The sequence below is a fragment of the Lygodium microphyllum genome, chromosome 6, assembly GCF_053477565.2.
Source record: "Lygodium microphyllum isolate KBCC chromosome 6, Lygodium_microphyllum_v1.1.10, whole genome shotgun sequence".
NCBI classification, from domain to species: Eukaryota; Viridiplantae; Streptophyta; class Polypodiopsida; order Schizaeales; family Lygodiaceae; genus Lygodium; species Lygodium microphyllum.
In genome coordinates this window covers 19778314-19922492 of record NC_141140.1, presented here as the reverse complement: position 1 = coordinate 19922492, position 144179 = coordinate 19778314, and the positions used below count along the sequence as shown (strand labels likewise).

Below are 144179 nucleotides of genomic sequence, written 5' to 3'. Positions count from 1 at the left end.
GGACATCATTGATATAGTTGAAAAAAAGCTAGAGTTATTCATTGCCATTATTGAGGAAGTGTGGTTCTTAGCTAAAGAAGCATCAACCACTAGCTCATAAGTGTTAGATAGTGATGCCTCCCACTAACAAGAAAGGTCTACATGGTTCTATTTAGTTCATACAAGGATCCATTTGTATGATGGTTTGCAACAATGTAAAGTGCCTACTAAGGAAATAGGTACTATTTTCTTTCCTATTGCAAATGATAAAGTCCAATAACTTTCAAATATTTTACAAGTGGTAAAGTAGATAATCTTTCAAATGTGTTGAATGCTCTAAAGATTAAGAGAATTTTATTATCAATTACTTTTGTAATTGATCTTAGCCATGGAGTGAGATTTAGCAAGACAAGCATAAATTCTCAATAGTTTTGGAAAGATTATTGACAAGGAGAAAGAAGAAATGACTTGTATGACCTAAGTGCTCTTATGACCATGAGAAAACTTTGGCATGAAAGAGTTGGTCACATTGGATTTCCAATATCGAGGGAGATACGTGAGCAAGGTATGGTTGCTCAAGGAATCACGTGAAGCTTGCAGGATAGGCAAGCAACAAAGAAAGGGGCTTCTCTAGAGTTAGCACACATTGACTTATGCAGTAAGATGCCTCTCAAGCCTTGGAGGATCTCCTTATTTCATGTTGATTATAAATGACTACAATAGTAAGATGAGGATGTACTTTCTTCATAATAAGGCTCAAGATTTTGGTCAGTTTAAAGAATGGCAACAACTTGTGCAAAATGAAATATGAAATGGTTTGAAGCAATTCAGAATAGATGGTGGTGGTGAGTTCAACTCAAAAGGAATTTCAAGTCTTTTTCAAGAGCAAAGAAATCAAGCATCAACCAATGATCCCTCATACACCTCAATAGAATGTTGTAATATTGGAATCGAAGCACTATGAAAATGGCAAGATACATTCTTATGGTTGATGGACTCCCTTATCAATTTTGAGCCAAGGTTGTTAGCATTGTATTTTACAATCTAAATTGAAGCTACCCAAAGGTTCTCAAGGAAAAAACACCACATGTGGCATTTACTTGTAAGAAACCATATGTTTTCCTTTTTAGAACCTCAAGACATGAATGTTATGCACATGTTTCAAACAAGAAGGTATAACAAGTTACAACAAAAAAACACATATGTATCTTGTTGGGTTGCAACAACTATGAGAAAAAGACTTATAAATTCTCTGACCAAGAGACAAAGAAGATTATAGCAAGTTGTGATGTGGTGTTGAGGGAGCAACCACATGTACTGAAGACAAAGAAATTTCATCCAATTTATCATCAACCAAAGAAGTTTTCAACTATGAACCCATCTTAAGAGCTATTCCTACATTAAAGGAGGAGGAAGCATCATGTTTATATGATGAAGAGAAAGTTCACCAACTTGACATCACACCATCAAAAAAGCCATTATTGTGATGAAGGAAGGAGCTTAATGATTATAATAATCCTAGGTCCTCATTTCTTGTGAAAAAGAAAGATAAACTAAGGTGGTCTAAGACAATAGAGGAGCAAAGGAAGGCTTTTACTTACATAGTCAGCATGGCCTTGATGGCTAGGATCATGTGAGAAGTAAAGGAGCTACTTAGAAGAAACATTTGTAGATTCAACATGAAGATGAACTATAAGTTGAGTTTGAAGTAACAAACTTAGGCTTAGATACACCATGTTTTTGGGATTTAAGTTTGGTAAGATCCATGAAATATCTTTACCTCATAATACACCATGTTTTTGGGATTTAAGTTTGGTAAGATCCATGAAATATTTTTATCTCATAAAAGAAACCTTTACAAAGATCTTGAAAGCATTTGACATATTCAATTATAAGGAGATAGCTACACCTATGGAGGTGAATATGAAGTTATCCTTGGAGGAAAGCTCACCACTAGAAGAAAACATTGAGAGGCACATGAAGTTGGTCATTAGTCTCATCTATTTGTTCCATGCTACGCTAGATATCAAATCTATTATTAGCATTGTGAATATGTTCTTAAATAGGGCTCACGAGAATTGTTGGAAAGTTAGGATGCATGTGCTTATGTAGTTTAAGGGAACTCTTGACTATATAGTTCCAAAAGTTCTTTAGTTGTGAACTACAACCTAAAGTTCAAACTAATTGTTGTAGATCCAAGAGCTGTAGATCTCTTATTTTATTAAGAGCTTGAAGAGCAAGATTAGTGGTCCTATAGCAAATGTGGAACTAGCACCCAATGATAGGTACATTGGATACCTTGGTGAGAGTAGTTATGAGAGTGGAAAGAAGGCTTAGTACTAGCAGGTCAAATAACTATAGAGATGAGGATTCTTCAAACTCAAAGAAAGAGTCAAATTCGGATAGTGATAGTGATGAATATGATAGGTATTTAGGATCTGATTCACAAGATAAGTGAATTGACTTATATTTGGACGAAACTAGTAAGAAAATACATAAGAAGAGGGAAAAAAAATCAAGTAAAAGCAAGAAAAAGAAAGGGAAGGTTAAGGGTAAGAAGTTGTTTGAGGATAGCAACCTTGAGAAGAAAATCAAGTAGAAGCTAAAGGAATTAGGTTTGTTCGAAACACAAAGGAAGGGAAAGTATTGTGAAATATGTCAAAGAAATAGGCATGAAACAAGAGGTTACCAATACAACCCTAATGTTTGAATGGGAAAGCAAGTACCAATGATGAAGTCTAGAGTGAGGATAGCATGGCTAGCTGTAGTACATGAGGCTATTCCTAACACAATACCTCAAAGACCCTTCAGGGGACAAAGACAACTTCTAGGTTGCATAATGAAGAGCCCACCAAGCTCCAAATCTTGGCTCATGGGCTGATCATTAGGAATTATATAACTCATAATCATGTTCTAAAGCCTCGTGCTGATGATTTCGCTAGCTTGCAAAAAGAAGTCATAAATTTATGTTTAAGGTAGTTGCAATTAAGACTTCCCAAGTCTCTTTAGTCCTTTTCTTAGCAAAGTAGTTTTGCCTTTTTCAAGTCAATTTCTCTTACATATGAATATTCTGTTGTTTACTACACATATGCATTATTGAAAACTTAAAAACTCTTAATCATTACATGGGGAAAATTTTCCAAATTCTTTTAGAAAATGGATGAGAATATGCAAAATATCACTCATTGAATAAACAATACAATTACAAAATACCTTAATGAATCAAGTAAACAATATCAATTATGCTCTGTTGGGGATAAAGGCACCTCCGCCTAGCCACCCGTGTATTACTACACTGATAGTATCCGGTACTGCACACTGCAGGTGGCAAGCACCCATCACAGTTACTTATTCTTTACTCTTTTAGTGACAATTTGAATAAAGGAAGGCCCGTCCACACATTGTGGTTGTTGGAGTTCCCACTTTTGAGTCTCTCTCTCTCTCTTGGCTCTTGCTCTCCATCCGACATAGCTCTCACCACCAAGCTTCTTCCTCCTGGGTTCTACTTCCCTTTCAACTGGTATCAAAGCAAAGGCATTGAAGCTTGCCCAGCATTCTCTTCAGCCTGGATTTGAAGAGCTTCAACCCGAGCTTCAAAGGCAACCATGGCACCTTCATTTGTAGGTATGCTTTGATCTCCTATCTTCTCCCCAAGCTTTTGGACCTTCATCGGCTTTTTCCTGGGCTGCATTAGAGTCCCATTGACCTTGCCAAGTGCCCCCGAGGGCTGTTGTAGATCCCCCAGTCCCTAGGAACAACGATCACAATTATCGACGCATTTTTAAGGGGCTGGGCTGATCTGCTCCCTGGCATTTCCCTGCTCCTCCTTGACTTCTCGACACTCTTGGAAACCTTCCCGAGCATTGCTTGACTCCCCGGCATTGGTGCTTCACTCCCGATGATCAATTCTAGTGCTTCCCCCTTCAGCCCTTTGCTGCATACATAGTCCCAGGACTGTCAAAATAGGGCAGCACTTGACATTTACTATTTCATGCTTCTTGGCATTGCCCATTTGATGCCTATTGATGCTTGGTGATGCTCGGATGTTATGGGATGCTATGTCTATGCTTTGAGACTGATTTGGAGAAGATTTGAGCACCATTTGAGCTTCATATAATAGTAAATTACTTGCTGTAATACAGTTGGTTGAAGCTCATTTACTTGGTGTATACATTGGTTCATGGATATGGGGTGCTTCTTGGAAATTTGAATGATCATACCGATGTATCTGGAGGTTGTCAAATGCTTCTTCTTAGTTCCGGAATACTTTTAAGCTTGTATTGAGCTTCAACTTGGTTGTTCTTCACTGGCATTTGGCTTCAGTTGGCATGCTTTGGACCAGTCTATGCCTATTGTCACTGCTTGACATTTAGGCTTCTTGCATTTATGCCTTGGTCAAATATGGATGCCACTTGGTTTGCCCATGCTTGACAATTACTTGGAGCTTTATCTTCAGATGTATTTGAGCATTTTCAATCTACTGGTGGGCATTACATTTGGTTGTCAGTTACATGCTCTTTGAATGCTTTCAGACTTATGCTTTACGGGTCTGAGATAGCTTGGGATTTATGCTCCGGATGTACCCTACTGGGATTTGGCATGTCTGATGCTATGTATTTGATGTATTAGAGTGTTGCTTGCTCTCTTTGCATCTGACTTCACTTCTAGTGGGAGCCTCTTGGTATATTCGGATGTACACGGAATCTTATTTACAGATGAGCTTGAGCTTGTGGGACAGCTACATGCATTTGCTCTCTTGAGAGCTTTATGTATACAGTTTGTCTATAATGGAATGATTTGATACGCCTATTAGGGCAGGCACCTATCTCTGTCACAGGTTTATCAGTTTTGTATGCATCCTGGATGGTTATGTATTGAGCTTCTTGCTCTATTAGTTATGCTTGTGCTTGGTCTCTTCTCTTACCCCGAGACCCATTACATGCATGACTTGGCCTTGGTTGCAGAGCTTGATCTGGACTTATACTAGATGGATGTCAAGACGACTTTTTTACATGGGGACTTGCATTATGAGATTTAGATGGAGCAGCCGAAGGGCTTTGTAGACCCAGGCAGGGAACACCTAGTGTGCAAGCTAAAGAAGAGTCTATGTGGCTTGAAGCAGGCACCTAGGGAATGGTAACATAAGTTTGATGCATTCATGCAATCACAGGGCTACAGCCACAGTGCTATGGATTCGTCCTTGTACACGAAGAAAGCCCATGACGGTTCTTTACCGATTTTGGTACTCTATGTGGATGACATGCTTTTAGCAGGGACAACTCATGAGGAGCTAGATGCTCTTAAGGCTCAATTCAAGAAGAGCTTTGAGATGAAAAATCTGGGACATGCCTCTCATATACTTGGTATGTGCATTACGCGTGATCGATCTCAATGACTACTCTATCTATCACAGAGTGAGTACATTCATAAAGTCCTTGAGCGCTTCCGCATGCAGGATGTTAAGCCTATTGGATGTCCATTACCTTCTCATGTGAAGGTCTCATAGGCCGATTGTCTGCAGACAGATGAGCAGAGGGCCGAGATGGCCAAGATTCCCTATGCATCAGTCGTGGGCAATCTTATGTATGCCATGATAGCCACCCATCCAGATATAGCTTTTGCAGTTGGGGTTGTGGCACGTTATATGGCTACACTTGGAAATAAACATTGGGATGCCATAAAGGGTATCATGAGGTACTTGAAAGGCACATCAGATATCTGCTTTTGTTATGGTAGCCAGGATACAGGAGTCATTGGGTACACTGACTCTGATTATGCAGGACATGCAGATAGTAGGAAGTCCACTTCTGGCTATGTGTTCACTTATGTTGGAGGGGCTATCTTTTGGATGTCCAGGGCGCAAAAGTGTACGTCCCTTTCTACTACAGAGGCCGAGTATATTGCAGCCACATAGGCTTGCAAGGAGGCTATTTGGTTAGGCCATTTAATTACAAACCTTCATATGACAGATATTATGCCTACACTGCACTCAAATTCTATGAGTGCCATTGATTTGGCCAAGAATTCGGTCTTCCATGCGAAGAGAAACATATTGAGGTGAGGTATCACTTCATTCGCGAGGTCGTTGAGGACAAGTCTATTGGCCTTGTCAAGATTCCGACTGAGCAGAATCCTGCAGTCTTGCTCACGAAAAGCCTCTCTATTGAGCGCTTTGCCTTCCTCAGGAGATTGATGGGCATTGGATGAGATGACGTCTTTTTCCTCATCCTATTGTACATGTGTACATGTTGTTCTATCTTTTCTTTTATTCTCTCTCTCGCTAGGACAGATTCGCCTTTAAGTGGAAGGTTGTTGGTGTAAAGGTGCCTCCGCCTAGCCGCCTGTGTATTACTACAGTGACAGTACCCGCCATTGCACACTGCAGGTGGTGAGCGCCCGTCACAGTCACTTATTCTTTATTCTTTTAGTGACAGTTTGAATAAAGGAATGCCCGACCACACATTGTGGTTGTTGGAGTTCCCACTTTTGAGTCTCTCTCTCTCTTGGCTCTTGCTCTCCATCCACCATAGCTCTCACCGCCAAGCTTCTTCCTCCTGGGGTTCTACTTCCCTTTCATTCTCTATTGTCTCTGCTATAAAATCAACAAATTCAAGCTTCAATAAAAGCAAATCCATCCTTGGACCGCCACATATGCTCAAAAGCTTTTGTAGGTATACCAATAGAGGAAATGCTCACTTGAATAAATCATTTCATAAAAATATAGATGCCTACCATGGCTACAAATAATCGAAAGTCTCATGATATGTGTTTATGATATGTGTTTTAGAAGACACATGGTTCATGCAACAATATGAAATGATTCAATTAAATTTGGTTAAACATTAAAAACTAATATTTTTTAAATTATGCAAAAATTCTAACTAAAATATAATTATGATTATTAAATAATTGTAGAAACCAGAAGATGGACCCTAATATAATTTGGAACAATTAAATATACTCAATCATTGCTTAGAATTTACCACACAATGTTTGAAGCTATGAAGTTACATTTTCTTTGGTCATGCTTATGACATGATATTCCATGTTATTTACAAGACCAAGGTCCTAAAATATTGCAAGAAACAATTCAAATTGCATATTGCACAGTAATATCTTAATTGAATATGTAGACTTCAATCCTCCATATAAAAACAACAAGAAATGTCAACACCTATGGACATAGACATTGACAATGCTCAATATTAAAGAGAAAGTCAAGTATGTCCACTATGCTTTGATTGCAATATGTAGGACCTATAGCAAAATATTGCAAAATAAACAAAGAGAATAAGAACAGTGGGTTTTGAAAGTACATAACTTGGACAAAATATATGCAATTCTAGGAGTGATGTCAAGAAATGAATGAGTGAGTGGTTAGAAGAGGTAAATTACCTACATATTCAAACCTCCTCCATCACAAAAAACTAGCTCATATGTCCATAAGCCTTGAGATTAGAGGACATACATTAACCATGTTCATCAATACAATGAGAATTTTCTCTTCTATCAACAAAGGAATGACTCAAAAATTAAACTTAGAAGTTAAAGAACACCACAAATTTTAGCACTATTTGGAGATATTATCCATTTATATAGTAGAGCTTGTCCCCAAAGTGATGGCCTAGTGGTAAAGCTTGTGCTTCACAACCTATAGGTTGTGTGTTCAAGCCCCACAAGGTGCATCATGGGTAGAGATACCTATGTTTACAAGGTGTATTCATGTGGTTGGGACCCTTGTCCCTTAAAACACTTGGGTGAACCCTCCTTGGTAGGTGGCTAGAGGAGGAGGATTGTTGTCTCATGACAAATATTTGGAGGGGAGGCAACTCCCCTTGTGAGTTTTTTTATGTGTGAGTCTAACTAGGGGGGAAAAAAGGTGTACAAGCATTAATTTCATGAATGTTGCATGTTTCCTTACCAAATCTCTCTCTTGACTTTAGGTTGTGATTTGCTAGATAAAGTCAAAAGAAGGATTGATTTCAAAGGCAAAAACCTTCCACTTCTAGGAGGGAACCATATAGATTTTGCCTTGCCAAATCACTCTCTTGACTTTGCGTTGTGATTTGTTGGATAAAGTCAAAAGAAGGATTGATTTCAAAGACAAAAACCTTCCACTTCTAGGAGGGAACCTATTAGAAATCCACAGAATCTTAATTGCTCTTAACTCATACAAGCCCTCCTTGCTAAACTGAGTAAAAGATATCATTGCTTTAATTAAGAAACACAATAAAGTAACTCTCTCTGCCTCTCCTTCCAAAACCTTTATCCCACTTAAAGATCACAAATATACATGAAAACATGCATAAATTAAGATGGAACAACAAAGATGTTCTCCAAAAGAAAATGAAATAATAGATCAATGAATTTATCCCACTTAAAGATCACAAATATACATTAAAACATGCATAAAGTAAGATGCCACAACAAAGATGTTCCCCAAAAGAAAATGAAATAATAGAACAAGGAATTTAAGTTATTCTCAACAAAGGGTAATACAATTTCCTATAGGATCATGGGCTATCAAGCTAAAAAAGAGTTAGGAGAATATTATGTATGGGAAGCTCCCCATGCTTAGAGTCGAGATGGGCAAACCATTGGACTTGACACTCATGTCTACAAACACAATATTTAGATAGAGCAATTGATATTCTCTAGATGCTCTTGGCAATGAGGCCATGTGGGTTGTTTGATGTGTGTGGGAGCCCCCAGCTTAGAGCCCTGGAGCCATTGTCGGGCCCATTTTTGGTCCCAACAAATTGTAGCTTGGTATGAATCAAATTGATTGAAAAATAGACTAAAATTTGTATTTTTTTCCTCTAATTAATGAATATTAATAAATTTGAGTAAAATAGATTAAAATTTTTATTGTTTATAATTAATGAATATTAAGAAATTTGAGTATCATTAATAAAATGTAAGCTAAAAATGGAGTTGAAATACATTTTAAAAATCTAGGAATGAAAACTTACACTTAAATGATGCATATATTGAAAGATATGATTATTTTAGTGTCTAAAATGGTAAATTTTTGCTATAATTAAGGATAATTAAGAAGATTAAGGAGGGATTAAAGGTAATGTGTTAAAATAGAGTTAAAATATGGTAATGAGGGCTTGGGAATTGAATGTGAAAGGGGCCACTTCTGGGTCTTGACGGCACTCCAGAGTGATCGTTGACAAAAGGCGCACCAATTCATCCACAGAGTAGTGCTGCAATAGGAATCCATTGACCAAAATGTGGAAGAAGATTTTCCTAAAAATTAGTAAGTTAAAAAGAATTCAATAAAGTCACGTGAAAAATCCAAAAAGGGTCTCTCCATCACATCGTTAGTTTGCTAGGAAGCTTGCCATCCGAGTTCTGAAGACTAGTACTACTTGTCCTCACTCAAAGAGCCACTTTTAACAATAAGTAGAAAGTATGAATCTTTTCTTCATTAGTTTTGGTGTTTCTACCAAAACTAGACTTCTAACAATAGATAGAAAGTATGAATCTCTTCTTCATTAGTTTTGCTAGTCTCTCGATTTGGAGTGGGAGGGACTCCTATGGAAGAAGATGATCTTTCATAGCAATTCCAAGACTAGGAACAATAAACTCTAGAGGCTTAATTGCATCGATGGCAAAAGCAAGCTTGTAAGGGGTAAGGCATGTTACCACCTTGAAGGATGTGCGATAAGCTCATAATGATGTTGGGAGCTTTATATCCCAACAATCTTTTCTCTATCACTCCATCACCTTTGTAAGGATTTTGCATAGGGTGTTGTTGGTCAATTCGGCTAAGCCATTGGCTTGTGGGTAGTATGGAGAGGATTTCTTATGAATGACCATGAAAAATATAGTCATATGCTTGATGACTTTATTGATAAGGTGACTACTATGATCACTTACCAATTCCATCGGGCAACCATAGTAGGTGAAAATATCCTTGAATAAGCACTTAGCCATTGTCTAGGCTGAATTATTAGGGAGTTCCCAAGCTTCTACCCACTTAGTGTAGTAATCCATTCTAGTGATGATGATATATCTATTCCTGGTGTAAGATGATGTTAGTTGGATGGGACCTACAAAATCCAATCCCCATTTTAAAAAAAGTTCCAACATCAAGATCAGATGAAGTGGTAACAACCGATCCCAAGGAAGGGGTTGATCGAGCCACTGGTAAGAGTCACTGTTGGAAAAACTTGCAACATTACCATGCATGGTAGGCCACCATAATCTTGCTTATTGGGTTTTCATGATAGTGACATCAATTGCAAAGTGACCTCCTGCAATTCCTTAATAAGCTTCTTACAATGCAACACCTTTCTCCATGGGGAGAACCACATCCTATAGTACTTTGGATAGGGCCCAATGGTAAAGTTGGCCCAGGAGGACAGATGCAAAAGGCCAGCTCAAAGAGCAATCATTTTTTGTGCTAGTCCATCGCAACATGGTTCGTGACTTGTTCTAAGTCTAGGAAGACTAGCATTTCCATGTATCAAGTCTAGGAAGGGTTAGATGGATCAATTGCTACGGAAAAGAGTTGAGTGTCTAAAAAATCATCATCGACTCCTGAAGAGCTTCTCTATAATCTAGTAAGGAGAGGAAATTTGCAATGGCATGTTGGGGTCCCGGTCTATGCACGACTTTAAAGTCAAACTCTTGGAGCAATAATATCCATCTAGCCAAGCATCCTATGACATTTTGTTGCTTTACCAAGTAAACTAGGATAGAATGATCCACATGAAAAACAAATGAATGACCAAGAAAATAATGCCAAAAATTATTAACTGAATATATCATTCGAAGGCATTCTCATTCAGTTTTTCTTAGAAAAGGACAGTCATCTACTAGCATAAAAGATGGGTTGGAACAATCCATTTTAATCCTACTACATGATCACACTACCAATTGCAATATATCTAACACACCCACAAATACATGGAATGGTTTGGTCCAATCTGTGGGGACTTGAATTGGGGCCTTTGAAAGTAATAGCTAGAGACATCAAAATGCTAGATTCGCCACCTCATTCCATGTGAAGATGGATTTAGAAATGTGGGTCAACTAATGGCCACATGTACTTGGATCCGCAATCCCCACTTGACCCTACCCAAGAGCCAGTACCAACATAGAATTAGATATCCAAGGGTATGAGAATCTTGATTCTAGACTTCGAAGCAAAAACGACACATGTTGACTATCTTAGCTACCACCACTCTACAAGCTGTTGATGGAGATGGCATTCTCTTCAAAAAGATCCAGATTTTATAGTGACCTCGACAAATTATTGGCCAATCACAATTTCAGTTATGATTGATTTAGCCTTGCCTCAACACAAGGCATCCGAGCAAGACCTAGTAATCCTCACTTGTATACTCCATGTTTAGCACCACCAAAGAAATAAAAAATGGGACACTTGCTACTTCCATCAAGACTAAATGGATAATTCCCAAGCCACACTCTTTGTTGATTTGCCATGCTGATAAAAAAGAGGGTTGGTTCCCAATTCATTAGCCTAAAATCCTAACAAGTTCCCACTGTGATAATGTTGACTCATGAGTCACTATCGAGCAAAACATTGTTAATTACTTGACCTTTAAACCAAAGAGAAATCACCAAAATAGTGGGGCTGACGATGGTCCTCATGGAACAAGCTCCTACTACACCTTTCAGACTTCCTTCTCCAATGTAATTGTAGTGAGGGGGCTGCCACTTCTATTTCCAATAGTACATGCCAATCCAGTTGAGCCATTTTTTGCAAAGTCCTTGAATGTTGGGATCAAATTTAACAAATCCCCCAAAGAAGGAATAGTGATAGAGACTAGTCTCCATGTGGTTTGTGTTTCAAAATTAGTTGGAACAACCTGTGAAGAAGACTAGGCCTCAGCTTTTGGTACTAGTAGGTTCCCTTCCGCCCTCATGGGTATTGACTCCTCTCAACCAAGAGCTATAGCTGATTTTAAATCAACATTGATGCTCATGTTGTCCCTTTCGCTCTCATGAGTATTGACTTCAAACAAAGAGTTAGATGTGGATTTTGCATCACCATCGATACTCTTGCTATTCCTTCCATTCTCACGGGTATTGAATCTGGGGCATGAATCAATTGTGGATCCCTCTTCATTGCTAATTCCTTTCCACATAGCCACTTGGTTTGGGCAGACTTTCTTCTATTTTGCCCATAGAATTCATGAAGGCTTCCTACCATTGCTTCGAGCTTTTTGTTCAAGCGGATAACAATATTTACTTCTGCCTCATGTAGCTCTTTGATTTTCACCATATTAACTAAAGGCAAGGGATTCTAGTCCTGACTTTGCCTTTTTTGAGCATTGTATGCTTGGACTTCCAAACACTCTGATCACTAGTGTCCTTCTTACATGCAAGAGAAACATTATTTGTATGAGGGGTGGTGATTTCCTCCTCTACCTCCTCTATTCCTTCCTCATTCCCTTCGTGACCCATGTCGGTGGGCAATAGATCGTCCTGTTAGGTGTAAGCAACTACCAATGCCGTTGCTATAGATGGTTTGGGAGTATTCTAGTTGGCAAGTTGCACTCCTCATGTGCCTTGCCACTTTGTAGACTGTGCTCCTCCCACACCTTGCCATACCCCAATGTGACCCACTTGACTCCTAGCATTGTATCAGCAAAAATTTGTATTGTGAGTGGCCATATGGAAAATACCACACCATCGCTGATTGAGATTGCAATGAGTCGATCACTAGATGGCCTAGATTGTTACACTTGGTACACTAGAGGGTTTTGATTGCAAATTTACCAACACCCTCCGAGGTTTTGCAACCCTAGTTCTTCCTCTTGGACTTTGTGGGCTTCCACCATACCTTGTCCTTAGAGTCCTCTTCCTCAATGCTACTCTCTTCCTCTAAGTATGAATCTGAATTTGAGTCACTGGATTCCTAATGCTAGCTTTTATTAGTAGATTTAGCCGATTTATTCACTTTTTTTAATTTCTCCTTAGCTAGAACATTTCAACATAGTGCATTGAGAAAAATAATCCAAATTATAACTTGATAGATCTTCCGAAGCCAAAGCTTTGTGACATCCCAATTAAGACCTTGCACATATAATGAGTACAACATGTTACCAATAGGTTGTGTCTTTGGATACATTCTTTCTTTTAAGATATTAAATTGAGCTATATAGCTCTAAATTGTAGCATCTCCTTGCTTGATATTATGAAGCCTCTCCAACTTATGGGCATCAATTTGGTCTAGTTGAAACCACAAGCATAGTGTTGTCTCAGCATCTTCAAAAGTTGCCAAACTATTTTCTACTATGAGCCAAGCTGTCTCCTTCTTTTGCATAATGACTCGAATATGGCCATCTTATGAGCAGGATTTGCCTAGGTGGGAAAATTAACAATATATGCCACCTCAAACTATTGAAGAAAAGTATACAGATCCTCAACTAATGAACCAAAAAATTTAGGAAGTGGAACCCACGCTTGGGTAGCCATCTAGGTATGCATTGGGATACCACAAGGTGGAATGGGTAAAACCACAACTAATTTTGTTGATGCAAACATTTGTCTTTCTAGCTTCAGAGATATCAAAGGAGCGATTAGCAAAGTTGCAAGCACATCTCGATATCGGGGAATAGAGCATGAGCGATATTTGTGGGGTTGTAGAGTACACTTCTCTATTGGGAGTTTTTAATCATTGAGGAATGAAGTACCCTCAAGAGATAGTACTCAACACTGTTGCTCATGCTTGGACCTGAAAGGGAAGTGGAACCCATGAGGAAGAAGCTTGGCGGTGAGAGTTATGGTGGATGGAGAGCAAGAGCAAGAGAGAGAGTGAAACTCAAAGTGGAAACTCTAACAACCACAATGTGTGGTCGGGCCTTCCTTTATTCAAATTGTCACTAAAAGAATAAAGAATAAGTGACTGTGACGGGCACTCGCCACCTGCAGTGTGCAGTGGTGGGTACTGTCAGTGTAGTAATACATGGGTGGCTAGGCGGAGGCGCCTTTACCCCCAACAACCTCCCACTTAAAGGCGAATCTGCCCTAGTGAGAGAGAAAAAAGAAAAGACAGTACAACATGTATACATGTACAACAGGATGAGGAAAAAAACATCATCTCATCCAATGCCCATCAATCTTCTAAGGAAGGCAAAGCGCTCGGTAGTGAGGCTCTTCGTGAGCAAGTCTGCGGGATTTTGCTTAGTCAGAATCTTGACAAGGTCAACAAACCTGTCCTCAACGACCTCGCAAATGAAGTGATACCTCACCTCAATATGTTTCATCTTCGCATGGAAGACCGGATTCTTGGTCAACTGGCACTCATAGAATCCGAATGCAGTGTAGGCATAGCATCTATCATACCAAGGTTTGCAATCAAACGGCCTAACCAGATAGCCTCCTTGCAAACCTCTGTGGCTGCAATATACTCAGCCTTTGTTAGTAGAAAGAGCTATACACTTCTGCGCCCTGGACATCAAAGAGATATCCCCTCCAGCATAAGTGAACACAGCCAAAAGTGGACTTCCTACTATCTACATGTCTTGCATAATCAGAGTCAGTGTACCCCACAACTCCTGTCATACCAAGGTTTGGAATCAAACGGCCTAACCAGATAGCCTCCTTGCAAACCTCTATGGCTGCAATATACTCGGCCTCTATAGTAGAAAGAGACGTACACTTCTGTGCCCTGTACATCCAAGAGATAGCCCCTCCAACATAAGTGAACACATAGCCAAAAGTGGACTTCCTACTATCTACATGTCCTGCATAATCAGAGTCAGTGTACCCCACGACTCCTATATCTTGGCTGCCATAGCAAAGGCACATATCTGAGGTACCTCATGATATCCTTCACGAAATCCTAATGTTTCTTGCCAGGTGTAGCCATATAAAGTGCCACAACCCCAACTGCAAAAGCTATATCTGGATGGGTGGCTATCATGGCATACATAAGATTGCCCACAACTGATGCATAGGGAATCTTGGCCATCTCGGCCCTCTGCTCATCTGTCTGCAGACAATCGGCGTGTGAAACCTTCACATGAGAAGGTAATGGACATCCAATAGGCTTAACATCCTGCATGCGGAAGCGCTCAAGGACTTTATGAATGTACTCACTCTGTGTCAGATAGAGTAGTCCCTAAGATCTATCATGCGTAATGCGCATATAGTATATGAGAGGCCTGTCCCAGATCTTTCATCTCAAAGCTTTTCTTAAGTTGAGCCTTAAGAGCATCTAGCTCCTCATGAGTTGTCCCTGCTAAAAGTATGTCATCGACATAGAGTACCAAAATCAATAACGAACCGTCACGGGCTTTCTTCGTGTACATGCACAGATCCATAGCACTGCAGCTATAGCCCTGTGACTGCATGACTGCATCAAACTTATGGTACCATTCCCTAGGTATCTACTTCAAGCCATATAAACTCTTCTTTAGCTTGCATAATAGATGTTCCTTGCCAGGGTCTACAAAGCCCTTAGGCTGCTCCATGTAAATCTCATAATGCAAGTCTCAATGTAAAAAGGCCGTCTTGACATCCATCTGGTACAAGTCCAGGTCAAACTGTGCAACCAAGGCCAAGACTAAGCATAGAGTGGTCATCTTGACCATAGGAGAAAATAATTTATCAAGCCAACACCATGCTCTTGTTTAAAACCCTTAGCAACCAATCGAGCCTTGTATGCCTGCTTGGGGTGTCCAGGGGTACTTTTCAGCTTGTACACCCACTTGCATGGCAAAGCCTTCTTACCCTAAGGCAAGGAAACCAAATCCCAATTTTGATTCTTATGCAATGAGTCAAGCTCAGACTGCATAGCCCTCTCCCAAGAGTGACAATCACCATTGTGCATAGCCTCATCATAAGTGAGAGGCTCTCATGTATCTGTAACTAGTACATAATCCATAGAGGGTGCAAAACGGTCAGGAGGTCATCTGTCTCTAGTAGAATGCCTCAACCCAGGCTCTGCTGCCTGACCGACATTGTGTCTAACATCAACATGTCTAACATCTGGGCCATGAGCATCAGGTGATGCTGCTCACTGTCTAGCTAGCCGTGGAGCGGGCTAAACAAGAGCAGGTGTCTCCTCCTGAAAGATAACTCTGTGTACCTCAACCACTTTCTCAAGCTGCATATGCATTTTTTTCTCATGAAAGATGACATCATTGGCTGCACATTACTTTTCGCACTTGCGGATCCCATAGATGGTAATCTATCTCTCATGCATTTCCATAGCCAATGAAAATGTGTTTGACACTTTTAGGATCCAGCTTATTGCGTTTTTCCTTGGGCACATGGCAAAATGCTTCACATCCAAAGACACACAAATGATCATAAGAGGGGGGACTTGCTTGCCCATACCTCCTCTGTAACCTGAAAGTCAATGCCACTGTTAGGCGACCTGTTAATGAGATGCACTGTAGTAGTAACTGCCTCAGCCCAAAAGTGCTGTGGTAAGCTAGCATGGCTAAGCATACTACGGACCCTTTCCTGAATGGTCCTATTCATGCGTTCAGCCATACCATTATGGGGAGAGGTGTATCAAAAGCACGTGATAGATACTCACCCCTATTATCTGACCTTAGGCATTTGAGTCTTTTCCTAGACTAGTTCTCTGCCAATGCAAGCCAATGCTGAAACGTGTCTAAGACATCAGATTTTCTCTTTATGGGATAAGCCCAAACCTTACGTGAGTAATCATCTATGAAAGTAACAAAATACTTTGCCCCACTGAGTGACTGACAGGGCATGGGCCCACATACATCTTAGTGCACAAGAGCCAAGGGCTCGCCCATGCGTTTCTTACCAGACTTTTTATGTGTATTTCTAGTGTGCCTGCCATACAAACAATGATCAAAAGAATCAAAATGCGAAGAGTCAAAAGACAGAAGATACTGTAAAGCACGTAGCATTTTCATTTCTTTAAGGGACATATGCCCCAAACGGGCATGCTAGAGGGATACATGAGGGATAGAACCCACATACAAAACATGATCCAATGTAGCTCCAGATACAAGTAAGGGATAGAGGCTACCAGACTTGGCACCTCTTGCAAGCACAAGCTTGCCACGAGTAATCTTCCATGCAGAGTCTCCAAAAGACACAAAATACCCTGCATCATCAAGCTGTCCAGTTGCTGACATAAGACTGTGAGTCAACACAGGTACATGGTGTACATCATGCAAAACAAAAGAACTATCAGAAGGAAATTGCAACCTAACATCTCCAATGTCCACAATGTCAAGAGACCTGCCATCACCAAGATGCACAGAACCAGAGATGGTACGATAGGTATGAAACCAATCTCTACAGAGTGTCACATGAAATTACGCACCTGAATTCAAAAGCCAGTAGTGTGCATACATAGAATGTATCTCAGAAGCCTGTAAGGCATTGCATGAAGAAGCTATAAGTATGTAATCCTCATCTGAATCAGTGGCTTGCATGACATTAACCTCTTCTATCTTCACACTATACTTTGCAAGTACAATTGCATGTACAATACTGCACTCAGAAGACTTTTCCTACACTTTTTCTTTTCCCTTTTCTTTGTGCTTATCATCGCGTATCTTATGGCATTGTGGCCTAATATGTCCAGCTTTCCCACAATAATGACAGGTAAGATCAGACTTCCATCCACGGGACTTACTGCAACCACGTGACTTGGACCTGGACGTCTGAGAGTCCCTGCCCTTATGATCATTATCATGCATGCCATGTCTACCACCTCTAACGGTCAATGGATGTGAAGAGCGGGAAGCATCATTGTTTCTCCTGTTGATTTCCTCAATCAATAAAGCACTCTCAACATCTTTGATTTTTAGCCCATCAAGCTTGTTCGTGCATATGGAAATACATAAGACATCCCGTGATTTAGATAAGGTGCCAAGCAAAAACAATGGGTGCAAGTTGTCTTTGAACTCAATACTGTGTGACAACAGACTCTTCATGATAGCATGAAACTGACTGAAATGAGATGATAGGGATGTCCCCTCCTTCATGCAAAGGTCCATTAACTGCTTTAGCCAATACATCTGTGACGCAGGACTCTGTTGCACGTAAGGCTCATGAATCTTCTCCCATAAATCCCATGCACTCTGATTCTCATCTTCAACAACATTATGATGGACCTCTTCTGAGAGTGACAAGATAATGGTAGACTTGCATAGCTCATCAAATTCCATCCATATCCTCAGGTCACCCTTGAAACACAAGGGTTTAATCTACAACTTCTACACCAAAATTTGCCATATATGGGACTTCCAATACCCATAGTTGGTACTCTCTAACTTGGCAATGTTAAAGAGAGCTCTATCTTTCAGATGACCAGCCATACTGTCCCAAATCAAAGCAAAAAAATAAAATTGCAGGTTGCTGTAATTAGCAGAAAATGTACTAAAACCATTGCAAAAACTGGCTGAAAGAGTGGATATTACTAAGAGAACCATCTGTCTACCAAATATGACCAAGATAACATCAAACAATAAGCATTACCCTCATAGAAATACTCGAAATCTGCAGATTTCAGCTTGCTGTAATAAATGATAGCAGTATTTAAAACTGTCCCAAAATGAAGCAATCACTGATACATATGTCACTGCAACTGCCAGGTAGCAAGATACATCCAACAGTGAGTGTCAAGGGGCAAGGAGGTACCAAGAACTGTCAAACCAATAATCTGTCAAGCAAGAGACATCTCATAGGCCTAGAAGTCATGCATGTAATGGATCTCGGGATAAGAGAAGAGACCAAGCACAAGCGCAACTGATAGAGCAAAAAGCTCAATGCATAACCATCCAAGATGCATCCAAAACTAACAAACTGTGAGAGAGATAGGTGCCTACCCCAATAGGCGTATCAAATCAGGCCACTACAAACTAACTTTAGACATAAAGCTCTCAAGAGAGAAAATGTATGTAACTGTCCCACAACTGGAAGTAAAGTCAGATGCAAAGAGAGCAAACAACGCTCTAATACATTGAATACATAGCGTCAGACATGCCAAATCCCAATAGGGTACATCCGGAGCATAAATCCCAATCTATCTCAGACCCCTAAAGCATAAGCCTGAAAGCATTCAAAGAGCATGTAACTGACAACCAAATGTAATGCACAGTAGGTTCAAAATGCTCAAATACATCTGAAGATGATGCTACAAGTAACTGTCAAGCATGGGCAAACCAAGTGGCATCCATATCTGACCAAAGCATACATGCAAGAAGCCTAAATATCAAGTAGTGACAATAGGCATAAACCGGTCCAAAGCATGCCAACTGAAGCCAAATGCCAGTGAAGGATGACCAAGTCGGAGCCTAATCCAAGCTCAAAATCATTTCAGAACCAAAAGGAAGCATTTGACAATCTCCAAATACATCGGTATGATCATTCAAGCCTCCAGGCACCCCATATCCAAGAACCAATGCATACACTAAGTAAATGACTTTCAGCCCATTGTATTACAAAGCGCATTTACTATTAAATGAAGCTCAAATGTTGCCCAAATCTGCTCCAAATCAGTCCCAAAGCATAGACATAGTATCCCATAACATCCGGGCATCATCAGGCATCAATAGGCATCAAGCGTAGCATCAAACAATAAATATCAAGTGCTGCCATGTTTTGATAGTCCTGGGACTATGTATACAGCAAGGGCTAAAGGGGGAAGCACTTGAATCGATCACCAGGAGCCAAGCACTAATGTCGGGGAGTCCAACAATGATCAGGCAGGTTGCCAAGAGTGCCGGGAAGCCTGGGAAGAGACGAGAAATGCGCCACATTTTGCATTGGCTATTCCTGCGGGCTAGGGGGTCTTCAACAGTGCTCGAGGAGCACTTGGCAATGTCAAGGGGGCTCCGATGCAGCCCTGGAAGATGCCAATGAAGGTCCGAAAGCTCAAGGAGGAGGCGAGAGATCAAAACATACCTGCAAATGAAGGTGCCACGGCTGCCATTCAAGCTCGGGTTGAAGCTCTTCAAATCCAGGCTGAAGAGAATCCTGGGCAAGCTCCAATGCCTTTGCTTTGATACCAGTTGAAAGGGAAGTGGAACCCAGGAGGAAAAAGCTTGGCGGTGAGAGCTATGGCGAATGGAGAGCAAGAGCAAGAGAGAGAGTAAAACTCAAAGTGGGAACTCCAACAACCACAATGTGTGGCGGGGCCTTCCTTTATTCAAACTGTCACTAAAAGAATAAAGAATAAGTTATTGTGACAGGCGCCCACCACCTACAGTGTGCAGTGGTGGGTATTGTCAGTGTAGTAATACACGAACGGCTAGGCAAAAGCGCCTTTACCCCCAATAGGACCACCATTTAAGCACACGCTAGATGTCCTTTGGCAGACCCTAAGAGTGCATACACATGAAAACCTATGCACATGAGAAATATCAGTGTGATCACCATGTGCAATTGAGTCCAAGTTCGAGTTGTGCTCACTAAGTGCAATTAGGCTACACCCTCTCTCCAAGACTATAGAGTAATGTACTCATCCTTGACATAGAGAAATGCTACCATTGCAAACATGTCACTCACAGCATGTCAAATAGAACATATCTAAGTGGGCAACGTAGATAGAATGAATAATAAGCAGAATGCCTATATGTTTGGTAAGTTTAGTTTACAAGTTTCATACAATGAGCCATAGTCTCTCTAGGAGAAAATAAGAGAAATGGTTAGGACTCATACTAGTGAATGCATACAAGGATTGACCTGTAAGGACCTTATAGGCTACTACTCAAAAAAACAAGGCTTAAGCTAGATAACCATGGCTACAATAATAGGACAATAATGTAACTATCTGAGTCTGTGTAGGTATGTAACTTGGTAGCCCTCATCTTTTCCTCTCTGCTCCGTATATAGCCTTTTGCCCATGGTGCCTTAAAGTCATTCCATTGCTATCCTTGGATACATTGTTGTCTTCATTATTGAACCAATATTGTCATCTTTAATTGACAATTAGCCGCCACCAATCTGCATCGCCCTATGCCTACCACCCTATGCCTAATACACACAAGTGAATTCAATGTATAGAGGTCCTCTACAATAAAGGGATGCAATCCTATCTTATGAGGTTAATACATATAGATGATCAGTTCAAGCATCGACCAAGTTAATCCATTTAGGTATCTTTATGGACAAGACCCAAATTTTCAACTCAAGATGTCACTATTAAAAATACCAACTAAATACAAGGATAGTGTTGATGCAGTACTTGAAATTCGAATTAAATCAACCATTAATGAGAACAACAATTCATAATAATGTATCAATAATACAAGCAAGAAGAAAAATAATTTATGATGAGAACATTGTAAAAAAGAATATTGGAGACAAAATACTAACTTATTATTCTAATTAAACACACAATTGTAAAAAAGAATATTGGAGACGAAATACTAACTTATTATTCTAATTAAACACACAATTTAATGAAGTAGTTCAGCATAAATGGATTGGTCCTTACACTATTACAAGGAAAAAGGATGAATGCTTATGCAACAAAATGAATAGGAAAACACAACATCAACACATGCAACTAGAATAAAAGTTTTATTGAAAATGATTTGAATGCTGATATCATGACACATGATGGATGCTAAGCCTCAAGCGAAAAGGAACCACGATATTTTGGAAAAAGAGTAAAGAGATCCAAACAATAAAGAACCCAATGACAACAAAGGTAAATCTGGATGACAAAATACTTTGTAACAAAATTCCAACAGCTTTTTATACATGTGGGCTACAAGGGAGGCATGATGACTGACTCCCAAAGCCTAGTCATCTACTTGATTGTTGACAAAGTTTGCCCTTCTGCCTAATGTCCACTATAACCAAATTGGATGCCCACTGTAACCAAATTAAATTGTTGTTGAGCTCATCCCAAGAAAGTGTGAGGAGGGAGTCATTAACTCTCTATCTTCATGTACTTGAAAATAGTGATTTAAGGAATGGGTAGTTCACACAAACACACACACACACATGTACATGGGTGTGTGTGATGCATGTGTATATATCATATGGCCTTTTGAGCACTAAACACCTTTTGCAAACTCCATGCTAATAGGTGGCTTTGATAACATGCAGTTGAAGTTAGAAATTTTATTCACAAGTTTGATGTATCACTACCATTTGATGTAAATAGTTATGCACATCCATAGTTTAGATTTGCTTTTGAGACTCAAAACCCCATGACTTATCACATATAAAAGCAAATATGCTCTTACATTAAACCACATGGACCTCAACCACATTGTAATGAACATAGTTATTCTCAATGTGTTGGCCCTTCTTTATCCCAAGCCCAAAGATGTTGACCATTCACCTTAAATAAAAACATGTGGAATTTCTTTGGAGAACCATCATGAGATACCAAGGAGTCTACCAACAAAAGCAAAAAGAAGAAGGCAAGTGATGTAGGGTTAATGATCCATCTCCATTAAAGCATTCTCATGTGCATTCATATGCGTGTACTCATGCATGTGCACACACACACACACACACACACACATCCATCAATAAAAAGAATATCAATACACACATATAGACACACACATATACCTCTCACAAATATGAATAGAAGGCTAACCTAACCTAACAATCATGGGTAAAACTATTTGATTAATTTCCAACATGATATCCATACTTGTTAGATATGCTCAATGCCCCACCCTCGTAAGATGTCACCAATGATCCATGGTGCTCTAAGTTGTAAGGCCCCTATTATGAGGAGAATCCATAACTACCTTCTCAGGCTATAAAAGGAAGACCCCTCTAAAGCCATCGTTAATCTATCCTTCACCCAGTTAGAGTTCTTCCAACTACCCGTAAGCTCTTCACGCCTATCATCTATGTGGATCGCCATCTAAGCTTCAGAGTGGAAGCACATGAGTGGACAGAGCCATCTTTGTATCAGTTCGCTTGAAATTAAAGCAGTCTCAATTCTTCTCGTATTTGCTGTGTGTTCTCTACTCCTTGCTCTGATTCTATTCGTTGTGCCATGTAATTTCTACTTGGTATCAAAGCTTGGGTGGCACTATGAACTCAACCACGATGTGTCTTGAGGGGGGTGTTGGCAATGTAATCCACACTTGCTAGATAAAACTAGCTCACTATCAGTGTAGTGGCGACAAGTTGAGACTAGGTTTGAATCCTAGGGCGACAAGATTTCCATAATTGGATAGATCAGACATCATCCATCACCTTAAAGCTTTGGGGGCTAGATGGCTAGCCCAATTATGGAAAATTTTTGATTAAGCATGTAATGGCATGAACAATACTAGGATGTGTGATCTCCTGGGGGAAGGGGAGGCACAAGGGTCCCCACCCAATTTCTAACTATACTTGCCCTTCTTGTCTCAACATTATAGCAAAGATATGTGTCCTAACAAAACACAAAATTTTGTCATATAGGAAATAATGTTGATCTTCTAATGTATAAACCACACTTTAAGGTTGAAGCTATCATAAGCCAAAGCTACTTCAATTATGTTGGACATGGCACATCCCTTCCAAGGTATTTTTCATAGGGTTAGTTAGATGCCCATACAATAACGATCTAGGGTTTTTACCCTAGGGAAAATTGGCCTAATACTAGACTTTCAATTGAGTTTAGAAACCCTAGGGCCAAACGTTGTCGGCCTAGTAAGGTTAGGGTTGGGTTGGGTCAAGAGGACTTCCAAGCCCTACACCTTGACCAAAGGAATTCTCAGCTAACGAGTACCGTTTGGTGGGAGAACTAATCCCGTAAGTCAAATGCGACCCCTATGCAACAAGTTGCAACGTTGCATGGTTTTGTGTTAAATCACAAAATAGAGTTGCCACTCCTTAGAACGAGGTTGGCAAGTCCTAAGTTCAAGTCAAACTATCTTGAGGATGAGTAGTCATCCTACTACATCACCCTTCTGTGAGACTAAGTTGCCAAGATAGGGTAACTATGAATTGCCTAGCAAGCAATTGACAAATCAAGTTAGGGCGACAAGGTTGCCCGGGATTTACTGTCTTAGTTTAAGGAACCTAAGGTGTTGGTTAATTTGGGTTAATAGGGTATAAACCATAATCCAAGGATAAAAGGGTAAACAAGCAACGAAACCCTTGGGGATCTTGCCAAGTCGCAAATTGATCCCGGATCGAATACTGGATGCATTTGGAGAAGAGGATTCACACCTTAGTAGTTGGCCAAACAAACGACCACTAGATTGATTGTGTTTGTATTGTTAGGAGCACTGTTTGTATTGCTTTGCTCAAAGAACTAAAGATGGAAAAATAATTAATGCTTCAGGTTGAAGGCCTAGAGGGAGAGGGAGCATCGGTTACCCTCGATTGTCTGCCTGACCCTAACCAAGGGGGTTGTTAGCCGCGTCGGGTACGTGGACCGAACCTGCCGCGAGAGATCTCTCCATGGGTGCTACTTGGAGCAGGAGGACGCTTGGGTGCCAAGGGGCTCTGGCCGTAAATCCTGCCCCCGAGTCCTACACAAGAGGCCGACGTGACTCGAGATTGGATCTCAAGGCCCGCATACTAGTCTACGGGCGGAAAGTTGGATTAGTAATCCCTAAGGATTGCTGGGGGCGGATTATGGATTAGCCTACGAGCTAGATTATATGATGTATTCCAAAGACTGATAAATAAGATCAATTGTTGAAAAGGAACTTGTTTGGCATTGTTTATCTATGTCAGTGCTAAATTACGTGAAGGAACCGGTGAATAATTGGCTAATTAAGGAAGTTGTTTTTTACTTGTCAAACTAAATGTGGTAGATAATTAGACAACTAAAGCAACCCCGAGGAAAGTGTGGTGGATGTGGCATGGGTTTGTCCTACGGATGGGTGGTCCCGGTTGGCCGGGAACTTTTCTCAAAGGAAATTGACAGCAAGGAACGATGACCTAGAATCTAGAGTACTAAAATCCTGGTTTATGTTGTTTTAGGGGAACGGAATGGGACTATGCCTTATAGGCAAAGAGGTCGAGCCTTGCATCCCTCTCGTTTTCCATTCTCCTTGAACCAAGTGTAGCATGAATCTGCTTCGACCCTGACATTTCTACGTGAAGGAGTTACGCTAGCTACCGCTCTAGGATTTTGACCACTAGGGAAACCCTGATTCAGGTCGGTCCTAAGTGGGAACGGCTGGAATGCTTTTGCTTCATGGCATACTCGGGAGGACCTAGATCGCAAGCCCCGTGACATTTCGTGGGAGTGCCAGGTGGCGCTTTCTAGACTCTCTTCCTGATGGGCTGCTAGGACGTGTCCTGCAAGTGAACAGGTGGACACGTTATAGTTGGTATCAGAGCCGACCAACGAGGAACTAATATTTACAAGGAAACTTAATGAAGAGAAGTAAAGCAAGTGTTGCTGTTAAGAACATTTCCTTACTTACTTATCGATGCTGACTTGCAGAGTCGCGAAGCATGGAACAAATTCTTAGTGTTCCAGGTTATGTTTATGACGGCGATGCGTGCTTCGGATTATCGACGGATGATCGATATGATGAATATCCTAGACCGCATCTACAATCCTTCACCCCTGTACATGGAATGGAGATGGACAGGTGATTCAGGAATCTATTACATAGATGCCCACCGATATGCGTACCTTCGAACCAACTTAAAGAGAATCAAGTGGTTGGAGGACTTAAAGATCGTGAAGCTGTTCATCTTTGTTGAGGCTCACGCAAACGCAACCCTACATGTTGGGGTCGAAAGGTTAAGCAGAACAAGTATGTGTACAAGGAAGTGACTCGAGTAATCCCTGCCGACAAAATCAAGGTGTTGGGACGTTATGAGAAGAACGGGTATCAAAGGAAAGGATAGCCTAATCTTCTAATGACCTATCGATTCCTGAAAATCCATGACCCCAATCCATACTATTACTCAATTCCCGTAGGTCAATGTAACACAATCTTATTCTCCCCGAATTGATGTATCAGCTTGTTCCATCTTCCCAAAATAGTTGTACTCGGAAGGGCTATGCCATATGAATGAAATAGACTTTTTATCAATAATTGTCTTGATTGCGAGTATTGATAAAGAAGTTAAGTGATTAAGTCACTTGGCTAAAAGCTGAATTGGACATGTAATGTAATGAGAGTAATGTTAGCAAATTTTTGACGTAAAGAATTTTAATGCCCAGGCACAACCTCAAGTGCAGATTCCTAGTCCAAACCCTACACCAAGTACAGCCGTGATTCATGAGAAGAAGTTTCTTCTCAAGCAAATCAAGCCACCAGAATTTGATGGCAACGTCCAAACTGATGCCGAGATCTGGATCGAATCCATGGAGGATTATTTCAAAGCAGCCGGTACTGCACCTGCTAACCAAGCAATGCTCGCCAAGCTGAAGCTTACCGGCGAAGCAAGGCTTTGGTGAAAGCAATGGTGCAGAGACCAAGGGATCTCGGAAGGGTCAGTTACTTGGGAGAAGCTAAAAAGGGCTGTGCGAGAAAGATATCTACCACCTGCCTACCGCACACAGAAGATGAACGAGTTCTATGAGCTGAAACAACTTGGTCTATCTCTTGATGCATACTATTTAAAGTTCGTCTCTCTTTTGAAGTATGCGCCACAAATGGATATGACACAACAGGTGTCAAAGTTTTGTGCTGGATTAAACCCACCCATAAACACCCGCCTCGAACCAATGCGCCCAACAACAGACCTTCAGGATGCACTCATTCGAGCTGCACCCATAATACAGGAGGTGCAGACCAAGCCACGAAATAATAAGACTTGGTCTTACAAGAATCAGAACAAGGGAGTGTATAGGTCCAAGGCCAAGAGAACGCAGGGACAAAGGAAGAAAGCTAGGACCAACAATGTCAATAATTTCGTCCCTACCCAAGGTAATGGCCGCAATCTCCGTTGCTTCCATTGCAACGAGCCTGATCATTTCAAAAGGCAGTGTCCTAAGCTTAACGGAGGACAACGTCAAGGTCCATCCCAAGGAACCGTTTGTGGCCAAGGAGCCGCCGTCAGGACCAGAGGAAGAACTGCCAATGTTTCCAACAAGAAAATGTGTGATGAAGAAGACCCGACCATGGAAGCTGACTTTGAGAGGGCAACGGTTCATGCCGCCCTTCACAAGAAAGGCCTGAATCGCTAATTCTTGATGATTCAGACCCCATCGGATTACCAAGGTAAAAGCTTTAAAACCTTGATTGATTGTGGCAGTACACATTCCTTTATCTCACCATTCTGTGCAAGAAGATTAGGAATAGCCGCAAAAGATGCATCTACTTTGCTTGTGGAATTAGCAAATGGTCGTGAGGTCACTTGTACCAGGCAAACTGCTAAGGTGGAATTCCTTCTAGGAGGAAAGTCGACTTCGGTCATATTCAGGGTTATGAACCTAGGTATCCATGAGTATTTGCTCGGAATGGATTGGCTTAAACCTAATGATGCCCACATTCACTATGGAAAGGGCCAATTTTCCTTTTGAAACTCTGAAGGGGAACTAGTCACAACTCAAGGAGAGGCTGGGAAACCAAAAATCTAACTAGCCAAAGCATCTCGGATAATAAAAGGAGTTAGAAAGGGGCTACATGTCTATTTGATTAAGCTTAATAAGCTAGATCAGAATCAGGAGTCTAGTGAAGAACCTTCATGGCTAAAGGAGTACGCAGACATATTTCTTGAAGAGCTGACAGAACTTCCACCTCAACAGGAAGTTGATCATGAAATCAAGCTAGTGCCAGGAGCTGCACCAATTGCAAAGAGACCATATGGAATGTCCATCCCAGAAGTGATTGAGCTAAAGAAGCAACTCAAGCAACTGTTAGAACAAGGTTACATTCGTCCTAGCAGTTCACCATGGGGAGCTCCAGTGTTGTTCCAGAAGAAGAAGGATGGAACGCTTCGGTTATGTATTGACTACAGAGGGTTGAATCAATCAACCATTAAGAAAAAATATCCCATTCCAAGAATAGATGAACTTCTTGATCGTCTTTAAGGTGCAAGGATCTTCTCCAAGATTGATCTCAGGTCTGGATATTATCAGATAAGAATCAAGGAAGAGGATATCCCAAAGACGGCATTCAGCACGAGATATGGACACTTTGAGTTCCTAGTCATGTCATTCGGGCTGACAAATGCACCTGCTACCTTCAACAGGCTAATGCAGGATATCTTTAGGCCATATCTTAATGACTTCGTACTCGTCTTCTTTGACGATACCTTAGTCTACTCCAAGCAGGAAGAAGATCATGAACCCCAGCTTCGCATTGTTCTTGAAACAATGAGGGCACACAAGCTTTATGTCAAAAAGAAGAAGTGTGCATTTTTCAAGCGACAGATTGAATATCTGGGATTCATTGTATCAGCGGAAGAAATTTCAGTGGATCCGGCCAAGGTCAGAGACGTTTTGGAGTTGCCAACACCAACAACTATCAAAGAAATACGTGGTTTTCTTGGATTGACAGGATGGTACAGGGTCTTTATCAAAAACTATGCTTTGATTGCAGTACCGCTGACCGATCTACTGAAGAAGCAAACATCAATTGTATGGTCAACTGCTAAACAATCTAGCTTTGATCAACTAAAGCAAAGCTTGGTATCAGCCCCTATCCTAAAACTTCCGGACCTTGGTAAGGAGTTTGAAGTGATAAGTGATGCTAGCACACTTGCCTTAGGATGTGTGCTTATGCAAGAAGGTCATCCTGTAGCATACTCTTCAAGGAAACTGAAGAGCCATGAGAGGAATTATGCTACCCACGATCTAAAGCTGTTAGCTGTCATCCATGCTCTCAAGCTTTGGAGACACTACTTTCAAGGTAACAAGTTCACCTTAGTGACGGACCATAAGAGTCTCAAATGGATCTTTACCCAAAATGAGCTCAATATGAGGCAACGTCGATGGATTGAAGTGCTAGAGGAATATGATTTCGAAATCAAATACCAGCCTGGAAAGGAGAATGTAGTTGCCGATGCACTCAGTCACAAGGCATTTTTGAATTCTCTGATTTTACAAGATCCATCAACAGCCAGATCCCTAGCCACAAAGGTATCCATGCCAAACAACCCAATACTTGAGTTAGCTAAAGAAGAGGCATGCCATGATCCAACCTATCAGAAATTGCTAAGGAAGATCCCTATCAAGGATCAAGACCTGAAGCTACATGCAAAGTATTTAAAATTCTCTATCAATAATGGACTGGTCTACTATAGAACGAGATTATGTATACTGGCAAGCCAGTCACTCAAGCAGAAAATACTTTGGGAAGCTCATGACTCCCCTTTTTCACAACATCCTGGCTATGGCAAGACCCTCAATGCATCAGAAAGAGCTATTATTGGGAGAGGCTTAAAGGTGACATTCTCAAATATGTCACGGAATGTTTGTCTTGTCAACGTATTAAGGCCGAACATGTCAAAATGTCAGGGAAGTTGCAACCACTTGACATTCCCCAAATGAAATGGGAATTCATCAGTATGGATTTTGTTGTTGGCCTACCCCAAGTTCAGGGAGGATACAACTCCATTATGGTTGCGGTGGATATGCTCACCAAGGTTGCACATCTTATTCCTGTCAAGACAAACTATAAAGCCTCAGACATTGCAAGGATATTTATCAAGGAGATATTCAAACTGCATGGGTTACCCAGAAGAATCATTAGTGACCGTGACTCTCTCTTCATATCACGTTTCTGGAGGGCTATCTTCGAAGCCATTGGGACTCAACTCTATTTCAGTATAGCTTACCATCCCCAAACCGATGGTCAAACGAAGCGAGTCAACCAGATCATTGAGGATATGCTAAGGGCACACTGTTGCCGTGAACCCAAAAAGTGGATTCAATATTTGCCAATGGTTGAGTTTGCCTACAATGCTTCTTACCAACAAAGCATTCAGATGACCCCTTTTCAAGCATTGTATGGGCACGATTGTCATAGTCCTTTAAACTTTTCAGATCCAACCCTAAGGGTTGAAGCTTCAAGACAAATGCTGGAAGATATGGATGACCAAATCAAGTCAATAAGACAGGATATCCAAGCCGCCAAGAATAGACAAACGGCTTACGCGGACTTGAAATGTCAAGACAGATCCTTCATTGAAGGTGACATGGTCTTCATTTGTATACGTCCAAAGAAGAGTTCCCTATCCTTGGGTGAATGCAAAAAGCTAAGTCCAAGGTATTGTGGACCCTACAAGATCCTCAAGTACCTAGGACCAAATTCTTACAGACTTCAACTCCCTGAGAACCTAAAAGTTCATAATGTATTCCATATCAGTCTACTGAAGAAGTATGTACCTAACCCTAGTCATGTGCTCGATGATCAACAAGTTGTAATGCCTAGCCAAGGAGTCCTTGAGCTACAGCCTGACAGGATCTTAGATGTTAGGGAGAGACAATTGAGATCCAAAACCTTGAGAGAATACATCGTCTAGTGGAAAGATTATCCCGAAGAGGATGCCACTTGGATGGATGAAAGTACTCTCAAACCAACAATACCCCCAGCTCTTCTCGAGATGAGGACATCTCGCTTTCTCTAAGGGGGAGAGAATGCAATATTTCCACATGAAATATTAATGAATTTTGACCACTACATGCCCCGCGCAAGAGCAGCTTAAAATAATCTCCCCGCGACTAGAAGAACCATGGGCTAAATGCTCCATCCTCACGCGTTAACTCCATTCGCATGGTGCATAAGAGCCCTCGGCTTGAAAACCACAAGCTCGCATGAGAACACCTCTTCTAGAGGGAAAAAGGGATAATGGTTAGAATTTTGGCAAATTTTTTATTAATTACCCCCTCCCCTCAGCCGATGCATGGCAGGGGGAGAGGGAGTGTGAGAGGAATGGCGTAGTGGTGGAGTGCATGGCGGAAGGGAGGAGGTATGCAAGCCATCCATGTGGTGGTTATCTCTCCCCCCCCCACCCTATATAAACTCCCCCTTGGAGCTGGGGAGAAGGGAGGGAGTATCGTGATAACATAGGAGAGAAGAGGAGGCAGTCATGCTGCCCGCTATCCGCCATCGCCGCCGTGAAGTCCGCTTGTTGCCACCTGCTACAGCGCTGCTGCCGCCTACCCCACCCCCATCTCCATCATCACTACCGTCATCCTCACCTCAATCGTCTCCTTCATCCCTCCTCCCCAATCATTTCCACCCCATTCCACGTCACGTTTCTGAGATAGAAATATAGAAGCTTCTTTAGAAGCTTCTAAAGTTAGACTTCCATAGGCCTTGTGCACACGGCCTTCCCCGGATTTTCATAACCACACCTTGTAAGGATAATTTCTGCGCAAGGGAGGAAGTAGGTGGGTTTTGAGACTGATTTGCCAAAGGTTGGAGGAAGTTCATAGATCGGATAAAGGCAAGGACGAGTTGCGGAGTCAAGAGTCTACGTCATCGATGGCTCCCAAACAAAAGACACAAGGTGCTCACGCGGGAGCCTCCAACCCAAGTTTACACGTGGATATCGCTGCGAGTTCTCATGCCCAGGTTCTTAAAAGATTAATTTCGCATAAATGGAATACATTAGGCACGTTTAAATTTCATGGGAAGAATGCATTTATACATGTCTCTAATTCATGTAGTCAAATTAAAATACATTTGGGGAATTTATCTCCTTGGACGATTTACAAGAGTTAGTGAATGTCATGCATTTGGGTTTGCTTGCATTTCCAAGTTGCAAATCCTAAGTGCATATTGCGTCAGTTAAAAAAAGATGGAATTGTTTAAATGCATCCTTGATTGGCTGCGAAAAAGAAAAGCGCATAAGGCATTTAGGTAATAAATTTCTACTTGTGGATTCGTATGAGATAATCGTTGTCGTCCATTGGATGTTGGCCAAGTAGTTGCATTGCATGGAAATGAAACCATGAACTTGCCTATTGCATGCAAAGATGCTTGCATTTTTAAGTCGGGTTAAGTGCCACTGAATGGATTAAGTCAACAATAGTCTTATGACATTCGTCATACATGAACTTCTTTATCGAAGTTGTTTTAGGAAAATATGCATTTCATATTAAATCATGAATTCAATGCATTCGACAAAAGGTTTATAGGTATAGTTCTTGTTGAAACTCATCGTAGGTTTCTATACGAGTTAAGTCCTAAACTTTTCAATCATTATGATTTAGGCAAGGAAAGGAAATGGTCATTGCAAACCTTATAGTTGCATAAAAGTAAAAGTTTATGAATGGCATGCTTGCATGGAATGTTATATCTTGAATTGGTTTATGTACATCTCTTAGGAAAAGTATTTACATCTCTTCTAAGGAAAGATCACCTCTAGCCGCAAGACCATTAGATCAATTAGGTAATTCGCTTGCAGTGGTGTAACTCAAATGATGGTTACCTCAATGCGCTAGGTAGAGATTAGTACGCTAAAAATTCTGCCTAGTATCGCACTTGGGACGCCAAGTCAAGACTTTCGAACCCAAAGGTCCTACCCACATTCACGGAATGTTAGGGTTAGTTAGACGCCCATACAATAACGATCTAGGGTTTTTACCCTAGGGAAAATTGGCCTAATACTAGACTTCCGATTGAGTTTAGAAACCCTAGGGCCAAACGTTGTCGGCCTAGTAAGGTTATGGTTGGGTTGGGTCAAGAGGACTCCCAAGCCCTACACCTTGACCAAAGGAATTCTCAGCTGATGAGTACCATTTGATGGGAGAACTAATCCGGTAAGTCAAATGCAACCCCTATGCAACAAGTTTCAACGTCACATGGTTTTGTGTTAAATCACAAATAGAGTTGCCACTCCTTAGAACGAGGTTGGCAAGTCCTAAGTTCAAGTCAAACTATCTTGAGGATGAGTAGTCATCCTACTACATCACCCTTCTGTGAGATCGAGTTGCCAAGATAGGGTAACTATGAATTGCCTAGCAAGCAATTGACAAATCAAGTTAGGGTGACAAGGTTGCCCGGGATTTATTGTCTTAGTTTAAGGAACCTAAGGTGTTGGTTAATTTGTGTTAATAGGGTATAAACCCTAACCCAAGGATAAAAGGGTAAACAAGCAAGAAACCCTTGGGGATCTTGCCAAGTCGCAAATTGATCCTGGATTGAATACTGGATGCATTTGGAGAAGAGGATTCACACCTTAGCAGTTGGCCAAACAAACGACCACTGGATTGATTGTGTTTGTATAGTTAGGAGCACTGTTTGTATTGCTTTGCTCAAAGAATTAAAGATGGAAAAATAATTAATGCTTCAGGTTGAAGGCCTGGAGGGAGAGGCAGCATCAGTTATCCCTGACTATCTGCCTGACCCTAACCAAGGGGGTTGTTAGCCGTGTCGGGTACGTGGACCGAACTTGCTGGAGAGGTCTCTCCGTGGATGCTACTTGGAGTAGGAGGATGCTTGGGTGCCAGGGGGGATTTTGGCCGTAAATCCCTTGCGTTCGGGTCCTGCACAAGAGGCTGACATGACTCGAGATTAGATCTTGAGGCCCGCATACTAGTCTACGGGCGGAAACTTGGATTAGTAATCCCTAAGGATTGCTGGATTACCCTTCGGGCGGATTATGGATTAGCCTTCGGGCGGATTATGGATTGCCTTCAGCGGATTATGGATTAGCCTACGGGCTGGATTATATGATATATTCCAAAGACTGATAAATAAGATCAATTGTTGAAAAGGAACTTGTTTGACATTGTTTTTCTATGTCAGTGCTAAATTACGTGAAGGAACAAGTGAATAATTGGCTAATTAAGGAAGCTATTTTTTGGATGTCAAACTAAATGTGGTAGGTAATTAGACAACTAAAGCAACCCCGACGAAAGTGCGGTGGATGTGGCCATGGGTCCATCCTACGAATGGGTGGTCTCGGTTGGCCGGGAACTTTGCTCGAAGGAAATTGACAGCAAGGAATGATGACCTAGAATCTAGAGTATTAGAGTCCCGATTTATGCTGTTTTAGGGGAACAGAATGGGACTATGCCTTACGGGCAGAGAGGTCGAGCCTTGCATCCCTCTCATTTCCCATTCTCCTTGAACCAAGTGCAGCATGAATCCGCTTCGACCCTGACGTTTCTGCGTAAAGTAGTTCGCCTGGGGTTGGACGCTAGCTACCATTCTAGGATTTTGACCACTACGGAAACCCTGATTCAAGTCGGTCCTAAGTGGGAACGGCCGGAATGCTTCCGCTTCGTGGCAGACTCAAGAGGACCTAGATCGCAAACCCCGTGACATTCCACAGGAGTGCCGGGCAGTGCTTTCTAGACTCTCTTCCCGAAGGGCTGCTAAGATGTGTCCTACAAGTGAACAGGTGGACACGTTACACATAGACACCTCTGACTTATAATGATGTGTTTGTGGTTACTAACCTATTGTTATGATTGGATCATAGGTACTAGGTTCAACCCTTCATAAAAATGGTTCTCTTGTCTTGTGTAGAATTTGTAAGAAGGCTTCGATGTTGTGTAAAAACCAACCCTTTCCATTGAACAATTATTGTAACTTACCACATGTGTGTATTGTTGGTGATGTGAAATAATTACTTTATCTAGCATTTATCAATTTTTGAGTGCCTATTATGTCAGCACTATGATATGCTTTTTCAATATTTGTGGAATCACAGTTATGTCCATTATTATGATGTGTGAAAGTTGAAATAGGGATTATAATTTATTTTTTGATGTTTGATAACAACACACACATACACACATATGCACGTGCACACATGCACGTGTGCATAAAACACATGTACATGCACATCCCCTAAACACACACACGTACACAGATGCACACACGCCTACACCCATAACCACACCGACACATAGATGTGCACCCATATGCACATGCATGCATGGGTAGTACGTGCGTGCATGCACACACACGCGCTCACGCACGTGCACGCATGCGCGCGCGCACACGCACGCACGCACGCACGCGCGCGCGCGCACACACACACACACACACACACAAGCTTATTATATCATAAATTGGTCCCATATTATATTCAAAAAACTTAGCTACATGGGCACTCTACCACGATGGGTCCTTGTGCAAAGATTCACCCGAAACGGTTTTGAAAAAGCTCGACTGTGGCACTTGATTTCCATGTATATGAATACATCCATGCCATTACTTAAGATAGATATTATCCAACTGAAGGTGTTGCTATAATACTTGGGTTTGTGGGCCCCTTGGGACCTCCCTAGAAGTAGAGGGTGGTCCCTTGGTGTACCACCCCCTGCTTAGTGACCCATAACCTTAGTGAGACTAGCAAGTAAGTTGTTATTATCAACATTAGATGATGTACTACACTTTTTGATGTATATCTAAATTATATGGCATTAGCATTTAGCTCCATTTTCGAACATAATCTCCTTGCCCCTTACTCAATGTTAAGTATGGTTTACAACACTAGGCGTATATGCTTATGTTACATAATAATGCCCACATGCTTAAATAGTCTACCTAGTGGCCTAAACTTGCCTAAAGACTTACCTTAGTATAAGAATTATTATATTGTCATGGTAATTAGCAACTTCTCTTTAGTTATAAACTCACTACTTATAATTAGCCGAACATAGCATTGAAAATTAATTGATGAACAATGTTTTCAGCCAAATACTAACCTTTGTCAAGCAATATTTGACCTAACCCTAACTTATTCCTATTAAACCTTACGTTGTAGAAATCTGATGGGCTTTTTCCCCGTTTCGCGATCGACGTTACATATTTGCAATCCACCCAATCCATTAATCGCTGATTTGGTGATCTTCCACATCATTTTGGTATTTATTACTTCTTTGTGTTTTTCCTTCGTATGCGAAATATTTGGATATATTTCATCTGATGCTTGCTATCATCACCTGGCATATCTTTGGCATCGTGAAAAAGCATTTCTTGATGCTTATCGTTGCATTATGGCCTCCCTAAACATTACAATTACATCTAGATTTCAGGGATGAGCCCTTTAAACACTTGCCATGGCAGTAAATGCCTTTTTCTAGCTGTTGTTCAACGAGTATTTACAAAGGCACATATTAGTGAATAAAAAATATTTTCCCCCCATATGGATGTGGCCATACATCAGTTTATGATTCATGTAGCACAGTAATCTATATTATATGCTTTTTTAATTGCTAACTTTGTTGAACATTAGTCTAATTCGTGTTTAACAGTTTGATAATTTGGGATGCATGAATTTAAACTGTGGAAATATAGTATCTGTAATACTGCTATTTAGTAAATGCGCAAGTTTTTTTAATTAATATGCTTTCCATTCTGGTTGATTAATTAGTTATTCAGCAACATGTGTTGACTGGGAAGTGGGGAGTCATTTGCTGAAATTTGCCTTTGGCAAGATCTGCATGTACTCTTATCCCTCTCTATTTTGAGACTAAGTAAATGTAAGATTTATGCATATAATTATTTTTGCTATTATAGTTAAGTATTTCTAACCCTCACTGTGGTACTTATATCTATATGTTGCCTTAATGGTACTACCAAATTGGGTTTATCCACACCATCTTGCTATACTCCACTTAATTGTTTTTGGAAAAGTCTATGTTGACTCATAATGTACAAAGGTTAGATGTTAACTGGGTTAAATCTTTGATAGTCAAAACCCACTCTATCCTTTTAAATATGCATCTATCTTAGGATTTGCCTTATTTGCATCATGCCTTTGCTCCATCCCCTATGGGCATTTGAACTTTCTTTTTAATCTAATGTTGATCATATTACCCACTTACTCGGGTCAAATTGCTTTACTCTAAGATGGGATACTTCCCATACTTCTTTCAATTGAAAATCTATGGGCTTTTTCTCTTCCCATGCTAGGCGTAAGAGCACCATGCCCATGCCTATGCCCCAATCCTTGATAACATAACATACTAGCACACTACCTATGTGTATCACCAAAGTAGCTTATTATCCTCAACCTACAAATTGCTTTGACTACTTCTACCTTTCTCAAAGGGACTTTTTCCTCAAGATAGATTCATATCTACATCTAAGGTTAGCTAAATGATTGTGGGCGATAAGGGTAGCATCAGGATGTTGCCATTGATGCCTGCAACATCAACACGTTCATCCAATGCTTACTGATGACTTGCTTACTCAACTTGCAAGTAACAAGTTGCATCCCTCCCTCTCAACTTTGGTTTCTCATTTTTTTTGGTAATCTGACTATCTTATTATTCGCATTGAATCAATGCATGATTCAATGCATATATGGCATGACGGGAAGACTATGGTACATTGTTTTCACTTGGTACTTGTTGTAAATTTTCTTTTTATTCTTTGGCAAATCATATCCTTATAAGCTTTGCTTTAACACACACACACACACACACACACTCTCTCTCTCTCTCTCTCTCTCTCTCTCTCTCTCTCTCTCTCTCTCTCTCTCTCTCTCTCTCTCTCTCTCTCTCTCTCTCTCTCTCTCTCTCTCTCTCTCTCTCTCTCTCTCTCTCTCTCTCTCTCTCTCTCTCTCTCTCTCTCTCTCTCTCACACACACACACACACAGAGAGAAAGAATAATAATAGGATTCCCTTTTTTTCAATTGAAAAAATAAAATAGTTACTAGAAAATGATTTTAGTTTTGAAAAGTGATACCATATCCTTCCTATCCTCTAGCTATGTACCTCTTTCTTATATCACTCCTCAAACTCAATAGCTCCTTTCTCTAATATTTTCCAAGGTTCTAAGCTTTAAAAGCACCTCTATCCTATGGAGGGTTTGCTCACACCCTACATGGGTAATCTACTTTGGATATACCAATATAGAAATTCCCCTTTACATTTCTATACATAAGGAATCTTCACCTAAGCAAGCTAAGTATTATGGTTTTACATTTCAACTTTTCAAGTCTAACACCTACAAATGGAATCAAGCAAGTAATTGCATGTTAGTAGCAACATGGATAGCAATTGGAGCAATCCCTTGACACTTGCAATGCAAGAATACCATTTTGGTTTTCTCTATATAGTTTCTTCTAAGGTTTTTAAAGAGACAATGTGCACATGTACAATTCCAAGAACCATGCATCAAACAATGGCTTTTTGATACATTGATCATGACAACTCTTATCTATGGAGTAGAGATCTAAGGGCCTAGCCTCCACCACATGAGGGGAGGCCCACTTGTAGGATAAGGACCAAAGAAAGCCTTCTACCATAAATGGCAATCCATGGATGGGAAGGCTAGAGAAAGACTTCTATGATGGATGGCAATCCATGGAGATACCAATTTTGATTATGATAGCATGTATGATTAAGAGTAAGATGTTAGTATCCCATGAGATCATTAGATTAGAGTTAGATATTGCACCTATAATTATAGAGGCTTTTTTGACAATGATGCTCCTTCAAAGGCTATTGAATGTCCCACAAATAAGACACCCTCATCTAGAACTCATGTCCTCCAAGTCATAATAGTAGAGGGAGATACACTATGATATGCTCAAATGTGCACTTGGCTAAGCCTACTTGGGACGAGGATAGATGTGCTCCCACCTTTTGACTATACATCCTTGACTATCCTACACTTGGACTCAATCACCTAGAAGTAAACCAAGTGATTAGGATGGGCATTATAATATTAGATAATGAGAGGACTTGGGTGAACATGGATTGTAATATTAGATAATGAAATGACTCTACAAGCTACACTTCTTACACCTCTCCCAATATGGATTCATTACACATTCATCATACATGGCCACACCTCTCACATAGCCTTCGATGCATGATCAATTAGATCTAATTTCATCACATTAGTTAGGAGATATGAGGATGTCATGCTAGTTGATTGGATCTACTAATTATATGGGATTGAGTAGAGTCAAAATGGCATAGTGGATGTTGTTGCTCAAAATACAATGAGATCAAAGGCAAAAACCATTGCCTGTTTTTAGAGGGTTTTAGGCCATTACATAAAATTATGGAGTGGGACCAAAGGTGTCTAGGATTAGTCTTGAGTTGTGATGCCATAGAGTGACCCTTTTGAGGAATACGAGGTTAGTACACCTAAGTCCACCTAGATAGAAAGTGCTCAAAAAGTTTCACATCAGTAGACCACCAAGGCTTCTTCTTCACTAGCATCCATTGTCTCAGTCACAAGGAGTTCATCCTCATGTGGAGTCACCTTGGAGCATGTTGTATCCTTATGTCGAGTAGGAAACCCTCGATCTCTCAAGGGCAATGATCTAGTCATCCTCATTATCTACCATATGATTTGATTCACGTGCTTTGATATATTGTGATTATACTCTTGGATGAGACATCACTATACATTTACTATATATCCTCAAGTCTCATAGACCACCTTGGCCTTTTGTAGATGTTAATATGCCTTTCTTTCCTCTCTCTCTCTCTCTCTCTCTCTCTCTCTCTCTCTCTCTCTCTCTCTCTCTCTCTCTCTCTCTCTCTCTCTCTCTCTCTCTCTCTCTCTCTCTCATGTTCCTGTTTCAACAACAAAGCAAGCAATTATGCAAGAAGTATGAGCAAGAGAATACTTGAAGCAATTTGGCACACATTAGAATGAGTGTGTATTCAAACTTTGTAGCTTTTGTACATAGCATTCTTTTTAGGGTTTTCTTTTTTTTTTTTGGCTGTCCATTTGGCACACACAAGAATGAGCTTCTATTCAAATTTTGTAGCTTTATACATGTCATCTTTTCTAGAGTTGCCCCTTTTAGGTGTGCGTCCACTCTCTACTTAAGCCTTTGAAATGGTAATTTTTCTTTAAGCACTTGGTGATCAACATGTGTCTTAATGGATCATCAATTAAATTTTTCAAGTGTTCCACTACGATTTTTAAAAATTCACATAAGAGTGAGTTAGGATCTCACCAAATAACTTATATTGAGGTGTTAATTATAGTGTGGCCTAAATAGTCAATAATGTCGGAACAAAGTGGTATCTCGAAAAATATTTGAATTTTGGGGTGTTCAAGGGCTTGTTGCCAAGGGCTAATATGAGCCCCCTCCAAACAAGTGCTAGTCTCCTTGGCACTCACTTTAAAGATTATTTTGGTGGCAAGCAAATGGCCACATGTCTTGATACTGGCAAGAGGGGTGATAGTTGTTGCAGTTCAATTGGGAGTGGAGGGCTTCCTTATGAGCTTGAGTGTTGAATTTGTGTTGACTTTGGTAGAGGGAAAGAGAGTAACCACCATTGTCAAAGGATGGAGCTTTGGGTACCTACAACTTTTAGTGCACTTCTTAGGGGTGTGGCTACCTTTTCAAGCAATGTTCATGATAGTGTAATTGAGAGTTGGATCAAAATCTAGGCTAAAGTTGAGGACTCAATTTGTGCATTATTGAGTGTGCAATATAGTGTCTAGGGTGACAAGTTGTTTGGCATGGCCAAAGGGTCTTGCCCCTAAATGTAGCTTTCCAAAACTCCCCCTAGGTATAGTGTATGTGGTTGAGATGTGCTTGCTATACTCTCTCTCTCTCTCTCTCTCTCTCTCTCTCTCTCTCTCTCTCTCTCTCTCTCTCTCTCTCTCTCTCTCTCTCTCTCTCTCTCTCTCTCTCCTTTATTTTGAGTTGCTACTTGGGGAGATGGTGTAACATGCTTTGGAGATATCCTCTACTTAGCAGATACTCCTTGGAAACTTCAAGCAGGCTAAAGGAGGATTTTGCAAAAAAAAAAGTGATGGGTGCACATGGCAAACTTGCTATCTACAATGTCTTTAATTACGACAATGTAGTATGAAGGTAGCAATGGTGCCTAGAGATGCAAATGTACCATTACCACTCAATCAATTCCTGCAATCACATTAAAAAATAGGGACCATAGATGTAAATGTAAATCACCACTCAATCAATCCCTACGTTCACATTAAAAATAGGAGCCATAGCCCATCCTCATAGGGTGTGATTGGCACTATGAGGAGCTTCATTAGTAGACCTAGATCATTACAAGTGGTAATTAACAAGGGTTTGTGCTAGTTTGCTAAATCTTCATGCAAAATTTTTGAATGGGGGGACAAGGTTCTTGGATAAGAATAGATATATTTCATGAGCTTCAAGAGCTTGAGCTTCTAGAATCTTTGAGAAATTATATCTTCAATGCTCTCTTTCCTTGGATAAGAATAGATATATCTCATGAGCTTCAAGGGCTTAAGCTTCTAGAATCTTTGGGAAATTATATCTTCCTTGCTCTCTTTCATTATAGTTGTGCTTTCAAGGATAAGGAAAATATAAAAAATCAGCTTGTTCATTAAGATGTGAGAAGCAGTAAGTAAAGCCAACTCAGTAGGCCAATAGTGTTGCCATATTCTTATTATCCCAATAGGTTCATGACTTAGAAAATGTATTTATTCATCCACTCTCCTTGACCATTAATGGGCTTCTATGTAATAGGAAGATGACTTTTGATGGATGATTAGAGATGTGGAGAATAGGTGTTGCACCACTTCATTAACAAAGTGGGTCTGTGATGGTCCAACCCTCAGAGACCCGCTCGGGACCCCCTAGGGACCCCGTCTAGGCCCCGAGGCAGCACTAGACCCTTCCCATAAGTTTGCCATCTTGACCCCTCAACACGTCACGGGGAACCCCAACACGTCACGGAACGCGACACGAAACATAACATGGCATGAGATTTACCCAAGGGCCCATCTTAAGGGCATCACGTCATATTCATAGATAGAAAGCATTTACAAGCTTGTCGGGGCTCAATAAGGGACCATGTCACGATGGGTGGGTGGAGCTATCAGCACGCTGCGACACGACGCCAACACCATGGGTGAGGGAGCTAGAGAGGTACTCCCTCATACACACCTCCCCTTGACCACATCGAGTGAGGTAAGCACAACTTACTAGCCATTTGAAAATGGCAATTTGACTCAGACTCATATTTATCGTCGGGGGTCTTAACATGCCTCACTATCAAGGCGGCCAGTGTCTACCCACTAGGTGCCATGCTCACTGACTCTATTTACAACTGTGAAACATGGACTTTTTATACTTCTTGCATTCCACCCACACTGAATCTATTTACAACTGTGGAGTAGAATGGGACTTGGGCAGAATTGTGAAAGAGACTTTATTGGGCACATCAACCCATCCACCTGCTAACCAAATTTACAAGCACAGAATGGAGGGTAACCTAGTCGAAGACACGTTGTGCACCCATGCTCCAACTTGGGCCAAGCAGCTTGAGTGCGCAGAACTGCGTGTGGACTAAGGGCTCAACAAGCAGCTTTCACTCTGAATGCCAAGCCCAGAATGCAAGGGTCTAGGCAATGACACCTTGCAGAAGAAGGCCCTCTTTGGCCACATCTTGCAATCTGCTATCGATGACGAGAGAGTAAGAGATGCGTTTTGCCTTGAACGCACCTCCCCTTGAAAAGAGCTGGACCTTGGTCGTCCAAATCTTCGATGACGCGCGCCCTTGAATCTTCTTGCCCTTCTTGGCTCGAACCTTCTTTGATGCGCCGTTCTTTGAAGCTTTTCTCGTAGTGCCCTTGGAGGCATGGATCTTTCTTGAAGCTCATTTTGAAGAAAACCACCCGACCTACTGGGATGCAACATGCCGTTTGGCCCTTCGCACGAGGTCCATTTCACTCACATCTGGAATCCTTCCCTACATTGCGGCACACACCTTGGAATAGGCTTGAGAGAGCTTGAAACAGATTTAGGGAAGTCTTCTATTGGACTGAACTGCGATGGGAGCATACTGATTGTTTGGAATCCTTCCCCACGTTGTAGCACACTCCTTGAAACTGATTCGCACAAGCTTGAAGTAGATTTGGGGAAGTCTTCTGTTGGACTGAGTTGCACGAGGAGCACCTGTGACAGGAGCGAGCCGCATGACACGCCCAGAAGGTGCATGCCGCTTAGCCCTGTCAAGATTGTGGGAGAGAAGGAAGGAGTCTCACTTGTAGCTTTCTTGCTTGCACAATGGGGGGGATACACACAAGGGTGGAGGCTGAAAACAGTTTTCCTCTTCTTAGTTGTATAAGCCAAAAAGAACTCTAGTACATAGAAATAGAAGAACCCTATATATGGGTCTCAAACCAAACTCAACTAACTAAGGTGGCATACTTAACTGAGCCAGGAAATAGAGTAGATAAGGATAGCTGTCATCTAGCTATTATTCATGGGCAGTGTATCAACCGCATCTGCAACAACTCACAAGTCGGTGACATAACCTCCGTTCGATTGCCTAGGAAGATGTAACCATTGCCTTAGTCTTCTATGACTCTCGCATTGTGCATCCAGGGTCGGCCTAGCAAAGATGTCGTAGTCCACTCCCTTCATGACTATAAAGTCAGCAAAGAATTGGACTCTTACAATCTTCCTGGTCGATTTTTTAACACATTGAATGGTTTCACCTTCATTTTGTTGGCCAACATGACGTTGAACCTAGCAGTCTCGACCAGCGAGTTACCCTAAAATTTGGAGTATTGCATGGCTTAGTACACTAACTCCTGCTCTCATGTCTACGATTTCCTTTCTTGTGACATCTCCAAGAGCTAAGACTGGCAGGACTGCATGCATCTCTGTGCCCTCCCAAAAGGCATTCGCATGCAAAGACTTAAGCACAGAGTACAGCATCAGGCTAGGTATTTGGGTTTTCGCATTGTGCTCATACAAGTCTACGACAGCTTGCTCATTTGATTCTTCGATCCACTGTTTCAAATCTTGCCATAGCATTGGATGTTGCCTAAGCAGGTCTCCTAAGCTTAGAGTCATAGGGGTGGTCACCAATGCATTAAGAAGGTTGCTAATTGCTTGCCTCTCTCCTAACCCCACAATTCCTGGCCAATGGCATTGACTAATTCACTGGCTCGTAGCATTTAAACTTTGTCTAAGCGGCACTATGTATAGTGCAGTCACATCCCTCGATGTTAGTCATGGGGTTGGGACTAGCATGCTTATGCTTGAGAGATCATTGATCTCGTCTTCTAGTATGGGCGCAATGTCTTTGAGGTGCTCTTGGGATTCTTTCACCCACTCCTTCACCTTCTCGATGGCTTTGAGATGGCACTTCAGGTTGGGATACTCCCTAACCCTAGTACTTACCATCGCAATCCTCTTCAGAGCTGATATTTCTACCTCTATGTCAATGACCTTCTATCCAACAGGCAGTGTCGCAACACTTTCATTTTTGAGTGTGACCTTAGAGTTTGGTCTCTTCTTCCTCCGGGTCCGCAACTCTTGTTTCTGATTGAGGTTGCATCAAGGTTGCTAGGCCATGGCAATGATATCCCGGCCTGCGCGAAGGTCATGACATGCAATGGGATAGGCATGGCCTCCCCATCGAGCATCTCAACACTGAACAACCTCAATGGAATCGATGGCTCGTTTGTCGAACTAGAGGATGACTTCTGTCTAGGGAAATCAACAAAGAGATGAGTGATTCCACACTCAACGTATCTTAGTCAGCCTTATCTCTATTTGCTTGCTCCCTCTTAGGGCAATGCGAAGAAACGTATTCTGAGTGACCGCAAGTCCAACACACGATTGGCTCTTGTGTCTGCCCTCCTAGGCTTTTGCCTCTCCCTCTACCTAACACCATCATCAGTATTAGTCGATAGTCCATAAGAACTGTATCGCCTTCTTCATCGTACGATACATAAGGGTTTACATAAGGCTCATCACCGTTCGGCTCCTCCACGAAGTGGATTGGAGTATCACTCAGTGGATGGGTTACATAGGGTCTATGTAGTCTAGGGATACCCATAAGGTTTATCTCCATCCTAAGGATGGTCAACTTAGCATCATTAGATGCTGGGAGGCCCAATGGGGCTCCTCTTCTAAAAAAGTTCGGTGGCCTATTTGCAAGGTAGGGTTGACCATAAGGCTATGAGTCTCCAGGGGGTAGTTGACAATGCATGGTATTATGACCGAACCTACCGCAATTAGTGCAAGGTCATGACCTAGGGTCCTAACACTCAGTTGGCATGTGGTTTCTACTACAATGTATGTATTGGATGCGTGGGCGCGCTCGTCGTCTCATCATCTCTTGCAGTTTGGCTATTTCCATCTTTATCTCTGCTAGCTCTTGTCCTGAATCAGTGCCCTTCCCTTTATCCTAAGCACTTGGGCCAAATCTCTCACTCGGTGTTGAAGTCCCCTTGGAATTCTTGGTGCTGGACTCTTCTCGATTCTAGCTCCTGGAGCTTCTCTCCTTGAGCTGGTCGTCCACTCTCATAGCTTCTTTAAAGACCCTTACCAATGCGTCTCGTTGCAAGCTCGAGTTGTCGACTAAGGCTTTGTAGAGATCCTCACCTCACATTTCGTTAATGAATATCGTGGACACCACATTTTTTGTTGGTCTCTTGCCCATAGGGATCCTCTTGAAGAGGCTCCTCACATGGGTCATATAATCTCAGATGTCCTATTTCTCTCTCTACTTGATGTTCATAAGTTGCACTAACAGGTTATCGGAGTATCTAGGTTTGGAAAATCTCTTAATGAATAGATTTTTCAGGCCATTGAAATTGGCTGTCTTTGCAGCATCTAGTCTTGTGTACTAGATCCGACCCTTGTCACCTAAGCATAAACCAAAAGCTTGTGAGTGTTGAGTGGAATCAGTGAGGCCGTTGGCCTTGCAAACCCACTCGAACTGCTCCAAAAAGCTGTATGGGTCATCGTTTGCTTGGTATTTCTCCAGTTGCTTTGCTTTCACATGAATTTTTTATTGGGTCTTAGAGTCTTGGTTGACTCCTAACCCTGCCAGTAGTAGCAATGTTACTAACATTGCAGCGCTCTGCTCCCCTTCTATGTTATCTAGCAGCAGTCGCTTCATCAGAAGCTCGCTTAGCATAAGGTCTCCTTATAGCACTCTCTCGCTCTCTGTCTGATTTCTGCTTGCTAGGGCTAGCACTCTCTCGATCTCTCGCATTTCCATGCTTTGGCGTAAGCTCCTAATTTGCTGATATTGGTTATACATGACTATGCTTTGCAGAGCCTTGCATGCTAGCTTTCTCTCCTCCTCAAGATCCAGTATGATGTCCTTCGCAGGTCTGCCATGGTCTTCCAACTGGGTTTCAGTGTCATATTTGCTCACTATCTATCGAATCACCTCAAGAAAGCCTCCTAGGTCAAGTTCTTCGTTGCTTCTACGGCCTGAGCTACCCTCTTCTATGTCTAAGAGTTCTTGTTCTGCCAAGTTGATGCCAGGAGGCATATTCCACGGTGGATTCCGTGAGGTTTTACGGTGGATTCCGTAAACTTTGATGACCGGGGCTCATACACAAAGTGGATTCTTTGTGCGAGAAGTTGATGGGGATGCCTGTCCTTTTCGGGCGTTTCATTAATTTAGTGTGTACATGGGTGATTCCATAGCGGGTGATTCCGTAAAATGCATATTAAATTAATAAACGTTTATGAGTTTAGAGTGCACACTCGTAATAAATTAAGGTTAGGATTTATTTCTAACCAGTTGATTTATTTATGTAGCTGAAGACTGCTAGGTATTCACTTTTGTTGGTTTAATTGTATTATTTTACTAACGATTGTGAATGCTTCAGTTGATGTGTAGAGATAGCAGCAGTGGCAGAGGAAAGCATTGGAGGATAGCGAGTATTCGAGTTATGGATTATATTTTGATAGGTGCCACGCCTATATTTTGTCACGCCTATTTATTAAGGCATCGGATATTTATTATTATTTTGTATGCGCATGGGTGCACGATTATGTTATTTCAATTTGGACATTGTATTGGGCGTGCCAGACTCTTTGGGCACCGTCCATTAGCTTTATTCCTATTTTGTGTTAAAGCAAACTCAAAAGCTAAAAGCTTGCTATTTTGTAATTTGGGCTATTATTTGAGCTTGAAGATGAATAATACATAAAATACATGCTTTGTGGAGCGTTCACACAAGGCATAGGGGGAGATTGCACCCAATTGGTCTCTTGCTCTTATCGTTCATGTTTTTTACCTTGTAATTTGTGCAAAAAAGTAAAGTTATATTGTTCTTGGGGATCTTCCGACATTCACTACGCGAGTGTACAACATCCGATCTGCGCACCAGTGGTATCAGAGCGAAGCTGAGATGAAGAGCTTCCAATCGTTACCCATCTCGTGCGAAGGCGGAGCTCCTGGAACGATCGGGCTCTACAGTCAATCTCGTCGCGAACCGTTGATACAGACAGATTTCTGGCGATCAAGAAACCCTGTTTCCATCATCGGATCGTGAAGGACCGGTCTGCAGAGGCGGAGGACCACTCCTACATCTCCCTCTCCAAGACGTTTTTTTTCACAGACAACAGTAAGCTCCATATCTTCAACAAGTTCAAAAGCTTAACTCTAAAGTTTACTAAGCTCAAGTAAAAGCTTAATAAGAAGCTTTAAAAAGCTTCATCATCAAAATTTGTCACGTCTGGGACAAGAGGAGACCTCCGATTTTTGCGCCGCTGACAAAAAACGCCCCCCCCCCACGAATTTCGTCGTTTACTTCCCATTAAGCTCCAAGCTTGATCATTTAAGCAATAGTCACACAAGCTCTTCAATCTTACAAGTCATAACCAACTTCAGGTCACACCCAACCAGTCAAGTTCTGCAAGTCCGACAGAGCAAGCAAGTACTGCAAGTCAACAAACTCTGCAAGTCACATTAGTCTGGTATTCTGCAAGTCAGACAAGTCAACTGGAGTCAAAACTGACTTCTGTCTAAAACTCATAGAAGAGCTGTTCTTGCGTAGAAACTCCGAACTGCAAAGTTGTTCATTTGAAGGTACTTTACTCATACGCAGGTTTGCTGAAGCATTTTCAGCATACGAAGAAGGATAAAACGCAGATTATTTGAAGATTGTGAAAGCTACACCCAAAAACACATAAGCCTTGTATTCCCGAACTTGAGCTACGCTCATCCCGCTAACTTAATTTTGAGTGAGAAAGGTCTTTTGAGTTTTGTAGGATGACGGAACCATATATGGATGATCTTATGGCTGAAGGCGACCTACCTGAACCTACGATGAAGCAAAAGCTGGATTTAATTATGATGCAATTGAATGAAGAACGAAGGGTTAGGCAAGCATTGCAAGTTCAATTGGCAAATTTACAAAGATCGTCTATCGACAAAGAAGAACTTCAATCCGAAGATCTTATCCGACGTACCATCTGTCAAGATTGTGGGAGAGAAGGAAGGAGTCTCGCTTGAAGCTTTCTTGCTTGCACAATGGGGGAAGACACACAAGGGTGGAGGCTGAAAACAGTTTTCCTCTTCTTAGTTGTGTAAGCCAAAAGAACTCAAGTACAAAGAAATAGAAGAACCCTATATATGGGTCTCAAACCAAACTCAACTAACTAAGGTGGCATACTAACTGAGCCACGAACTAGAGTAGATAAGGATAGCTATCATGTAGCTATTATTCATGGGCGGTGTACCAACCGCGTCTGCAACTGACAAGTCGGTGACATAAATATACAACGGTCACCCTGGCGTATCACGAGTGGAGCTCGATATCTCAACACTCCCCCTCGAGCTCAATCCCAATTCCTGCACACCAAGCAGGTCTCTAAACTTGCGCAGCTTCTCTGCGCCCAATGCCTTCGTGAATATGTCAGCTACCTGATCCTCTGTGCTGACATAAACTAGATCAATAAGACCTAGTAAAACCCTCTCTCGCACATAGTGATAATGCACCTCAATGTGCTTTGTTCTAGCATGATAGACTGGGTTATTTGCCAAGTGTATACTACTCATGTTGTCACAATAAATGACAACTGGCCCATCTGTAGACTGATGCATATCATAAAGTAGCTTATGCAACCAAGCTACCTCACATGCAGCCATTGCTGCACCCCTGTACTCAGCCTCTGTGCTCGACAAGGCAACTGTAGGCTGTTTCTTGCTGCTCCAAGTGACTGCAGCACTCCCAAAAGAGAATACATATCCACTGGTAGATCGTCTATCAGAAATACTACCAGCCCAATCAGCATCAGTGTATCCATGCAACTGTATCTGAACCCCAGTCTCATAAAATAGTCCATACTGCAATGTGGACTTCACATACCTAAGTATGCGTCTAGCCGCATCCAAATGTGGTTTCCTTGGAGCCTGCATAAACTGACTTACCAATCCAACAGCATAGCTCAAATCTGGCCTGGTAATAGTCATATAAATCAAACTTCCTACTATGCGTCTGTACATAGTAGGGTCTTCTAGAAGCTCACCTGCATCTGTGCTCAGCTTCACATTTTGCTCCAAAGGAACTGAAATAGGCTTACAGCCTGTCATCCCATATTTGGACAGCATGTCCAATCCATACTGCCTCTGCAAGAGCTGTATCCCACTTGGTGATCTAATCACCTCAATGCCCAAGAAATAACGCAGCTCTCCCAAATCCTTCATCTCAAACTTCTGCTTCAATAGCATTTTCACATGAAGGATATCTTCATCACTGTCACCTGTCATAATCAAATCATCAACATAAATGACAAGCAGCATAATACCTTTCTCTGTTTTTCTCACATAAAGTGAGAAATCTGCCTTGGAAATCTGAAAGCCAATAGTGACAAGATACTGTCCTATCTTGTCAGACCATGCTCTAGGTGCTTGCTTCAAGCCATACAAGGCTTTCTTCAACCTGCAAACAAACTCAGGATGAAAAGCATGCACATAACCTGGTGGCTGCTCCATATAGACCTCTTCTTGCAAATCACCATGCAAGAAGGCATTCTTTACATCCATCTAATGTAAAGACCATCCCTTTGATGCAGCCATAGCAATGACTGCTCTTACGGTTGCCATCCTTGCAACCGGACTAAATGTTTCTTCATAGTCAATGCCATATGTTTGTGCATACCCCTTGACTACTAATCTTGCCTTGTATCTGTTCACAGAACCATCAGCATTGTGCTTCACCTTATAAACCCACTTACAGCCAATTGCATTCTTACCTTTAGGCAAAGGTACTAACTCCCATGTAGCATTTGCTTCCAAGGCATCCATTTCTTCATCCATGGCTTTCTCCCATTTTTCTTTTCCCATGGCTTGCTCAAAAGATGTGGGTTCTGGTTCCTGTATCACTTTGACCATATATGCATAGTGAATGGCTGTAAATCCATCATATTTCAGCCTATCCACAGGATACCTAGCTCTCGTAGACCTACGCAAAGTAGGTTCACTCCCAGGTGCTCTCAAAACATCCCTGGTCTTCCTTACTCCAGGTGTAACAATAGAAGGAATACCCAACTCATCATCAATGCTCTGTTCTGAGCCACTGGATTCACCATCCACATAAGAGTGACCTGCATTCACATCAAACATGGGCTGATCAACCTTCTCTTTTCCTTTTCGTGATACCTGCATACCACTATCTGCATTGCTTTGAGAAGATTCTCCTGATCTCAATCTGCCTGTCCATGGCGAAGAATGTGAACCACTGCTAGAGGACGCTCCAGGTCCACTAATATTTTGTGACTGCTGCTGTGAATTCTGTGTAGCATTACCATTTTGTGCATCTTCATCATCAATCACATTTACTGGTTTATACCAGCTACTCATCTCATCAAAAACAACATCTCTGCTCACTGTAAACTTACGAGTAGAAGGGTTATAGCATCTATACCCTTTTTACTGCAGAGAGTAACCAATAAAGATGCACTTCTCAGCTTTTGGATCCAACTTGGATCTCAGCTCATCTGGCACATGTACATAGGCAATGCAACCAAAAATTTTCAAATGAGAAATATCTGGTTTCCTACCAGTATACCTCTCCTCTGGAGTCATTCCATGTATTGCTGCAATGGGAGTCCTGTTCATTATGTAGACTGCTGTAGCAACTGCTTCAGCCCAATAAAAATCTGGCAAGTCTTTTTCATTGAGCATGGCACGAGATACCTCTCCAATATGCCTGTTTTTCCTTTCTGCAATTCCATTTTGTTGTGGGGTATAACTGCATGAATATTGCTGCTTTATGCCATGCTCCTGCAAGAACTTTGCAAACTCATTTGAGAGGTACTCTCCCCCTCCATCTGACCTTAGGCATTTTATCTGCAAGCCTGTTTCTTTTTCAACCATAGCTTTAAGAGTTTCGAAATGCCCAAAAACTTCACTTTTCTTTTTCATAAAATACACCCAAATTTTTCTGCTATAGTCATCAATAAAACTGACAAAATAATGACAGCCTCCAAGAGATGCAGCTTTAGTTGTCCACACATCAGAGTGAATCAATTCCAATGGCTTCTCACTCTCTTGAACATGTCTAGGAAATGGTTTCCTTGCCTGTTTTCCAAACTGACAGGCTTCACATACCTTATGCATTTCTACAACCTTGAATTTTGGCAATCCTGCAACAATATTTTGGGCCTGCATTGATTTAAGTCGCTGTACATTAACATGACCAATGCGTTTATGCCAGATATCAATATCTGCAACTACACCGGTCCCATGTGCAAACATTGCTGCACTCAATTCAGACATGTCTGCATCCAATGTAAACATTCTGCCCTTCTTCTTTCCTTTTGCTATCAAGCGACCTTTATTTTTCATATCCTCAACAAAGCATCCATGAGGATTAAATCTGACCTGCAAGCCCTGCTCAACCATTTGACCAACAGAAACCAGATTCTTGGTGATATTCGGAACATGAAATACATCGGAGAGGTATTTCTTTTTCCCATCCTGCATAGACAAAGGTATTTTTCCAATCTGCACAATAGGATGTGCAGTATCATCACCAGTCTCCACAAATCCTGGTTTTTCCATTTTCCTTGCATCCTCCATCCATTCTGCATGACCTGTCATGTGGTTTGACGCACCTGAGTCAACATACCATACATCGTTGCTTTCTTCTGCACTTGTCACAGAATTGTTCATGTGCTGCACCATAAACAGATGCTCATTTCTGTCATCACCCTGTCTACTAGAAGATGCATAATTTCCTTGTTGCAGTTTTCCATTCATGATGTCATTCTGCTTTTTGTAGCAGTCTTTAGCCATATGACCCATTTTACCACAATAGTAGCATTCAACATTACTGTTTGCATTTTGGCCTCTTTGCCATCCACCACGACCTCTTTGGCTCCCCCTGCCTCTAGAGTTACCACGTCCTCCTCCATAGGACTGATTTTCTTGAGTTTGCTGCATATTCTGATTTCTACCACGGCCTCCAAATCGGCCTCCTCTACCTCTGCCTCTACCTCTTCCAGCATTTGAGTAGAAGACAGCTTCTTTTGAAGTTCCTCCTGAAGAAGATGCACCACCATTTCTCTGTTCCTCAGAAATTAGAAGAGCAATCAACTCCTCAAAGTCAGGAAATCTTTCACGAACGGAAATGGATGTTCGAAACTGTGCATAATCCTTTCCTAGACCATTCAAGGTCACGGAAACTAAATCATCATCTTCTACTGGCGACCCAATCGAAGCAAGTGCATCTGCAATCTTCTTCACCTTCATGTGGTAGTCATTGATGCTCATATTTTCTCTTTGCACATTATGCAACTCTTGCTTGAGCTGCATTTTCCTGGCTTGTGTATTTGTGCTATACATTTTTGACAAAGTATCCCATGCCTCCTTTGGCGTACTTGCATCCTGAATATGCACAATCATAGAGTCTGAAATACTGATAGACAGCCAATACATAACTTTCCTGGCTCTCTCATGCCATGTTTTAAATGCCTGCATTTGTTGTTGATTGGGAACATCAGGAAGAACTGGTTCTTCTTCATTTCCTGCAACAAATTCCCAATATCCTTTTCCCATAAGGAAATTCGTCATTCTAAACTTCCATGCCTGGAAGTTGTTCTTGTCAAGCTTTTCAGTGACAATCTGTGAAAGAGAATCAGATGCCATTACAGAATACTGCAAGAAATTCTGTTACTGCAAAAAACACAGCTTCACCCTCACAAGGGCAAATCTGCAAAACTGGCGAAAGTGGTATTTGACCACACAGTCACTTCCTAGTGACGATTTTGCATAAACAGGAACCAAGGATGATTCTGAAACTCCCAATGTCTCTGCGCACAAGCATATGATGCAATTTCTACAGTAACTTTTCACCGACCTGTAGAACAGTGGTCGCACAGCATAAAACTGAGCCTTTTCCTGAGTGCGTGCAGAAAACTTCCGTCTGCAAAACAGGCCCCGAAATGGCCTCAAATCAAAAAAACAAGGTCGCCAAGGGCTAAAGCCCCTCCCGTAGCATATACCGCCCTGTTGCTTCACCGCGAAGGGCGTCTCAACCTGAGACAATGCACTCCTGTACTTTCCGGCTGTGCTACCTGCAGAGATCTGCTCCCAAAACAGAAAATGAAAGCAACACTGCTCCTCTTACCAGAACACCGCGAGCTTGGCTTGCTTTCTTGAGCTCCTTACCACGAACAAGGCTCTGATACCATGTCAAGATTGTGGGAGAGAAGGAAGGAGTCTCGCTTGAAGCTTTCTTGCTTGCACAATGGGGGAAGACACACAAGGGTGGAGGCTGAAAACAGTTTTCCTCTTCTTAGTTGTGTAAGCCAAAAGAACTCAAGTACAAAGAAATAGAAGAACCCTATATATGGGTCTCAAACCAAACTCAACTAACTAAGGTGGCATACTAACTGAGCCACGAACTAGAGTAGATAAGGATAGCTATCATGTAGCTATTATTCATGGGCGGTGTACCAACCGCGTCTGCAACTGACAAGTCGGTGACATAAATATACAACGGTCACCCTGGCGTATCACGAGTGGAGCTCGATATCTCAACACCATCGACGCAACTCTTGAAGCTCAAATCATCCGCAAGGAATCAAAGATAAGTAAAAGAAGTTTCAAATTTCATACTTTCAATGGCATACGAGAAGGAAAAACTGTTCTTGCATTCATTAGTCAGTTTGACGACTATTTCGATTAGGAAATCTATGCAGAAAAAGATAAAATCAAGTGTATCACTAATCCTTTAGTGGACAGAGCATCTCTTTGGTGGACTGTAGTACGCAAGAGTATAGATTGTCCCGCTACCTGGGAGAATTTCAAGAAGAAGTTCATGCAAAATTTCCTTCCTCTACAATTTCATGAGAAATCTACAAAGCAATGGGACCTTCTTCAGCAACGGGATCGTGAGCCTATTCCTCAGTACACAAAGCGTTTTTGGAATGCACTACTTCAGTTACGCATGCTTGAAGACGTACCTGAAGCGACACACAAGCGCAAGTATATGTCTGGACTCATTGGGCATTACTATGCTGAAGTTAACATGTTCAAGCCTGCTACTCTTGAAGACGCCATTTCACTAGCTCACGACACTGAAGACAAGCTGCGAGGTAGAGACAGACGTTCACAGCAATTCCAAGCCAATGGTAACTATGGATCTAAGCAATTCAATTTCAATTTTAGAAGATTTAATCCAGGTCGTTTAACTTCATCTTTCCGTAAAAATTGGGCAAAACCACATGCTTTACCATCCACTGTCAATCAAAACCCTAAGCCTATTCCTCAGCCAAATCCTAATGTCCCTAAACTTCCTGCCATTGCAAACAATGTAACCAAAGCCAAGCCAATAGTATGCTATAAATGCCACCAGTCTGGACATCTAGCAACAAATTGCCATTCAAAGAAGCCACCTGCCCATATCAACTACCTTGACTATGAAATGTTTGGTGCATGGAAAGGAAAAGATTATTTTGCATAATGACGGTAGTACTCATGATTTTATTTCGGTAAAATTAGTAAAAGATTTGAAGTTACAGACTGTACCTACGCATTATCGCATCAAAGCAGCATTCTTAGGTACTAGGTATAATGGTACACAGGAAGTGCATGACTTAGAGATTCAAATTGGTCAATAAACTGAAAGAAGAAATTTCCTAGTTGTTCCATTATAGTCGAGTGACATTATTTTAGGTATGCCTTGGCGTCATCAGCATAACCCAAATATAGATTATTCCACACATTCAATGAATATTACTTTTCAAGGAAAATCTATTACATTGTATGGTATGCATGCATCTAATGTTTTTTCACTGCTTTCACATACTCAAGCTAAACGTGCATTACGCAAGAGTAGTAAATCTTATCTCATTTGGGTGAATGAACTGCAAGTAAAAGAAAATCATATGTATCCTAGGCATAAAGAATTTCTTGCACATTTTAAGGACTTTTTTGTCGAAGACCTACCACCTGGTTTACCTCCTTCACGTCCAGAAGACCATAAGATAGATTTGATTCCTGGCACACAACCACCTTGCAAAGCACCATATAGGCATAACCAGATAGAGCAAAAAGAAATTCAGAGTCAAGTTGAGGAATTACTAAATAGAAGATTGATTAGACCTAGTAGTTCTCCATTTGGTGCACCTGTTCTGATAGTCAAGAAAAAGAATAATACCTATCGTATGTGCATTGACTATCGAGCTTTAAATAAGATCACTGTAAAGAATATGTATCCCATTCCTAGAGTTGATGACCTTATGGACAAACTACAAGGATCTGCTATATTTAGTAAAATAGTCCTTAAGTCTGGTTATCATCAGGTGAGACTAGATACGTCAGACATATTCAAGACTGTATTTAGAACACAGTTTGATCATTATGAATTTTTAGTGATGCCATTTGGATTGACTAATGCACTTGCTACGTTTAGTAGAATGATGAACCGTATATTTTTGAAATATCAGTATTGTGTAATTGTCTTCTTTGATGATATTTTGGTGTTTAGTCAAAATGAGAAAGAACATTATGAGCATTTGTCATTGGTTTTTCAGTTACTGAAAGATAATCAACTGTATGCAAATCTTGAAAAGAGTGAAATCTTTAAAACAGAAATTGAGTATTTAGGTCATATTATATCATCTGATGGAATTAAAGTTGATCCTAAGAAAATAGATGCAATATTAAATTGGCATGTATCTAAAAATGTGCATGAGTTACGTTCATTCCTTGGTCTTGCTAGTTTCTATAGGAAGTTTGTGCATAATTTTTACTTGCTTGCTTTATCATTAACTAAACTTCTGAATAAATGTATTATCTATTATTGGTCTGAAAATCAACAGAAATCCTTTGACTTATTGAAGCATGCATTAACCTATGCCCCTGTCCTACAGTTACCTGATTTTAATAAACCATTTTTTCTAGTAGTGACCGATGCTAGTGGATTAGAAATAGGAGCTGTACTTATGCAAGACAATCATCTTATAGCCTATTCTAGTTGTAAGCTGAAACCCTCTGAACTGAAATATTCCACATATGACAAAGAACTATTAGCAGTTGTACAAGCATTAAGACAGTGGAAACACTACTTAATGAGTTCAGAATTTATGATAAAGACCGATCAGCAAAGTATTAGACATTTACTTAGTCAACCCCAAATATCTGACCGACATATCAAATGGGCATCTTTTATCCAGAGTTTTCATCCTATCATTCAATACCAATCCGGTAAAGAAAATGTAGTGGCTAATGCATTAAGTAGAAGACCTGCCATTCATAATATTTCTGTTATATCTTTTGATTCTTTGATTGCTATGAAAGATACTTATCATCAGGATATTACTTTTCATGCTGATTGGAATAAATTAGTTCAAAATAACTTGATTCCTATTGATTCATTGTCATATAATGATGGATTTATGTTTTATGAAAAGAGATTGTGTGTTATAATTCCATTCCGATCTTTTGTTTTGAATTAGATTCATTGTCCCCCATATCAAGGTCATAGAGGTATCATATCTACTTTACGTACATTAACTGAAGATTTTTATTAGCCGCATACGGACACTGATGTATCTAACTTTGTTTCTAAATGTTTGATTTGTCAAAGAGTTAAGAGACATCATGGTAAACAATATGGATTACTTATGCCTTTGTCTATTCCATCTAAACCATGAGAACAAATTTCTATGGATTTTATTACTAGTTTACCTAATACTAAATCTAACTATGATATGATTTGGACAGTAGTAGATAGATTTAGTAAACAAGCATATTTCATTCCATGTAAGAAAACTTTAACAGCATCACAAGCAGCACAATTGTTTTTGAAAACTATTTTTACTAAGCATGGATTGTCAAAAGTTATTATTTCAGATCGTGATTCTAGATTTTGTAACAACTTTTGGATTACTCTATTTGCTAACCTAGGCAGAAAGATTTATTTCTCATCTGCATTTCATCCTGAAACTAATGGACAAACAGAAGTAACTAATAGTACTATTCTAGATCTTTTACGTGCATATACTATCTCTAAACCTCAGACATGAGACACATATTTGCATTTATTACAGTTTACATAGAACAATACACCACACACATCTACAAAGAAAGCACCGTTTGAAGTGATTTATGGATATAGATTATCTATACATGTTGCATCTTTGTCAAATAGAATTTAGAGTGCTGATGATATTGCTAGTATGCATAATACTATTTTTGATGAGGTTAAATATATGATTGCTAAAGCCCAGCAATCATATACCAAACAAGTCAATAAGAAAAGACAAGCAATGAATTTTAAAGTTGATGACTATGTTTGGTTGAGAATAGAAAAACGTAGACTACAAAGTGTAGATAGACACCCAGTTGTGAAATTAGCCCCTAGATTCTATGGACCATTTAGGATCATTCATAAAATAAATGACAATGCATTCAAGTTAGAATTACCACCTCATTGGAAAATTCACAACACATTTCACATTAGTTTACTAAGACCATTTAGATGTCAATTACTTGTACACCCTGTTTATGAAAACCCACCTTTGTTAGAGGAAGAGACTGAAATACTTGAACCAGAAGCTATCATAGATACTGATTTTATGACCACTAGAATTGGCCGAAGATATTCTAGATATCTAGTTAAATTTAAGAACCATCCTATAGAGGAAGCACAATGGATGCACGCTAGAGACTTAAATGCTTTCCCCACTCTGTTAGCTTCACATTGAGCTAATAGCAATTGAGGTCAATTGCTATCCCACCCCGGGGGTATGATGCCAGGAGGCATATTCCACGGTGGATTCCGTGACGTTTTACGGTGGATTCCGTAAACTTTGATGACCGGGGCTCATACACAAAGTGGATTCTTTGTGCGAGAAGTTGATGGGGACGTCTGTTCTTTTCGGGCGTTTCATTAATTTAGTGTGTACATGGGTGATTCCATAGCGGGTGATTCCGCAAAATGCATATTAAATTAATAAACATTTATGAGTTTAGAGTGCGCACTCGTAATAAATTAAGGTTAGGATTTATTTCTAACCAATTGATTTATTTATGTAGCTGAAGACTGCTAGGTATTCACTTTTGTCGGTTTAATTGTATTATTTTACTAACGATTGTGAATGCTTCAGTTGATGTGTAGAGATAGCAGCAGTGGCGGAGGAAAGCATTGGAGGATAGCGAGTATTCGAGTTATGGATTATATTTTGATAAGCGCCACGCCTATATTTTGTCACGCCTATTTATTAAGGCATCGGATATTTATTATTATTTTGTATGCACATGGACGCACGATTATGTTATTTCTATTTGGACATTGTATTGGGTGTGCCAGACTCTTTGGGCACTGTTCATTAGCTTTATTCCTATTTTGTGTTAAAGCAAACTCAAAAGCTAAAAGCTTGCTATTTTGTAATTTGGGCTATTATTTGAGCTTGAAGATGAATAATATATAAAATACGTGCTTTGTGGAGCGCTCACACAAGGCATGGGGGAAGATTGCATCCAATTGGTCTCTTGCTCTTGTCGTTCATGCTTTTTACCTTGTAATTTGTGCAAAAAAGTAGAGTTCTATTGTTCTTGGGGACCTTCTGGCATTCACTACGCGAGCGTACAGCATCCGATCTGCGCACCACAAGTTATCGATCAGGTTGATGAGGTCAGGTAGATCCACTTCCCCGATAGTGTCGGTCCTTGCTGCGTCTGGCTTTTCAATTTTATTCTTCGCTTGGTCCTACTTTTGGGGATTCGATCACCCGTCTATATATTGGTATCTTCTTTTACCGATGGGTTCCTTCAAGTTTTTAAGTTTGAATGAGTTCCTTGTTAATTACAACCAGTCCTCAACTTATCCTCACTCTATGTGTATGTGTACATTGTATTATTTTCCATACACTATGCACAATCAGGCTTTTAGCTATTCTTAAGTGTCACTCGAGTGCTAGAAATCAGAGTAAGTGAGGAAACAAAGTGTTTAAGCAGCTTTAGTACTCTCGTTTATTGGTTTGACCTAATAGGCTTGTATGTTCGGTTCGGTTTCGGGCTGTTCTCATCGGCTTATAGGGTTTTTTGCTTCGCCTCCCACTCAGTCAAGATTTGATTGGGGTCTACGACTCCGCTTGACGTCGCTAATTGTCAAGATTGTGGGAGAGAAGGAAGGAGTCTCACTTGTAGCTTTCTTGCTTGCACAATGGGGGAATACACACAAAGGTGGAGGCTGAAAACAGTTTTCCTCTTCTTAGTTGTGTAAGCCAAAAAGAACTCAAGTACATAGAAATAGAAGAACCCTATATATGGGTCTCAAACCAAACTCAACTAACTAAGGTGACATACTAACTGAGCCACGAACTAGAGTAGATAAGGATAGCTGTCATCTAGCTATTATTTATGGGCGGTGTACCAACCGCATCTGCAACTGACAAGTCGGTGACATAAATGCACAATGGTCACCCTGACATATCACGAGTGGAGCTCGATATCTCAACACTAACAGGATGGGTCACTAGATAGTCGATGAGCATTGCCTTTACATCTGCGTTTCGCTGATTTCTCTATTCCTTGCACCAGAAACGTGTTTCAAGTGTTTGTGTGCCTTCAGAGGTTTGCACGGCCGGTGTCAAGGTGGGTCTGGTCCAGATTTTAAAAATTTGAGAAAAATCATATTCGGCCCTACAGGTATGAATCGTAGGGGCCAAGTGTACGACTTGGATGGGTCGAATGGGTGAAACTAGGCCGAATGACCGAGGGCCGAATGTGGAGCTCAGATGGACCGAATGGTCGAGGATCGAGTGAAACTAGGCCAAATGGCCGAGGGCTGAGTGGTGTTGTGGCTGAGTGATTGGGCCGAGTACCTAGTCTGGCCAAGTGTACTACTTGGACAGGTAGAGTATAGATGGGCCGAGTGGCTATGTGTCCAAATGTGTAGGACGAACTGCATGGGTTGAATGGCCGAGTGTCGATTTTAGGACTCGACCCAAGATTGAGCCTCTCGGACAGGCCGAATGCGGCGCGTTTGTTGTCGGAATGACGTAAAATTCATCGTGCCGTGATTGTGAGCTTCACATTTGCCAAGCACTTCTAGATCCTATCTATGCATGAAGGAGAAGGTGTGGGTATACCTGTAGTGGGCAACGAACTTGTCGGCGGCAAGATCGAAGTGGATCCACGCAATGGAGCCCTCTCTCTCTCTCTCTCTCTCTCTCTCTCTCTCTCTCTCTCTCTCACACACACACACACACACACACACACATAACAAGGGTTTCAAATAAGCTCTCCCTTGGCCTCTTGGATATTAAACCCCTTCCCACCAAAGTTCTTGCCACTCCTAATCTCTCACTTGTCGACCTTAATCCCCTTGAGCACTCTTTCTTCCCATTTTTCTTGATTTGTGTCCTGTTCGGGTGTATTTTACAACAACAAACCCTACACTTTTCCAATCAATTTCTTAACCTTAACCTACTCTAAATACTACAAGAATCAAAAGTAAAGTATTGAATTGATTTCTCCTACTCTTCTAATCATCAAAAACCATCAAAACAACCAAAATACTTACTTGTTGTGAAAATTAAAAAACCCAAAACTTCATATCTCAAGCTCTAGTTCGGGGATGAAACCCTTACTTCAATGCTCGATTTGAGGCAAGCAAGTGCTCAAGCTTGAATTTGTTGGTCTCGGCAATGGAACCAAAATGTAGAGTGAGCTTACGCTCAACCGCCAAGACTCATGGACCACTTATTCGTTCAAGCATTTCAAGAGAGCTCATGTGGCCATCTCTCACCTAGCCGACACGCCTCTTCGATCCTACCGAGGTGTAGTGAGCTTTCCTTGATGCCCGAATGAGTTGCCTCCTCCCTCAAGCACACCGGTAGCCCCTCGATTATTGATGCAAGCTCAAGCATCCTCAAGCCTCCACCTCCAAGCTCCATCCTCCATAGTCATGCATGAGACAAGAGAAGAGAGAAGATGGTGGAGGGATTCACCTCCTTGATCCCTCACCCTCACACACTCACTTCCTCACACTCTCTCTCAAGAATACATACAAGCAAGCAAAGAGAAGAGGATAAGAGAAGAAGAAGAGTCTATTGTTGCCACACACCAAAGAATGAGTTTTCACTCACTTTTTGAACTTTATATACATGCCCTAAAATCCCACGGGCGGTTATCCTCTTTTTACATGACCAGCCATTGTGGCATGGCCCTCTTTCCCATTTCCTTTTACTTGGCTTATTTATTTAGTTTATGTCCGTCTACCATTTTACAATTTGCACAGGAGGGAGCCTAGCGCTCTTTTACAAAAATTTTGGGGTGCCTTTTACTTAAAAATGTGATTTTGCCTTTAGCTTGATTTTAGAGGCCGTCCTTGCACCTTGCTTGTTCTCCATCTTGCTTCTTCCATCGCCTTCGTATTCTACTTCTTTTTCTTTTGTCTCGAGCTGGGGATGATGATCATCTGAATTTCTGGAATGATTAAACATGTATTGCTTGTGACATAATTGTGAAATATGCATAATGCATGAATGCTCTCTCTCTCTCTCTCTCTCTCTCTCTCTCTCCTGCATAAGAGAGCAATGCATTATGCATCAATCATCAATGGAGTGTATCCTGTAAATTTGAACGAATTTCTGTGACCTGTAAACCTGCACCATGATGCATCATTAAAAGGAATGTGACGTTCTGAATGTCTGTAACCTGTAAACTTTGAATTTCTGGTTTAATTAAACATGCACCATGATGCATCATGATAATCATACCATAATTGTATTTTTAGAATGACGCATCACATTCTGAATTTCTGGAATGATGATAATTTGAATTTTTGGAACAATTAAACCTGTATTGCTTGCGCCATAATCGTGAACTATGCATCATGCATCAATGGTGTCTCTCATGCTCTCTTTTCTCTGCATAAGAGAGCAATGCATCATGCATAATTCATGAATGGAATGTAATCGGTCTAGGGTTTTTGGATATCAATACAATGTTACTCCATAACTTCAACATACTTGAAAGGTTTTCATGAGAATGTTGTTAGCCCATTAAGCCATGTATGATTATTTGGTGCATGAAGCTCACAATACAACTTATTATCACTTACAGTTCAATTTGTTGGTACACATTGGCAATCACAATAACATATTTTTGTAGGATTATGCATTGGCTCTTGTTTTGAATTTAAAGTAGGCAAAATTTTCATGAGGTCTCTTTTGGTGGGGCCTATGACAACATTGGCTCTTGTTTTGAATTTAAACTAGGAAAATTTTGACGTTTCAAAACATTAGCCATACGTAAGTGCTCTAAATTGAGGTCAAGCAATATAGATAATCTTATCTTTTATACATAAAATATGTTTTAGAAGGCATTGAACAACATGGCAAACATGTCAAGCAAAGAGGTGCAACCTTGGTAGAAACTATGGGTTAAGGAAAATGGCACCCACGACAAACCTTTTCAAATGATGACTCTAAGCGACAATAGATGAAACTTTAGACATGTGCTAACAACATTCTCAAGAATATGTGTTTCGTAAAGTTATGCAAGAATATTAGATAAGTGGCATCACGGTATAGCCAAGCTCATATTACTTATTTGCAAAGTAAATTATGTTTTTATAAAAACCTAAGTACATTCTAGTTGCTTGATAAGTTTTGACATATTGTAGTTAGTTTTCATTAAAGCTATTTTAACTTTACAGTTCATAGTTATGGATAGAATAAAGTTATTGAACAATAAACTTGTTTGTCCATTTAACTATTGTAAATTATGGATAATTTTCATGCATAAGGTGGAGCTCGATGGATTCTCAAGAGAGCACTCCCACGGAGGAGTTTCATCGGTTCATGTCTCAAATGAGCCAGGATGCAATATACAATAATGACTTTACATACTTTTTGAGCCAAAGTTTGGGTCTTCCAAGCAACATTTCAAGCCATAATGTGGTTGGCAGTATTCCTGTAAATGTGTTTCCAAACCGCCCTCCTTTGATCAATCCTCGCCCTCCTCAATTCGCACCATTCCAATGACCAAGACATTCAAGTGTAGAGGGACCTAGAACAATACACAATAATGTAGTTCATCGTCCATTTGCGCATAGTCCTCCACATGGCCCCTCAGCACCACCACAACAAGAACCACAAGCAATAAGTTCATGTGATGCAATCCAGGACACATGTGAAGAGGTTGACCTGGTTCAAACTCAAGAACCAATGGTGCCATCTTCCGAGAATGCCAACAAGCAGCATCCACGGCGAACCTCATCGGAGTCTAATGCACCAAAACTTTCTAAGCCAAAGAGGGTGTGGAAAGAAAAGAATTAAGATGATGAACTTTAGACACAAGATCATTCAACAACCACAAAAAAACCGTTTGCACAGTGGAAGGATGCATGGACAATACAACTCATTCACATTTGAGGATCCATGAGTGCGGAGTTCTCAAAGCGACCAAAGCAAGGAGTGGATATATGGTCCAAGGTAGCCACACAACTAGCATCACTACTTCCAGAGTTCAACAAAGATGGTGAGGCATGTAGAAAACGTTGGGGATGTGTTTATAAGTCATATAGAAAGGATAAGGCCCATAATGCCATATTAGGCAATGATCGCAAGATCATTTGTCAATGGTATGATATTGTGGATGAATATATGTGAAATCGTGCGAATGTTGTCAGTGATGCACATGCCTCATTTGTTGGTGGGTTGTCTTCTCCAGAAGACAACACTACATCAGTCTCCAATGATCCAGGTGACCACACTGAGAAAGGCATTGGATCCAATGAGCCTTTGAAGATCGGGCAATATCAAATGACTAGCCAAGGAGCATATAATAAGAAGGGTAGAAAGATAGAGGAGTCTCTCAATGACATGGCTAGCACCACCACCCAATCTATGTTAGCCAACCAAAAATCAAACCTAGAGGAAAAGAAAGCATTTGAAGAGCACAAAGCTCGTTATCATGGATACACTTGTCTCTTATGCATCTGGTTTGTTAGATGTAATCAAAAGTCTTAAAAAGGAACAATGGTTTGAATTGTAGATGCATTTGGAACTTTAAAAAAAAATGTTTTTTAGTCTACCTATACATCTCTCTTCAATTGTCTCATAAAGTTTCGTCAAATATTTTGACAGGTGAATGGACGATGAAAGTTTTTTGATAATGTGTGTCATTGGTGTTATATTTGCTGTCATGGTAATATTTCTGTAACGTGCCTGCTCGCCCACCTGTGGGACACGTCTTAGCAGCCCATCGGGAAGAGAGTCTAGAAAGCGCCACCTGGCACTCGCAAGGAATGTCATAGGGTTTGCGATCTAGGTCTTCTCGAGTCTGCCCCGAGTGGAAGTATCCGGCTGTTCCTACTTAGGATCGTCAGGGTTTCTTTCCTATCAGCAAAGTCTCTAGGAAGTAGCTAGCGTCGAGCTCCAGATGAACCACTTTGCCTAGGAACAACAGAGTCGAAGTATATTTATGCTGCACTTGGTTCATGGAGAATGGAAAACGAGAGAGATGCGAAGCTCAACCTCTTTGCCCATAAGGCATAGTTCCATTCCACTCCCCTAAAATAGCATAAATCGGGATTCTAACTCTACTGACGCTAGGTCTTCACAGTCTCATTATCACGTCCTTTGAGAAAAGTTCCCAGCTAACCGGGACCACCCTTCCGTAGGACGGACCCAAGTCTCATCCACCGCACTTTCCTCGGTTTACTTAGTTATCTAATTACCTACAATTTTATGTTTGACATGCAAAAGCAGCTTCCTTAATTAACCAATTTAAATACAGATTCCTTCATGTAACTTAGGCACTGACACAAAAACAATGTCAAGCAAGTTCATTTCTCAAATATTTGATCTTTATTTATCATAGTCCCGAAATACATCAAGTATCATGTCCAAAGGCTAACCTAGTAATCAACAGGATTGCTGTTCCAAGTTTCGCCTGTAGACTAGTACATGGGCCTTGAGATCCCATCTCGAGTCACATCGGCCTCTTGTGTGGGATCCGGAGGCAAGGAATTTACAGCCAGAGCCTCCCCTGGCACCCAAGCGTCCTCCCACTCCAAGCAGCACTCACGGAGAGACCTCTCACAGCGGGTTCGGTCCATATACCCAGTGCTGCTAACAACACCCTTGGATAGGGCCAGGCAAACAGTCAGAGGTAACTGAATCTGCCTCTCCCTCCAGGATTTTAACCTGAAGCATTAAGTGTTTTGCCTTGAATTAGTTCCTGGAGCAAAGAAGTTCAAACAATGTACCTAAGTGTACAATCACGATCATTTCAGAGGTTGTTTGTACGATCAACTACTAAGGTGTGATTCCTTCTTCCCGAATGCTCCTAGCATTCGATCTTGGATCGTTCGCAACTTGGTGAGATTCCAGGGGCTTGGCAAGATAGGTTGCTTGTTTCCCCTTTTTCTTTGGGCTAGGATTTGTACCCTACTGACCCGAATTATCCTTACCTTAGGTCTCCTTGTAAGATGGATCATGGACAACCCCATTGTCCTTGGTTGGTCTACTTTACTTGTTGTCTCCTAGATCCCTTGAAGTATCTATGTACCTTTAACTTTGATCTTAATTGATCAAGATTGTCTATCCCCTTGACCATGGTTGGTCAAGATGGTTCTGTTTAGAACAGTTCTTACTCCGTCTTAAGTATAATCTTCTTAAGCCCTCTTAATAATGCTCACATGCACTAAACTTTTACCTATCCCTCTTGAAGTCACCAAGGACTTTGACATGGGACTCATGGATCTCAGTCCCATTTGGTAAATTACAAATAACGTTGAATTTTTCCAACAACTTTAATGCACGTAACATAATGCCATGCCTTCATTTCAATGCTTACAATTTTGATATAATCCATACGATATTTTATGCCACACATGCGAATGTATTTTCTATTCATGCAATCTTAACATTATCCTCTATGTAATTATTTACACGATCTATAACCTTCTTGAATGATCTGATCTTTATAACTTTATGTGATTATTGTATGAGTCTAGCTGCACTTTAATCTTTTCTACAGTTTATTACATGTACCTTAGAATCCATCTTGCGATATGGAGCTGCACTTTGTTTCTTTCAATATCCTCTGAAATGTATTTTGCAAGAACTTGTGTAAGGAGCAATGCACTTTAACCAATAATTCAAGCAAGAATTTTTTTGGGTAATTTACGATGCAATTACCTAATCAATTTCACCTATTATGATGTCATCTTACAACGAAATTTATCTTGTTTGTTACATACATCACAACTAAGTTCATACCTAGGAAATTATCAAACACGCAATTAATGTGATGCATGCGAATATGATTTTTCATCGTGATAATTATAATCTATGATTTAATAATAGAGCAATCTGGGTTTGGAGTGATGTCTTGATTCCAATGGTATTCACGCCTGATAAACCGTTCGTGGTTGCGGTGTCGTCTTGATTCGAATCTCCATTCACACTTGCAGGGTTTCCAGCCATCCTTGTGGAACTACGCTTCAGGGCCATACTCTAAGACGCGTGTATGAGAGAGAGAATTCTCGCACTCTCCTATGCAAAATTCTCGTTGCCTCTCCTTGAGTGGAGAAGAGATAATGAAGGGGAGGGGTGCATTTTCGAAAAATAATAGAGGGGTGTGTGACCTCTCTTTAAGGAGGGGGAAAGAAGAAGCTTCCAGAAGCTTCTCTCTCTCTCTCTCTCTCTCTCTCTCTCTCTCTCTCTCTCTCTCTCTCCTCTCTCTCTTTCTCTCTCTCCCCCTCTCTCTCTCTCTCTCTCTCTCTCTCTCTCTCTCTCTCTCTCTCTCTCTCTCTCTCTCTCTCTCTCTCTCTGCGATGATGATGGGGGGGGGGGGGGGGGGGCGCTGAATCATGGGCCAGGGGGAGGGGCTGTGCTGTCTGTTGACGGGGAGGCTGCTGAAAAATGACAAGGGGGGGGCTGCCTGTTGATGAAGACCACAAGGGGGGGCGGCGCTTATCTTTTATAGAGGGGGGAGGATGTGGCTTATAGGGGGGGGGGGGGGGGGGGGGGAGACGGCCATTAACGGCCACCACCCCTTCCACCTGGGGGGCTGGATGCCTCCCTCTCTGTCTTTACTCACTCACTCACTCTCTCTCTCTCCCCGCCATGCAGTCGGTAGGGGAAGAGAGAGGGAGAGTAAAAAAAAGTTTAAAAAAATTTGAAAAAAATTGAAAAAAATTTGAAAAAAAAGGGAGGGGGTTTCATGGGGGGGGGGGCACGGGGGTCACAGGGGGGGAGATATTACAATTTCAGCTATTGTTAATTGATTTGGATGACGGGGATGATGATAGTATGCAATTGCATACTTTGATGGAGTGCATGGCTCGAGGTTACATTGCACGTCAAGCTAAGATAGGTCAGAGAAGGCACAATTGATGGTCATGCTAGGCCTATCCAAGACCACAAACTTTCATGGAGCAGGAGTTATTCAAACCGAATGTTCAAAAGCAGGTTACGAGTTAGCATGAGTACATTTGAATATATTGTTGCGAAGTTAGCACCACAAATGCGATGCAAAAACACGAACTATAGAAGAGCAATACCTGTGAAGAAGCGGGTCTATGTGGCTCTGCATCGCTTATTGGTGAGTGGCTCAAATTTGGGACTCATAGCTGATTTATACGAAGTCTCAACTTCATTTACATAGATGGTTGTTCTGGACTTTTGCGATGCACTGACCGCATCTGGATTGCATGGTATGTACATAAAGTGACCAACACTACAACAAATGCAAAAAAATACAGATGCATTTTAGGCCCTTTGAGGTATATCGTATATTGTTGGTATAGTAGATGGCAGTCATATTCCCATCATTGCCCTGAGAGAGAATCACAAAGATTATTTTAATAGGAAGGGCTTCCACTCAATTATTTTATAGATAAGTGTGGTAGCCAATTATTGTGTTGTTTGGGACTATGTCATTTGGCTGGGGCTTCGCATGATTGGAATGTTTTTTAGCATTCAAACCTAGGAAAACGATGCATAAACAAAGCTTTGGGACAATACTGTTTGCTAGGCGGTTGTGCTTATCCTACATGCTTTTGGATGCTTCATCCTTTCAAGGGTGGTAAGGATGGACTATCTCGAGAACATTATTATTGGAATTACATACAATCAAGTACTCGTATGCCAGTTGAAAGAACATTTGGCATCCTTAAAGCGCGATTTCGTATATTGTTGAAGAGATGTGACATGCTTTTACAAAATGTCTCGAAGATGGCGGTAGCATGCCTTGTTCTACATAATATATTCATTGTGTATGGAGATAGTTTTGATGATACATGGATATGTGAAGCGACATCGGAACTTGAGAGAGAAAGTAATGCACCTCGTCAAGACATCGACTAGCAAAATAGTTTGAGGAACGGATTAGTAGAGGTTGCTACGCTAACTAACACAGGTACCACGCAAGCAATACAAAGAGCTCAAGCAGCAGAGCCAACACCAGAGGCAAGCCATCCTGGGGGGCATCTCGAAGAGAAAACATTACTTGAGCCATGTTTTGAGAGAGGGAGAACTCAAATGCGAGAATAGTCTTTGGTGATTTTGATTGCGAAAAAAATCGACGGACGAAGACAACGGTGAGTACCTTTTCGTAGAGAGCTGGGTAGAGCCATGTCTCAACAACATGGTGAAGGGGTTTAACTCTCTTGCTCTCTTTTTCATTACTAATTTGCGTTAGTATTATAAGTCGTTTTAAAAAAAATTTCGTAATGTTTTTAGTTTTATTAATTGTTTATGTTCAATTTTATTAATCATTTAAAAAAAATCTAGCATCAATGATTGTGTTTAGTTAGGTATTCAAATAATAATTATTATGTCAATAATGATCATCATCCATAACATCCCTTTACTCATATCATTCAAGAAATGTCTGATGCGTAGGTGATAATCTGTGTGTAAACGAATACAGATGACACTTAACGACCACGAAAAGTATCCGCCGCCAAGTGTGTAAGCAGGTGACGGTGTTGGGCATGCAATGGCGGTGTTTTAGAAAGGTTCTTCGTGAAAAAAACTCAGGTTGGTAAGATGAGGGCTGCTCTGAAGCCAGGGTTGTCAGTGTTTAGAGGAGCTACCGTTAGCTCCGGTCGCCAGCATTGTGCATTCGTATTGGCTCCCCTCAGGTTCTGTGGGAAATTCTCTCCTCGGCCTCTCTCTGAGAGCCTCACAGCCACATGCCTCTGCGCCCTGCACCGCCCAGAGCCGTTGCCTCCCATTGTTGTCACAGACGGGCCTACCATTACCTTGATAAATCAAGACTTTTCCGATCTCAATATACCCCAATTGGCTGCTCAGGTACTCGTGGTTCCTTGCACTTCCTACATTTAGGGTTATCTGCTGACCAGTCTTTTGTGGGTTGGCGGCGTAACTGTGGTGGTATGTTAAGATCAGCATTACAGCTATTTTTTCTGTGCTGAATAACACAAGGCTTTGATTCCAGGTTGGGGGCATCAGAGTACGTCAACATGTCAATCCTTTGAAAGCAGCATTGATGGTAATGCCTATCTGCTCTATCTGCTCCGTTTATGTCTATTTGCTCTATCTGCTCCGTTTAGAGAATTTACAATTGTTGACGCATGGATTTCACATCAGACTCTATCACATACCAAGGCTTATCATTCTAATTCTCATATAATTCCAATTGTTATTGTAAAGAAGCACGTAACCCACCAATAGTAGCATGTGTTCTGTTAGGCATGCACTTCTAGGCGTGAGCATTTCCAAACCATTCATGGATTGAGCATGGTAGCAGGCTTTGAGAAGACATATATTGCCTAAGTGAAAGCGGTAAGCATTATAAGGTACCACAGATCTCTATTTATGAGCCTGCAAGACTATGACAGAGAACGGCGAGGACCTAACTATTGCCATATTGCCATATTGCCTGAGACCCCTCAATGCATTGGTTCTTGAGTTTAGACATGGAGTAGAGAAAGGTATGGGGCTAGTGGATCTGATTGATCCCTTTAGGTGGAACTCCTTTTTTCTCCGCCCTTATATGATCACCCTACTGTTGGCTGTTCTGTAAATTGCTAAGACACCACTGATCCATTGCTACTGAAAGCCTAGCCATGCCATGGTAGCCTCCAAGGAGTCCATATCAACCTTGTGATAGGCTTTCTCAAAGTCCAAAAGAAGCACTACAATTTCTTGCTGGTTGTGCTGGGCCCATTTCATGGCCTCAAAGAAGGTGAAGTTGTTGTCTAGGGTGTCTGATTTTGGACGATAGAAGTCAGGTGTCACGAATGGCAGGTAGGAGGGAGCAGAGTCCACTACTAATCATCTTTGCAAGGGTCTGGTAGGTTGCCATTGATTGAGCTCAATTCAGTACTCCCTTTGGGGAGGAAACAAACTAGGCCAGCTGACAGACTATCCAGGAGCTGCCCAGCATTGAAGACTGCTTGAAAGGCTGGCAGTAGAGTGGATTTTGTCTCCTTCTAGAAGACGAAGAAGAAATGCCTAGGAAGCTCACCCTCTATTGAGCACTTCTACCTGTCTTGCATTTGGGAATCTTGGAGCATCTCGCTCGTTTGCCCTTGATGCTTGGCACCTAACAGAACTACTACCCTATCCCTTTTTTTGAATTTCGTAAAACGTTTAGGGAGGTCCTGCGGTTTTCGCTGTTCTTCCGTTCGTGTATTCCTGGGTTGTTTTGCCTTTTTCTACTTTAATCGTCTGCGCCTCAGGTGGACGGGTAGGTCCCCCTTGGTGCGTCTGGGCGTGGGCGGCCTAGGGATTTCTGGATCACTATCCGAACTAACCTCCGACTTAGAGTCGAACTCCTCGTCCTCGCTAGAAGAGGTGGTCTCCCCTGGTGGGGGCAGTTCGGACGACGACTCTGTCCTAAGCACTGATGTCGTTCCTGGCTGGGCTAGGCCTGCTTGCTCAAGGTCTATGGCTCCTACGTGTTCCACCCAGGCACGATCACATTTCATGCGCATGACTCCTCGCTCTATCTTGAAGATACTCTTTTTCTGCGGCTTGGAGTCTGCTCGTATTTGCTATATTTCTTGTCCTTCAGTGTTGTATTCAATGGTATCTACTTCACCCTCACTTTCGTCACTGAAGGATTGGCAGTCTTCATACTCTCGTTAGAATCCTCTTCATCAGACTGCTCGCTGTCTCCTAGGGCTTGGTATATCTCTTGTTGTTGGTCAGGAACTAGGGCTCAGTTATACATGAGGTTTAAGTCATGCACTCTGGTTCATTGCCACTTGGATGGTGGTGAATCTTAAATTTGCAAGCACTTAGATTTAAACACAAAAATTCAGCAACAAGAAATAGAATAAATAGTGAAGCTAGAATGCTTCTACACCAAAATATGAAATAGTTTGGTTCCAAACCTTGGTGCTTCTCGCAGTATTAAGTTATCATCATTGAGAGATCAATAGAAAGGTTTGCAGATTTGGCATGCTTTGGCACCTACCTCCAACTGCTCACACTAGTTGAGATCAAAAGCACCATATTTGGATCAAATTGGTTGGATTCCGCGGAGATGTGTGAACTAGTCTCCAAAGATTCCCGAACATCAGCAAAACTGCTAAACTATCATAGAGCTTCTCAGACAGCTCTGGAATAGCTTCACCTTGCTGTAGACAGCTCCACCCACCTAGCAACCAGATGCCTTCGCCCAAGGTCTGTATGCCTTCGCCCAGTTGGAATCACCTTTGCCAGCCTTGGACAGCCTCACCGAGGCTTGGGAATAGCTTTGCCTTGTTGTAGACAGTTCCATGCAGGTGCCAGGCTGGTTTCAGTGTTGCCAAGCCTTGGACAGCTTCATCAACAGTTGGGACTGCACGATTTGCTCCTAGGAACTCCATGATCTATTAGCGTTGTACATATGTTGGGTTAGAGAGCTCACTAGCGGAAGGCAAATTTGTTACATCCTAGATAATCTGAGTGTGTACTTGTAGCATTGGTTGTAGTGGTCATGAAGTGTTCCTAGTGTGAGGAAAGTATTGCATCCTTGTGTTGAGAGGTAGGCATGTGAACCCCTTGTATGCAAGGGCGGATAAGGGTAACTAGGTGTAAATGAATTGGAGGACAGGGGGATACCCTAAACCTAGCCATCCAAAGGCTATTTAAACAGCCTAGAGGTCACTCTCAATGTAGAGGAGAGTGTACCAATTGTACTTTTGAACAACTCATCAAGCAAGATTTTCTTCTTATACTTGAGCTCTCTCTCTCTTCCTCTTGTGCGCACTCTCTTGCTTTCACTCTGATATTTCAACATGGTATTACAAGTCCTCTGGAGTTGGGAATGTTGTCGACTGAGATGGCTGTGCGGTGGCAGTGTGAGTCTGACCTTTAAACTGCCCCTTGCCATCACCCTGCCTCCCCTGCTGGGGGTTGCCCGACTGAGGGGCAGGGGTCTGAGACTTAGGTTTTGGTGTTGTGCCTCTTGCCTTTGATCGACACTTATCGTTGAAATGGCTAGCCTTTTGACAATGTTGACAATACCTATTCTTCTTAGGTACATTCTGCCACCCAGGTTTGAGGGATGGGGATGTTCCTTGTGAGTCCCCGGATTGATTTTGCTTTTGAGTTTGATTTTGATTTTGAGTGGAGATTTGGTTTGGTTTTGTTTGCCCTTCCCTTGTTGCTCTTTCTAAGAATGAGCAACAAGAGTCCCCTCTGAAGAGGAATTCGCATGAAACTGATCAAACAACCGTGCGTAACGCAACAACTGATATTCAAATTCATAGAATGTAGGCATGGTAGGTTTTGAAACTATGCCTTTCACAAAATTGAAGTATTTCTTGGGGAGTTTGTTCAGGAACAATGTAACCTAATCATCAGAGGACTTAGGAGTCCCTGTAGTGGAGAATTCAGCGAGGAGACGCCAATACTCAGCCAACTTGACTTTCAAGTCATCCTGGTTAATGATTTTGAAAAGCTGAAGCTCATGGTCAAGATTAATACGACGGGTCCTATCTCTAGATGCATAGCGGCCAGTCAAGTGTGCCCATCGCTTTGATGCTAAATCAAAATGTTGAAGTTGAGAATGAAACTCAAAATAAGCCCTGTATCAGCTCGATCATAGCAGAGGCATTTCTAGCTTTCCATGAGCGGACAACCTTGTATGGAACAAGTGCGAGATTGGGTTGGGGTTCCAACCCCCGCACAAGATCCCATAGGTTCTGGGAGTCAAGGACATGTCTCATTAAGTTCGACCAAGTAGTAAAGTTTGACCCGTTAAAACGAGTCTAGTCATTAAATGCATGCTTGACAGAAGATGAGCTAGAAATATGAGGTGTCGAGTAAGATGAATATGGGCGATAAGTTTGTGGAGGATAAGATGGTGGAGGTGGATGTGTCTGATAAGAAGGAGGAGGAAAAGATTGGTAGGCAGAAGTAGGTTGTGAGTGTCCAATGTGTGCCAATTGAGGCGGAGGCACTGGAACATGAATGTTTCCATAAGGTGCCGGTGTAGGTGGAGGGACTGGGACATGGAAGCCCAATCCAAAGTGAGGCTGGGGCATAGCAGTATGACCAGAAGGTCTACTATGTAAAGCCATGGAGGCAAATTGTGGAGTCAACTGATCCACACTCGAGAGAGACTGGGGAGGATACCCAGGCTGCAATGATCCCGAAAATGTGTGTGAAATAGGTGGAACACCATCCAACAGAGGTAAGGATGAGGTCCTAAAGGATGTGTCTATGTTTCTATAACCCCTCGGTGTGATGTGTGGTGCGACATAAGGTGTCTGAAATGGAAAAGTGAATGATATGAATGAAAGTGGAGAAGCAGCGGATGAATGTGGTGGATGGGTGGGTTTTGAAAATGAGGTGTATGAGATGCAGATGCATTTTGTTCATTTTTATCATTTAATGATTGGAAATTAAAATGTGAAGATGATGATGCACCATACAATGAACAAAAAGGAACACCAAATTCATTCTGATTTTGTGAAGTAGACAGAAAAGAAGGAAGGGTAGAAAAAGAGGTACCTAGCTTTTTCTTATAATCCCCACGATGTGTGTTAACATACAAGAATTGGTCCTCAAGAGAATCTTTTCTGTAGTCAACAGACTGGACTCTTTCTTCCACATGATCTCTACCATAATATTGTAAAGCAGAAGAGGTAAAAGAAGAAGGAACAAAAGACGAATCTAAAGTACCCTGCACCGGAGTGGACGGAAGAGGATGAAAGAAGGGAACATACTCTGGGTCTTGTTCTCCAAGAGGGGGGTCCATCCCTGAGGGAGGTCTCGACGGCCTTGGAATATCATTAGATTTACGCGCAACATTTGAAGAGAGAATTCATGCATACCTTCATTTAGAAGCTTTTCTTGAAGGACAATTCTTCGATCGAGCTTCTCAATCTACTTTCGTCTATAAGCTATGATCAGTTTGTATTCTTCAGAGGTTAGCTTGCCTAGCTTTTCTTCAATGTAATCAGAAGTGTCTTCCACCATGTCAGAACTTTGTGGAGCAAGTTGATCGGCTCGGTTCTCGGCATAGTTGGTTTTGGAGACTAAATCGGTGTTGTTGTTTTTGAAGTCATTTGAACCTACTATAGTTCTTGCTTCTTGTGTAGAGCTTTTAGATCAAAGGCCTAGGTTTCTCAGAGTACCAGGCTCTGATACCATGTAAAGAAATGCCCTAACACAGAAATATAAACGGAAACTATATGATAAAGAATAGATACCATGTAAAGAAATGCCCTAACATAGAAACATAAACGGAAACTATATGATAAAGCACAGACTAATAAAAGAACACAGTTAGGGTTAGGGTAACTCAGAGACAATGAACATAGTAAATAAATGAAGTGATATAACTATTGAATAATACAATGCTCATGCAGCAAACACACTATGTAGTGAATGAATACTGAACCTCGAACTCCTGTATCTCAAGGATCATGGCAGGGGTAATGAGTTGGAGAGTGTGTCGTACTCTGAACAGATCCCGAATCGTAGCAAGGCAGCCTCCGAATATCAAACACCAACAAACGCAACAGTGAGAAGTTGGATCTGATGTAGACAACAGTGAGGAGAGAGAAAGACTAAAAACGCAGGTAGGACAGCCTTTGCAAGAGAGAGAAAGACTAAAAACGTAGGCAACAGGTGAGAGAAAGACAGGTAGGACAGCATGCAGGAGAGAGAAAGACTAAAAACGTAGGCAACAGGTGAGAGAAAGACAGGCAAGACAGCTTGCAGGAGAGAGAAAGACTAAAAACGTAGGCAGTAGGATTGTGATGATGTGGCAGGCTGCATGGCAGCAAGTCTGCACAAGAACAGCAGTCGCTTGGCTGGAATCAGCTCTAAACTACGCGAAGAGGGCTGGAAATCAAGTGCCAATTGATGGAGATAGCAATGGCTAGCTTCGATTGAGATGTCCTCCGCGAATGGGGTGTGGGCAGCAAGCTGAAACACCTGAAATCTGCAAAAATGAGATTGTAGAAGAGTGGAGGGCTGGCTGCCTATTTATAGAAAATTAGGGTTTTAAATCCTCTCCCACTTAACTCTCTCGATCCTCTCCCCATTTTAGGAATAAGCCTAAAATAAGCATGTTTTGGGGTTGTTTAAGTGGCTAAGTGCATTTCTTAGCACAACAAGGCACTCATCATGAGGAGAAGTGTTGGCAGAAGTACCCCCATTTGAAGCCTAAGGAGGGGTCCAAGAATTCAAAGGTTACACTTGCTACCAATAAGTTCGTCTTCTTATACTTGTTTGAGGTAGAGAATACGACTCTTGCTTTTTCTTCTTTTGAGTAGTCTTGGGTTGTGGATAGTGGAGCCTTTTCTCACATGACTTACGGATAGGATTGGCTTTAGGATATGCAATCGAAGGGGGATTCGTCACCATTGGTGACAATTCTTCAATTCTCGTGCATGGAGTGGGGACCATTCCTTTATTGCCCAATCAACGTTTTTCTTCAACCAAAGTCCTCTATGTATTAGATTTGGGCTTTAACCTTCTATTTGTCTATGGTCTTACTAGTCAGGTAATTGAGTCATCTCTACCTGGAACGTAGTTACGGGGGAGGATGGTTCTTCAAGGGCTGTTCTTTGGACCGGTACACAGGAGGGTGGATTGTATACTCACAGCCCTTGCCGCACAATCTTCACACGAGCTTGGATTGCTTTCGTATGCTATTCGACAATCTTTGAGGAAGAAGATGGTTGAAGGACTTCTAGATTTCCCTCCCGTTCACACATTGTGCCCCAGTTGCTTGAGGGGCAAGCAACATTGGCAACCATATCCACAGGCTGCTACTTGGAGGGCTTCTACACCACTTGAGTTGGTTCATACTGACGTTTGTGGCCCTATGGGCATGGTGTCTCTTGGGAAGGCCAAGTACCGTATGCTGATTGTTGACGACTTTAGTTGTTATGTTTGGCCCTATCTCTTGGAGTACAAGAGTGAGGCGTACTATTTCTATGAGTGGAAGATGTTTGCGGAGAAGCAAACCTCCTTCAAAGTTTGCAGTGTTCGAGTTTATCACGGCAGTGAGTTTCGCTCTTACCTCTTTTCTGAGTTTTGTAGGGAACAGGATATTTAGGTGGAATATTTCTGTCTGAACACACCATTTGAAAATGGTGTGGTGGAGTGTACCAATCGGATCATGGTAGAGATGGCCTAATTGATGTTGTAGCATAGAGGTCTTCCCCATTCTCTATGGGGTGAGGCTATGGCTACTACGGTTCACATCCGCAATAGGTCACCTACTTCGGCATTGAAGGATATGACTCCCTACAAGGCTTTCTTTGGGAAGAAGCCTCGTGTTTCCCATTTTCACATCTTTGGATGCGAGGCATATGTCCATGTGGACAAGAAGAAACGGTGAAGCAAACTTGATTCCAAGTTGAAAAAGCTTATCTTCGTTGGTTGTTGTATGACCATGAAGGGCTATCGACTCTATGATCCGATGACATATAAGATCGAGGTGAGCAGAGATGTGATCTTCAACGAGGTTGTGGCCTCCAAGGACCCCATTGATGGTTCTTCGTCGATGAATGACCCCTACCCTTTCTTCTAGGTTACCCCTTGGCACCCCTTTTTTATTTGCAACTCTTTCCCCTCCTTTGACCACACCCTCTCTCCTTCCACCCTTGACAGCTTCTTCTTTGACTACTATCCTTGACTATTTCTACCCCTTCCCCATCTCCTCAGGTTTCCTTTAGGGGGATTGAGCCGTTAGAGGGGGAGTTCTCTTCATTGGGTGAGTAGGATCCACCTTCCCTTAGTGCAGGGGAGTCCCTTCCACATATAGGCACTTTACAAGTACCAGATACTTCTTGGTCTCCTTCGTAGCAAGATGATCCTATCACTCTTCCTCGGTGGTGGTATCGGCAGCTCATGCAGGATTCAGGGATCACTCAATTCCTTGAGATGCCTCTTGGCCCACGGAGGTCAACCAGGTTACAGGGTTGGTCGGATAGTTCACTATGCTCTTATGTCTCAGACTCTTCAAGATCATGAGCCTACCATAGTTGATGAGGCTCTTGCACAAGATATTTGGTGCACTACTCTGCAGGCTGTGCTCAATTCTATTGAGCGAAACTAGACTTGGGAGTTGGTTTCTTGTTTGAAGAAGGAGATGGTGATTGGTGTGAAATGGGTCTTTAAGACCAAGTATCTTGCAGATGTGACCTTGGACAAGCATAAGGCACAGCTTGTTGCCAAGGGATTTTCTCAGAGGGCAAGTTTGGATTATTTTGAGACTTTTGCACCGACAACTCGGATGTCCAGTATTTGAGCTATTTTGACTTTGGTTGCCCATCACAGTTGGCCTGTTTACCAGATGGATGTAAAGTCCGCTTTTTTGAATGGCATCTTTGAGGAGGAGATTTATGTCTCACATCCTCATGGTTTTCTTGTGTAGACCCCAAAGGGAAGGATAGCCATGTAAAAGAGGACCATATTTACAGGTTGTGGAAGGCCCTCTATGGCTTGAAGCAAGCTCCTAGGGCATGGTATGAGTGGATTGATCGATTCTTCTTGGATAGCTGCTTCCATTGATCGAATCATGATACCAACCTTTATTACAAGTTTGTGGAGAACAGATGTGTCTTGGTCATCTTGTATGTTGATGACCTCATCATTTTAGGGAGCGACACATTGGAGGGTGATCGTGCTCGGCATATATTGAGACAGGAGTTTGACACGATGGATCTTGGCATCTTACACCATGAAGATATGCTAGGGTTTGCACTAAGGAACAACATGTATGACCAAGATTGAAACACAAAGACTTAGATAGAGATAAGCAAAACTCAAACCCTAAATGCAAAACGCTAAATGCAAAAACTCAAAACTCAAACATAGAGACAAACACAGAGAGAAGAAACTTTGAAGTGAATGAATGCTGTAAATGAATCTAAGAGTGTATAGAATGCCCAAGGGTAGAGCAATGCAATATCGGAGAGTGACATCCATCGGAGACGGATCCCAAGTGCAGTGACCACTAGTCGGAGTGTCGGAAACACAAAACAGTGATCACCAAAGTGTTAGGGAATTGAGGCGACAATAGGAGAGGTGTTTGCTGATGTAGATGGCTTGCTGGACAATAAAAACGCTAGTACTACAATAGTCACTTGGTAGGAGAGATGGCAGTAGCCTATCGCCTAGCACTAGATGTTGTAAAGGCGGTTGATCAGGTGCTATGATAACACAGCAGATGGAGACCTCCAAACAGCAAGGTGATGGCTAAAAATAGGCTGCTTAGGGCTGGATAGTGATGGGCTGCAATTGATGATGGCTGGACAGCAGATGGTAGGTGGCTGATGGCTGAAATCTGCACGGTATAGTGAGAAACCTGTACAAAGGTTGAAGCTGAATGGTGGGCAGCCTATCTATTTATAGATGATGTTGAAGGATATCCCAAAATTAGAGTTTTGGGGGACCATTAAAACTCTCTCGAACTGCGTACCAAATTTGTGTTTTTGATTAACTAAGCGTGTTTTGGGGCTATATAAAAATGCTAGTTAGCTGTAAAGTGTGTTTTAGCTCAACACCCCCTCTTAGGCCCAAAAGCGAGCCTAAGAGGAAAGGGTGGTACTGTTTACTTCAAGGCATCCCACCCTAAAGTAGCCAGGGCATTGGACAAAGGGTGCACGTTGGTTGCTCAGTGGCCTAACAAGACTACAGAGTCGATGGTTATCTTACTAAGGAAGTCCTAGTAGTCACCCTAGAGAGAACAAGGCATCGGACAAAGGGTGTTGGAGTCGTTGGTTGCCCAGTGGCCTACATAGTGCCCCTCGTGGGGAAATTGTTCACTTGCCTAAGTACTCTAGTTCAAAGATGATGAAATCATGCAATGCATGGGGGAAGGTACAACAGGGGAAGGGAAGGCTGATGTTGAAGACAAGTGTCGAAATCTGTAGGATATCAAGAAGGGTAGGAACCCCCTCTTAACGTGGATGTCGATGCTCAAGAAGGAAGAGGAGCTTAAGGATGTTGGTCTTCAAGTGGGGCCAAGAATCATGTGGATGAAAATGATGAAGCATCCCTATTGAAAGAGAAGGAATAGAAGTCACTGCTAGGATAACATCAAGAGAGATGTTGCATGATCCGTCGTGGGAGGGGAAGCATCCATGTTGGTAGAAGAGCAAAACTCCGAGTAGATGGAACCATGAAAGAAACGACGCACATCTCCTTTCTCTAGCTAAGGAAGGGCTAGTACAAGCCTACATGTTAGCCCTACACTAAAATACAAAACCTTGCAAAAGATATCAAAATCTTCAAGCACAAATGTGAATAGTGAGATACTCCAAAAAACAAAACTAAAAATAAAATGAAAGAAAGCAAAGCTAAGTGCAATGCAATGAGTATGTAAGTATGCAACAAAAGTCTAAAAAGAAAAAGGCTAAGTGAGTGGCCATCATCACATACGGCGAGGTGGGGAAGTGGTCCTAGAAGGTGTAGTGGAGGTCGTAGGAATGGATGCCTAAAGTGCAATAGAGGTGAGTCACTAGGAAACCAATCAAGCAATCCTTCAGGAGTAGTGAAGGAGATAGATTGCTGAGGTTGTTCGCCTGCCATATATCTAGTAGTCATTGGGGTAGATGGAGTAGATGGTGCAACAGTGAGAGGCGTAGCCACATTGGATTGCCTGGCCAGTCGGAGGGGAGGTAGTTGTAACAGTGTGTTGTGGTTTTCTAGGAGGAAGACCTTGGGCCTTGGTACGACACTCCTCGATCACATGGCCCGACCTCCTGGTAGTGTGCGTAAAACCTATTTTTCTTAGGAATTTGCTGCCAAAGGGGTCGTATTTCTTTGTTTCCGTTGGAGGAAGTGGTGTCACCCTTGTTTTGGCTTGCCTTTGCATTTGGCAAGTTCTTGTTACTATTGGTTTTCCCTCTCAAAGAAGAGGCAACCAACCCTTGTCCCTTTGAATGGATGTGTGTGGAGGACTTCTTGTGGACTTGATCATGTAGCCTTGTGTAATGCAAGAACTGACACTCCAACTCAATAGAAGGTCGGTAATCTAGGTAGTGAGATAATGTGCTGGATAAAATGGAAGTATTTATCGGGCAACTTGTTCAAGAAGAATGTGACATGATCGTCGTTTGACTTTGGGAAGCCAGTAGTAGCAAACTCGAGGAGTAATCGTTGATATTCAGCCGACTTGACTTTCAAATCATCCCGTTTCTTAATGGATTACTCTTGAAGCTCAAAACCATCACCAGAGTGTTAGGGAACTGAGGCGACAACATGAGAGGTCTTTTCTAATGTAGACGGCTTGCTGGACAGCAAGAACATAAATACTATAGTAGTTGCTTGGTGGGAGAGATGGTAGCAGCCTGTTGCTTGGCACTAGATGTTGAAAACGCAGGTTGATCAGGTGCTATGATGATGCAGTAGATGGAGACCTTCAAAGAGCAAGGCGATGGGAAACTTGCACCAAAGGATGAGTCCGAATTGAATGGTGGGCAGCCTATCTATAAATAGATATCGAAAGGTGCCCCAAAAAATTAGGGTCTTGGGGGACCATTGAAACTCTCTCAAATTGCGCATCAAATTTGCATTTTTGATTAATTAAGTGTGTTTTGGGGCTGTTTAAAAATGCTAATCAGTTGTGAAGCGTGTTTTAGCTTAACATGCACTTCCCTTGGGTTGGAGATCTAATAGATGGCACATGGCATTTTTATCTTGCAGTAGAAGTACATTTCCAAGCTTCTTTCGGAATTTGGTATGGTTGAGTGTCGGCCTATTTCATGCCCCATGGAGCGAGAGTCCAAGCTTTTGGCAGCAGGAGACCCCCTTAGTGATGCCACCCGTTATAGGTGCTTCATTGGCTCTTTGATCTGGTTGATCCACACTCGGTTAGACTTTTCTTTTCTCGTGGCTTTGTCTTTTTCTTTCATGAAGACACCTACTCAGGCTCATTGGCGAGCCACCTTGCGTGTTTTGCGCTACTTACAGGGGACTCGATCCTATGGGATCATGTATGGAGAGGGGACCACTCTTTTAGGATGGGGTGACTCTAATTGGGCAGGGATGTGGATTCATGGAGGTCCACTATTGTTTATGACTTCTCCCTTGGATTGGGAGCTATCTCTTGGAGCAATAAGAAGCAACCTACTGTGGCTCTTTCATCTACATAGTTTGAGCACTGTGCCCTTTCTTCTTAGCTATGGAGGTAGTTTGGCTTTGTTGTTTGTTGGTGGAGTTTTGCTTTGCACCGACAAGACCTATGGAGCTGCACATGGACAACCAGAGTGCCCTTGCTTTGGCAAAGAACCTTGTGTTTCATGCTCGCATGAAGCACATTGAGGTTCAGTACCATTATGTTTGAGAGCAGATCATGGATTTTGAGTTAGCGGTGGCCTATTATCCTACTGTGGACAATGCGGCGGATCTCTTCACCACGAAGCCTTTACCCAAGGCATCTAAGCTTCATCACATGAGATTGTTGGGTCTCCAGACACTCCCAGGATTTGAGAGGGGGTGTCAGCCTATCACTTTTAGTGTTGTTAGTCTGTCATCTCCTGGTTGTGAGTTAATGTCAGAGTTTGATGGAGACATGTATTTTTTGCATTTTTTATGTGCAGTTGGCCAGCTGGCAGCTGGTTGGCAAGCATCAGGTTGGCCAGTTTTGGTAATTTCCTGCTATTTATAGCAGGCTGGCTGGCTGGGGCAGATCACTTATTTTGCAGGCTACTCCTCTGGCTGCGGGCACACTCCTTCGTCTTTGGTGCTGCTGCTGCCGTCGTTATTTCAGGCCAGATCTGGTGCCCTCACTAACACCTTGTGCTACGTGCAGGGACTGATCAGTCCATCTGTTTGTATTCAGCATTTATTTCAGTTAGTGCAGATTTCTTCCTTCCTTTATCTTCTTGTGGTCTTCTTTCTTTGTGTTTGAGTTTCTTCTTATGTTGCGCACTCTCACATCATCATCATCCAACAGCGAGCTCATAGGCACATGCTCATCAAAAGGAGCCTCTACTTCCATAGTAACAATCAAATGTGCCCTCTCTGCATCTTGTGCTACCTATCTAGTTGCCCTTCTAGCGCGTTGAGGTAACGGAGCATCAATTTTACTCTCTTGGAGAGTTTGTGACAGCCATCTAGGGACTGTTTTTACTGCATTTACAGTAGCCCTTTCTTGCACAAATGCATGTTCCACTTCGGGATGCAAAACGTGATCAATTAATGGTTGTTTAGGGCATGTGGAGCAATAGCAGCTTGCTGTAATATATCTCTTTGGACATTTACAGCAGGCTCGGATTCGAAAGCAAGTGGTAGAAGACCTTCAAAAACATCACCCGAATCATATGTGGCTGGGATTTCAAATTGATCATGCGAAAAGGCTGCATTTTTAGTAAAGATAACATTCCTATTGACAAAAACTTTACGAGTCCATGCATCATATAACCGGTAGCCTTTGCTTTTTCGGATTGTAGCCAACAAAGATACACTTTAATGCCTTATCATCGAGCTTTCCATGAAGCATTTTTGGCACATGAGCATAGGCTATGCTTCAAACACATGAAAGTAGTCACCTTTGGTTTCCATTCATGCCAAGCTTCAAATAGAGTCATAGTTTTAAGTGCCTTTGTAGGAGCATGATTCAACACATGATTAGCACATTGAAGGCCCTTAAGCCGAAATTGATGTGGTAGCCCCTTAGATTTTAGCATGCATTGCATCATCTCCATGAGCGTGCTTTTTTCCTTCAACAACACCATTCTGTTGAGGCGTCATCCTTGTAGTGGCTTGATATGTTGTGTGATATCATTCTTAAGTAAGAATGTCTCAAATACATGCGACATGTATTCCCCTTCTCTATTCATGCGAGTGTTTGCACTTTAAACCTGTTTTAGTCTCTAGCTTTGCAACCAAGTGTTTAAAGTACATAAGTACATCAGATTTTGCCTCAAGACCATACACCCATGTATATTGAGAGTACTAATCTATGAAGGTGACAAAATATAGATGACCCCCAAGAGCTCTTGTCCACATGGACCACATACATCAGAGTGTATAAGTTGCAACTTATAGACAACATGCACTACACCATCCTTTTTGAAGGCCAAACGATGCATTTTACCTAAGATACATCCTTCATATGCATGGGGAGGTGAGGTGGGGTCTCCACAGGAGGTAAGGCATCCACCATTTGACAATGTTGAAGTGTCGTCAGACTGCCAAAACTTGTGTGACCATAACGGTCAGGCCATAGCTCGGCATTCTGCTTAGCGGGTGTCAATGTGTTAACTGTCAAAGCATCATGATATCTCCTCTCATATGTATTCAACAAGAAAAGGCCTTTATACAAAGTGCCTGTCAAGCGAAGAGCATAATCAAGCTCTGTCTCGGACTTGTTATCTTCAAAGATGACCTGAAAGCCTTGCCTATTGAATGTTGAAATTGACAAGAGATTTTTTGTAATCCTAGGTACAAACAATACATCCAAAAGCGTAAAGTCTAATCCATTTGCAGCAATAATGAACACCGAATCAATGCCCTTAGACATCATAGCTAGAGTTATTTGCACATGTAACTCTCTTCTTGCAGGGGGTGAATGCATAGATGTAAATAAACACTTCTGTGAAGTGATGTGCCTGGCTGCTCCACTATTAAAGCACCATATATGTTGTGTTTTAGCAGCATTAAATGCAGAATCAGCCATAGAATTGTCATAATTGCATGTTAAAAATGCATAGTTCTCCTCAATGAAGTTGGTTGTAGCATCCCCACCTGAAGATCGAGTGGCGGATGTCTCTTGGATAGCCAAACTGAAGTCTTTCTTCTTCTCTTTGGCCAATCTTTTTTGCATTCTTCAATGTAATGATTGGGCTTTTTACAATAGTGACATTTTACTTTCTTCTTGCCTTTATCAACATCATGGACAGCCTTGCTAAATGCTGCCCCATGTCAGCCCTTGGCTAATTTTTCACTAGTTGATTTGCTTTCCCTTGCCTTTGTATTTGGAAAGCATGGCTACATCACACGAATGCATAAGAGGCCTATCAACTCCATGAATGTGAGGGGTTGTTGTGCTCCCCTCAAAGACACATTCAGCACATTGTGAAATCCAAGGTAAGACTCTGGAAGAGAGTTCAAGGCAATGTTTATCATCTCATAATTTATTATCACCTCATCGATATTCAGAAGTTGCTCTCTCAAATCCTGAATGTAGGTGAGGTGATCTATCATAGCATCACCCTCATCCATATGTGCATTAGCCAATTATCAAGTAAGAGATTCTTGCTTCATTGCGTGCTGTAAACATCTGTTCCAGGATATTGCAAGCTGTTTTTTGGGTTTTGCATGACTGGATATGAGGGATAATTACCCTTTTCATTGAAAGACCAATCAAAGATAAAGCTAGTGCATCCTTCTATCCCATTTCTTCTATCTTTTATAGGAGAAACAAGGGGCAGCTTGCTGTCCTCTAGCCTCTCTTTGAGGTGTTTGAGGTGCAAAGCCTGTCGGTCAGGCTGAGTTGCCACACCTTAAACCTCCACAAGGAGTAGTTGGTGCCATCCAGTTTATCCTCCTGAGTGAGGAAACCCCACCAAGTTCCTAGAATTTTCTCTTCCAAGTCAGATCCAAACAGCAATTGAATGCTGTTTTGTACCTGTTTTCTGCCTCGGGATGTGTGCCAAGCAAGATCCCCAAAAATTTCTTGATAAAATTTCGAGAAATAGAACAAATTTTATACATATAGCCTTAGAATTTGGTGTAATGTCACTTCGGAATGCATGCAAACAGCAACCAGCAGCTGGACTTCACCTTGGGATGCGTGCTGGACCCAAAACCAGAAAAGCCCCAAATTTCTCACACCAATTTCAAAGAAATTGTGCAAAGTTGGCAATTTTGATGGAGATTCATACTTGGGATTCATACTTGGGATCTTGAATTGGGCAAAAACCCCAATTTTTGGGTCTCTATCAGAGTGCAGCGAATAGGGAAGTGTATGACTAGACTAAAAGAAAATGAACACGGAGAGAAGAGGGAAGGAGAAAAGAGATGAATGCAGAAATCTGTAAATGAATATTAGCATTTGGTGCCCGTGAATCTGCATGGGCCATAGCCTTTGAGTTTGGATCCATGTGAGTAGAAATGGTCTTTCATCCCTTCATTTCAAAATTAGTCAAAAGCTCTTGTAAATACTGCTGTTGGGAGATGAAAATCCCCCTTGGAGTCAGCCAAATCTCAAGACCCTGGAAGAAGTGGAGAAGGCTCATATTCATCATCTCAAACATCTCATATAGTGCCTCCTTTGTCTACCTGACCTTTTGCTCATGGTTACTTGTCAAAATGAGATCATCCACATAAAGCACAAACAACGTGTGCCCTTTGGCTAAGGTGTGGACATATAACTAGGGATCAACATAAGAACGTTGATAGCCTAACTTCCCTTGGAGGACTGAGTTGATCTTCTCATTTTAAGCATGTAGAGCCTGTTTGAGGCCATAAAGGGCCTTCTTCAACATGTACACTTTCCCATTTGATGAGGAAAAGCCAAGAGGCTACTCAACATAGATCTTCTCCTTCAAATCTCCGTTAAGGATAAAATATAAATGCCTCTTAAGGAACTCTATTCGTATTGGTCCACATAAGTCTGTTGAAACAAGCTCCAAGGGCTCCTTAGCCCTATGCAAAACCTTGCTGGGAATTGTTGAGAAACCTTTCACCCTTTACTTGCAGTTTGCGTTTTTTGCGTTTTTGCATTTTGCGTTTAGGGTTTGCAGCCCCAAAATGGGGTGCCATCCTAGATTGACTCTGCCTATTTATAGGCCACTCTCTCATTCATTCCTTACGGCCAATTCATTCAGTCCATCACCTCTTCTCTCCAGCCTCTCGAGTGCCCTCACACCCCTTTAGGAGGACATTGCGGTTCGTGGTTGTTCATGACTATCTTCATCATCTTCCTTGTGCTACGACACCCTTGTCCCCTTGTATCACATTCACTCCATGATTTAAAACTTCATCATTCCATTCATCGGAGTTTTTTCTCTCTCTCTTTTCTTCTTCATGTTTGCCGAGTTCACTCCGTGTTCCTCCCCGCAAACCCTACTGTCTCGTTGGTACACCATCTTTTGACTCAAACATTGGCAAAGATCCTCCACTCCAGTGACAACAAAGACCGGTGGCGGGTTTGGCATCCACTTCTCTTCTTCTTCTGTTGCATCAAAATCTCATTTTTGTAGGTTTCAGGTGTTTGCTGCCCACATTCCTTTCGCGGAGGACATCGCAATCTTAGCTATCCCTTGTTGTCATCTACAGTTTGGCTCTTATTTCCAGCCTTCCACCCGTAGTTTGCAGCTGTTTACAGCAAAGTGACTGTTGCTGATCACTCTCCATTCAGAAAATAATCTCGTTTTTGCAGATTTCAGGTATTTCAGCTTGCTGCCTACACCTCGGACGCGGAGGACATCGCGGTCCAAGCTGGCCATTTGCTGTCTACAATAGTTGGGTGCTTGTTTTCAGCCTATCACACATTGTTCGGAGCTGATTTTGGCATACTGACTGCTGTTGCTGGTTTTTCTTGCGTTTTTATTCTCTCTCTCTTCTGCAGCTTGCGTTTTTAGTATTTCTCTCTCCTCACCTGCATTTTTCTATTGATTGCAACCTCTTACTGCTGGTTGCATCCTCCTCCCACTGGTAGCTCACTTCTAGCCCTTCCATTGCGCTCCTAGCCATTAAGGTGGACATTGTAGTTCATGGTTCATGGCTGACCTCTTCCTTCTTCAACAAGGCACACTGGTACCCATGGCTTCTTTACCAATAGATGACTAGACTATTGGGTGCTCCTACTGTGGCATCGTCGGACACACCATCGATGCTTTTCGACTTTGACCTTTGCTCCCTACTCCTCGGAGTATATGTGTCTTCCACCAGGCACTCCTTGTGCATCTCTCTTTTCTGGGCCACAGAGATCCTTCTGCATCGGCTATCAAAGTACTATGCTCAAGGCAATAAGACGCATCCGATGCGCACTAACTCCTTTCGAGCACATGGAGGATCGATTGGCGCTACGACCTCCTGGGGATCGTCGCAATACCAGCGGCAGTCTTCTCCCACCTATCTTTGGGTGTAATGGCTACCACAGCTTGCGGTTCTGCAGTCCGCTCCATTGAGAGACAATGATTTTTTGATACCGTCTCCTTGTTAGTTCGCTCCTGTAAGAGACAGTGGTTGCTCGACTCCTTTCTCTTCTTCGACTTTGCGGTCTGCTCCATTGAGAAGCAACGACTGTTGCCTCTCATTGCTCAGTCTGAGCCCCACCCTTCACCCTCGCCTACTTGGGTTCGAGAGGCCACCTCTGGGAATTCTTCACCACCCCAAATACCTTCTTCGGCACGACCGACAGCACTTCCTTCATCCTTAGACATTTTAGAGTTCGTGATCCATGAGTTTTTGGATTCCCTATCTACCTCAGAGGGGGATGATCTTTCTTTGCCCTCCAAGGGGAGATCTACATCTAATGTGACTTCAGAAGGGGCTCCTATTTCTCCAATTTCACAGGGGGTTCCCACCTACTGCTCAATCCTTCGCACACCTTGGCGGAGGCCTTTTATATTCTTCTTCTACCCTTGGATGGTTCCTTCTAGTGGTCATCTCACCTATTGATTCCCAAGATCTTGAGGATCTACCTAGATCGGGGCCTTGGAGGTTCAGCCGTGACTTGATGACGAGGCCTTTGTATTCCTTCTTGTATGGATACATGGAGCTAGTGGCTTCTCTCCTGAGGTTGAGTTTCGAGTTTTTCAGTTCACTGTGTCTACTATTCTCTTTACTGCAGGTTCTCTTTCAGGTGGAAATCTTGGATCTTAGGGATCCTCTACATCTTCTTCCTCCTCTTCTTCTTGCCTTGGTCACTTGGTCAGCATGGAGCCAACTCTTGAGATCGAGTACGGGCATATCCTTATGGTTCTCGGCACCACACAAAGTCCGAAATTCCTCCTATGTATTGCATGATTTCATCATCTTTGTACTAGGGCACTTGGGCAAGTGAACAATTTTCCCATGAGGGACACTGTCCAAGTGACACTCGCTACATGAGCATTCTTTAGCTTGTAGCATTCCATCTCCACCTCACTCTTCTCTTGTTCCTCTTTTTGGGCTTGAGAAGGGGTGTTGAGAAACTCTTCACCCTTTACCCGCTGTTTGCGTTTTTTGCGTTTTTGCGTTTTGCGTTTGGCGCCATCCTAGACTGACTCTGCCTATCTATAGGCCACTTTCTCATTCATTCCTTACGGTGGATTCATTCAGTCCGTCACCTCTTCTCTCTAGTCTCTCCACTGCCCTCACACCCCTTCAAGAGGACATTGCGGTTCGTGGTTTGTGGCTGTCTTCATCATCTTCCTTATGCTATGGCACCCTTGTTCCCTTGTATCACATTCACTCCATGATTTAGAACTTTATCATTCCATTCATGAGAGTTTTTTCTCTCTTCTCTTCTCTTCTCCATGTTTGCTGAGTTTACTCCATGTTCCTTCCCGCAAACCCTATTGTCTCGCTGGTACGTCATCTTTTGACATGAATTACATCTCTATATTGCTTGCCATGAATGCAAGATATACATGGCGGGTTGCTCACCCAAATCTCTGCCAATCCACGCACAAGCTAACCACCCGTTGCCTTTCTCAGGTACTCATAGTTGAGGTGGCCAAATTGAGCATGACATAGCTGGGTCGGATTTTGTGAATGAGAGAAGAAGAGAAGTGAAGGCTTATGAACTCCACATATTGTAGACTCTATTCTCCTGATGACCCACTCAAAGAACGTGTTAAGAAGCTCCATCAAGAACTTGGAAAGATTCCTTATTAAACTTGACCATGAGACCAAGAGTACAAATCTTGCTTACTAAAAGAAGATGATATTTCAAATCCGGCACATAGAGAACTTTTGATGTGTTAGATGGGTCCACACGTCTACACTTAGCACGTCGGTGGTCATTATGACTCTCACATGGCCACTGACTCATTACTTATTATATTCAGGTTGTTACATCTATTTACAGCTGGCATAGTTATAGTGCCAGTCGACTAGTGTAGTTGGTTATGCATCGTTTGACTTAGTAGGCCACTTTCCTTTATGTTGTATCTTATCTATACTTGGTGTACATTGTAAAGTGTGTGGAAGAAGAAGAATAAACCAGCAAGAAAACGTTTTGGCCTCCATCTCTCTTATTGTCTCTTGAGTGAGCTTCTCCTTGTGCATTCTGTGTGTGTTCGGCGCAGCATCTTGAGCAAGTCCCCCCACCATGCGATTCTTGACATAATTCACATTTGTCAATGAGAGATTCAATGATGTGCTCTCATTTTGTGATTAGTCTAATCCTAAGATAGGTAGGTCCTACAAGCTTCATCATTGGGGTCAATCTCAATGGTTTCAACTTTTTGAATCAAAACATTACGCCCTCCAAGCTTAATCTATCCTACATTTTGACTTTCCATCTAGGTGGAGTCTCAAGGCCTATCCTAGCTTCTTATTGATGGGGGTGTTAAATATGATCAATGCCCCACCCTCATTAGGTACTACCAATGATCCATGGTGCTCAAAGTTGTAAGGCCCCCATTATGAGGAGAAGCCAAGTGTGAGCCCGGACATTGGTGGAGTCCTGACTTGTATATCAGATGAGGTCTATGTGACCGGATGGCAAAAATGTGACCATTGTGGGTCTAATCTTTGGGTTAGACAGAGTGGTTAAGCTGGTAGCAACTCGAGGCACATTGCATTGAGTTGCGTAGTAAGGGAGTTAAAAGGGGCCCCTATTGTGGGGTCTGGAATATTCCCTGGAATATTCCCTGGCCGACTAGTGGAGGCTCATATGGTAGGTCGGTCAGCAGGCCGACCTAACGACCTTCGCGGGCTATAAAAGCTAAACCCCTTCGCAGCCATCTTACACTCATCTTTCACCCAGTCAGAGTTGTTGTTCCAGCTAGCCTTAAGCTCTTCACCTATCTTCTGTCTAGATCGCCATCTAAGCTTCATTTAGTGGAAGCGCACGGGTGGACAGAGCCATCTTTGTATCAGTTGTTTGGAGTTAAAGAATTTTACTGATTCTCCTCTTATCTGTTGTGTACTCTCTATCTCTTTCTCAGATTCTGTTCGCTGCGCCGTGTAATATTTTACATGGTATCAGAGCCCAGGGGGCTCTAGAGATCGGAGAGCGTGCAAGAGGCAAAGGCTTCAACAGCAAAGAGAAACGATGTCGACTCCGGGAAGCAGTTCTGGCGCATCAGGAAGCGGTGCAGGAGGTGGTGCTGCTGTACCGGCTATTCAAACACGGAGGATTCGTCCACCAACCTTCAGCGAAGGCAAGTTAGATGGTACAAACTACACCTTGTGGAAGTTCAAAATTACAACTATCCTTGATTCTTATGAGCTTCTGGAGACTGTGCTGGGGACTGACGCAGAACCACAGCCTATCCCCGACCCATCAAATCCTAGTGTGATGATTCCTCCGAATGCAGATCTTCTACGAGCTTGGAAACGAAGGAATGCAGATGCATTGTGTGCCTTAGTTACAAGCTGTTCTGACAGTGTTTTGACTCTGATTCAGCATACAACCAAAGCGTCAGAGGCTTGGAATGTACTAAGGAGTCAGTATGAAACACGAAACCAAACAAGGATTCAAAACTTGGAGAATCAACTAGCAGCGGAGAAGTTTGCTGAAGGAGAGACGGTTGAAGCATTCATCACTCGGATTAAGAATCTGCGCGACCAGATGGCTGGCGCTGGGATACAAAAGACTAGCGAAGAGCTAGCTCGGAGGTGTCTTCGGATTTGTCCACAAAAGTTTGATGGACTAGTAACTGCCCTTAATACTCAGGTGAGACCTCAAGCTTTGACTTTTGAGGAGTTTTGTGCATTATTAATGGAGGAGGAGTTGAGGCTGAAAGCCCGAGAAGGAAGCAACAATGGAGATGCTGCATTCTCTGCCAATGCAAAAGGCAAAGGTGTTTCCTCCACAAAAAATGATGGTGACAAAAAGAAAAAGGGCAGCAAGAAGAAGTTTCAAGGAGAGTGCTTCTACTGTAAGAAGAAAGGACATGCAATTGCAGATTGTCGTGTCAAGAAGGCAGATGAAAAGAATGGTACCCTTAAAACTAAAGGGAAAGAGACAGCCAATACGGCTGAAGCAGAGTTGGAATTATTCATGGCGACCATTGAGGAAGTGTGCTCCTCGGCGCAAGAAGAATCTACCACTGACTCTTGGGTGTTGGATAGTGGGGCCTTCCGTCACATGACCAACAAGAAAGGTCTATACAGTTCTATGCAGCCTCTACAAGAATCCATCACTGTGACGGTTGGAAATGATGCTAAATGCCCTGCTGCGGGCACAGGTACTATTTCTTTTGTTGCTGCAAATGGTGAAGTCAAAAAGCTTTCAAATGTGTTGTATGTTCCCGAAATCAGGAGAAATCTCTTATCAGTTGCTGCCATAACTGATCTTGGTCATGAAGTGAGGTTCAAGAAGACAGGTGCAGAAATTATTGATAGTGCTGGCACAATTGTTGGCAAAGGAGAAAGAAGGAACAACTTGTATGAGCTAAGTGCTCTTACAGCCACCGCTGGAGTGGGCACAAGTAAGCTTTGGCATGAAAGGTTTGGACACATCGGATTTGCAGTATTGAAGGAGATGCAAAAGCAAGGTATGGTTGCTCACCTACCTACAATAACTGAATTGAAGGAACCATGTGAAGCTTGTATGATGGGCAAGCAACAGAGAAAGGCATTTCCACAAGAAAGCAAGAATAGAGCACATGCTCCTCTAGAGTTGGTGCATGCTGACTTGTGTGGTAAGATGCCTACACAGGCCTTGGGGGGATCTTCTTATTTTATGTTGATTGTCGACGACTACAGTAGGAAGATGTGGGTGTACTTCCTTCGTGATAAGGCTCAAGCTTTTTGTAAGTTTAAAGAATGGCTAATACTTGTTGAGAATGAAACAGGGAAAAGTGTGAAGAAATTTAGAACAGATGGTGGTGGTGAGTTCAACTCAAAGGAGTTTGAAGGCTTTTGCAAGAGCCAAGGGATCAAGCGTCAATTGATGACGCCTCACACATCTCAGCAGAATGGTGTTGTGGAACGCAGGAATCGTACCATTGTGGAGATGGCAAGATGTATGCTAAAGGGCAAGGGATTGCCTAACCATTTTTGGGCTGAAGCTGTTAATACTGCAGTCTACATTCTAAATCGGAGCTACACAAAGGCTCTCAAGGGAAAAACACCTCATGAGGCTTACACTGGTAAGAAACCATCTGTTTCACATTTCAGAATTTTTGGATGTGAATGTTATGCACATGTTCCAGATGAGAAGAGAAACAAGTTACAACCAAAAAGCAGAAAATGTATCTTCTTGGGTTATAGTGATGAGCAGAAGGCTTACAAGTTATATGACCAAGAGGCAAAGAAGATCATCGCGAGCCGTGATGTGGTGTTCAAGGAGGAGCCGCATACAGTGGAGGAGGAGAAGGCAAGGTCTTCCACTTTATCATCAAGCGAAGAAGTAGTCCACTATGAACCTGTCCCGAGAGCTATCCCTATCCTTAAGGAGGAGGAAGCATCATCTTCAGATGATGAGGAAAAAGTTCACCAACCTGACATCATCCCACCGGAAAAGCCATTGCCGCGCTGGGTGAAGCAGCTCTATGACCACAATAATCCTATGCCTGCATCTGTTGAGGAGAAGGCAGATGGACCAAGGAGGTCTCAGAGAATAGAGGAGCAAAGGAGGGCTTCTGCTCATATAGTCAACATGGCCTTGATGGTTGAGATTATGAGAGAAGTAAAGGAGCCAACTGACTTAGAAGAAGCACTTGCAGATCCATCATGGAAGGCTGCTATGCAGGCGGAGTATGACAACATAATGAAGAATGACACTTGGGAGCTAGTGGATCGGCCAGCAAAGCGGAAGATTATTGGCACCAAGTGGATCTGGAAGGTAAAGTACAAGGCTGATGGTACCTTAGAAAAGTACAAAGCTAGACTGGTTGCCCAAGGATTTTCACAAGTTGAAGGGTTTGATTTTCAAGAGTCATTTGCCCCAACTGCCAGAATGACCACTATTCGCACGGTACTTGCAGTGGCTGCCCACAAGAAGTGGCCAGTGTACCAAATGGATGTTAAGTCAGCGTTCTTAAATGGTGACCTCAAGGAGGAGGTGTACGTGGCTCAGCCACCAGGGTTTGAGGCCCCCCATTCTGAGAACAAAGTGTGTAAACTGAAGAAGGCATTGTATGGGCTGAAACAAGCCCCCAGAGCATGGTACCAGCGGATAGATAGGTTCTTTTTAAACCTAAACTTCAAAAGATGTGCCTCAGATGCTAACTTGTATGTTTACAGGGATGGTAAAAAGTCTGTAGTGATTGTCCTATATGTGGACGACCTTCTTATTACAGGTGACTATGAAGATATGATCAACCAAACTCGAAAGGCTTTGAGTTTTGAGTTTGAAATGACAGACTTGGGCTTGCTGCACTATTGTTTGGGGATTGAAGTCTGGCAAGAGCCAGGAAAGATCTTCATCTCTCAGAAGAAGTATGTATGGGAGATTTTGAAGGCATTTGGCATGACCGAGTACAAGGAGATAGCTACACCTATGGAGGTGAATGTAAAGTTATCCGTTGAGGATACATCAGCACTAGCAGACATTGGGAGGTATAGGAGGTTGGTTGGCAGTCTAATCTACTTGTGTAACACCAGACCAGATATCAGTTTTGCTGTTGGTGTTTTGAGCAGGTTCTCAAACAAACCTCATGAGAGTCATTGGAAGGCTGGGATGCGGGTGCTCAGATACTTGAAGAAAACTCTTGACTATGGTATCACATACAGTTTCGGAACTTCTCTTGTGGGGAATTGTGACTCAGATTGGGCAGGAGACATTGATTCCAGGAAGTCAGTTTCTGGTTATTGTTTCTCTTTGGGTTCATGAATTTTCTCTTGGATTAGTAAGAAGCAACCAACAGTGGCATTGTCTTCTACCGAAGCAGAGTACAAGGCAGCTTGTTTTGCTGCATGTGAGGCCGTATGGTTGAGAAGAATTCTATGGCATATGGGAGTGCAGGATGAAGAACCAACTGTGCTGAGATGTGACAATCAGAGTTGCATCGCCATTGCCAAAAATCCAGTGTTTCATGCACGCACCAAACATATAGAGATCCAGTATCACTATGTGCGTGATTTGATGGAGGATGGGATAGTGGAATTGGTCTACTGTCCAACAGAGGAGAATGGAGCAGATATCTTCACCAAAGCACTTACGAAGGATCTGCTTCAAGTTCATCTTCAGAGACTCGGCATTGGGCCGAGGAGATAGTTCACCTATGGGTGGACATTGAGGGGGGGTGTTAAATATGATCAATGCCCCACCCTCATTAGGTACTACCAATGATCCATGGTGCTCAAAGTTGTAAGGCCCCCATTATGAGGAGAAGCCAAGTGTGAGCCCGGACATTGGTGGAGTCCTGACTTGTATATCAGATGAGGTCTATGTGACCGGATGGCAAAAAGGTGACCATTGTGGGTCTAATCTTTGGGTTAGACAGAGTGGTTAAGCTGGTAGTAACTCGAGGCACATTGCATTGAGTTGCGTAGTAAGGGAGTTAAAAGGGGCCCCTATTGTGGGGTCCGGAATATCCTGGAATATTCCCTGGCCGACTAGTGGAGGCTCATATGGTAGGTCGGTCAGCAGGCCGACCTAACGACCTTCGCGGGCTATAAAAGCTAAACCCCTTCGCAGCCATCTTACACTCATCTTTCACCCAGTCAGAGTTGTTGTTCCAGCTAGCCTTAAGCTCTTCACCTATCTTCTGTCTAGATCGCCATCTAAGCTTCATTTAGTGGAAGCGCACGGGTGGACAAAGCCATCTTTGTATCAGTTGTTTGGAGTTAAAGAATTTTACTGATTCTCCTCTTATCTGTTGTGTACTCTCTATCTCTTTCTCAGATTCTGTTCGTTGCGCCGTGTAATATTTTACAGGGGGTGAGGTTATCCTTGTGTTTCCTTGCTTAGATGGTCATTGAGCTCTCAACTTGGTGCACTCTTATAAGTAGGGAACTAATGGCACGTGTTTCTCTTTGCATCCCACTAGCTTGGTCTAGTAATTTCTCTTGTTGCGAGTTCATGGTGGCAGAGCTATAGGAGGATCCAACCATGAATTAAAAACATGCGTCAATTGCTTTGTCATGACAATAAATTAACTTACAAGAGAGGTTGACTTGATTGACCTTTCGAGTATTTTAAATTTACTAAGGAGTGGAGAGTATACAAGAGGCAAGGGCTTCAACAATGAAGAGGAGAAATGTCATAATCCAGAGGCATTTTTGGTACAACAGGTAGTAGTGCTATAGTACTAGTAAATGAAACACTAAGGACTCATGCAAGGAACTTCAACGAAGGCAAATTAGATGGTACAAACTAGAATTTGTGGAAGTTTAAAATTACAACTATCCTTGATTCTTATAGGCTTCCATAGATGGCACTAAGGAATAACCCAGAACCATAACCCATCTCTAACCAATCAAATTTGAGTGTTATGATTTCTCCAAAGTTAGATCTTTTATGGGGTTGAAAACTAAGGAATGAAAATGTATTTTGTGCCTTAGTTACAAGCTGTTTTGACCTTAATTCAATATAAGGTATTAGAGGCTTGAAATATATAGAGGAGTTAATATGAAACATGAAACTAAACAAGGATTCAAAACTTGGAGAATCGACTAGTAGAGGAGAATTTTTCTCAAAGAGAGATAATCGAATTATTCATCATTGAAATTAAGAAGTGAAGAACTAGTATTCATCACTCAACTTTGCTGGTAGATTCTCTAAGTATTCATCACTCAACTTTGCTAGTAGATGAATACTAGTTGATTTTATATCCTCTGAAGTAGCACTAGGATATAAAAGACTAACGAGGAGCTAGCTTAGAGGTGTCCTTGGATTTGTCCACCAAAGCTTGATAAACTAGTAACTACCCTAAACACTGAGGTGAGAACCAGAGCTTCAATGTTTAGGAAATTTTATGTGCTACTAGTGGAGGAGGAGTTGTGGCTTCTTAAAGCCTAAGAAGGAAGTAGCATTGGCGATGTTACATTCTCCCCACTAGTCTTACAAAAGAAAAATGTGGTTCCTCTACCAATAGTGACAAAAAGAAGAAGCATGTAAGAAAAAACTTTAAGGCGAGTACTTCTAGTGTAAGAAGAAATAACATTCAATTGCAGAATGCCATGTCAAGAAGGAAAATGAGAAGAATGACACCCTAAAAAGTAAAGGAAAGGAGATAGCCAAAATGGTTGGAGTTATTCATAGCAGCCATCGAGGATGTATATTTCTTGGCACAAGGAGTATCTACCACCAACTCATGGGTATTAGATAGCACCACCTCTTGTCACATAACCAACAAGAAAGATCTATACAATTATATGAGATCTCTACAAAAATCCATCATTGTGACAATTGGGAATGTGTCTCGCTGCTGCTAACGAACATTGACTGTCTTGATCTTTGTGCCTCCGAATCCATACAAAATGGTATCAGAGCTGTTGAGGGGTAGACTGATAGGCGTGCGTAGGCTTAATTTTTTTGGGGATTCTCAAATGCAAGTGAAATTTTTTGCTAGGATGAGTCAATTTCACTGAAATTTGTGCAATCTTGGCCCAAAAATTTGGGGTTTTTCCCGGATTTGGGGATTGTGATGCAAGACAAGACAATTTGTCTCAGAAATTGTAGAAATTTGTGACATTTTGTCTTTGAAATTTGTGCCTTTTTATGTACATGCAAAATTGGGCTGAAATTTACCCAATTTCTCGACATTGATGCACATTGGACCCCGTGCAATTTGGGGCTTTTGCTGTTTGGGCAAAATTTGTGCGCCATTTGGTCATTTTATGTACATGCATGCTTAATTCCATGCAATTTGGACATCTAGCACTTGGAAAATTTGGGGGCTTTTGCTAAAATTGCTCTATTTTGGCAAAATTGGCCTGTTCTATGCATGTCAGAGACAATGCAAATGTGCGGTTGATGCTTTGAGCACAAAAAATTTTGGGGCTTTTGACCGTGCGTGTCAAATTTTATGCCCGTGGGTACATGTACAACAGAAATTGCAGCTAAAATTTGGGATTTCTCATGTAATGTGATGTATATGCCCTTGTAACAGCTGTAATCAGTTGTGGAATGCTGTAGCACATGGTTTGGTACTTCTGAAAATTTAATTACAGATCTGAAATCTCTGCTTATACGTGGTCATTTATTGTTGGTTGGTACTTGTTTGTACCTTGTCACTTGTGTGACAGTTTGGGCCTGCATTTACTGAATTTTTTGGTCACATTTGGGCTGAAAATCGTGGCTGGCAGCAATGACAGCAGTAATCTCATGCACATAAAGAAGCTTGAAGGAGCACATAACTTTGCAGTTTGGCAAAAACAGTGCTACAATATCCTGTTGCAAAAGAAGCAAGCAAAGCTGATTAAAACCAAAGGGGCAAAGCCCGCAGACATGGAACAGGAAGATTGGGATGAGTTAAATGAGCTCGCATGCTCAACCATTGAGCTATCGATTTTTGATGCCTTGCTGTTTAATATTGAAGGTTTGGATTCTGCATATACTATATGGACTCGACTGGAAGAACTGTATGCACATAAGAGTGCCGCAAGCAAAATGTATTGGTTGAAAAAGTTTATGGATTTGCGTATGAAAGAGGGTACAATAATATCTACTCACTTGAGTGAGTTTAACTCCATTTTCAGCCAGTTGGTTGCCTTGAAGTTCTTGATTGATGAAGAATTTAAGGCTACGTTTTAGCTTTGCACTCTTCCAGAGAGTGGAGATACATTGCATCCAGTAAATCTTCTAGTGCTTTGCATACTAGGGGCAGATCACAGCAGAAAGGCAAATTTGATAGCAAGGGACACAGTAAATCATGCGGTAAGGATGTTAAATGCTATCATTGTGGCAAGAAGGGTCACTTTAAACGTGACTGCTACAAATGGAAGAAAAAGAAAGGAAAGGGCAAGAAGACAGATGATAGCAAGGAAGAGAAGAAAGAGGGTCACCCTAAGAAGAGTAGTGTCAAAATTGAAGAGGTGAATGTAGTCACTCATGATAGTGACAGTGGGAATGACGTACTCTTGGTCTCTTCACACTTTGGTGCACATGCTTTACTTGCAGATACAAATGATGACATGCATACTTGGATTCTCGATTTAGGTGCTTTCTTTCATATCACCCCTCATCGTGAGTGGTTCTTTGCCTATACAGGGGGTCGACATGGTGTTGTCCATCTTGGGGACAACTATGCATGTGACATTGCAGGTATTGGCAGTGTGCAGTTGCAATTTCAACATGGTTCTGTCTTCACACGTCAGCATGTACGGCATGTATCTCAGCTCAAGAAGAGCTTGATTAGCACAGGGCAGCTAGATGATGATGGATTTCATACCACCTTTGGTGATGGGAAATGGAAGATCTGTAAGGGATCTAGAGTGATTGCCAGAGGTTGTAAAAGTGATGCATTGTATCCTCTCCATATATCTAGTGTGAGTGATCATGTTGTTGCCGTGACCGAGTAGTCAAGTGTTTCTTTGTGGCATGGCCGGTTGGGACACACGAGTCAAATTGGAATGAAAGTGCTTTCTCGTTTGGGTTACTTGCCTTGTCTTCGTTATGCTGATTTTGAGCATTGTGATCATTGTGTTTATGGTAAACATGCACAGATGTCTCATAAAAAGCCTCTTTCGTTGAAATCTTCTCCTCTAGAGTTAGTACATTTAGATGTATGTCAGATGCCAGGATTGTCTTTAGGGGGAAATAAATATTTTGTCATCTTTGTCAATGATGCTGCACGGAAGGTGTGGATTTATCCTATTCGTAGCAAGGATAAAGTGCTTGACAAGTTTAAAAAATTCTTGGCATTGGTTAAAAATCAGACTGATAAGACACTTAAGTGTCTTTGCTCTGACAATGGTGGGGAATATGTGTCCAAGGCCTTTCAGGCATTTTGTGACAGCAAAGGGATCAAGAGAAAGCTTACTGCTCCTCATAATCCACCCTAAAATGGAGTTGCAGAGCATATGAATCGGACCATACATGATAAGGTTTGTACGATGCAGTCTCATGCTACATTACCCCATGGTTTTTGGGTAGAGGTTGTTATGACAGTCGTACACTTGATTAATTGGTCACCAAACAGGTCTTCGGGAGGGGGGGGGGGGAGTTCCCCAAGAAGCGTGGTCGGGCAAGCCACCTTCATATGCTCACGTGGAAGTGTTTGGCTATAAGGCTTTTGTGCACATTCGTAAAGAAAAAGGCAACAAACTTGAGCCAAAGTCCTGTAAATGCATTTTCCTAGGATATGGTGACGAGGGTGAAATGGGGTATAGATTATGGGATCCCAAGAAAAGGAAAGTAGTACGCAGCAATGATGTTATCTTCCGAGAAGATCGCATGCATAAACAGCCCCAAAAGACTGAGGAGGTCCATAGGGTTGTATTCCGGGAAGAAATACCTTTGGATAGCAAAATGTGCCCGTTGTACAACAGCAAATACCTGCTGTAAATGAACCTGTAAATGTAGAAAATAATGCTGGAAATTATCAGCCAGCTATTGCCCATGATAATGAGCCACTACATGTGCAGGAACAGCCAGGACAAGTTGTTAATGCTGATTTGCATGTTGAAATGCCAGGACAATATGTTGAAAATGGAAATTTGCAGGAACAACTAGCAAACAATGATCATTGGATTAGGAGATCGTCTAGGGCTACTAGACAACCTGACAGATTCATTCCTGGTGCAAACAATGTGGCTGATTATGTCATGTTCATAGACTGTGGTGAACCGTCTTGCTTCAAGGAAGCAATGGACGGATAGGACAACAAGAAATGGTATAAAGCCATGTTGTCAGAAATGGAATCTCTTGAGAAAAATGACACTTGGAACTTGGTGCAGTTGCCTAAAGGGCAGAAAACACTTCCATGCAAATGGGTTTACAAGATGGTCACTTCTGGTTCCTCACCAAATTACAAAGCAAGATTGGTTGTGAAGCGGTACAAGCAAGAAGATGGAATTGACTTTGATGAGATCTTCTCTCCTATAGTCAAAATGACTACATTGAGAACCATTTTGGGCTTGGTTGGAGCTGAAGATATGGAGCTCATACAGATGGATGTAAAGACTGCATTCTTATATGGCGATCTGCATGAAGATATATATATGCAGCAACCTAAAGGGTTTGTGGAAAAAGGGAAAGAGAAGATGGTATGTTAACTTAAAAGGAGTTTGTATGGGCTGAAACAAGTACCAAGAGAATGGTATCATAAGTTTGATACATTCAAGCAGTCTCAAGGTTTCCATAGAAGTTAAGTGGATCACTGCTTGTATACTAAGAAGGGAGCAGATGGCAACCTGATTATCTTGGTTCTATATATAGATGACATACTGATTACTGGTAGGGATACTCATGCCTTGGACTCACTGAAGCAAAGTCTTCATGTTAGCTTTGACATGAAGGATCTTGGTGATGCAAATCACATTCATAGCATGCGAATATTCAAAGATAGATCGAAAGGATTACTTTGTCTATCTCAGTAGGAGTATATCTCCAAGGTTTTGCAGCGTTTCAATATGGAGGGGGGGAAAACAATTGGTGTTCCATCGCCTCCATATGTGAAACTCAGTGCAGAGGACAGCCCTACATCTGATGATGAGAAGGTTGAAATGACGAAGATACCATATGCTTCAGCTATTGGCAGTTTGATGTATGCTATGGTTGCTACACGTCCTGACATTGCCTTTGCAGTAGGAGCGGTTAGCAGATACATGGCAAACCCTTGTAAAGAGCATTGGAAAGGAGTGAAAGGTATTATGAGATACCTCAAAGACACAAAGGAGTTGTGTATCTGCTTTGGAAAGCAGAAGGTATCTATTGTTGGCTTTACGGATGCAGACTATGCTGGTCATGCAGATTGGAGAAAGTCCACTTCTAGGTATGTGGTTACTTTCACAGGAGGAGTAGTCTCTTGGATCTCCAGGCTACAAAAGTGTGTTGCATTGTCTACTATAGAGGCAGAGTATGTGGTTGCCACTAAGGCATGCAAGGAGACTTTATGGCTTTCACGTCTAGTGGGAGAGCTTGGCATTATAGAGTTACCTGTTCTCCATGGTGACAGTCAGAGTGTTATCATACTAGCACGGAATTCCATCTTTCATGCGAAGATGAAACACATACAGGTGAAGTACCATTTCATTAGAGATGTATTTGACAACAAGAGCATTGAGCTTGTCAAAGTGCATACATATGATAATCCTGTAGACCTTCTCACAAAAGGTCTTCCAGCAAAGCGGTTTGCTCATTGCCAACAGATGATGGGAGCTGGATAGATATATATATTTCAGCTTTGTACATAACTAGACTTAGTTGATTCTTTTCTCCTGTTAAGGCACATTGCCTTTAGGTGGGAGGTTGTTGGGAATAAAGGCCCTCGTGCCTTTTAATGTGCTCAGGTTGAACACACCCTTAGTACTTGTACTTACGCATATATATCTATCTTAAAACCTAAAGTGGTACACTCGTCATTGTACCCAAAAATCGTGCACACTCACTACTCTGCTCTCTCTCACTCTTTGTCTCATTACTGCTAACGATCACTAATTGTCTCGATCTTCGTGCCTCTGGATCGCTACACCCCACGAGGGATACTGTCCAAGTGGCACTTGTTGCATGAGCATTCTTCAGCCTGTAGCATTCCATCTCCACCTCACTCATCTCTTGTTCCCCTTTTTGGGCCTGAGAGAGGGTGTTGAGAAACCCTTCACCCTTCACCTACGGTTTCGTGTTTTGCGTTTAGGGTTTCACAGTGGATAGCCCCAAAAAGGGGTTGGGCGCCCACAGTGGTGTGCTACCCGAGATAGTCGGTGCCCTTCCTCCGGGCACCACCCTAGACAGTCTCTTGCCTATTTATAGGTTGCCTCTATCACTCATTCTTCACGGCTGATTCATTCAATCCGTCACCTCTTCTCTCCAGCCTCTCCACCGCCCTCGCATCCCTTTGGGAGGACATTGTGGTTTGTGGTTTGTGACTGTCTTCATTATCTTCCTTGTGCTACAACACCCTTGTTCCCTTGTATCACATTCACTCCATGATTCAGATCTTCATCATTCCATTCATCAGAATTTCTTCTTTTTTCTCTTCTCTTCTCATTGTTTACTGAATTCACTCTGTGTTCCTCTCCGCAAGCCCTACTGTCTCCCTGGTACGTCATTTCATGGTAACAGGTCAAGGACCAGGAGGATGTAGTGGGTGTCAAAGGTAAAAGTTGTGACAAGCTATGCCATCTAGATTTTTGTTGTCAGTTCGTGTGAGTTTTGACCCTAGGATAGTTGTTTGGCCAATAAGTATCAGTGGTGACACTAGGGAGTAGCATTAATTAATTAATTAATGCTTCTCTAGGGGTCAATAGAGGTTTGGGATCACTCTAGGTTGCAAATGGCCTAGCCAACTTAATTATGGATGGGCACATTTGATTTTGGGTAGGGTTAGAAGGGCTGAAATTGATTTTCAAAATTATTTAATTTTGAAAATTAATTTAATGGTTGTATTATGCTGAAAATTGGGTTTAGAATTTCACTTGGTAAAAATACACATGCAAACTGAGAAAACGTTTTTGGGACTTGGTCTTCAGCTATTCAGCTTAGTTTTCAGCTAGGGGAGGGGAGAGAGAAGACTGCTTGTCCATTTTCTGAGCAGAAAACAATAGATTACAGCAAGTGACAGCCATGTTGAGCCATCAACAAGCGGGCCACAGCAGAAGGCCCATTAGGGGCTGGTGACATTAATAGTTGGATGGTGACAACAATTCTGGTGCTCCTACGCTGTAGGTGACTGGTTTTCTTGCTGGTTGAAATAGGCAGCATGTGAATTGGAGGGTATCTCTGCGAGAAATCTTTGAATTTTCTCTCTTTTGCTTTGCTCACCTCCTTTAGTCATTTCTCAAGAGATCTCAGCTTACCTCAGCCATGTGGAGCAGATCTCAATCAAAATTGGTGGACAGCAAAGGGAATTCTGCTGTGAACCCTAAATTTTTGCAGAAATTAGGGTTTAGTAGTCACCTTGGGACCCTTGCTTTCAATAGAAGGCATCATACACTGAATTCAACACTTAAAAAAATTGGTAGATTTATAGGGAATTCAGATGTTAGCCCATCCAGTGTAAATTTGGGGCAATAGTTGGCCAATTGGGGTCTAATTAGAGCAAGTCTTGGGTGAAAATCAAGGGGCAAATTGCCCAATTTGTTTGTTGATTGTTGGAGTAGGCAGGGGCATTTGGATTAGCCAAGGAGATTGTGGAATCTCGGCTTATAATCAATCCATTGGCAATTGAAGATAAAGAAATATTGAAAGGGATGCGAGTTTTGGGGCCAACAGGGTGTCCATTGTTCAAGAATTTTGAAGGTGAAGTGTACTTTCAATTTATGTTTATTTACTGATTGTTGTAATTAAGTGCTTGATTAGGAAATTATCACCCTATTTGAGAAAAAAGGTTAGTTGCATGGTTCCATTGTTGGGATACCACTCCATCCCTTGATTTGGTGGGCCCAAGGCACGTGATTGCAAGCTAGAAGCTTTGTGCTAGTGCTGATTTTTGTGTTTAGCTAAGAAATTACAACAATATATTCTCATACAATGAGATGGAATTAAGCGGAGATGATGCCTCTCAGTATGGACATTCACATGGGAAAGAAGGAAATGCATTGCTTGATCTTAGACAAGGCTCACATGATGGACAATAAGCTGAAAATGTTGCTGTTGGGAAAGATGTAGGGCCTTCAAGGCATAATGAGGTTGATGACCAATAAAGTGAAGAGGAATTTGATAATCAGTTCAAGAATTGGATGAGGACAACAGTAAATCTCTTTGTTGAATTTGCAAAGGATCCTCAGTTCACCTGATTTTTGAATGCTCCAAAGAAGGATAGTGTAACCAACCTTCCTTCCATGGATGGGTGGTAAATCCTTGATTACAACTTAGTTACAGCAGAAAACAATTAATGTAAATCTGAAAATAAAAATTTACTTGCTGATCTTAGACAATGCACACCTGATTGGTCCCAAAATTGGTGCCCCTTTCGGTATTTCTTTAGCTTTATTGAAGAAAAAGTTGATTTACAATGGGATTCTCCTGATCCCCTTCGCAATCCAAACTCCTCTTGCTGTCCAAAGTGACCAGCAAGTCTTTAATCTACTTTGCCCCTTGATTCGTGCACTTAATTGGCCTTCATCCACTTTATAGACAATGGAAATACCCCAAATTCAATGGTTGGCTAGTCCTCCACTTAAATTTAGCTGAAATTCACCTTCAACCATGTTGAATCCGAGTCTTGGACCTTTCAATTTTTGGTACGCTTCCCAATGTTGTTGAAAACCCTACTTTTTGCTGTAAATTAGGGTTTACAGCAGAGAAATTTGCAATTTCTCAGCCTCCAAGGGTCCAAATGTTGAGATCTTTAGAGCAAGGCTGTGAAATGACTGGGAGATGAGAGAGAAAGTTGTAGAGAGAAAATTCAGAGTTTTGTCGCGAAGAATGATTGAAAATCAGTCAAATGCAGTTGTTGCCTTGTTACAACAGCTTGTAGATGCAAAGAACTGAAGAAAATCAGTTATTTACTACTGCTGCCTTGTCTCAACAGCTTGTAGATGCTGTCACCTGTTGTTGATTGGTCTTCTCCTGTCCCTAACTGTCTCAAAAGATCCTCCAATGGCTGCAAATCAGACCGGCAACATCTCCTCCTCTCTCTGTGGGTTGAATACTCTAAAAATGCCTCTCTCCAGCCTCTAAAGACGTTTTTCAGTCTTGCATGGGCATTTTTGACAAGTGGAAGCCTTTCCAAATGGTTTTTCCAATATGAGCCATAATTAAATATTAATTTTCAGTCTTTAAATATTGAAAATTAATCTAATAATTATTTTGATGCTTTGAAAAATGATATGATGGGCCAATAATTAAATTGGTTAGGCAACTTCCATTCCTGAGTGTCTTTGTGCCATCTTTGACTATCAGATTGGCGTTAGGTACCATTAAACGCCACTTCTCTGGTGTCACCAACTAACACTTATGGCCAAATGAATGACCTAGGCTAACAACTAGTACCAGATACCACCAAGTACTTGTGCAGCATAACTTATAGAAACTTTTACCTTGACATCTCGTGATTTCTTCAGGCATGGGCTCGTAAATTTACTCTAACCCCAATTATACCTCACATGTGCAACATTTACTTAACCATGTGATTAAAAATTAATCTACATGTTAAGTGAGGTTTTAAAAATACATGTTCTCATGACACATATACTATGGGGGGTAGGAAGTAAAGGTCGATGTTGACAATCATTGATGGAATGACCGTTCTTGTTGCAGTAGGAACACCCAATAGAGTGGCAATCTTTCGGTGGAGACGCCATGGTATTGGTGTGGTAAATTGGAGAAGGGAGGGTGGGAGGGAGAAAAATGATATCTCCCAATGCACAGCGGAAATGATAGAGAAATCAAATGTTGATGCGGAACCTATCATCGGTCTTTGTTTTCTCTGATGAGGAGGATCTTTGTGGGCACCAACAAATACAACTAAGGAAGGATGGATTTGAAATCAACAAACACGAGATTGTTTTTTGAATGGAGAGTAATCAGCAACAGTCGCTCTGCTGTAAATAGCTGCAAACTGTGAGTGGAAGGCTAGAAACATGCGCCAGATTGTAGATGACAACAAGGGACAGCTGAGACTGCAATGTCCTCCATGAAAGGGGTGCCGGCAGCAAGTTGAAAATACCTAAAACAACAAAAACGAGATTTTGATGCAGCGCAAGAAGAAGAGAAGTGGATGCTGAACCCGCCACTGGTCTTTGCCGTCACTGGAGTGGAGGATCTTTGCCGCTGTTTGAGCAGATCCAGCTTTGATACCATTTCAAAAGATGACGTACCAGCGAGACAATAGGTTTTGTGGAGAGGAATACAGAGTGAACTTGGCAAACATGGAGAAGAGAAGAGAAGAGAGAAGAAACTCTGATGAATGGAATGATGAAGTTTTGAATCATGGAGTGAATGTGATACAAGGGAACAAGGGTGCCGTAGCACAAGGAAGATGATGAAGACAACCATGAACTACGAACCGCAATGTCCTCTTGAAGGGGTGTGAGGGTAGTGGAGAGACTGGAGAGAAGAGGTAAAGGACTGAATGAATTAGCCGTAGTGAATGAATGAGAGAGTGGTCTATAAATAGGCATAGTTAGTCTAGGATGGCGCTCCTTTTTGGGGTTGCTAACCCTAAACGCAAAACCAAAAACGCAAAAACGCAAACTACGGGTGAAGGGTTCCTCAACACATAAATGGTTCTCAAGTTGATAAAAAATTGAGCTGAAATTGATTAGAATTTTTGTCTTAAAATTGAGGCAAAATTCATGCCAAATTGATCATAAGCTGATGCAAAAGTATAGTTCTAGTGCTTGGGTGAAACTCATACTCATCTACATACATCTCACAGTGACTAATACACTAAGTAGTGATCTCATGGCAAACATACTATCAGCGTAGTACCTTGGATGCATGCTGAATACATCCAAGATCCACTACATACGAGAGCTGTCCATAATTGGAGGAGGGGAAGTGCTACCTCCCCCTTGAGCATCAGGCAATACTTCGGACCCTTGCTCTGCTGAACCTGAGGGAGCCCGAACTAAAGTCGGCTCTAACTAAAAGGCATCTAGGTAAAGCTGCAACAACTGAGGATGGTTTGCCAAGTCATCCTCTTCTATCCATTTGGCATCTATTGGTGAATAATTTTGAAATTTCACCAAGTATCTCCTAGAAACTTTACTTTTGTCCTTTTTTTATGTGCCAAAATCTGCTTAGGTACCAAAATCTCATCTAGCTCCTCAACCTTTGGCTGAATTTCAGCAGACATATCCTCCGGCACATCTCCATGAAAAGGCCTCAACAAACTGACATGAAAGACATTTTGTATCCGCCAATGTGGAGGTAATTTTAGCCGATATGCTATATCGCCGATCTTCTCCAACACCTAGAAGGACCCATAGTATCTCATACTCAACTTTGGATATAATCTTTCTCTTTCTTTCATCTTTTTCAGCCTTGACTTTTCAAATCGTAGCAATACATAATCACACTCTACAAACCGCAAAGCACGTCTGTGGCAATCAGCTACCCTCTTTTGTTTTTCTTGCGATCTCTGAAGTGTATATTTTATCTTTGCATAGGCTATATCCAAGTTTTCCATATAACGATCAGCCTCAAAGATCTTATCCTTAGTTTGCAGAATAGGTGGTACCTTCTTGTCACTCTTAACCACATCAAATGGAGCTTTGCTCATAGAACTATGCACTGTGTTGTTGTAAGAAAACTCAACTTAGGGCAAATACTTCTCCCACTGTGTCTTGTGGCCTAAAACATAGCATCTCAAAAGATCTAACACTGTGAAATTTGCTTCCTCAAAGTGACCATCTATCTGCGGATGGAAGGATGATGAGAATTTCAGCCTGGTATCCATATTCTCAAACAAGCCCTTCCAAAATAAACTGGTCATCGAGGGGTCTCGATCACTAATGATCGACTCTGGCATACCACAATACTTAAAGATGTGCTACAAAAACAATCGTGCCATATGATCAGCCTTTATTTTCTTCCTTATTGGAATGAAATGGGCTTGTTTGCTAAACCTGCAAATGATAGTGCATATCTCGTCATTCCTTGTAGATGTCTTAGGAAGCTAAAAAATGAAGTCCATTGCAATGCTCTGCCAAGGCCTATTTGGAATAGGCAAGGGTTGCAACAAATCCGGCATCTTTTGCCTATCATGCTTTACCTTCTGGCATACAATGCATGTCTTAACAAACTGTTCTACATCATGCCTCAAAGCTGGCTAATAAAAGAAATGCTCCACTGCATTGACTGTAGCATCAATACCTCTGTATCCTGCATATGGAGGAGCATGACTTTCAGTGATAACTCTAGGCCTTAACTGCCTTGTGACACATAGTCGTCCATGCATCATCAGAATCTATCTCTTAGCACAAAGTGTCCATGCCTTTGGCCATTGCAAAGCTGATCATAAACATTGGCAAAGTCAGAATCAACAACATATTGCTCTTTCATGGCATTCAACTCAGTGTGATAAACCATGCTGACAACTGAAATTTGTGGCTTACGTGACAGTGCATCAACCACAACATTCTTTCTACCATCAATATATACAATCTGAAAATGAAACATAGAGAGAAAATTTACCGAACTCATATGTTTCTCTGACAACTTTGTTTGCGTCAGAAAGTACCTCAAAGTTTGATGGTCTGTCTGCATTGTAAAATCAGCCCCTAATAAATAATGTTTCCACGTAGACAGTGCATGAATTACAACCAAGTGCTCTTTCTCATAGACCTGTAAATTCTTTTCCGCGTCGTGGAGAATTTGGCTCTCATAAGCCACAACGCAGCTGTCTTGCATAAGAACAACCCCAATGCTGTTACCACATGCATCACATTGAACTATAAATGACTTCCTTAGATCGGGCAACATAAGCACAGGATCTAAAGTCATCTTTTTTTTCAACTTTTCAAATGCTGAAATTTCCATTGCTGTCCATCTAAATGGCATATCCTTCTTTTGCAAGGCATACAATGGAGATGCGATTTCAGCAAACCTGTGTACATACTTCATGTAGTAAGAACATAAACCTAAGAAGCTGCGGATGCACATTCCTCAAAGGTGGCCATGATCATATTGCTTCAACCATTACAAGGTCCATGCGAATACCATCAGCTGATACAATATGCCCTAAAAAGTGGATTTTATGAAAGAAGAATTCACTTTTCTTATCATTGATAACCAGCCTATGGTCACGCAGTTCATTGAACACAATGTCCAAATGTTTTTTGTGCTCTGTCTTGTTCTTTGAATAAACAATTGTGTCATTAAAGAAAGTGCCCACAAATCCTCTATGTGGCCTGAAGATATGATCCATCATCCGATTAAAAGTGGCAGGAGCATTCGTAAGTCCAAAAGGCATAACAAGACTCATACAATCCAAAAGATGTCCTAAAAGCTGTCTTAGACACATCTTCTAGTCTAATGCATATCTAATGATACTCACTTTTCAAATCTATATGGCTAAATATGACTGCCCCTTGCAATCTATCCATAACATCATTGATCCGAGGAATCAGAAAGCAATTCATTATTGTGATCTTGTTCAGAGCACGATAACCAATGCACATACGCCATAAACCATCCTTTTGCTGCACTAAAAGCATTGGAAAACAAAAAAGGAGATGAGCTGGGCTGAATCAATCCTTTTTCTAACAACTCATTTGCTTGACTCATAATCTTCTCCTGTTGGGCTGCATTGACTCTGTAGGGTGGCTTATTAGGTGGGCTATTTCTAGGGATAAGATCTATGCCATGATCTTCTGGCCTTTTAGGCGGTAGCTGCCCTGAAAGTGACTGAGAGAAGCAATCGACATACATTTTTAGAAATGACATGTGATCCTTCTCTAACTTAGACATGTTCCCAACATTCTCACTATCATCTTTATCCTTAGTAGAAACCAAGTATGCTGAAAGATGATTTTTCATTACTTTGGAAATGGGAACTGTAGATACAATAGGGACAAATTCACCTTTCAACTTTACATCAAGTGTGAGTACCTTTTCCTTATGCTGAATAGTGATCTGTTTTGCACGAGAATCAATCACTGCATGCATACGGTGACACTATGGCATACCAAGCAAATACATCACAACCCTCAAGTGGAGCAATGAAGAACTCTTCGTTGTCCATATATCCTTGTATATGGAATTGAAGCTTTCCAACGAGCGGTGTGACGGGCTCTACATGGCCTTTACATGCCATTCCAACTTCCCCCATGGGTTCCATCTCATCCTCTCTGATGCCTAGATGGGCAATCATATCAACAGAGATGAAGTTGGCTCGTGCACTATTATTAAAGAAAATCGATGTGTGTTGATCTCTAATTTTGCCCTATGCTCTGCACAACTCAGTAGCATTATCATTGGGTTGATCACTAATAACATCAGGCACCAATCCCATTGATGTGTTGGGCTTATTTCCTTTAGAATCTCCTTGATTTTCTAATTTTCCAGCTTGCTGCCTATTGGGATAGTCCCTTGCAATGTGACCCTCCTGTTCACAAATAAAACATTTATTTGCAGCCATCAATTCCCTACGTTGTGCCAATGTTTTTGAGCCGATTCCTTGTTGTTTTGGTCTCTTTTCAGGCTGATTTTCAGATCTATTCCTTTTCTCAGCCTTAAACAACTTTTTATTCGCCTTTTCCCCACTCTCTAGGAAGCTCGAATCCTTTCCACGCAGCAAAGCATCAGCTGTAGCAGCAATCTCTATAAATTGAGACATGCTAGACACGATGGATTTAATGCAAAAATCCATGATTCCTTTGGGCAGCCCACAATCATATTTTTTCACTTGTTCATGAAGGGGTACAGGGCGATAAGAAGTAATAGGCAGCAATGCATTCCAAAACTTCTTATTATATTGCTCCAAATTCTTACATTCCTTAGCATCCAGCTTATTCCAAGCTATCATGATGTCCACCTCAAAGGTACTTGTCAACCAATTCGATGCAAACATTTGCTTAAATTGTACCCACTTTGACGGTGCTCTACCTTGCATCAAAAGAGTGGACCACCACTGTAATGCATTTCCTTTTAAGAAAGTGGTCGTCTTTTGAATCTTTGAGGACTCCGTGAAGTTCCCTCGTGAATAGGCTGCATCAAACTGCTGAATGAAAGTCAAAGCTTTCAGCCTATCTTGTACACCGCTAAAGGACTCAAACTTCACTCCTTTTTCACCCTCATCATAGTCTTTTGCTGCCCCTTTGGGTGTCAAGTTATCATACACTGGTTGCTGCAAAAAGGGTGCATTTGCTGAATTTATATCAAAACCAATGCCAAACGGAGCATTTGCATGACCAACATTCATTCCTTGAGCCCCATAAGCATTCGGGGGTGCAGATTCAGTACCAAGCATGCTACTTTGTGCCCTAGGTACCAAGCCAATGCTGCCATACATAGGGTTTTGCATTGGGTAAGATAGGGAAAATGGGCACTTGAACAGAAGGTGCCATGTGTGGCATTTTAAAGCTAGCAGAATGGGCTTTATGTGAAACATGGAGGGGAGTGTTGGGTTTTCTTTTTTCTTTTTTTTTTTGGGGGGGGGGGGGGGGGTTCACATGGAGGGGAGTGTTGGGTTTTCTTTTTTCTTTTTTTTTTTGGGGGGGGGGGGAGTAGGCTGCTCCGAATGATGATACCATACAAAAGGGCTCAATGACCTCCGCTCTTCATGATAATCACATTGCTCTTTAGAGGAGTGATGAAAACCTTCTCATTTGATTCATCAAAGCCTTGGAACTAATGGTAAGACATCTTTTTAGAACTTGCAAACACACAAAGGCTGCTGTGTTTTGTTGTAGGAAAGATTGAACGGAGGGAAAATTAGTAACACTTGCAAGAAGAGAGTTGTGGATGTCCTACCTTTGTTGAAAGCACTTGTCCACACAGAAAATTTGCATTTACAGTAGTGGACAACAGGCTGAAATTCGAGTTTTCAGCAATAGTGGTCTCCTCTTTGGCTGGAAACTCCGTGTCCTCACGTAAGCATTGGTACCATGTGAGAATGCGCAATGGGAGAGAATCACGAACACGGAGAGAAAAGGAGAAGAAGAAAGACAACAGGAAGAGAAGAGAAGTCTGCACTGGATCTAAAATGAATGCTGATACAAGAGTGGACTCATCAGTCCTTGCACACAGTCCAAAGCGTTAGTGAGGTCATAGGATAAGGCTGAAAAAATGATAACAGCACTTGTGATGGTGACAGAGACGGAGAGTGTGCAGCTTGCAGTCCTCGACAGAGATGGAAAAGATTGCAACAAACTGTTGGAGCACCTGCAGAAGATCGAAGACAATAATTTGCCCAGTCTTGGTGATTGCTATAAATAGCAGAAAAGATAGAAAACTGGCTGGCTGCACCTGGCTGACCTGCAATCGTGGCTGACTGCAATAAATGCAGTATGGATGCATTTAATGCAGTGAAAATGATGATATACCAGGTCCTGGGAAAATCACAGCCATCTGGAGTAGGCTGGGGCTGATTGCAGCCAAATAGGGGTGCACAGGCTGAGAAATGCTTGACTGACACAAGAAATGTACAGTAAAATGAATGAAGGCACAGCCAGAGCTTCAATGTCCCTGTCAGACTCTGACTAGGGCTCGCAACCAGGAGACGACAGACTGACAGACCACGTCAGAGTGCAGCCATCCAGAACCGTATGAACGGACTGAAAGATGAACACACAGAGAAGAGGGAGAGATAGAGACAGTAGAACTCTGAAGACTGCAAATAATGAATGTTGAATACAGAAGGATGTATGATGGGATGTGGAAGTATATACAACCAAAGATCTCTCACCCTACACTAGCACGAAGTGATAATGATCGGAGGGCAGGCTGCTATAAATAGCAGAAAAGAATAATAAAATAATGCAGGTCAGCCAGTCAAAAACTGGCCAACTGCAGCAAATCATGGTCCAACTGCTGCAATAAATGCATTGCCTGCTGCCGGCTGCCACGTGGCACTGTTGCCTGCCCGATTGACCTGCCCATCCTAGCCAGACTGCCCAAATTGCTGCCCTACTGCCTGTCTAACCTGCCCAATCTTCCTGACCTACTCCTATACAAGATGATGCTGCCTAAATGGCCCAAAAGTGTCTTGGAAGTGATCAAATTTCTAACACCAGCTAGGTGGTTGCAGCAAGCAGAACAAGCAGGGAGGGTGCTCAACTTACTATGATACATTCTTACCCATGCAATTGTGTTAATCTCTTTAGACTTGAGAGACCTTTGGTGCTTCCTATGTGTCTACACATTTCAATGTGACCAAGTGCCAGTTGGCATGTGTGAAACTACTCTTCCTCTTTCAAAGAGGCAATAACTCATTGGCCAGAGTTGGATTTGAATCCAAACTCTTACATTGTTTGTGTTGAGAAATGACAAATGATGTATGCAATGAAGCACCAATAGATTAACTAAATAGCCAAATGTCTAACCACACAAGACTCTGTTTATGAGTCTAAGCTAATCAATCTTGGAACCTAATTCACTTGTGTGACACTTCATCTTCAACTCTATGTCTTCATGAGTTTACTCTATCTCTTCAAGCCACCATAGCCATGCTCTAGATCCGTTTTTTGTCATGGTATCAAAGCTCAGTTTAGCATTGCCCAGCTCAATCTATCTCTCCTCTTTGCTCTCTCAAGCCTTCTCAACTTCAGTTCAAGTCAATGCTAACTGATGACCTCATTTTTCATCTCTATCCTCACTTGACATATTATAGCAGCCATAGCCAATAGCACCCTGCCTGGTTGGAGGGCTTGGATCTAGCCAAAGAAGAGGAGATAGCCAACGCTTTGAGCTGAGAAAACCTTCCCCTACTTAGGGCGCTTCAGGCCAACACATGGAACATTGACATTGGTCGTCTCCCTGCTCGACATTGTGCATTTTCCCAGGTCGCTACCCAGAACTGTGCAGATCTCATTCGTATGATCAGTCCCATCCTCCATGTGGCGCAATCCACCCTATGCATTTTCCCAGGTCACTGCCCAGAATTGCGCAAATCTCATTTGTACGATCAATCTGTCCTCCACGTGGTGCAATCCACCCTGCTGTCATAGGGCTTTTGAAGCCTATCCCATAGGCTCTCTCTCCAACAAATCTTGTCTCAAATAGTTGCATATATGATCTGCTATAGCCCAAAGATCAGTCGTATGTTTCTGCAAACCCTAATTCCACCATAGCCAGAAATTTTAAAAGCCTTGGCAACCTTGTCTTCTCTCACTGCCATCATCAACAGTGATCTTGAGCACTCTGACATTATCTTTGAAGCCTACTGCAGATCTGGAAGTGTCCAAGGAAGTTTAAAAAATTACCTAGCAACATCGAGCCAAATATCAAGATCTTCAAGATATAGTATCTATTGATACTCAATTAGTGCTTCTTGGCTATCTAGCAACATCGAGTCAAATATCAAGATCTTCAAGACATAGTATCTATTGATACTCAACTAGTGCTTCTTGGCACTTGGGGCTTTAGCTTAATCAAGAGTAACTCATCTTATGATTTCATTTCAGCTGGTACAAAGCCTATTCTGAGTTTGCAATGATTTGAAATTTTGATCCAAGTCCTTGTAAGTCTCAATCTCATTGTAAAAGGACAGACACTGTCCGAATGTCCTCGCGGTAAGACCTCCTTCCAAGATGATTGAAGTCGAGCAGATAGCAAAGTTTAATGGTGAAGGCTTCCATGCCTGGAAGGAGAAAACCGTGTACCTCTGGGATCTCTTTAAGAAAGATGATGCAAATGACAATGCTAAAGAGGAAGATGCTGTAGAAGACCAACCTAAAACAAAGACATGGAAGAAGATGAACAACAAAGCTCTAGGTATTATTGCTTGGGGTCTATCCGATGATGTATTATATCATATTTTCGGCATCAGGGATGCAATGAAGGCATGGGAAGAACTTGACAAAATCTTTGATATACAATTAAAGAACTCGAAGGTAAAATTACTTATGATGCAATTTTATAAGTTGGATGTAAAAGACAATTCATCTATGACTGTACATATCAATTTAAAACTCAGCTAGCAATTCTTAAAAAGAACATTGATGAAGATGAGGCAATAGCAGTGCTACTTGCCAGTGTTAATCATGAACTGTATGACAACCTTGTTTCAACTGTAAGTAATATTCCCAATCTCTTACTCAAAGACATTGAGCACTCACTGCTTGATGATGAAAGCAAATTTAAATGCAAAGATGTAAAAGAAACCAGCTCAAGGGAAAATCTCTTATACACCAAAGGAGCTGCTGGACCCAAAGGAAGAGGTCAAGGATTCAACACCGCCAACAAAAGTTGGATGGCATGCCGTTACTGTGGTAAGACTGGCCATATTGCCACTGAATGCTTTCACAAGAAAAGAGCACAGTAGATGCAGAATGACTATCACCAAAGTCAATTCATGAATGAAGAAGAAGATGAAGAAGATGCTTTTGCTACCATTAACAACTCCGACACATTATTCTAAGGAATTTGTTTCCCATAGTGGATGTAAAAACCCTACCAAGATGAAAAGTTTCAAGCCTCAACTTGACTAGGCTGCCAAAGAGCTAGTCTCCTGGTCCATGTACACATGCAGGGGGGGCAAAAGCCAGCAAGGGTAGAGACTCATCATTTGAGGGGGGGTGTTGAGCAATGACAAATGATGTACGCTCCAGGAAGAGCTGTCTTGAATTCCATATGCACAGTGAGGAGAGTGGAACAACCCAACTACTATAAAGCATTGTACTTGCAAGATGAGTAAGTAATATGATGATGATTTTGTTCTTTCAGTTGAGAGTTTTAGTCATTGTCTAACCACACAAGACTGTGTTTATGAGTCCAAGCTAATCAATCTTGGAACCTAATTCACTTGTGTGACCCTCCATCTTCAACTCTATGTCTTCATGAGTTCACTCTATCTCTTCAAGCCACCATAGCCATGCCCTAGATCCGTTTTTTTTCAGTTTGAACCAGCCAAAGAGGCAGCTGGTCATTTGGGGGGAGGCATCCTCTTTACCCTTCAATTTTATTTAGTTTCGGGCTGTCATGAAGCTAGCATTACATGCTTATTGTAGGAGACCTGGATTACATATCATATTTTACATGTAGGATTACATATCATATTTTGCATGTAATAAGGTCTTTCAGATCAAGTCATAAAAAGGACACATCTTTTCAAGGCCTCATCAGAGTTTGGCAAACTGGTTCTTTGACATTTTGTGTCTTGACTTTTTGACAATTGATCAGTAACCTTAATATATCTAGTACTTGCACTTACAACATTTAATGAAAACCATTAGATGGAGGGCTTCATGAAGTGTGTTAATTGAAAAGAAAAAAGTTTGTGGATTCCAAATTTTACTTACACATGATGGTAGAAATTTGTTTATAAGTTGAAAGTGTTTGTGTGCTTGTGTGTGGTGTATGTGTTCATTTAGCATTGCCTGTATGTATGTGCATTGCTCACAGTTATGTCTTTTTGAGCAGGTGCCAGTGACTCCACCTAAATGGGAGGATGTCTTTCTAGATCCATCACGACCCATTTTGGTGGACATAGGCTGTGGTACATTTTTACCCACAATTGTTTGTTTCTTCATCGCAATGCATTTTCTCTCTCTGCAATTAAAGGTTGATTTAACAGATGATTCAAGTACATGTGGACACTAACATGTCATGGTACCCCTTCTTGAAAGAGCAACGAGCTCTTTTAGCCACCTTATTATAGACATTTATTGAATCGAAACTGTTATGTTAGTCTATACAAACAAAGTGTCTATGAATTTAAATGTGCTGATCAAGTGGTTAGGTAGTGGCAGGTTCTTGATGACATTGGCCAAGGGTAACTCAGAGTCCTGCAATTTTTTGGGCCTAGAGATCCGTCAACAGGCAAGCTTGCTTTCTACAGATAACCGGAAATTTTTAAAGAACATACCATTTTATATATACTAAGATCATGCCACTGCAGGTCGTTTCTCGTGCTAATCGTTGGGCAAATGAGTTGGAGTTGAAAAATGTGTAAGCATGAACATACTTCTCCCTCCTCATCATAACCTTACATGACTTGAGAAACGTTCCCAAACTATTTAAAAGGACAAACAATGAGCTTACGTGGGAAATTATGTTGCTAGATTGTGGACAATAGTAAAGGCAAACTATGGCTTTCGGAGTTCACATTTAAAGATACTATCTATTTTAAGCTTTGCCTTAAGTTTTAGTAACCTTTGATGGAAAATAAATAGGCTCATTTCGTTACCAAGGCTAGAGAAGTAACAATGGGGATTCTATCTACAATGTAGTCTAGGTTGCTAAGGGCTTTAGGCTACAACCAAGAGGTGCGTCCAAGTCGCTTTAAATACGATTGAAAATGTTGTACCTTCTTCCTTGGAAGGGGTTACCTTACGTTCTTGCATATCTGCAGTCAGTGTGGCTCAGGCTCTTTTCCAAGAAAGAAAACAGTGCGCAATAGAAGGTGAGTCGTGACGTTGAATATTAGTAGAAAGAGAGACAGAATAGGAAAATAAAAGTTTCTATTATGCCAAACTGATATGACTGATGATTGATGATTGTCCATCCATGCATTTGTATGAGCCTCAATGGTGATGTGGACAAATGGTGGATGGAGGACTGTGAGTATAGAAAGTGTGCATGTTCAAGCTGTGATATGCTAGAGGGTAGCACTGCATGCCTATATATTTTGTTAGAGGTCAGCTAGTCATAGATGCAAGTGGGCAGTTTGACTTGACTTACTGCTCATGTGGTTAAACCTATCGACCATCACCAAGGACCCTGTTAGGGGGAGCTAGTGACTCCCAACACAGCCTTCGTTGCTGTGATAGGGGAACATGATAAGTTGCAATTGGATGCAAGTGCGTTGGGTGTATACACTGCTAATCTTCATTAATTCTTCTCATCTCATAACCTACAAATGTGAGATCCCTTCTGGTTCTAAACTGGGAGTCCAATGCCCATCATAGCTTCTTCTCATCTGGGGGCCTTACAACATTGGGCACTTGGAACATAGATGAATAACTGAGAGGTGGACATTTAAATAACCTCCAACATTCTTGGAGTACTCCATTCACAGACCCTCCAGTTTTGACATGAGCAAAAGTTGTCATCATTTGGTGCTTGTTCTGGAAACGGGAGGGCCAAACCTCAATCAAGTGTGGCAGTTGCCCAGGGGTGAGGTTGTAGACTGTGTGTGTGTGATGGAGTAGACCACACATCCATTCATGATGCATGCTCCTTGGGCACAACTTCGTTTTTTGAACCTAGCTTCAACAAGTGGAACATGACTCCATTAATAACGAGCACAGTTTTATGTGTAACTGTCCAGAGTCTTTATAGAGTGCCATCAATGGACTAATAAAATCAAAACTGAGTTGTACATCATAATGGAAGTTTGTAAGTCTCTGACCAAGGATATATTTACGAACTCTTCTCTTAGGTGCACATTTTTGTTTTGCACCATCTTCTAGCCACACAAGTTGCAAAGTATACTTGTTGCTAGGGCCTTGGCTGGACACTTGAATAAGATCATCAAAACAGGGTCTTAGGATCTGAAATTGGAAGTGCCAAAAGAAGTTGAAGCGCAGAGGTGGCATCTTGTAGATGGTCTCAATCACTAGATACACTGGTCCATCTTCCCCTTGTTCTATCAGAGTTTGATGAGTTGGCTCAGTTTTCTTGTGTTCAGTCACTATATATTCAAGTCCCATTATAAGGATTCATGCGTTGACTCATTTAATCATTCTCTCTCTCATCATATTGGCCCTATCCTTGCATGATCTTCACTGAAAAGAGAACTGCTGACTGAGTTCTATAACATATCAAACCTTTTGTTTCACTTTGTCATTCCCCTGTCAGGCTCTTTACTAGAAATGTAAGGGATGCCCTTATGGCCTACATCAAAATCAATTCAGCCCAACTGTGGTTTGATTCTTCTAATTTGCATGAATTTGTGTAGGATCAGTACTATAAAATCTGATTATGCTCCGATTTGGCTCTTCTTTGAACTGGTTTAATCTACATCAAAATCAATTTAACCCGACTGTGATTTGATTCTTCTAATTTGCACGAACTGATTGCAAATCTATGCAATGCTTTTGATTTAACCTTAAACTTGGGTTTCTGTTGTCTAAAACTGATTAAAACCTGTCCGTTGTCAAAGGAACTTTTCTAAAATATGAACCAAGTTTCAACCGGTTTCATAAGTTAATACCGGCCTTAATACTTTTATCTCAGGCACTTCATGGTTGCAAATGCAACAGTATCATTTGGGTCAATTATCTCCAGTTACCCAGGATCTCTCATTTGTGTGACTATATTGGTGAGGCTGCATTCAATACATTGAATGGTAGATTCCTGCAGGCTCTTTTCTTTTCATAAGGCATATTTCCTTGAGCAGTATGATACAAGCCCTGTGCTGATGTTTCTACATATTTCTCCAGTGTCCTGATCCACATTTCAAAAAGAAACACCACAAACGAAGGATTGTTCAAACACGCTTGGTTGACGAAATTGTCAAAGCCCTTGCTCCAGGTGGACAGGTAGGGTGTCTTTAGGTGCCCAGTTATTATTGAAAGGTGGAGTTTGCCTAATGAGCTTTACTACATGTAAGTTTTGTGGTCCCTCTGTGGTTGCTTTCAAATCAGGTGTTTTTCCAGTCGGATGTAGAAGAAGTTGCTATTGACATGAGATGCCAGTTCGATGCTCAAGTAGGAGTGACATTGATCAGTGAAGTTGATATGAATCCCTCAATCCATGATGAAAATGGATGGCTTCTAGAGAACCCACTGGGGGTACGCACGGAGCGGGAGATTCATGCTATTGCAACGGGAGGAAATATTTATCGAGTCCTGTACAGACGTTTGTCGTGAACTTAGAATGTTAACTTTCGTGCAAATGTCCTGGCAAAAGCATAGGCGATTAATGTGCTCATTGAAGCGGGCCTTCACCCTACATGCAGTCTTGCGATTACTACACATGGAAGTGCTAGCAGCCCTCTTTGCCCTTTGGTAGTGTGGGCATGCAACTCGAGGAGTTTTCAAGGTTCGTGTGCTTTGCATCCTGATTTTGTATGCCTTACTCAGAGGTGGAAAAGTGGAATGCCGTTCTTCAGAACTCTGATATAAACTAAAGGGTTGCCGACATTAGACAAAGAGACCCAAAACTCTTGTGACGACTCTGACAGAGGGAAAAAGGTTTCATATGACACCATTGTAGCACCCTCATGTAAGCGCAAAACGAAAGCTGTGCAATAACATACTCTCCTGGTTTAGTGACTAGTCCACACCAGCCTTTGTAAATGCAGATCTCCGTTCAGCTTTTGCCATGCTCCATTTCCCTGCTCCAGTCAATGCTCAAGGCAATCCACTCCAAGGATACTACACACTCTCTACTAACAGTCAATGATCAAGGCAATCCACTCCAAGGATACTACACACTCTCTACTAACAGTCCGTAGCCAGCCTTTGTAAATGCAGATCTCCGTTCAGCTTTTGCCATGCTCCATTTCCCTGCTCCAGTCAATTATCAAGGCAATCCACTCCAAGGATACTACACACTCTCTACTAACAGTACGTAGCTCTCTCTCTCAACAGGCGCAGCTGATTTCCTCTTTCGGTTGGTCCACAGCTCGGCAGTCTTGGCGTTGCATTTTCAGCGGCAGTCTATTCATAGTGTATCGCGCCCCCACAAACACACCGTCGAAAGCTAACACTTGTTTCTAGCACGGGACCTTTAAAGATAGAAGGCCTCCATAAATAGAAGGTTTAGATGATTCATCCTTAACATCTTTTGAATTTACTGTGAATTTTTTGTGAATAGACATCTTTTTCTTCATCTGTTGGCTATGATAAGTAGAAGGCCTTCATAAATAGAAGGTTTAGATGATTCATCCTTAACATCTTTTGATTTACTATGAATCTTCTTGTGAATCAAATAGCTCTATGCTCTTTGTCTAGAATTATTGAAGATAGATTGCACCTTCTCTTCTAGTGTAAGGAGATCACTCTTTGTAGCTAAAGTGCATATTTGATGAAATTATTAGTTATCCATGGATTGTCTCCACGTAACCACTACGCAAGGTGAGAGGAAAATAAAACAACTTAAAACCTCTCAAAGAAAAGATGAAAAGAAAAAACGTGTATACGCATACACATACATGTAATGCAAGGGTAGCACCTAGGGGTGAGGGTTAGATTTGAGCTCTTGTTAATAATGAGATGTTCCTATAGCTATAAGGGTAGGGTTTAAGGGTGAGGGTTAGACTTGAGCTCTTGTCTTAATATCCAGATATGCATATATATATTTTCTTTGTGGTATTAGTATCATTGCTCAACCATTCCATAAGCCAAGTCCATAAGAGGAATATTACATGATTGTTTTCTTATGACGACACCCAGGAAGCATAAGAGACCGCCCTTCACCACCCAACCATGCTCAGGAAGATGTTGGAGCCAGATCCGACGTGTTGCTTTTGCCAGCCGTCATTACCTGGTGAGTTATACTAATTTTTATGACTTGCTAACTTCCTAAGCTTCCCTTAACCCCGTACGGGCGCCCAAGGCTCTCGGACGGTCATCTCTTGCGTTTGTTTCCCAATAAGTTACATTTATTGATGTAACATTTCCTCCCCCTTAAGAATCGGTTTCGTCCTCAATAACGATACTTGGAAGGTCCAATTGTAAATTGGAAAACCTTTTTCTTAAAGTACTTACTTGCTCCCATGTTGAGCTTTCTTCTGAATAATCTTTCCATTTTACCAGATATTCTTGATAAATAGTATGTCGCCTTGTTCGTCTATTATGAACATTTAAAATTCTTTCTGGTTCATGTGAAACAGATTGGTCACTAAATAGCTCCTCAATCTTATCATTTAAGAGTAGATTATCAATATCACCCAGTTCTTTCTTAGCTTGCTTACATGGAAAACTTGATGTATTTTACTATCAACAAGTAGTTGGAGCTTGTAAGCATGTTTCCCTACCCTCAAGTATTGTGAAAGGACCACAATACCTATGTGAAAGCTTTAGACATCGTTTTGTTTTCATGGTTTTATTTTGTCTAGGCACTTTAAGATAGACCAATTTCCCTTCCTCAAAGGAGATGTCTCTTTAGTGAGGATTTGCATAAGCTCTAGCTTGATCTTGAGATTTCTTAAAATTATATTGAGTAAATTTTAACATACTATTCATGTCCTCCAAAAATTCATTTGTTGCATGAACCTTTTCCTTGTGTAGTCCTACTGCATGAGGAGCTCTGGGCTGAAACCCATACATTAGCATAAATGGACTATATCAAGTGGAAGAGTGCTTGACACTATTATATGCAAACTCTGCTATCAGTAAATACTCTTCTCAATTAGTTTGTCTTTTACTTACATATGCTATTAACATATCTTCAAGGATTTGGTTAACCCTTTCAGTTTACCCATCAGTTTGCGGATGCTCCGTCGTGCTTATGCTAGGTTTAGTATCCAACTTCCTAAATACAGCATGCCAAAATTGACTATCAATTTTTCTATCCCGATCAGAAACTATATTTGTCGGAAGGCCATACAATCGGTATATGTTTTCTATGAACAATCTAGCAAATTCTGGTGTTTTAACATCATTTGAAGTTGGAATAAACCTAGCCATTTTGGTTAACCTATCCACAATCACCCACACAGAGTCGTGCCCCCTCTGTGTCCTGGGTAACATGACAAAGTCCATGAAGATACTCTCCCATTTTCTTGAAGGAATCTCTAATGGATGGAGAAGTCCTCCCATTTTCAATCTTTCAGCTTTATTAACTTGGCACTTATTACATTTGACCACATAGTCAAGGACGTCCTTATTCATTCCAGGCCAATAGAATTGCCTTTTAATAAGACTATAAGTCTTATTAACTCTTGGATATCCCGCACTAGGTGTATTATGACACTCAAAGAGTATTTGATGCCTTATTTCTTCATCTTTCGAGACACATACCCTACCCTTGTAGAGTAAATTTTCATTATCAATGGTAAAATTCTTCCACTTGAATCCCATTTGAGCAACCCTTGATGCTCCATTTCCTTGTTAAACATCCTCAGATGTTCCTTCCTCAATGGAGGCCCTTCATTTTAGATCCCCATTTTCTATTGCTTTCCATATGTTGGAATATGCTAGATCAACATGGCATTTTTCTTTTAAGAATTCAAGCAAATCGGAAGTGAACTGAGTAAAATTCAAATTCATTTATGATGGGCATTCTGTTGAGCGCATCAGCCAGTATATTGCACTTTCCTTTTCTATACCTTATCTCATAGTTGAACTCTTGGAGGAGTTCGGCCCATCTGGCTTTACACTCTTGTAGATCCGGTTGGTCATTAAGCCACTTAGTGCTTTCATGATCCGACAAGATTAAAAGTTTGGCATCGTACAAATAGTGCCTCCATTTCTTCATTGCATATACTATTGCATACATCTCCCTCTCATAAATGGAATAATTCCGTTCTGCACGATTTAATTTCTTGCTTTCAAAAGCAACCGGTCGACCCTCTTGTAATAAGACCGCACCTATTGCCATATCACTGGCATCAACTTCAACCATGAATGGTTTATTGGGATCCACAATTAATAATACTGGAGCTGTAGCAATAGCTACCTTAAGTTTTTGAAAACTTTCATTTTGGTATGTTCCCCAATTAAAGCTCTTTCCTTTCCCTTAAAGTTGGTCCATCATTGGAACAACTATCTTGGTATAATCTCGAATGAATCTATGATAAAATCCAGATAAATATAGGAAGATCTGCAGCTTTTCCATGTTCCTTGGAGATGGCCATTTAATAATTGCCCTTACTTTTTCTAGATCCATCTTGATTCCCTCTTTCGAGATAATATGCCTGAAGTATTTGACTTCTTGTGTGAAGAATTCGCATTTAGTTTTCTTCGCATAAAGGCAATGAGTTATTAACAATTGGAATACTAACCGTAAGTGTTCCAAATGTTCTTCTCTTGATTTACTGAAGATCAAGATATCATCCAAGAAGACTACTACAAAGTGTCCTAGATAGGGCCATAACACACTATTCATTAGTTTCATAAAAGTAGCTGGTGTATTAGTTAGACCAAAATGCATTACCAAAAAATCATAATGCTCGTATTTAGTACGAAATGCCATTTTAGGAACATCCTGGGCCTCAATTCTTACTTGGTGATAGCTTGATCTTAAGTCAAATCTTTATGAAGAATTTTGCCCCTTGTAATTGATCAAAGAGATCTTCCATTCTGGGCATAGGAAATTTATTCTTCATTGTTATCTTATTAAGTGTTCTATAATCAACACAAGGTTGCATAGAACCATCTTTTTTCTTCACCAATAAAAATGGCGAAGCCCAAGGTGAATTACTGGGTTGTATGAACCCCTTATCAAGGTAATCCTTGATTTGTCTTTCAACTTCTTGGTGATGTGTTTCACTTAGCCTGTAAGGTGGTTTAGAAACAGAGCATGTATCCCTATCTATGTCAATTGGGTGATTTACATCACCCCTATATGGTGGAAGGCCACTAGGTAAGTTAGATGGAAACACATATTTAATTTCATCTAACAAGCCACTTAATTCATTATTTACATTCAACTCACGAGCATAAGAAAATTTTTGCTTATATTACAAGAAGTAAAAGTATCATGTATAGGAAGGGACCATAACATATATACCTCACAAGCTTCCTTCTTTATCAGCTTTTGAACTTCAAAGGAACATATCAAAGGGTTATCAGATACTTCATGTTCACCTTGAATCACAAAAGTCTTACTATCCCTTTCAAGTTTCAGTGTATTATGATGATAACTATGCTTTAAGGATGGTTCCAATCCCCATAGCCACTCCCTCCCTAAATAAATATAGGCTCTTTCCATATTCATAATTTGGAAATTAAGCTTATCTTTATATCCTTGGATCTCGATTTCCAAATTGGATACCATTGTATCCCATATTTTGTTATCCTGACCTTGCATCATGCGAACAACATATTGATACTCACTCTTTTGTTGGGGAAGTTTCAACTTTTTGACAAGTGTATAACTTATGAAGTTGTGGGTGGCAAAGTCATCAATCATGACTCTAAACCTTTTTCCACCTATCGATCCATGCACTCTAACTAAATCATGTGGCCCGAAGGTAGGTTGCCACATATAGAAGTTGACATACAATACCTGTATTGTACATCCTTGTGCAAGACCTCTAAAGATTTATACTTTTCACGCCCCTTTAATTCCAGGGTTTGCACTACATGGATTTGCTTCTCTTTTCCCTTGCTCTTGTCCTTATCCTTTCCTTTATCTTTCGCCTTTTTCCTTTGAGGGCAATTCCAAGCAACATGGTTAGGAGATAGGCAATGGAAACATAGCCTTTTTTTTTTGGCCTTATCAAAGTAATCTTGACTTAGCTTCGGCCGTACATATTGTCTCTTTTCAATGGGTTGTTTCTTACCCTTAAAGAATGTCATTTTTATTTTGGATTTTCTTATAAATTTTGAGGCCTCAAATTCCTTAGTCTTGGGCTTTGTGTCAGTGAGACTAGTGAGTGCACCTGTACGCATATTATCTTCATTGATTAATGAAAATTTAATTGCCTCTTCAAGCATCTTAGGTGAACTCATTTTCACTTCCTTTTTACTAGCCTTATCTAGTCCTCTTATGAATCCTCTTGTCTTTTGAAATTCATATATTCCTTCCAATTTGAGGATTATCTCACGATATTCCTCGAGATATGTCAACAAAGGTCTTCCCTTTTGTTTGACAAAATCCCAATCTTCCCAATTTCTTTCCATTTCATTTTCAGGAAGGAATTCTTTCAAAAAGACCGACTCAAATTGAGCCCAAGTTTCAGGTATTTTATTTGCGTCCTTTAAAGTTCTCCACCATTTGTTTGCCTTTGGTCCCAAGGTTAAACTGGCCTCCAGCGCGCTTGAAGATGTGGTGAAGTATTCTTTAATTTGTGCAAATCCTCCCAATTTTGGAGGAAGTTAAAGATAGTGTCTTTGTTTCTATCTTTTTTCTCCCCATGAAATTGAGGGGGTTTTAAATCTTTTAACATTGGGTTATCCCTCAGCTTTTGGTGGGGTTCCCTAGGATCTCGCATAGACACATCTAGATCTTTCGATGAAGATGGAATATCTGATGTCTCTATCTTACCTTTATCCCTTTCTAATAATAAGACTAATTGGGATTTCATTTTGGTGAGTACTTGAGTTAGCAACTCCATTTGAACCCCCTGTGCTTACACATGAGCAGTTAGATCATCAAATTGCTCTCGTGTAGCAAAAAATTCTTCCCAGGGTTCTTCTTGCATTTCAGATTCATGGGGATCCACCATAGGGTGGTCCCCGGAACTAGAGGCTTTCGTTACCCCCTCTCTCTCTTTCCCCTCCATCTATACACTGGAATTGGAATTGGAAAGAAATTGTAAGAAATTTGGAAAGAAAGGATGGGACACTTCCCTGTATTTTGTCCGCCTAATTTCTGTCAGGTAGTGTGATAGTAATCGGGCAGTGGAAGACGAGGTGGAGTTTTCATGCTTTCCTGGTGAGTAGGAAAGCTGGGCTGCCCTGTCACGCTGGATGTGGAAGAAGATTTATTGCTATAAGGGAAGGATGCCACTGGCTACGTGTTACGGGGTCGCCTGAGGTCGGGCGACAGCCCAAACGGATTACGGGTTGCTTGGAGTCGGGTGCCGGCCCAGATGAATTACGGGGTCACTTGGATCCCTAAACACCAGCCACATCACCTGTATTCGAATCGCGACTCGCCCTCAATATCGACACCCGTCTCCAATCGTAAGAATGGTAGATTAAGGCTTTCCGTTCGTTGTGCACCGGGGCAGGACATGGCCGAAGTGGTAGTTGGCGTGGCCTGGCTTCAGATCGCGCAGCTCTGATACTAGTATTACGTGTCTGTTTTCTTGTGACGACACCCATGAAGCACGAGAGACCGCCCTTCACCACCCAACCACGCTCAGAAAGATACTGGAGCTAGATCCGATGTGTCGCTTTTGCCAGCTGTCATTACCTGGTGAGTCATACTAATTTTTATGACTCACTAACTTCCTAAGCTCCCCTTAACCCCATACGGGTGCCCAAGGCCCTCGAACGGTCGTCTATTGTGTTTGTTTCCTAATAAGTTACATTTATTGATGTAACAAGGAATATCTATTTTACGGAGTTTGCAACTTCGAAGCAAAGAATGCAATTTTGAAAGGTTTCTGAAGTTAGAGGGAGAGTTGGTAGTAATAAGAAATCGACAACTTAAGTGCAAGAGGAGATACAAAAGGAAATGGAAACAAGGAAGAAGAGAGAGAAGCAAGGTATGACAGACACACACACTTCAATAGTTAATGTAGCTACATTATAGAAGAAGATTGTATTCATTCACATTCAAAAGTCCTTGCATAAGGTCTCGGTATATCTTATAAAGCAAAATGTCTTATCTACCTTTTAGCATTGGCTTGTTGTTCTTGTTGAGAACTAGTCTAGATATAGGTTGAAATGTCTAAGGTTTGAGAATGATGATGAATGACTTTGAGGCTTTTAAATAGTTTTGCAATGAGAGAGGTATTAAACGGCAGTTGGTCGTCCCTTATCTCCCACCCAAGGATGGTGTTGCCAAACATATAAACAGGACCATTCAGAAAAGAGTCCAAAGTACACATAATCATGTAGGTTTGTCACAATATTTTTGGGTTGAAGTAATTATTATTGCTATACATTTAATCAATAGGTCCCCATACACTGCTATTGGTTGTTAGTTTACAGAGGAGATATGGTTTGGAAAACATATCTCATATTCAAATCTTAAGAGTCTTTAGATGTAAGGCTTTTTGTCATATTTCCAAGGACAAACACAATCAGTTGGATCCTAAATCAATAAAATGCATCTTTTTTGGTTATAGGAATGTAGGTGAGATGGGCTATTATTTATGAGATCCGCATGTTAGAAAGGTCATTCATAGCTATGATGTTTTCTATGAGAAGAAGATGTATAAGCAATCTAAGTAGATAGTTGAGATATGCAGGGTGATATTTTAAGAGAAGCCTCATGTTATCATATAGCTAGCTAGACAATGTGTAGCTGATGTTTCAGTGGTCTATGATCATGATGTTGGACAGCATATACATGTTCCACAGCTTGTTTTGAGATAGTCTACTAGGGATAGATGCTAGTTTGATCGGTTTGAGCCCTCCATGGACTACATTATAGTGATAGGTTTTGTGAGCCCCTTACTTATGAGGAGGCTATGTACAGAGGTGATAGTTACTCTTGGGAGGGGGCCATATAGTTAGAGTATGACCCATTATCAAAAATCCATACATGGGATTTGGTTCCTTTGCCCAATGGAAAATATATATTGTTGTGTACGTGGATATACAAGTTGAATATCCTTGGTATGTTCCAAGCCAATATATAAGGCCAGATTGGTTGCTAAGTGTTTTAAGCATAGGAGCATGGTGTTGAATTTGACGAGGTTTTTTTTCGTAGTTAAAATGACTACCCTATGCTTGGTGTTGGCCTTGGTTGCTTAGTTAGATTTGGATATCTATCAGATGGATGTTAAGATGACTTTCTTACATGGAGACTTGTATGCTGAGATGATAAAAATGATAGGGAACACTTGGCGTGCAAGTTGAGATAGAGTCTTTATGATCTTAAGAAGGCACCTATTTGCTTTACATATTTGCATCAAAGTGCCGTCCCTACTTGCCATATTGTTAGCATGACATTGTTGTGATACTTTGAGGAATTGCTTGCACCCATGCACATTGCATTGAAAAGGAAAGCCTGATTTTGCACAGCTTACTCTTGCGAGTTTTTGAATCAAAGTGTTGCAAAGTGCCTTGATAACTTGTAGGTTTTGAAGTCAAGCATTTTAAGTAAGTATCTTAATGACATAATAACTCAACAAGTAGCTTGTTAAACTAAGTAACGACCTCATCATATTGCAAGGACCTGGCACATTGCACGTAGCACCTCGACAACCTCAGCAACACACACTAGGCTGACATTACCTTAGGTCATTTAGGATAATAGTGCACAACCACAATAGTCACTTTCACATCTACATATAGGATACACTACAAGTCATTAGGAGGGAAATCGTGCAACAAAGCCACCATCATCATGTGCTCCATTCCAATCATTGCAAGGGCCCGATGAGTAAAATATTGTCAACCAGGCTCCCACAAGTCGTAAGCCCCCTTTGAATCATTTTGAGTCCCATTCAAAGAAAGTACCAAAACCATAGTAATTGAGAGGAGAAGCCAACCACTGAGCCCCTAATTTCACCACTTGCACTTGGTGCAAGATCACAAGACAAATTGACCAATGAGAGACAAATTTGAAGAATATGAACTCCAAGAAACAAAGTTGCAAAATCCAAGAAGAACTGAAAAGCATAGAGAGTTGAACGAGAACATCCACACCAAGAACCACACAATACCATTGCAAGAAGAGTTAAAGAGTTTGCCATATGGCCATGAAGAGCCTTATACTCTATTGACATGCTCAACCTTAGGTCTCTGTAATGGGAGCTCACACTCAATTGTGCCAAGACCCATGGACCGCTTATTTTTTCAAGCGTTTCAAGTGGGAAAAAATGGCTATCTCTTACCTAACCGATGTGCCTTCAATCCTGCGGGGGTGTAGTGAGCTTAGCTTGATGCCCGAACGAGTAGCCTCCCTCAAGTAACCCGATAGCTCCATGATTCTAGGTGCGAGATCAAGCAATCTCAAGCCTCCACCTTCAAGCTCCATCCTCCATAGCTGCGTGCGAGATAAGAGAAGAGAAGAAAGAAGAAAAAGAGAGGAGATGATGGAGAGCTTCTTCTCCCCTCACCCTCACCCTCACACACTCATTCCCTCATACTCTAACACTCCCTCTCTCAAGTACACACAAGAAATCAAGGAGAGAAGAAGAAGAGATCACTTTTGCCACACACCAAAGAATGAGCTTCTCATTCACTTTTTGAGTTTATATACCAAACCCTAATCCCTTTTGGGTGGTCATTCTCTTTTTTACATGGCCAAAGGGACCTATGCCCTCTTTCCCATTGTCCTCCTATCTTCTTAGCTTTCTTTTTACGGCCCCTCTATCCTTACAATCTGCATAGGAGGGAGCATGGCACCCTTTTACAAAAGTTTTAGAGGCGCCTTGCATTTAAAAATGCACTTTTGCTTTTGACTTAACTTTTGAGGCCACCCTTGCACTTTTGACAGTTTTCCTTCCTGCTTCTTCCTTTGTGTCCGATTTTCATCTGGGCCGCCTCTTTCGGCTCTCGACTTGCACTTTTCCACTTTTTTTGCTTTTCTCATGCTGAGGTTAACATCACCTCCTCCTAACCGAGTGTCAATCCCATGGCACATATGGGTAGTAGCTGGAAAGTGAGATGGGTGTAGCCAAATGGATTTTTGAGTTTGTATACAAGCCCTTGCTGAGGATGATGTTGGATGAATCTACCCTTGAAATTGAAAAGAAGTTGGGGCGGTTCCCTCCTTGACCTTGATAGCGGGCAGACCGGTCCTTTGAAATTGAAGATGGTGTTGGATGGGTCCCTCTTGGAGAATCAAGGATGGGCAGATTTGTCTTTCAAATTGAGGATGGTGTTGGACGGATCCCTCCTCTTGCCCTTCGAGGTCGATACGACGCGATCTTAACCTGGCGTTTTCATATGCCCTTCAAGTTGCCTTATCCCTTCACTTATGTTTGTTTAGACTCTATAGTTTACACAGGAGGGAACCTTGCACTTTTATAAAATGAATTACATTGCACCTCGCACTTTCCTTGCAAGAGTACTCGGAGGTTCTCCCTCATCCTTGAGAGAGACTTGCTAGAATATTTGGTGCTTCACCACATTCTTTCTGAGCACATTATTGAAATATTCAGTGCTTTCCTTTGTCCTTGAGAGCACCTTGCTAGAATCTTTAGTGCTATTCTTCATTTTTTATGAGCTTACCTTCTCCCCCACTTTTTCTACCTAGGAAAAATGAGCTTCTTCATTCACTTTTTGACTTGGGTTTGGTCCTCCTTTGATTCATTTTGGGCTGCATGGTGATATGTTGTGTAACATTACTCCCGTCCTAGACGAGTGCTAGTTCCCTGGCACTTGCGGTTTTGAGCTGATGAAGATTCAGTGATTTAAAAGGTGATCCTACGAGTCGATGATGTGGGGTCTCGTGGGGATTGGTCCTAGGAAGAAACTAAGCAACCAATTGAGGTGGAGGTTGAGAGTGAATTGAGTGGATGATGGGGCCTCCAAAGTTAGTGAGTTGCATCATTTGTATTTTCTTGAAAAGAAAAGAAGGTGCACTACCTAAGGGTGTGTCTATCTTACCATGTGGTGCATTGTGCTCGTGCTAGTGGAACTGGGAGTTGGGTCGCAAGCCTAGGTGTTATCCCACACTTGAGGACCGAGCTCGTGCATAAGGGTGGTATGGTGAATGTGGCTTAGGGAGATAGGTCTGACCATAGGTGAGGGTTACCACCCTAGGTTTGTCATGCCCTTGATGTGCCCTAAGCGTGACATGGGGGATTAAAATGGACTAGAGAATTAGAGACGGAGTCGGCCGACTAAAGCCACTGGGCGTTGCTAACTTGAGGACCCCTAGGTGTAGTGATTGTGACTTACGTGCGATGCATTTTCTCTTTTCTTTTTTTAATAATGCATCATTGACCTAGCTATTGCACATATATATGTGTCAGTGTTTGAGGTCGAAAAAGAGTGGTAGGAGGTCACATTCTACAATTTCTATGAAGAAAGAAACATCTAAGGAGTTGCCATCTTCTTCAACGAGTGTTTGTCAAGGGATTACTAAGGAGGAATCTTCATCAAACCCTATTCAAGGGATTCATTGCTCAAGAGTACCACCATGGTCTCCAAAACAAGCTCAAGAGAAGAAGAATATTTATCAACAAATGACACATATGCGGGTAAAGCAAGTTAATTACACACACCCTTCTTTACTTCAAGAGAAATCTTGCTCTCATCAAATCACTAGGTCAAGGCATTGTGTTGAGTGCTTTGTTTCTAGTGTAAAAACACTTCTTAAAGAGCCTCATCTTCAAGTGGTAAAGGCGCTTTCAAATTCAGGGATTAACAAGTTTTTGGGAGAGGGAGTTACACATCAATGGTATGTGGTATTAGCGAGATGCTACATATGGTGATGCGCTTCAACTACTACTAGCAAGAAAGCTCAAAGTAATTGAGAAGATAGCTATCAAAGCCTATGAACTTTACTAGGCTGATGAAGGTCACACCAAAGCTAGGCTAATCAGTGGTGAGCAAATCCTTTGCATCTCTCGAATGGTGGGATCTAAGAGGCCAGAGCTTCAACAACACACTTCATAAAAGTTTGTAGTGGAAATTTGTAGTTAATACATAAATGGATAATCTTATTTTCTACAATTTTCAATCGGTTCAAAACATTAGGGCGAATGTGTACATTATTAGGAATATATATTTTCCACAAAGGTTGGTCTTCTATTTTGGAGCTGAGAGGTTGAGGGAGATCTTGTTGTCTCCTGACCCCATAATATTTTCTATTTTGGATTATAATATCTCCTTAAATATGCACATATTCATTCTACTCTAAGTGCATCCCATGAACCATAGGGATTTGTACGGACCTATCTATCCTCTTGCTAAGCAAACTGTGCATATAATAGCTAGCACAAAGCTCATGTTCCAAAATATCATAAGGAAATTATTGAGCCCTTGTCGACTTGCTAAGATTAATCTATTTGTGAATCCATTTATTCTACCCTTAATCAGATATGACTTGTTCCTAGACGTGTTCATCTTTGTTTTGTATTGAGCTAGATCAACATATTCCTATCATAGCTTTTCCAAGCTTTTTTGGACACAAAGGGAAGAAAGCTCTAGACTTTCTAGATAACTTAGAAATGGCCTTTCTAGTCACACGATGGGATGATGAAGCAACCAAAGTATGGGCCTTCTCTTTAGTTCTAATGGGTGATGCGCGAGTGTGGTATCAAGCTCTCCTGGAGGCTACAAGGGGTAACTGGGAGGATCTCAAGACCGCATTCTTGCACGAGTACCAAGATACGGAGCCTCCCGAAGATCTCTAGAAACAACTCCTAGATCTTCATCAAACCTTACCAGGGGAGTACCAAGCATATGAATGCATGTTTATAAAATTGTGGGATAAATGGACAGCCTCCTTAGCCGAGGAAGAGAGAGTACATGATTGCCTTAAGAAAGATTGTTTTCTGGCCCGTGACTCTACCCTCTACTAAGGGAGAAGGTCAAAGGCAAGTTTTCCACATCCTATGAAGAATCAATTACTTATGCTAGGGAGTGTTGAGAATCAGCAATCACACTCAAACAGCCTCTTTGTATGGAGTCTCAGGGTCAAGGACATGCAGGCTAACTTATCCCATATGCACAATGGTGCCTACTGCAGTTTCCTACTTTCCTATAAAGCATTGTACTTGCTTCCTTTCTTAATGCAATGATAGTACTCTTTTCATTTCAGTAAAGTGTCAATGTCATTGTCCACATACACAAGATTGTGTTTATGAGTCCAAGTCTCAATCTTGGAACCTAATTCACTTGTGTAACAAACAGTGTCCATTCCATCATGAGTCTACACTTCTCCTTCCATCCTCCATAGCTTCCAGTTATGCCATGCTCTAGATCCCGCATTCTCACATGGTATCAGAGCACAGCTGAGCATGGCTTAGCATGTCTCAGGTCTCCTCTCTGCTCTTTCAGCTCCTCTTCATCTCTGGATAGCTCAAGATTGGTGTATGACTCTATTTCCAACTTCATACTTCATCCTCACTCTTGTCTGCCATAGCCAGACAGTACCCAGCTCACTTGGAGCTTCTTGATCTACTTCTACAGCCCATATTTCCCCACGCTTCCTTCTGGAGAAACTTTCCTATGGTCCTAGCGCAGCTCCTTGTCACATCAAAGGCCGACATTGGTAAATCCTAGCTTCAGCATTGTACAAATTGAAAGTCGCTGCCCATTCTGCGCCATATTCTGGTCGTACAGTTCACGCTGCCTCTGCGTGCTGTGATCTGGTCCGTGTCCATAGGGCAATTGAAGCTCATTACCCAAGCTTCCTTCCCATCAAGTCTTGTGCAAAATGGTTACGTCCACGAACTGCACGAGCTGAAAAACCAGGCTGCACCCTGCAAACCCTAAAGGGAAGCCATAGCCCTTGAACCAAAGCTCATAAGCCTATTCAATTTCTCATTCCTTTGGGCTCAACCAATAATTTGCAACTCTGATCTACTTAGTGCCTCATTCAAATCAGCAAGGGAAGTGAGAAATCATAGCACAAGAATCAACATGAAGTCTTTAAGTGGATGCTTCTCATGAAGAGTAGCATTACTCTTGCTACTCATTTCAATTACATAGAAGATATTTTTTACTCTCTGAAGTTCATTTAAGTACTGTCACTCAGATCTGAAGGCATCAGCATCAAATCAAGAAGGGGAAGATAACTTGGAGTAAAAGACTTTTGCAGATTTGGTATTCATTGACACTCAGTTAGTGCTTTTTAGCACTTGTGTCTCTCAATCAATTCTTCTGTTGCTCAAATCTAATAAAGTTTGAAGTTGATTTGCTACTGTTCCCGTAAATCTAACATGGGCAAAGACTCTCCAAATGCTCGATTCAAAGGAGTCGGATTCCACACTTGGCAAACCCGCATCAAGCTCATCCTGATGAAGAAGGGTCTCTGGGCCATCACAAATGGCAAAGAGAAGAAACCTCGGGACGCAGACCTTGCAACTACTTGGCAAAAGAATGATGACAGAGCCCAGGCCATTATCAAATTGGAGCTAGACGACAGTTATATCCATCACGTGGATAACTGTGAGACCTCACAGGATACATGGAAAAGACTTGACACCCTGTTCGGTGCACAATCTAAATCATCAAAGTATGGTCTCCTAATTGAATTCTTCAGGCTTGAAATGAAGTCCAGCACATCACTTGCCACACATCTTAATTACATGGAAGGACTCCTAATCCAACTTGCAGGAATCAACATTAAAATGGATGAAGATGTTTGCATCGGTGTTCTACTTAAGAGCTTGCCTCCTGAATATAATAATGTATCAACAACTTTAATCAACATGCCAAATCCTGAACTTGTTGATATCCAGGCATCACTGTTAGAAGAAGAAAAGAAGCTAAAAACTAAAGAAGAACCAAGTACCTCTAGAGATGAGCATGCATTATATGTTGGCAACAGGTACAAAGGCAAGAAAGATCAGCTCTTTTGTGACTTCTGCAAAAGGACCGGACACACCGAGAAGTTCTGCCACGCAAGAAAGAGATCCTAAAAGGCCTATCTAGTCGCAGTCAAAGAAGAAGAAGAAAATGAAGCAAAGGAAGAAGAAGATGAAGACCACCAGGATCGGAAGGACAAGACTCATCAGTCCTTGTACTCTCATAATTCTGATAGACTGTTTTAAATAGCCTTGTATTTTTCCTTTCCCTAATACTTCCTGCCATAAGCTATGTAAACTCCTTATGTAACTTGGCATTACAGTCCCTGTACACTTTGTGAGGCCCCTGTTACAGCCTCTGGATGTCCACCATGTTTATGGTACCCACACTTAGTTTTTTCTGCGACAGCCTCTGGTGTTTTGCCATGTCTATGGTATGCCCACACTTTGCAGGTGGTTCTCATTACAGCCTCTACACACTTTGTGCCTTTCCTAGTTGTGATTGAGGAGGGGTGTTGAGAATTAGCAATCACATTCAAACAGCCTCTTTGTATGGAGTCTCAGGGTCAAGGACATGCAGGCTAACTTATCCCATATGCACAATGGTGCCTACTGCAGTTCCTACTTTCCTATAAAGCATTGTACTTGCTTCCTTTCTTAATGCAATGATAGTACTCTTTTCATTTCAGTAAAGTGTCAATGTCATTGTCCACATACACAAGATTGTGTTTATGAGTCCAAGTCTCAATCTTGGAACCTAATTCACTTGTGTAACAAACAGTGTCCATTCCATCATGAGTCTACACTTCTCCTTCCATCCTCCATAGCTTCCGGTTATGCCATGCTCTAGATCCCGGATTCTCACAGGGAGAAAGATAGGAAATTGAAGTGTCAATCCTAGTTAAAGGGGGGAGTTGAGCCCATGCAGGTTTTACCAACCATGCCAAGGCCTAGAGAAATAGCAAAGGTCCCACTCGAAACAAAAATGCCACAACAAGAGCTCCTACAACGCATTACTAATCTACTTGAAAGCCTTTCGTTGAATTTAGTGCAAGGAGTACGGCCCCCTCTCCTTGCAAATGAAGGCAATCGAGACCCAAGGAGACAAGAAAGAGAGTATATTTGCTATAATTGTGGGGAGACTAGCCATGGTATGTACTTTTGCCCTCATCCCAGGAGTCTACCAGAAAATGGGTTCCAACCAAGAAGGAGGGGACAACAAGTGACACCACCTGGGGAGAGGCTTGTTTCACCAAATCCAGGGCCTCCACCGCCGGTTCAAGTTCTCCAGCATCTTTGACCACTTGGAGAGGTGCTGCCCTTGCCTGTCCAACCGCTAGAGAATCATGACATTAGGATGATCAATTTGGATGAGAGTGATGTCAAAGGGAAGGTCAAAGTAGCAAAGGGTTGAAGCAATGCCGGTGAAGAAAGCCCATAGAATTGAGAGGATGGAGCCTATACCACCAGAGGACGTTTAAAATATGGAAGAAGAGGTAGAGTCTTCTAAGGCTTCAAAGACACGTGGTAGTAAAAAGAGGAGGGCTCGCTGACGCTGACGCATTGAGATAGATGATTTTTCCCTAGATAAAGGTACCAGAGATTATGATTTGCTTTGCTGATATGAGGGATCAAGGGCCAAAATTTTCATAGCTACAATTACTGCATCTATCTCTAATAGTGCGGCGACAATAGTCAAAGATGATAGGCATTAGACCCATGAAGAATATATACGTGAATGCATCAAGGCAATAAAGACAAAATATATTGTGCCTCTAGTGGAAGCCGAAATCAATGGACAAAGAGAGTATCAAAGACATATGTGGATGAAGGTGCAGAAATTTATGTCATGACGGAAAAGTTGATGCATCATTTGGGATTAGAGGTAAGTGAAACTACTAAATTTGAGGCCAAAATGACTAACAATGTAGTAGTAAATTGTTTTGGTGTTATAAAGAAAGTCAAGGTAAAGGTGTGCGGAGTGCAATTGGAGCTTGACATGTATGTGATGCCTGTGAAGGGGGATGGCTATCCACTCATTCTTGGGTGACCATGGCTAATGGGAATGAAAGCCAGACAAGATTGGGAGATAGAGGCTTTAGAGCTAAGACCATAGAAGGGGCTATAGAAAAAATGAAAGAGCACTATCAATAACATGCAGGAGGGCCGATAGGAGGATCTTGTGTTAGAGACCACAGCTGATGAGTGGAGTTCCAGGGAGGATCGGTCATCTACGAAAGAGGGCAAGTCTTCTAATGACGAGGAAGAAAGCTCTCTAGAAGTGATGGGGTTTACTTTGAAAGGGCCTTCTATTAGTGAAATTTCGCAACAGCTTCCAAAGGCCGAGAATGAGGGATTAGAAAAAATGTTGGCTAAGGATCTATCAGCTGAGGAGAAGGCAGCCCACATGGAAGTGGTGATAAAACACTCTGCACTTTTTATTTCTGATTATGAACACATCACAAGTGTGACGGTAGTACAACATCATATTAATCTAAAAGATGGAGCAACGCCAATGGTGCAACGGCTACGACGGTTGGGATTAATTCAACAAAACGCTCTACTCACTAAGGTGCAATGACTTTTGAAGGCAAGCTTTATTTATCTAGTAGGGCTCAGAGTGGGTTTCACCTGTAGTGGTGACACCCAAGAAAAATGGCAAATGGTGGATTTGTGTGGACTACAAGTTGCTAAATGCTGCAACAAAGAGAGATCACTTCCCTCTTCCTTTTCAAGATGAAATACTCAATGAGGTGGCCAGGCATGAGAGATACACTATTTGTGATGGGTATTCACGTTATTTCCAAATTCCAATAGCTGTAGAGGATCAACAGAAGACCACCTTCATCATGCCTTGGGGGTGTCTTCCTTACAAAGTAATGCCATTTGGATTAACAAATACCTTAGCTACCTTCCAGCGATTCATGAATTATGTCTTCCAGTCATATTTTGATAAGTTCATCAGGGTATTTATTGATTATTTTTGTATTTATATTTCTAAGGCTCTACATCTAGGGAAGGTGAATGAAGGTTTCAACTGCCTCGTACAAATGGAGGGGTAGCTAAACCATGAGAAGTGTCGTATTGGCGAAAGAAGTAACTTTGTTAAGGCATGTCGTAAGTGAGAGGAGCATTGAAGCGGATCCAAATGAAATTAAGGCCCTATTGGCGATGATGTCACCATCTTCTGTTAAGCAACTAACATCTTTCATTCATAAGGTGCGATATATGGAGTGGTTCATTCATCTCTTCTCCCAATTAGTGTTTCCACTGCAACAATTGACCCACTCTGAGGAGCTCTTGTGGAGCGACAAAAGTAAAATGTGCTTTTACGAGGTGAAGAAGGCTCTCAGCACCCTTCCCATAATTTTAGAGCCTTGCTGGGAGATCAAGAGCTTTTGTCAATGTGAGTTTTGGGGAAGATGCTCTAGGGGCAGCACTAATACAAAATGATGCTAAAATTGGCCTAATGAGGCCGGTTTACTTTTCTAGCAGAGTAATGACAGTATCAAAACGAGGATACAAGATGGTGGAGGTGATGGTTTTGTCACTAATGTTTGTTGTAAGAAAGTTTCGTCCTTATCTTCTCCCTAGGCCGTTCATAGTGATCATGACAGAAGAGCATTTTTCATATGCCTTACAGCACATGGATGTTTCAGAATTGCTAAGTGGATAATACAACTCCAAAAGTTTAACTGCACCTTCAAGGTGGAGGACTCTACTCCGGCCTGCCTAGTTGATTTGTTGACTCATAGATGCCATCAAAAGAAGGAAAAAGAGAAGGGAAAGGTAAAAGAGGAGACCCTCTTGAGGACCTGCCACGAGTGGAGAATGCCCATACCCTCTACTTTGATGGGGCCTACAAGCGTATTAAAGATAGAGCGATAGCAGGAATAGTGGTGTTCAGTCCCGAAGGTGACAAACTTTATGGAGAAGGTATTAGCCTAGAGGATGTCCATTCTAACAATGAGGTAGAATATCAAGCCCTTGCTTTTAGGTTTGAGGTGGTGTCTCTCACACGGTATCACTCGACTTAATGTTTTTGGGGATTCTATGCTAATTGTTAAGAAAATGAAATGAATCTGGGCTTGAAAAAATGATAACTTAGCCGTGAAAATGAGGGAAGCTAAAACTCTCATGAGGAAGCTACAGAAAGCCCAAATCTATTTTGTGCCAAGGCGCACAAACAATGACGCAGATGCTCTAGCAGGTTGAAAAATTGAAAGAGGTAATGGTGGGCATCATTGCAGTAAAGCTCCCCTTATTTCAGGGTAAGTTTCAACTACAAGATGTGCTTTATTTTCTTAAGCATGGTGAGGCACCTACACATATGAATAAGAGTAAGAAAAGGTAGTTGGCTACTAAGGCGACTAAATACCGCTTGATAAATAATGTGTTGTATTGCAAAGGAAGGGATGCATTGCTTAGAAGGGTGCCAATAGCAAAGGAGATTATGGATGTGATTAAGAGTTGTCATGAGGGGATTTGTGGCAGACATTTTGCTCAAGAAATAACCAACATAAAGATTCTTCAAGCCGGTTTTGTGTGGCCTAGTCTGCATCGAGATGTGCAACATTGGTGCCGCACTTGTGATGCTTGCCAAAAGGCTGGACCAAGGAAGCTAGTGCATGAGGAACAAAATCCCATAACTACATATGGCCCATTTGTGAAATGGGGGATTGATGCAAGAGGGCCACTCCCATGAACTCATTCTGGCAAGGAATACATCATAATGGGTGTGGACTACATGAGGAGGTGGCCTGAGGCTTCAGCAACTAGTAGGATCACAGCCCAAGAAGTGGAAAAATTTATGTTTGAAAACATTTATTGTAGGTTTGGCACACCTTTAGAAATTATCTCTGACTGGCGTCCTGGTTTTAGGGCTAATCTAGTGGGGGAGCTAATGGAATGGCTAAAAATCAAGCGCATGCATTTTACTCCCTACTACACACAGTGCAATGGTTTGGTCGAAAAGGTGAATGGGGTGATTTGTAAGATAATTACCAAGCAAGTACACATGCACCCCAAGCACTGGGATATAAAACTGAGTGCATCTCTTTGGGCCTACATGACTTGATTCAGAACCTCACTTGGCTATACTCCATTTCACCTCGTTTATGGCCAAGAGGCTTTGCTTCCTATAGAAGTAGAATTGGCTAGCTTACGTATTTTAGTAGCCAGTTGAGATAAGAATCAAGATAAGAAGTTAGAGGAAATGATCTTAGATCCAAAGAGGATGGAGTTAGACAGAGAAGCAATAGTCCAACACTATTCTATGTATGCTAAAGAGAGGAGGAAGTCATGTTGAGATATTTACAATCACACCTACTTTAGTCCCTTTGTGAGAAGCAGTGAGGGCTCAGGACCAGAATCCCATATGCATAGTAGGAGAAAGTACCACCACTTAATTCCTATAAAGCATTGTACTTGCACTCTTTTTCTAACGCAATGATAGTACTCTTTTCTTTTCAGTAAAGTGTCATGTCACTGTCAATACACAAGATTGTGTTTATGAGTCCAAGTCTCAATCTTGGAACCTAATTCACTTGTGTAACAATTTGTCCTAGTCAGGGTCAATGTCTTCATGAGTTTCTTTTTCCTCTTTCAACCTCCATAGCTTCCGCATCTACCATGCTCTAGATCCCGTGTATTTCACAAGACATTTAATAGGAAGCTCGCTAGCAAGCACACAAGGGAAGGATCACTCGTGCTATGCTATGATAACTGCTTTGACAGAAAGGATTGTAAACTTGTGTTCAAGTGGAAAGGGTCATTCATGGTCATAAGGAGATATCCAAAAGGCAGCTATAAGCTAGGTGACATAGATGGGAGGGTTCACAAGACAAGGGTAAATGGATGGCAACTCAAGCCTTATTTTCAAAGAATTAGGAACACTTTAGAGCAGTCATTCAAAAAAGAGCCACCAATGAGGGAGTGCAGTCCTCCTTACTCTATTGGACCATCATTAGTAAGCTAGAGACATGAAAACCTCTAGCCTAAGGGGAGATCTAATGATCCAGGTTTTTTACAAACTAGATTTCTACCACAAAATTTGGCCAAAACCCCTATCAAGAGCTTTACCCATAGCTTAAACCCTACATCTTTCACTTTGGGTTTACTCTTCAAGCACTAGGTATGCTACATTTTTTCTCGGTTATGATAACTCTAGCAAGTGGGAAAACAAGTTCTTAGGAGGGATGTCAATGTAAAGGGTAAAAGGGATGGGCTATCTTAGTGAAGATGGAAATGGATTACACTTAGGGGTTGAGTGAGTGCATAGATTTTTTCAAAGGACTAGCCTCCAACTACACTTGGGTTCCACGTGCATCAACAAGATTTTGGATCTATCACGATCATTAGAGGATACCTCACCCTTGTACACAAGTCAATGTCCGCATCATGGTGTCATTTGGATCTTACACAAAAGCTTACAAGGGTGGACTCCCTCCTCTTTCACATGCTTATATGTATATAAGGAATTAGAGTCAAAGCAGCTTTTGGAATTCTCTTTTAATAATTTTAATAAATCCCAGGGAAAATTTAATTTCAAGAAAATTCTCGCATTTCCCGACTGGTTTCGACCTAATCTACAAAGTTGCAGAAGAAACTTTTTTCAGATTCTTCACCAATTTGAAGTTACGAAGGCGCAGACTGCTGGCTGCAAGCAATTTTCTTCTCTCTTTCACCCTTATCACAGCAACTTTCCATTTTATCCTTCTTGTAAATATATTATAATAATGTGCTTTGGGCACCCACCTCTTGTAATCTAGCTCCCTTTCTCTAGCTTGTCTACCACTACCCTTGGCTTCTTGCATGATGACTAAGGTGGGGACTTGTCCCATCCACTATTCTCCATATTATCAAAGATGCCATACATCATCTAGGATTATGTGCTTAATCTAATCCCTCATGGAGGCTATATAAGGTGCCCATGGAGATGTAAAGAAAGATACAATCACAAGCACCTGAGATCACTCTAGATCACCAAGCCCAAAGGGGAGCCACTAAGAGCACATTATGCAACACCCTCATGCTAGTTCATCTCTTTGAGGTAAGCTATGAGCGAGTCTCTTTTTTTATATAGCTGTGGGAGCTTTCGCTCACAACCACCAAGACCCACGGACCGCTTATTGTTTCAAGAATTCCAAGATGAGCACTAATGGCTACCTCTCACATAGCCGACACGCCATCTATATCTACGGGTGTAGTGAGCTTATGTCCATGATGCTGAACAAGTTATCTCATCTCCCGTGTACTCTGGTAGCTCCATGATCCAAGTGCAAGCTTCAAGCAAGCTCCATAGCCATGAGCAAGACAAGACAAGAGAAGAGAAGAGAAGAAGAGAGGAGAAGATGGAGGGCTTCTTCTCCTCGGTCCCTCATCCTCACACACTCACTCCCTCACACTCTCACACTTCCTCACTCAAGCACAAGCTTAAGCAAGCAAAAAGAAGAAGAAAAAGAAGAAGAGAGCCACTTTTGTCCATACACAAGAATGAGCTTTTCATTCACTTTTCAACTTTAAATACAAAACCCTAAATCCCTTTTGGGTGGTCATCCCCTTATCCTCTTTTTTACATGGCCGGGCGTGGCCTAGGCCCTTTTTCCCATTGTTCTTTTATCTTCCTAGCTTCCTTTCCACCGCCCATCTACATTTACAAATTGCACGGGTGAGAGCCTGGTGCTCCTTAAATTAAATCATGATGCACTTGTGCTCTTTCTTTAAAGTATTGACTTGCGCTTTTCCTTGTGCACCCTTTTCCCTTATTTAGGATTTTTCTGCGCTTCTTGTGTTTCTAGATTTTTCTTGGCGTGCCTTCGTCTTCCGTTTCACTTTTGCCTTGGCATTGTCTTCTGCTTTAGTTTTTCCGGATTTTCCACCTTTGTTCGTTTGAGGATTAACATTACCCCCCTCCTAGACGAGTGCCAGTCCCATGACACTCACCGTCGTAGATAGCAGGCTTTGGCATGCACTGAAGATATGGGTGAAAGGGACATAGATGGTTGCCGTGGAGGAGTGTTAGTGGTGGTGTGGAGGAAGGCCGCTGGGGGCACGTTGGTGGCCTAGGTGGCTGGTGATAGGGTTATTGGAGTTGGTGATAGGGTTGTTCTTTGTTGGGGATTGCACTGATGGCCAGCACAAGTGTTGGTTTGTTGGGATTTTGCACATGATGATTCTTGGCGAGCTTGCAGGATGATAAAGGAAAAGAATTCAGAGTTGGCTGTCGATGAAGAGTGAATGACACTTTCGTTGGAATCTTCAATACATGCAATTAAAAACCTCTCATAGGTGGTCTCTTCCTAGGGGTAGTGCTAGTCTTCTCTATCATGCACAAGACATAGTTCAATTAGTTTGGAAGATAGGTCAAACTCTAAGCAAAAACTCTAAGCAAGCTAAGAGTATTGTCATGCACTTAAGGACCCAAATTGTGTATATATTTTGGTGCAGATATTATTTGAGTGTTCGTGCATACTTAGATATTACGTAGTTAGAAGACTGCAGTTGGTTTCTCGTAACAATGTGTGGATGAAGCAAAGTTGTCCATGTTGAGAAGAAGTATACGTGAAGGTGTATGTGACATCCTTTGCGTTGTGACTGCACGACGTAACATAATTGAACACAGGGACACTGCACTGTCAGTAGCTGGTAGCTATTGGACCTGCGCGATGAGGACAGTGTACTTTTCATGGCCATTCGTGCGGTGCTTACCACAATTTATTGCAATGGTATTAAGGCAGAGTGTAAGAGGGAATCATGCGAATGGGTCAGGGTGACAGGTCTAACCATAGGCGAGACAAGCTCCCTAGGTATGTCCTGCCCTTGATGTGCCCTGAACAATTATGGATAACGCTAAAGGGCTAGGGGACTAGGGGCGGAGCGAGCTGACCAAGGTCACTGGACGTACCTAATTTGAG

General features: G+C 41.7%; 1 protein-coding gene across 1 annotated transcript; it reads left to right on the top strand.

Annotated features, from left to right (window-relative positions):
- Positions 1–68831: 68831 nt before the first annotated feature.
- On the top strand, positions 68832–120858 carry LOC148034348 (tRNA (guanine-N-7) methyltransferase). Its single transcript, XM_087679298.1, has 8 exons — positions 68832–69229; positions 69375–69428; positions 116526–116601; positions 116845–116924; positions 117004–117053; positions 119283–119367; positions 119489–119587; positions 119693–120858. The coding sequence occupies exons 1-8, from the start codon at positions 68963–68965 to the stop codon at positions 119915–119917; spliced, it is 936 nt and encodes a 311-aa protein (XP_087535424.1). The 5' UTR covers positions 68832–68962; the 3' UTR covers positions 119918–120858.
- Positions 120859–144179: the final 23321 nt, after the last annotated feature.

Bases quoted from the DNA above. Each gene is read 5' to 3' on its own strand.
- LOC148034348 (XM_087679298.1), top strand. From the start codon at position 68,963: ATGAGGGCTGCTCTGAAGCCAGGGTTGTCAGTGTTTAGAGGAGCTACC. The intron at 69,230-69,374 runs GTACTCGTGGTT...CTTTGATTCCAG, and splicing joins TACCCCAATTGGCTGCTCAG to GTTGGGGGCATCAGAGTACG. The intron at 116,602-116,844 runs GTACATTTTTAC...TCAAGTGGTTAG, and splicing joins TTTGGTGGACATAGGCTGTG to GTAGTGGCAGGTTCTTGATG.